Genomic DNA, 142,755 nt, shown 5'->3' on the forward strand with positions numbered 1-142,755 from the left:
TGAATGCCTCCCATTCCCCACATCGGCCCAGGCCTCTGTAACTCCCTGTCCACTTATCATCTGTGTCCCTGCTGGACAGTGAGCTGCCCTGGAGCAGGGATTGTGGCTATGCTCCTAACACCTTCTAGAGTCCGGCACCGAGCAGGTGCTCAGGCAATCAGGAATGAGAAACAAACCTGGGCCGGCACCTTCCCTGATGGAGGGACAGATGCCCGAGGTGCTCTGCAAACTTTCCCAGTGTCCCGCGTAGGTGGCCCACAGCAGGGTGGGACAAGTGCCGGAATCCTGCCGGTGATGTGGAATTCTGCCTCTCATCACATCTGTGGCTCTGGGAACCTCCCTCATCCGAATCCCGGTGGATGCCGACAGCGAGGAGCAAACACTGCCCTTGAGCACAGCCCCGGATGCGGTTGGAGCATCACTACAGGACTCCTGAGCACTTGCTCGGTCACCAAGATGCTGCTGGCTATGGGGTGTGCACCCCCCGCCCCCTCGGTGCAACAGAGCCTCACACCAGCCGGCACAGAAAACATTGCTTTATTAACTGCGTTTGCCAACACACGAGGAGTGCAAAGGGCTCCTTGAGACACTGGCCCTGGTGGGAGCCCGGGTCCAGAAAGCCCCATGAGTGAGCAGGACAGGATGGGAGTGGGAGCTACGCAGCAGCGGCAACACGGAATCATGCAGGGCACGCGGGCACTGGCCGCGGCGAGGCGGCCATACATTCTATTGCTCGTTAAGGGGAGCGAACGTGGACAATGTACAAAAAGGAGAAATAGGTCTTTGCGTTAATGAAAAATACATTTTTTCTCTACAAAGGAATCTTTTCTAATACAAGAAAATAAATATTGCAACATAAGCCAAAAATAATTTAAAATTGCTCTTTTCAATATATTTTCAATATTTCTCTTGTATATTAACAAATGGCACATCACTTTCTTTGAAACAAGGACAGAAGGTGTCGCCTCCTGTGACATTCATATCATCCCCCCACCCCGAGTCATTTGCGGAGCACAGAGTGTTTTGTGTGTCTGAGGGACAAGGTGGCAGGAAGTGCCTTAAAGAACAACCAAAAGTCCCAGACTCCAGCCCTGGCTCTTTGGCCAATGTGGCCAGCTGGGCCAGGGGTGTGGGAAGTGGCCTCCCCAAGGGACTTGTGACAGGCATCCGGACCATTCTGCAGAGCTCCGGGCATGGGCAGAGGCTGGCCACATCTGGCCATGAGCAAGGAAATGCCAAGTCTGGCTGCTGCCAATGTCTGTTAGTAGCACACAGGTGATTCTCCAGAAATTGCCCCAGCCAGTCCCACAACGTGCCCATACACGACACACAAACACGCATGCACAAGGACACAGGAGACGCGCCCTGGCACAGACGCACACACCTATAGCCCGGCACCCACGTGTGGAAACCTCGGGGGCTTCTCGAAGGAAATCGAGACCCTCACATTACAAATGCTCACACACTGTCACAAAGTCAGAGAACTCATTTAATAAAATAAAGCCTTCTACCTTTCTTCTCCTTAGTCACTTTAAAATACATTTATGATCCATAAAAATACTTTCCTTGCAACTTATCCTTTTCTCACTGTGAAAGGGGGGAAGGTGGAGCTGTGCAGCCCGGACTGGGAAAATGGGGAATGACAGAATGAATAACAGAGCAGCTTCTCCCTCCCAGAAGAGGGCCAGTGAGTGGGGACAGATGTGGTCAAGCATGGGCTCTGCCTCGGCCTATGGCCTGCAAAAGGCCTCCTGCTTTCTTCTCTGCTTCCAAGCTCAACACCAGGGGTGGCAAAGCTGTCCACATGGTGAGCAACAGACCAGAGAGAGAGTGAAAGGGCTGTGGCTAATGGAGGAAATGACAGTGGTGGGGACGAGCATCCTTGACCTCTGCGTAGTCTTGCTGGGTGCCCTAAAGGTGGACAGCTGCCCGGCAAGAATAGTTCTAGGGCCTGGCCTGGGAGTGAAGGCCCCCTACTTCCCTCATCACCTGGCTGAACAGATCCCTTGGCCCTGTGCAGGACATGGACCCAGGGAGAGTCCAGTCCAAAGTCAAAAGCCAAGACAGAAGAAAATCAAGAGGCCAACCTGGGCAGAGGCCCCCCAAAGAGAGCTGGCTGCCCCCTGCCTGGCCTACCCAGACCAGATCCTGGCCAGCCACGCTGCATTCTCTGCCCAGTTCTCTCCTGCCCCCAGGGAACCCAAACTCTGTCTCAGAACACATGAACGGGTGAGGGGGCAAGTGCTGAGTCTACTGGGCCTGAGCCATTCCTGACACCCCACCCCCACCCTTGGCAGAGTTTGGTTGTTCTTTAAGCTCATCCCCTGGCTTCCTGCGAGGTCAGACCGGGCAATCCAGTACAGACAAGATTGTGACCCAAAGCACGGGGAAGGAGGACTGTTCAAAGGCAGTAAACAGAGAACGGGGATTGGGGCGCCGGTGCGGACACTGCACGGGCCGTGACTGCCAAGGATGTAGGCCGACTCAACTCTACATGGTACCTTGTGCCACCCCAACGCCCAGAATCCTGGAAGCCCGTCCTGAGTCCATTCCACCTGGACCAATTTGCCTGATCTTCTGAACGGAGTCCTATCTTTGCTTCTTATTTTGCTAAAATTCCCACGAAACTGAGTGTCGATGACAATGCCACTGTCGTACCTTGAAAGTTCCGGAGTCAGGGGTGGGTGCTCAAGCTGCTCCCCATCCCGCTGATTTGCAGGTTGTGTTACCTGTGTTGGGGGAACCACATGGTAAAGACTTTTGCCATGCTGGTTTTGCGGTCAGGATTCTTCGCCCCCTCTGTGAGTCTGAGTTTGGAAAGCTCACGGTGGACCCAGCCCCGGATCTGAAATCTAACGCTGGGTCCGGCTTCCCGATTTGAACAGTTGAGCAGCAGCAGAACAGCATCCTTTTCCAAGAGCTCAGGCTCGTCTCCTTGGGTGTGTGCAATGAACACATCTCTACGCTTTGTTGCTAAAGAACTCCATTAAAAGGAAAAAAAAAAAGTCCAAGTGACAAGTTGTCAGGTCCAGGCTGTGCTGTGTTATGGTCAAAATATTCTTTGGCATCCATAGAATGATTCGACTGATTCACTGGACTTTTGCAAAGTTCTTGTTGAAGTTCTAGCTTCACCAGTGGCGGAAGTGACCCAGGAGTAATTCATGAAAGAAAAAAAGCCATGTTTTCACTGAATTCCTTGTTTGTTTTTTCCCTGAGCTATCACCCTGGGGCCTCTCCACTGAAACTCTTCAGAGCAACTACCTGGGACCTAGAGGATGGGATGGAAAAGGTGGCAGGCAGGTCGGTGGTGGGGAGGGAAGGCATAGCCAGGAGAGGGGGTCACGGCTCAGAGGGATAGAGGAACCAGGAACATTCAGCAACACTTGAACCCTATCCCAGGCCCCGGGATCCCACTGCTTGTTGGAAGGAGGAGTTTCCAAAAGGAAACTGAGGAAGAAGCTCGTCTCTTAGCAGGACTGGAAAATTTGAAAAGGCAAACGGTCTGGTCTGGTCAGGTCAGTTGTCTGGGAGTGACCAGACTTGGGCCGAGACTGGCCCCGAAGGAAGGAAGGAAGGAAGTTGGAGCCCCAGAGCAATTCTCTAAGTGGGGGAGTCTGAGCCCCACGCCCCTGTCTGGGCACTGGCCCTCCCTTGCAGCCCTCCACCGGCACTGGCGGCTGGCTGTTTGGGAGTCCCCTGAGTAAATGGCACAGCTCAGGAAGAGTTCCAGGAACCCTTTCTCCGAGCCGCCGGGCTGGGCACTGGCAGGGGTGGAGCAGCAAGGGAGTGGAGGGTCGCGGGGTGGGCGGGCAGGCCTCAGATGATGTGGGTTGATCAGGAACAGCTGTGGTTCCTCTGGAACCAGCGGGCCCTCTGCGCCCCCTCAGTGCTTTCTTGTATAAGCTCATTGTGCTTGTGACAGTGAGTAGACTCTGGCTGGGTATCACTTATTAGACTTCCTCGGGGATCAGTGGAGTGCAGCAGGACCCCCCAAATGGACCCCAGTAGGATTTGGGGGCAAGGCGGGGCAGGCCCTGGGCTGGCCCGTCTGCCATGAAATAATGCCCAAACGACGGTCTGTGTCACCCAGTGGCAGCAGGATGGAGTCCTGGGCTCTTCCTCACCTTGCCTACATCTAGCCAGGAGCCTGGCAAGGCCGTGCGGGCCGGGGCGGGGCGCTGCCAAGGCAGGGACAGTGCCCAGGACCTGCGATGGTCCTTGCGGCCAGAGCCATGGAAGGAATCCTACTGTCCTAAGCCAGCACAGAGGAAAGACAACAGTGTGGAATTCAAAACTCTCTCTATATTAAAAATAAAACCACAACAGAGTGGCAGTCTCAAGGGTCTGAGACACTCAGCAGAGATAGGAAATGGCAGTTGTGACTGGGCTGAGGCCTCATGGGAGGACCAGGGCAGGGCCCGGGATTGGGTAGGGGTGACTTAGGAGGCCAGTACCCCCATGCGGACCACCTCCTCAGCCCCTGCTTCCCGGGGAGCCTGCTGCACCGCACTGTCCTCAGCTTCCACATCTGAGTCGCTCATCTCCCCATCAGAGAAGTAGCCATCAGTCTCAGTGTCAAAGTGTAGGCTGACCTTGGGCCTCTCGGCCACAGCAGAGGGCGGTCCTGTCCCAGCATCAGGCCTGGCACCTGGCGATCTCCGGGTTCCCTTGTTTTCGCGGGGCAGCCGGAGCCGGCCCAAGGGCTTGGGGCTCACTGGAGGGCCAGGCACTTGGACATTTGAGTCGGCAGCCATGGGGACTGCCTCGTCCGGGGTCTCGGGGACCAGAGGGGGGCTCTCGGGGGCTGCTGGGATGGGACAGTCCCCAGCTGCAGGGCTAGATGGCAGGTGGGAAGGCGTTCGCCGCGTTGCTTTCCGGGCCACTGGCCCTTGCCCCCCCTTGCCGGAGCCCGCATCCTGGCCCCAGGGCTTCTTGGGGGATTTGTCTGGAATCGTCCGTGAGCCAGGCCCATCCTGTGGTGGCTTCTTCTTGGCAGGCAGGCGGGTGCGGCCCCGGGCCTTCCTGGCAGGGTCCCCAGGGCGCAGTGATGGGTCCCGCATGAAGCTCAGCAGTGTCTCCTCGTCTTGCAGCAGCTCCTCTGACAGCAGCCCCGGAGCGGGGTCTTCACGGTGCCCGTGGTTCAGTGACCACTCGCTCATGGCCATGTTCTCCGCCGTGATCTGTACTGACTGAGCCAGCCAGCTGTTGAAGAAGGTGCCATCGATGGGGAAAGAGGTGGACAGGCCTGGCCGAGGGGAGAGAGGAGGCAAGTGAGATGCTCGCAGGTGTGGGTCGTACCCTCTCTCAGGAAGCCCTCTCAGACCCTCCCCAGCAGGCCACTCTGTGCCAGACCACACTGAGCCATCTGGATTTGCTGATCCCTCCCGCCAACACCACCGAAGAGGAGGGGCCACAGCATATACCCATCTCCCACAGATCAGGTCAACCTACTCCCAGAACTGGCTTCATGATTTGTGGTGCAGAATGCAAAGGGAAAATGCGGGCTCCCTGTTCAAAAATTATTAAGATATTTCAAGGCGACAAGAGCAGTACATTAAACCAAGCAAATACACACCCGAGAAGCCAGCTCTGCCCACCACCCCCCATCCCGGGGACGCAGGAGATGGAGGAATGAAGGGAAAAGCCCTCATGCCACCAGGGGGCGCTGGGTTTTCATAAGAGCTGCTTCCAAAGCAGAGAAGCTGGATCAGTGTGTCAGGCCTGAACAGGGTAGCCAAGTGCTTCTGGGTAGAAATTCCCTCTTGGGGGCCTGGGGTGGCAGATGATCCTGGGCCTTCCTTTTGATACCCAAGTGGTCCCCTTCTTGAGACTGATGGAAAGACAAGATGACCTGAGACCTCCCTGCTGGAGGGGAGGTCTGGAAGATGCCACAGCCATCCTTAAAAAGTGTTCTGGGGAAGCATGTGACACCCCGGGAGACAGAGCCCAGAGCTGGGGGACATTCAAGAGCTGTTCTGCTTAATGCGGCTGCAGTAAGGAGTCTGTGAGTGACGATGGGCTGGTCCAGTACCTGTGGCATCTCCTTTGGGTCTCTCTGGGTGGCTCCAGGAAGGCTCCCTGGTGCTGGAGGGAGGGCTCATTGGAGAAATTCCAGCAGAATGGGACCAGGATGGACAATTCTGGCAGACCCTCACCTCCCAGCATAGGGTTGCATTCTGGAAGGGCCTAGATGGCCTACTGGATCCCTTGAGGGCCTCCAGAAAAATCTGGCATCCAAGACTGGCTAGGGGAATGTGCGTGCGAGCTCCTGGCCTAGTCTCCAGGTCTACAAAAGGGGAATTTCTTGGGATGCCAGGCAGGACTCTGAGACCCTACCTGGTTTCCCTTATGGATAAAAGGTGTGAGCCCCTGAGTATGGAAGGGCCTGGTTAGCCCTCTGGCCTTCCTACTTGGTGCAATAGAGGTGCTGGGAGATCCTGCTGGCCTTAGGTTGGGGGCTACAAATGGAGTGATGGTGTGAGCCTGGCCATGTCTGCCAGGCCAGTGTGGCCACTCACTCACCCAGCTGCCCCAGGACTGAGTCAGGCCCCGCTTTCACTTTCTCTTTCTTCTCGGGGCTGCCCTTTGGGCCCTCGCGGCCTTTCCTTTTCGAGTCGCTCTTCTTGCCCTTTGCTCTCCTCCCAGACCCCTCTGTGCCAGGGAAAGAAAGAGCAGGAGGGAAGTGGTTACCCGGAGCAGCTCAGTCAAAACCGTCCTAGGAGTCCTCGCTCACCTGAGCCTCACCTTCCAGGTCCCCTTGCCCTGCTGATGGGCCCCAGGCTCAGAGCCATGGGCACATGGGGTAAGTGGGGCTCCAGTGAGTCAGGGACAGCTGGTGGGAAAGAGAGGGGTCACTGCCTACTGCTGCCCTTGAGCGGCTTGGGGAGGGCACAGGACCACGAAGAGGGTGGAGGACACCCTGGAGGACCTAGAATGCAGGCTGATCTACAGGCCTATAGATGTGGAGGGAGTCCTGGTCGGTGTGGGAAGGAGTTGAGCAGCCAGGACAGACAGGAAGGCCAAGTTGAGTGGCCAGGACAGGGCCTTCAAGGCCAGGCCGAGGAGTCAGGCAGGATGGGGTGGAGGAACACTGAGGAGTTGAGAGACATGAGTTCTAGTCAGGCCCTTGAGCAAGTCTCCTCCCTGGTCTCCTGATCTGCTCTTGAGGTCACTCAATAGATGGCAGACTAGGGGTGCACACCTGGCCCTCATATCCTTTTGGTACCTGACCACACAGGTCTAGGCCCTCATATCCTTTTGGTACCAGACCACACAGGTCTGAGCCCCTGAGAATACTGGAACAGGGGAGGACATCTGTAGGGAGAGGCCCAGTTGCCAGAAATCTCCTAGCTTTTTAGCCAGAGGCTGGCTCGGTTTCCAGATAAAGCTTCACAAGGAGGTTGAGGGATATGCAGTCTTCCCAGCTCTGTTGCTAATTGCCGGCGCAACCTCAGGCTGGGCCTCAAAAGCCTCATCTCTGAGGTGGGTCCTGTGCCTGCGTAATTTGGAGACTTTGAAGCTTCCCTCACTTCCCTCAGGAAAGTCTGAGCTCTTTGAGACCACAAGACTTTGCATTTCTGACCCCATCAACCCCCACACCTCATTTGAGACATCGTCCTTTTGTCCCAGTGGCTGCTAGGCCAGCCTCCTTCCAGTTTCTCTAAAAAGGCAGGCTTTGGCTTCTAGGATTCCAAACTGTCCTGCCCTCCACCTGGTTCAACTCACGGCATAAACATCACTACTGTGGGAAGCCTTCTCCAGCCATTTGGCCAGACAGGCCTCAACGATCTGCTGGTGGTAGCCATGTCCTGTCCCAGGGGCCGAATGTCAAAACCCCGAGGGCATCAGTCAGGTAGGGACAAACCTGTCTCCCTTCCAAATGGCCTGCTCTGAACAAAGGGCTGCCTGCTGCTGCCACTCAGGTCTAGGAGCTGTAAAAGTGCCCAGACTCAACACGGGACAGGACCCTGGCTCTTGACCAGGTTTCTGGAATCCTGTACCTGAAGCTACTACATGCCCTGCCACTTTCTGTCGCCCTGATGGTGGGGCTCTCCGTCTGCAGCCAAATACATGGCTGCATTGAGATCCCAGGAAGCCTGATGTGTTTCCAGAATCACCACTGCTGTGAAGCCATCCCTGATACTCTGTCTCTGCACTGGTGCCAGCTGCAGCCCCTCGGGCACCACTCTCCTTTACCTTTCCAGATGAGAGGCTCCACAAGGACAGGGACTCTATCCATTCAGTCCATGGCAGTGTGCCCCACGGTGCCCAGCACAGAGCCTGGCATACTGTCTACACTCAGTTCATGCTTGCTGCAAAAAATCAACAGATAAGAGGGAGCCTGGAAAGCTCTGGCTGCCAGGAAGCTGCCAGTCCTGGGGAAGCACAGTAAGGTCTGACCTCTGCGTGCACTCGACCCAGCCTGAACCAGGACTTGTATTTGGCAGGGCTAAGGTTTCTTAGGCCAGAGTGGGTCGTGATCCCAAAGGGCACAGCAGGCAGCTTGGCTGGGGTAAGGGTGGGGCGGTACCAGGGGCTTGTTCTGAGGGTGTCCAGCAGTGGCAGCTCCTGGCTCAAAATCTCTCTCCATCTGGCTACATGTCTTCCAACATTAAAGAGCCCTTTTTCGAGTGAAGCATTGCCCTCCTTAAGATGCAAACACTCTGGAAAGGGCCCTGTGTCTGGCAGTATCCATACAACTAACAGACAGCAGCAATGTTGAAGCTTCTTTGGCCTTGATTTCCAGATCTGTTGAGTGCATGTCACAGCAACAGTTGAAGAAAATAAAGAAAAAACCCTGCTGGTACAGTGTCTAAATTCTGTCAGATGAGGTCAGAGAATAAGAAAACACAGGTTCTCTTCCATCTCTGGAGCAGATGCCTGATTCAGGATCCACATGGAGGCACACGGGTTAAGGGAAGCTCACTAGCTTCCGCCCGTCCTGCCCCAACACCAGCCTAGAGCCACTGTTGACATGCCATCCACTCCAGAACCATGATGGCCCTGGAAGTACTTAGGTGTTCCCAGTGGACCAAAAGCTCTTGGCCCGAAGCCTACATTCCCAGCTCTGGCTCCTTGTCAGTCAACACACAAGAGGGCCCTAGGCAGTCCCATCTCGGTCTACTAGTTGGTTATGGACAGTCCATGTATGGGCCAGCAGCCCCGGGCTCCTTGTACATGCCCCCTGTACATGTACAGGCCCTGAACACACACCCTCCCTGGGGACAGTATGCACACTGAGCAGGGGCTGGCAGACGGCAGGGAAGGCACCCACCTCGACACAGGTCCTGTTCAATCAGTTTCATCTGCAGGTGGAATATCTGCTCCTGGAGTTTGCAGATGGCGTGCTTTGTCCTCTCGCGCCTCGTCACCATGTAGCACAGATTTCTAACCTGAGGAGACATGAGAGAGGTTTGCCACTTTACTCACGGGTCGTCACCCCTGACCTCCCCGCTCTGGGGGGCCACCCGCTGCCTACCCTGCCCAGGACATCTGGGAATCAGTTACCAAGCCCCGAGTGTGTCCTCAGCCCCAAGCCACAGTTCTCTTGTCCAAAACACAGGAGGTGGAGCATAGCCTGGATCCTGCGGCCCCCACTGAGCCAGAGTCAGGGAGGGATGCAGGGAGAGCATCTGGTGAGCTCAGGCTGGTGACTCCCCCCACCTCCTCCTGGCCACCATTTCCTGCCCCTCAAGGCCTTTCCAGTGTGGCTGCCCTCTCATATTTACACAGTGCCCCAAGGCTCACTGGGACCTGGCAAGGTCACCAGGTCCATCCCTCTGCCTCCTGTCCAAGGCCTCTTTTTCCAAGACATTCCTCAGCCATAAGCCCTGTGGCAAACCCAACTCCAGTCCTAGGACACAGAGCAGTGACACCTCCAGCAGAACAGCTTCTGACCCAGCAGGGTTCTGCTGTGGCCGAGCCATGTCCACTTGCTGCACTAGGACCCAAGCCAAGCTCACGCCTGCTCTGGCCAAGGCCCCTAGTCCACATGGCTATGTCCTCAGGAGGGAGGGTAGGGGCCTCTCCAACTCCCTTCAGTCAGCTAGGAAGAGTGCTGAGTGCCTGGGAGACCAGTTTGCTTAGCTCATGGGACATGGACCCACTTCTGCAGCTGTTCTGAAAGCACCTGAAGCCTGGGCCATGTTGTTCCCTGTCCACCTGGCATCCTTCTCCAGCATGCCATCCCCTCACTGATGCTCTCAGAATGGAGCACACTTCTGGGGCCAAGACCAGGCCCCCTCCGTCAAGACATTTCCTTGTTCTGGCATCGTATTCAGCTCAGGGTGGAGCCTCAAAGCAGGGACAGCTGGCCAGAAGCTGTGAGATGGAATTCTGGGTCCCACTAGGATAGTCTCTCTGTCTGTGGCTGGGTTCTGCCTTCAAAGCCGAGTTCAGGCTTCATGTCCTTAAGCTGCCTAGGGGTGACCTGTGGGTTCCAGAGTCCTTGCCTTTGTCATGACCTGCATTTCTCCTGGCCTGGGGGACAGCTGTGATCACACCCCTCTGCAGACATGGGCATCCTCCCCTTCCTTCCTGAACCTAGCAGTGGAAGAGATCCCAGAAATGCCAGGCTCTGCAGGAACTCCAAACAGCACTCCACACTGCTAAGTGCACCCAGCATAGACCCTGGACAGAGGCCATCCATGGCCCACACCTCCCTAAGGGGCAGCCACCTGGCCCCACCTAAGAGCCCTTGCTTCCTCTCAAATCCTGGACTTCCTCAGAACCTCCTCGTAGCCACATATCCCTGAACACCAGCTGTGGCTTGGGGAATTCAGGTGGCGTTGGGCCCTGGGCTCAGCGGTGCACAGTGCCATTGGGGAGATCGCTTTCTTCTGAGGGCTTCCTGCCTAGCAGGGCAGAGAGTTGTAGAGCGAGTATTGACAGGACCAGGCAACCCTGATCCAGACCTGGGGTAGTGAGAAGACTTCTTACACAAAGGGGAAGCCAGGCCAAGTGAGAGATGATCATGCACAAGGGCACACAAGGCCAGGCAGGGGAGAGGCAGGGCGAGACGTTGTGGCTAGCATGCCAGGCTTTACCTGACTTAGCCAGGCCGAGGGGATCTAAGGAGGGACTTTGCTGGGGATGGGGGGTCGGGTATAAGTGCTGAGACCCTGGAGTCACCCTTCGGGACCTAGCTCCTCCTCACCTGCCCCCAGAGCCAGTCCATCAGCACGCCCCAGTAGTCCCTGGTGAACCTCATTCATATCAGCTCCCTCTACTTCTGGTCACCATATTAGCTTCACTGGGACAGACAGGCATCCTGACCCTTCAGCTATCTCAGACCGTCTTCTTGAAATGTAAAACCCTCCTCCCCTTTATACCCCCACTGGTTTTCCTACCAGAATGAACAGTGCCCCCTGCCAAATTTTATGTCCACATGGAATCTCAGATATGATCAGCTAAGATGAGGTCATACCGGATACGAATGAGCCCTAAATCTAGTGACTGGTATTCCTATAAAAGGCCACGTGAAGACCATGTGAAGAAGTATAGGAAGCATGCAACATGACAACACAGAGAGAGATGGAATCAGGGGTCTACAAGTCAAGAATTCCTAAGCATTGCTGGGAATCAAAAGCCAGGAGAGAGGCCTGGAACAGATCCTCCCTCAGAGCCTCTAGACAGAATCAACCTTGACAACACCCTGATCCTGGACTTGGGAGTCTCTAGAACTATAAGAAAACACATTTCTGTTAAGGCTTCGAGTTTGCAATGCTGTTATAGAAGGCCTAGGAAATGAATACAACTTCCTATGACACTTAAGGGAAAAAAAAAAAATCAGAGCCAAGTCCAAGGCTTTGCCCAATGTGACCTCCCCCAGGCCATGTCCCACAGCCCTCCAGTCTTGTCCTTTCTGTATCCAACCCCTTTCTGCCTTGGAGCCTTGGTATATATTTGAGGCTCTTTCCAAGGCCAGACCTTGTCCTTCAGGTCCTGGCTCAAATGTCACCTCCAAAAGGCCTTCCCTGTCTACTGCATCCAAGCAGCCCAACATTATTCTCTCTGTATCCTAGTCCGTTTCCCTCCTGGCACTCACATGGCCTAGTGTGTCTGGGGACATTGGGGATGAAGAGACAGATTCATGGATACTTTGGAGGCCTAAAAACAAATCAGTCAACACGTTTAACCTAAAACACAGATCAGTCAAGGTATGGCTTTAAAAAACTACCAAATATGTCATTCTCAAACTTTACTCTAACACTAACTTCTAAAGATGACCTGAGGCTCAGAACTGCAAATGTTCCTCTCAAAGAAACCAATACTTAAGAACTTCCTATTAAAATACAGACTTTTTTGGGTCTTTTATCTTTTACAAAAGGGTGAACCCAAATGAATTACTAGCATCAAGATCCCTTGGGAAGCTGGTTAAAAACACGGATTCCCAAGGCACCTGGGTGGCTCAGTTGGTTAAGTGTCTGCCTTCAGCTCAGGCTGTGATCCCAGGGTCCTGAGATTGAGTCCCACATCAGGATCCCAGCTACGCCCAGGAGTCTGCTTCACCCTCTGCCTCTGCCTACAGCTTCCCCTGCTTGTGCTTTCTCTCTCTTTCTGTCAAGTGGATAAATAAAATATTTAAAAGCAAAAACAAAAAAGCCCCCACAGAGTCCCAGTGGGGAGCCTGGGTGGCCTCAGTCATTTAAGTATCTGACTTGATCTCAGCTCAGGTGTTGGTCCTGGGGTTGTGAGTTCAAGCCCCGTGTTGGGTTCCACACTGGGTGTGCAGCTTACTTATACAAACAAACAAACAAAATCCACACAGATTCCCAGGCTTGGGAGAATAGCAAAGTCTCTGGGGGTTGGGACCTCAAATACACATTTTATATAGCATTACATAATCTGAAAATTACTACCCTCAGCCAAGTGCCTCCAAAGTGACCTGCACAGGCTACTGAGTTAGTTCATCACACTATAGGAAAAAGACATTAAAGTATCTACTGGTGTGTGTGTGTGTGTGTGTGTGTGTGTGTGTGTGTATGTGTATGTGTATGTTTTTTTAAGATTTTATTTTTAAGTGACCTCCATACCCAGCATGGGGCTGAACTCCCAACCCTGAGATCAAGAGTTGCACACTCTACCGACGGAGCCAGCCAAGCGCCCCTACCAGAGTATTTTTGATCCTGTGAGAAATTCTGATTATGTCTCTTCTTAATATACAGTGGTAGATATGAATGAGACATGAAAAAGTATAATATATTGTAAGTAAATGCTGAGTTTTTCTCCTGATAAGGTACACTACACAATCAGTGATACCTGGAGGCTCTTGCTGTAGAAGACAGGAATGCTTCTTCCTGTGAGAATCTCAACAATGCCTACACACTGGTCAGGATGGGACTCCCTGCTGCCCCCTCGCCCTGGAATCACCAACTAATTCTCTAATTTCTCTCTAGACTCTTAGTTCAAAAAAAAAAAAAAAGACCATTTGTTGGTTCCATACTTAATTTTACTGAATGGAGCATTCCTCTTCTGTGATGGCTTTTGGGGACCAAATATTGATACCGTAGAAGCTCATCCAACCTATCAAGTTCCTTACACTGTCATTATTTTTTTTTTTCTGATTATAAACATAAAAAGTTCTCTTAGAAGCAAGGGGAGTGAGGGGCGCTTAGGTGGCTCAGTCGGGTTAAGTATCTGCCGTTAGATCAGGTCATCATCTCAGGGTCCTGGGATTGAGCCCCACATGGACCTCCTTGATCAGTAGGGAGCCTGCTTCTCCCTCTCCCTCTCCCCACCCCCAGCTATTCTCGCCCTCCAAATAAATAAATAAAATCTTTTTAAAAAATCAGAGGGGACGGGGCGCCTGGGTGGCTCAGTGGGTTAAAGCCTCTGCCTTCGGCTCGGGTCATGGTCTCAGGGTCCTGGGATCGAGCCCCGTGTCGGGCTCTCTGCTCAGTGGGGAGCCTGCTTCCTCCTCTCTCTGCCTGCCTCTCTGACTACTTGTAATCTCTCTCTGTCAAATAAATAATTAAACAAAAAAAAATCAGAGGGGTGCCTGGGTGGCTCAGTGGGTTAAAGCCTCTGCCTTTGGCTCAGGTCATGATCTCAGGGTCCTGGGATGGAGCCCTACATCGGGCTCTCTGCTCAGCGGGGAGCCTGCTTCTTCCCCACCCCACCTGCCTCTCTGCCCACTTGTGGTCTCTGTCAAATAAATAAATAAAATTAAAAAAAAATCAGAATGAAAAGTATCAATCAAGTAGCAAAGTCCCCCCAAACTAGGGACTGGTCATAAAAACAGCCTTTCTAGGGGCACCTGGGTGGCTCAGTGTGTTAAAGCCTCTGCCTTCGGCTCAGGTCATGATCCCAGAGTCCTGGGATCGAGCCCCACATGGGGCTCTCTGCTCAGAAAGGAGCCTACTTCCCCTCCTCTCTCTCTGCCTGCCTCTCTGCCTACTTGTGATCTCTGTCTGTCAAATAAATAAATAAAATCTTTAAAAAAAATAAAATAAAAACAGCCTTTCTATTTTGATGAAATTGTTGCAGTATCGGCAAATTTTACAGAGTGAACCTGAATACGGGTGAGGAGAGGGAAGGGGCAGGGGAGGCTCCTGGCCAGTTATATTGAGCTAGACTAGACTAGTGCTGAGGCATCTGTGGAGACTAGGGAGGTAGTGGGGGGAGCAGGCTTGGACCTGGGTGTGTTGGGCATGAGATGCTGGAGCCCAGAAGGGAGGTGTGGGCTGGACCAGCCTCCTGAGGGGGAGCAGAGCCATGGAGCAGAGCACTGACAAGTCCCCCCAGGTGTGGTGAACTGATGATCCCTGGGGCCAAGGAGTGTTCACAGGAAGCAGGTGAACAAGGGTATTAAGGGAAGATGTGGTCTGAGTATCCAAAAGAAACATATTTTAAGACCAAAGGTATGTCTGACAGTGGCTACCATGGCTGAGAATGCTGGAGGATGAGGATGGTGTAGTGGCTACAGGAGGTAGGAAGATGGAAGCTATTGGTGGCCTTGGTGAATAGTTCTGGAATATGGTGGTGGCAGGAGCCTGGCCAGAGTGGGAAGCAAGGAATTAAGAGCAGTGAGGGAGGACAGGAAAGGGAGGATGAGGATGGGGGTAGTAGCGGGTCCCAGGACTAGAGGGACAATGGGGAGGGAGGATGTGTTTTCAGAGATGGGAGAAGGTGAAACAGACTCAAATCCTGGAGATTGAGTGGGCCTAAAGAAAAGGACGACTCCTGTGCTTCAGGGTGCACACTAGGGGAAGGGAGGGTAAGGAGAAAGGGGAGCGAACCGACAGAGGACTCCACGGGCCAGAAGTTGGAGGGCTGCCTCTTGTCTGAGGCACAGGAAGTGAGGTTGAGGGCTGAGAAGGGGGAGCCCGGAGTAAGATGAAATAGGGGTGCAGACAGGGAGTGTCTGGGCTGGGGAGCCAAGAACATCACAGAACAAGGCTGGCTGACATGAACCTCGGTGAGGCTTACCTGCTGCTCAGCACAATGGGATTGCTAATAGGTGGGCCTTTGCCAGGTATGTGGCCTTCACACAGTGGCAAGGGCACGGGCAGCAAGCCAAGTGGGGTGGGGCTAAAGAAAACGGGGGACAGCAAGGGGGGGTGCAGAACGGAGCAGGGAGACAGGAGGCTATGGGCAAGTAGGGGGATTTGAGATTGCAGGGTTACTGATGGGGCAGCGGGGTGAGGGGGTGACCAGGTTTCAGTGGAGTGAGGAAATGAGTGGGTTGGCAATGTGCTAGAGATGGGCGATAGAAGGGTTGAGGGGCTATAGTTCTGGGGCACAAGGCAGGCTTTGGTGGGAGGCCAACAAGAACAAGTCTGGGTACTGAGGACAGAGGAGATGGGATATGACTGACCTGACAAGGAAGTGGGTGGGTGGCGAGTGTGGGAGAGTATCAGAAGTGTGGCCTTGGGGAGATCCCACAGGTCTTTCCTCAGGGAGGGGGGTGTGTATCTGAGAGCTGTCCCCTCTTTCCCAAGCCAAGTCATGTTCTTAAGCGAACTCTTGGTAACAAGACCCAGAGCCACAGGCATGGAGCCCCATGTAGCCCAAGCTGCTGGCACAGTTGCTAGGGGACACCAGGCGGCGTTGACAGGCTGCTCATCAGCGCTGCAATTTTTGTGTCAGCTGTGAATAACTCCAGGAGCCGGCAGCAGCCGTGCCTTCCTGAGCAGCCTGCTGGGGCCACGGCCTGCGGCTGAGATTTTAGGAACACACATCTTCCAAGCTGACCATAAAATGGGACTTCAGGCTACTGGCGGCAGCGTGGCCCTGGCTTCTGCTTCTCTTAGCAAAACCCCTGCCTGGCCTTGGGGGACACAGCGATCAGGGAAGATGCTCTGTGATTCCTCCCCAGGTCCTTGCACCAGGCCTGTGTGCTCTGTCCTCCACGGGGCCCCTCTCCAAGCAGCCCACTCTTCTAAGAGCCAGACAGCAACAATAAACATGGTGGACAGCAGAGGTCACTGTGCTTCTACTTTCGCTGTGACGCCAAGGTCAGTTGGCTCCTTATTCCCATTTTACAGAAAGGAAACTGAAACTCAGAAGACACACAGCTGGGAAATGCCGGAACCGGACGCAAACCCAGGCTGCCCAAGGCTTCCGTCTCAACCCCGACCCTGCCTCCCTGATGCATCTAGCCCCCAAGCTGGCCTGGTTCCCAGTCAGAGGCTGGCTCCTTTTGGCCGCTGGCACTGACTGGGCCATGGCCAGGCCACCAACAGTCATGGGTCTCCGCAGAAAGTGTCCCCCGTGGCAGAGCTCTCAGGCCTGCTCACTCACACAAGCTACCAACGTGTGGCTGTGAAAGGCCCCAAGGCTAGATCCGGAGGGGTCAGTCTGGCAGTCTCGGCCAGGGCTGTGCACTCCCTCACTGTGTTCTCAGCTGGTGCCCCCCAGTTTAGCTTGGGGGCTGCTGGACAAGCATTTTGATGGGGCCCTCCCAAGCCCTGAAAAGTCAGCCCTGCCCCCTCTTCCTGGAGGACGAGTGGGCGGATTCACACCTGACTTTGGAGGGCTCTGTCCCTTTCCCAAAGGTGTCTGCATGGCAGCTCTGGTTGCCTGGGAACCTTCTGGCATCCTAGCCCTTGACCTTGGCTCCTGGCCACAGCTGTACCAGCTGACAGTGAGGTCCAGAGGTTGGGGGGACTGATAAATGATGCTTTTGCTCAGGAGGTGTAGAGAACAGGAGATTAAGGCAACAGCTCTCCTTACAAAAAACCTCCCCCCCCCCCCATTCAGGTCCAAATTCAAGTCACACCCTAGAAAACACACATTCCTCTTAGGCTCCCGGTAATTCATCTTCCAGACCCTTCCAGACCCCTAGCTTTCTCATCTGCTCATTAGGGCCAGCAGAAATTACTTTGTCTCTTTTTCCAGGATGATGATTAAATAAGTCACCTGCCTCCTGGCTTCTACACTGCCCAGTCGGAGCCAGACTGTGGACTGACCAGCACAGACCCTAGGGAGGTCAGACCTGAGGGGTCATCTGGGAAACAGCAGGAGTAAAAGCAAGGTGTGAGCGCTGGAGCGCTGGAGCCCTGGAGGGTGCAGACTCAGGGGTGGCCCGAGGACAACTCTGGAGGCAGCTCTGGTCTCTGAAAGTACTCCATGTCCTCATATACTTGATGCCACTGCCACATGAGACAGGACACTGGGCTGCCCAGGAAGTGGCGGCTACAACGTAGATGGCCTTGCCCTCTGACCTGGCTGGAGCCAGGGACATCTGCTGTCCCCACTCTCCACCTGCCTCTTTTGCCAGGCCAGCTGCCAGGCAGTAAGCCCCCTCCCAGGCCAGCAGGGTTGTTTACCCTTGACTGGCGCTCCGGGGAGAGGATGAGGCTGATGGAGATCAGGCAAACCGGGCCCAGTTTCAGCATCTCCACCTCACATTCTCCCCAATAGAGCAGAACACGTGCCAAGTTGTTCTACCCATTTTATAGACTTGCCAACAGAGATGGACCTAAGATAGGCAGCTGCCTCAGGTCACACAAAGCCCCCTGAACTTGTCCACGCAGGGCTGTCTCCTAACAAGGCCTGGGGCAAGGGCAGGCATGTGTCTCTGTGCCACACACGGAATACACTATGACATGATCTCACATGCTCTGGAACCCTCGGACTGAATGTCCCAAAGACAAGGGGCTGGAACAGCACCAGGATGGTTCAGAGACCATCCTGTTTCATCCTTGGGTTGCCTCCAACCTGGTGGTAGCACTGGAGGTAACACAGTGGGAAAGAAGAGTCGAGTTCGAGGGCTTCCCCAAAGAAGATGGAAATTCCTCACCTCTTTTCTGGGGGAGTAGGAGGGAATGGAAGCTTTGGGGGACCTCCACTGCTCCAGGAAAGCAACTCTCACTACCCTTCAACCACCACAGCTCACCCGGAAGCCATGTGTCTCCTCATGTGACTCAGCTCCCAGGACTACCACCTTCACCATGCCCAGACCCCCTGTCTCCCAGCACACAGCTGGGGGGTTTGGGCCACCCATCTGCTGTAGGCCCCACAATTCCTTCATCAGGGTGAGCGTTTGGAAGTTGCAGCCAGAGAGGAACAGTCCCTGCTTAAAATATTCTGCAGTTTCCACACACATCATGACCCACCCACTGAGCTCCCTTCTCTCCACACAGGCCACTATGTCTTGGCCCACCTGTAGGCCCCTACACCCCACATTAACACCTGTCTTCCCTGCCCTGGCCCAGCACGTGTTTGTCGGGTTGATCCAAACGGCTATGACTCCCAGTTCCTCCCTGGCCTCAGATTCCAAGCAGAAGCTCATGTGCTGGGAATAGGCATGGCTCACAGAGGCCACAAATGGGGACAGAAGCCAGCAGAAGCTGGAAGCCTGGGCTGTGGCCCAGCTCTGATGCCCTCTAGCTGCAGGACCCTGGCAGGGCCCCCAACCCTTCAGGCCTATAAAAAGGTAGGGACAAGAGGGGCTCAGAGACCCAAGGGCTAGATGCTCCCCTCTTCTGCCCCGCAGCAGACAGCCCCGCCCTGTTAGAGAACCAGAGGCCCTCAGCCCCTCGGCCAGAGCGCACCGTCTGAGTCCTGGAGAGCCGTGGCTGCTGCAAGGCAGCGTGCACAGGGTGGAAAGGCTCCCAGGACATCCCCTGGGTAGGCAGGCCGGCCGGTGGGGCGGAGCCGGGGCCACTCACCCTCTCCAAGTCCTGCCGCAGGTGTGTGAAGAGCTTGAGGCGGCGGTACAGGACATCCTGCTCCTGCTGGGCCAGGTTGTCCACCTCGTCGGTCTTGGGGGTCAGTAGCGGCTGGTTGGCGTTGGCTTTCCTCTTCAGCTTCCAGTACTGGTAGATGAAGTCCACCAGCGCCTCAGCCAGCTCCAGCCGCTCAGCCACCTCGGCAGGCTCCACCAGCTCGTAGAAGTCTTCCTCCAGTTGCTGCAGCCGCTGCTTGCGCACGGTCACCTTCTCCAGGTCCTCGCCAGCCGGGCTGGGCTCCGCGGGGTCGGAAGCGGGCTCCCCCCGGGGGCCCCCGTCACTGTGCTCCTGGCAGAACGACTTGAATTTGACCTCATCGTTGTCTGCTAAGATAGTCCGCATTTCCAGACCATGGTCAAAGGCGCATGTGACGTGGAACGCTGTGACGCAGGAAGGCATGGAACACTGGAGGGAGAGGAGGGGATGTGTCAGGCACAAGGGGAGCCCTGAGAGGAGGGAAGAGGTTCCTGAGAATCCAGGCTCCTGGTGAGATCCGACCTAAAGTGGCACAGACGCCCAATATCCTGTGGATATGGAAGGAGCTCTGGTAAATGGGAAGGGGGAGTTCTAGGGGAGCCTGAAATGGGGTTCAGCACCCTACATATTCTGGGGAAATGAACAGTCAGGTGATTTGACAACCCTTGAGGATAAGCTGCATGACTGTGTGCGTAAAACGACTTTGGAACAAGAGGCATTAGAAGAAAAAGGCTGGTGATGGTCAGTCACTGCCTCCCTTCCACAGCATGAACTAAGATGGCGAGTTGTGCGACTCCTTTGTCTTCTGGGAAGAGGGGCTAGAAGTGGACCCCTTCCTTCTCTTGCCCAGGCAGTTGGGGCCAACTCAGGGTCTGCTACTCTCCCCTAGCCTTGGAAGATGGCTGTGGGCCTCTCATAAACGTTTCAGCAATACCCCACCCAACTATTAATGAACCTTTATGTTGCATGCACAAGTCATTTTGAAAGTCTTAAAAATGGGTTGAAGTACATATAATGTCTGCAATGACAACTGTTGCTAGGAAAATGAGGACAAAAAATGAACCCCCATTTTCCAACCCCAAAACCAGCAGCAGCACATCATCTGGGAACTTGCTGGAAAAGCAAATTCTCAGCCCATTCTAGATCTACTGAATCAGGACCCCGGGGGACAGGCCTAGCAATTCTGTCTTAACAAGCCCCCCAGATAATACTGATGCATGCCAGAATTTGGGACCCACTGCTATGGACAGACTGCCATAGCCTGTCCCTGCGTGGGGAGAGCCTGTTAGCTCAGCTGGAGGAGGAGTGTTTCCTGCCCCTCCCATGTGTTACGTTTGATGTCAGAAGTCCCTGGGCAGCCACGGGGTGAAGGACCTCATACCTGGATGCAGGTGCCCGTGCACTCCTTGCAAAGGTTGCAGGACAGAGCCCAGCGACTGGCGGGGATATGCGAGATCTTGGTGATGGGCTCCATCTTCTCTGGGCACCCAATGCTGACCTGGGCAGGAGACAGGGAGCTGCATCAGGCCTCTCCTCCCCAACTCGCCTCTAGCAATCCCCCAGAAGGGAGCTATCTGCCATAAACCAGGCAGTGGGCACACAGGGCAGTGCGAAAGCCCGAATCCCAAGCTGACCAGGAAGTAAGTAAACTAGTGTTTGCTCACCTGTAACTAGTCTTAAGTTGTTTGTGACTATGTATGAGAGTGCACATCAGTCCGTGTAACTGAGTGGGTGTATGTGCCTGTGGCGGTGTGGGCCTTGAGGCAGGGAGGTTGCAGAGTGTGAGTGTGTGTGTGTGTGTGTGTCCGCGCGTGCGTGTGTGCACGTGTGTGTGTGTGTGTGTGCATGCAGACACACACACAGATGAGTATATACAGCATCCCCGTGTCTTCTGTATGTCACCCCTTCCGTACTAGCACCTTTGGAGTTCTTACTAGAACATGTGTTTATGTAGTTAACATTTCTAGGCAGCAACTAAAAGCCTCAAGGCAGCATCGCTTCTCCTCCAGGGCTTGCCTAGGCACTGGGGATGTGCCTTTGTTTAGCCCTGCCCGTCCCTCCTACGGGGACAAGCCAACAACCACTATCTAACTTTCCTGGGCTCAGCCCACCCCTCAGCCCCAGCAAGTCCATCTGCCTCCCCACTGTCCATGCCTAAGATGGCAGAAGGACTCCTGTCCAGAGGTCCTGAACCACAGGGCCCCATGGTGAGGAAGAGCTCTTGCTAGTTCTGTCTCTGTAGTGCCCAGCCCAGGGCACACTCAGAGGTAGTCCCAGCTTTGAAGAGCTGCTCTGGGAGCAAGATACCACTGTCAACACAACCACGATCACCACAGAAGCCTACGGGGGGGGGGGGGGGTCCCTGTAAGAGCCTTCAGACTGAAGCCCAAGAAGGGGAGGGGCCCTGCTGAAAGGGCCACCTGGCTTGCTTGCAGGCACAGGCAGCAATGGAGGGGGGCCATATTCCGAGTTGGGGCACACAGCAGGGCTGGGGCAGAAACTCTGGTGAATGTCAGCATTTCCTATTTCAAATAAAACAGGATGACCTTCCAGGAGCTCAGTGCTCTGATGACTCACTAAGTCACAGTGGGCCTGGCCTGTCACCCATGGTCCCCCACCACCTAGACTCAGACCCAGGCCAACTCCCTCATCCAAGCCACAGCCACGGTAGTAGGCCCACCATCCACTTCTTTTTTTTTTTTTTTTTAATTTTTTTATTTATTTGACAGAGATCACAAGTAGGCAGAGAGGCAGGCAGAGAGAGGAGGAAGCAGGCTCCCCGCTGAGCAGAGAGCCCGATGCGGGGCTCGATCCCAGGACACTGGGATCATGACCTGAGCCGAGGGCAGAGGCTTTAACCCACTGAGCCACCCAGGTGCCCCCCACCATCCACTTCTAATTAGCTCTCTACCTGACTGCCTGATCTCCTTTTAGGTCAGCTGGCTTATTTTTGTTTTAAGCAAGGAGCCTGATGTTGGTTGGAACCACTGCCTGGATTTCGAGGGACCCACAACACACTTTCCCCTCTGCTCTGCTGCCTGACTTCTCCTCGGCTCTTAGACCTACCCTCTGGATCCCCCAGGCCTGCAATCCCACCTACCCATGGAAACCACCACCTGAGCTCTACCCAAGTCCACAGGCAAAGCTCTCTACGGGTTGCTGCCCCAGTTCTTCTCAGGTGCCACGTGAGACACCCCTTTTTACAGAAGCCTGCTTCTTTCTCAGTGCTCTGCTCCCTGAATTCTATGCTCCACTTCCCCAGGGCCGCCCCCCTGCCCCGATCTGCCCACCTCAGGAATCCACAGCGCGCAGCTGACGTGCACCCACTTGGTCCCACTTCTGGTGGGCTTCAAGGCTCCTCCTCGCTTGGGGCAGAGCAGGCACTTTGGCTGGACACCCAGGGCACATGTCCGGCACAGCCAGCTGCCCGTGGGCACCTTGAGGATCCCGTAGCATGCCTGGGGAGAGAGCAGGGTGGTCACCATCTATATCTGGTCAGGAGTCAGCTGCAAACAGCCCCCGGCCAGCCTATGTGAGGAGCTACAGAACCCCACTGCTAGCAGGCTCTGGCAAGGAGGCCTCTGGACGGATTCTAAGGCCAAGACTCAAGTCCTCCGCAGAAGGGCTCAGCTCTGCCCTCTGTTGGGAGGAAAGTCATCTTGGTCAGAGGTTCCTAGAGAGTGTTGGACTTCAGAAGCGTCCATGAACTCCTTGAAGTTGGACACAAATTTGGGTTTGTATGCTGCCTGAGGACAAGTCACTGAGCATTCTTCTCTGTTCAGAGATTTGTGAAGGGGGCTCCTTCTAGTCATGCCTAGGGCTTATGGACCTATGAGCTACTATGTATAAGGTACATGAATGAATGAGGGGTCCACTGCCTCTGAGCTCCCCAGGAGCTCTTCCAGCAGCAATGGCTAAGGAGTTGTGTGTATGCTCAAGTCAGGGCTAGAGTGGGTCCACTAGGTTCTAGTCAAGTCTTCTGTAAGTAAGGCCCAGAGATGCCTAAAACCTGGGAGGTTTGGGCTCAAGATGAAGAGGGAGAGCATGTCTGGCAACACACCTGGTTTCTAAGATCAGCAGTGGTAAATACTTATAGCCTGTACTATACTGTTCTAAGCAAAGAACTCCTAGGAAGTAACTGAATCCTCCCAACCACTTATTTTTATTTAGAGTTGAGGAAGTAGAGGCCCAGAGAGATTAAGATATTACCCAAGGTCACAGAGATTGTAAAGGGCAAGGCCACAATTTGCAATCAGGCAGCCTAGCTCCAGGCTTTGCTTTCTATCACAGCACTGTGCAGCCTCTTCCTCGGAGGGGAGGAGGAGCAGGGGGTCAGGGAGTTCAGTGCAGAGAGTTGGAGCGAGGCCCCCAGGAAAAGGATGTAAAGACCACCTAGTGGGCATTTCCTCAAGTCTGGGGACAGTGCTGAGCCCTGGGGCACTCACTCCATTCCCTTCCTCCTCCCTCGTCCTGCTTTCTGGGGGCCTGCAGCCATGGGGCTATGGCGTTCCTCCATCAAGGACCAGGATGACCAGCTGCCGGCAGCAGGTGAGGATGGGGGCGGGGCAGAGGGGCTGCCCACCTGGTGCACGCAGACGTTGCATTTGTCACAGAAGACCATCTCGTTGCCATCTTCGCCCTCGGGAGAGCGGCACACGTCACAGACAACGTCCTCATCATACTCGATGCCCAGCCCCTCCTGAGTCTCGATGGCCCGTACCATATTCTGGTGGCACAGGGTCTCCAGCTCCTCTAGCACACGCTCCAGCGTCAGCTCATCCAGCTCTGGCCTCTCTGTGAGGACAGCAGGGGACGGTGTTAAGAGCCTGGGTTGTCAGGACAGGTGTATGGAGGGGGCTCCACTTGTCCGCTGTATGACCTGGGAAAATGCATCCACTGTCATGGGCCTCAGCGCCATCATCTGGAAACGGGATGGGCTGGACCAGTCAATATCACACACCCCCGGGGGCTGGTCCTGCTCTTCTGACTTTAGACAGCTTACTTGTGACCACACGTATGTGTACATGTGGACAACATGGAAGGATCTCTGGGATGCAGCTGCATGCATGGGCAATCCATTGCCTGAGCTGCATGTATGTGGGGGGCATCCTAGGACATGTTGGTGGGCTCCAGCCAGGAGGCCCCTACTAACTGACCCCACACCCCATCTGTCATCCTAGCCTCACTTATGTGCTCACTTAATCTCTGCGTACAGGCTTACCAATCATATCCTCAAGAACTCTGCAAACGATAGGCCATTATTGTCCCCACCTGACAGCTACAGCACATGAGGCACAGAGACCCCAAACAAGTTCTCTCCAATCAGTAATGTGGTAGGGACTTTCTCTCATATCCATGCAGTGCCAAAGCCTCGTCGTGGGCACTGCCCTTCTGAGGGTTAGAATGCTGCCATTTGAACAAAACTCTGCCTGGCCTGCCCCAATCCCGCTCTCAGCCTGGCAGGTCACCTACCCATCTCCTTGAGCTCCGAGTTGATGAGCTCCAGCCAGTAGGCATCAATCTCGTCCAGGTCATAGCGGCTGCCCCCAGGCCAATCAGGCTGGGAGCCCTCGCCAAGTTCAGAGCAGCTAGGGGACACCTGGGTAGGGGGGCCTTCCAGCGGCGGGAGGATCCTAGGAAATCAAGAGAGGGTAACATGAGGGGAGGGACCCTCAGCCTGCCACCCTCACTGGGTCTGGGGACCTCCAGTGAGTTGGCCAGCCCAGCTGAGGAGCTGGTGGGCAAGTGAAGTGTGAGACTTTGAGGTCACCTCCTAATACTACCTTGTCCTGCCTGCCCACCTGCAGAGACTCCAAGGACTATGGGTAAGCAGGAGAGGAGACCAAAGGGCAGAATGTGGATTGGGAGTGGGTGCTGACCCACTGTCCTGCACATCCCGTAAACATCCATCCTGCCCATAGCATCCCTCTCCTGGTCCTCTCATGAGGGCATCTGGGCTCAGCTAAAGCTCCATGACCTAGATCTGCCCTGCCTGGGGCTACCCAACAGGCAGTCCATGTGCTCTCCTGGGCAATGCTCTGTGCCAGGCACTTTGGGAGAAGTGGGGTAGAGTCAGTAAGGCTTCAGGTCCTTTAGCATATACCCCTCAAGGCTAGTTGGGAGGCCAAGGATTGTCCCCACATCTCCACAAGGGGACGTGAGGCTAGGCCTCACTCTGGAGCGAGAAGGGGCTTTACCTGGGGGGTAAAGTATTGCAGTGCAGGATGGCCCTCTCCACAGAAAAGGTCTCCCTCCCCAGATACGATGTAACCTGAGCCGTCAGTCTCTCACAGTGGTGCCCCCACCCTCAGTGCAAGATGGAGGCCTCCTTCCCTGGAAAGAAAAATATGCCTACTACATTCCCAGGACCACACTCCAGCGTGGCCCTCCCTTGGGCCACGCCTCTCCCTGAGGCAGCTGGGAAAGGTCCTAGCTGCAGAATGTGGACTCAAAGTCCTGATCTGCTATTTTCTTTTAAGCAAACCCTAGCCCCAATGTGGGGCTCGACCTTGCGACCTGAAGGTAAGAGTCACGTGCTCTACCGACTGAACCTGCCAAGCACCCCCTAACCTATCACTCAGTGTGCAAATCTGGGCAAGCTGCTTAACTTCTCTGGGCCCAGTGACCTCATCCAAAAAAATAACCTAGCAGTAACAGTACTTACCTTCTATGGCTGGCAGGGGTTAAATGGACGGATATGTGTAAAGCTCTGAGAACAGTGCCTGGCACACAGCAAGCCCTACAGGTGCTTGAGTGCGTATTTTAAGTCCTCTGGATATCACTTTCCTCTTTCTGAAACGGAATAGGAGGGCTTTTGCCTTGGGAGGGCCCAGTTTCCCCTCTTGGCTCAGCTGTGTGCTGCCCCTGAGTTCCCGATGCCAGTTCAAAATGCCAGCTCTTCCCACCCCCCACCGGTTGCCATGGTTATCACTGCGGAGCCTGGTTTCCATCTGGCCAGCCCTGCCAGGGCTGAGAGGCCCCTCACTTGCCCGAGAGGCCTCCTGGGGTCGAAGGCAGGGCTGCCAGGGGCTGGGACTCAGTGCAGACTGGGGAGGGGAAGGCAGGGTGGCACAGAGACGTGGCTGAGCTGTGGGGAGGACTCCTGGGCTCCAGGCACGCCCTCACGTGTCAGCCAGAGGGGCAGGAAGGATGGGGGAGAAAGGGAGGCAAAAAACGGCCTGCAGACCAGGAGGGGAGGGTTGGAGGAGGTTGAAGGGTTCAAGGAGCAAGGAAAAGTGCTTGGCTCCACCCTGTCCCACGTGCGACAGAGGAAGGAAGCCTCAGGTAACCTCTAATGGTGTGACTTCCCCAATCCTCCTGAAAAACAGGTCATTCCAAATGGATGCAGTACTGATACTCTCAGTCCTACAAAGTCCCCTGAGGGTCTTATTGGAATTAATATATTCTTTCAAAAACATAGATTACTTTTGTCTTGACTCTGCTTTGTTTGTGCCCCCACAGCAGGCTCAGTCAGGTTTTGGATCTAAGCTTTGCCCCACGACCTACTGGCCTCATGCTACACCTGTGTGGTCACTCAGCTGCCACCTGGCCAGACCCCTTGGAGCCAAGATCACGTTCCTTTCTTTCTCAAAGAATCTAGGGTTCAGGGGCTCACATCAGAGAAGGCATTTTCTGTGCTTCCTGGGGCCCTCAGCTTCCTCCGTGACGCCTCTTTGGCTCTGGCAGAAGGTCTCTTCCCAGGCGTGGGCTGATCTGACCCTAGGCTAAGGACGCCGTCTCAGCTGTAGCCGGCAGGGCAGAGGTCAGCTGCAGGAAGTGGATGGCTGGACTGGGACCTGGAGGAGAGTGTCTACTCCAAAAAGATGACACCTACACCAGAGGCTGGTTTTGCCCTGGGTTGAGTCTTCTGGCCAGAGAGGGAGCAGCAGAGGCCATCACTCAGTTCGCCATGAGGGGGTGACACAGGTTCTCATTACCCAGAGAAATTTCAGACCATGAAGTAGGCTGACCTGCCCCAGGGCCAGGAAAGACTGGATGAAAAGGGGGAGACGGAACGCGCCAGGATAGCAGCGGGGGAAGGCAGCCAGAGCCAGCATGCCAGTGTGATTGGGGCACGGGCTCTCTCTGGGCCTCACAGTGACAACCGGGGCTTGTAATTTCCTGGCCCTGCCCCCTAGGCCCTGGCGGTCACGCAGGGAATTCCCCAGAATTTCCCAGCTTCCTCATCTATCAAATCAGGGCAGTAAGATGTACTTTTAGGGCTGGTATGATAATTAACTGAGAAGATGAACGTAATAGGCTCAGCCCAGCAGATTCTCAAGAAGAGCGGCTGTAACAATTCTGCCTGTGCTGGCAGCTGCAGTGGCTTCCAGATAAGGGCCTTGCAGTGGGAGGTGCCTAGGAAGACGGAGGGACTGGGCTGGAGGGAGACAGGGGAGCCTTCTCCTCGAGAACAGCCTGCCCTGCTTCCAGTCTGTCCTCTTCAGAGAGCACGGACAGGCCAGGGACGCCTGGCTCCTGTCAGCTTAGAGGGGCCGTGCATACCCAGGGAATGCACCTCGTTGAGCCAGAGCTGCCTGAACACGTGCTCTGTTCTTGATGTCAACAGATAAGGCACTGAGCTAGCAGGCAGAAGCCACGCTACTGGTGTGGAAGCATTTGCAATTAATTACCCAGGCCACTGGATGTTTCTGGAACCACCTGACACTGACATCAAGGAGGGAGGACAGACAGCTGGGCCAAGCCTCATCAGGAGGCACCTCTCTCCCCAGCTGCTGGCCTACCCCGCCCCTTTGCTGCCCTAGGTCCCTGCCATGTGTATTCTCCTGTAGTCCCCATCACACCATTAGGCAGCTACTGTTATTAGCCCCATTTTATAGAGGAGGAAACTGGTTCGAATAGGTTAATAACAGTTCCTTAGTCTGGTGAAATGAAGGTGTGAAACTGGCTAGGAGCTTAAACCCTGTTTCTGGCCCTAGGTAGGGGATGTGGAGAATCCACTCCCTCTGCAACTCCACATGTTCTCCCTTCTAGAGAAGCCTAGAGCTCCCCTGATTCTCAGAGAGCCTGACGCCAAGCGCTGGCAGGCACTCAGACCTCAGGAGCCATAGCATGAGCTCTGCCCAGCACCCAGTCCTCACAATGCACCTAGGCAGGGTTCAGAGTCTGATTTGTCCCTGTAATCCTGTGCCCAGCACAGACCTGGCACCAGCTGGGCACTGGGGGTCTGTGAGCCACTCTAGGTGTGGCTGCCAGCAAGCAATGGTACCAATGTCAAGGGCGATGAAGGCTGCACCCTTTGCCTCAGACCTGGTCAAATGAGCCTAAGTGAGCGCCACCGGGCCTCCAGTGTGCTGGTGGGCTGGGGAGGCCAGGGCATCAGGTCCTTGGCCCAGAGACAAGATTTAGGAGGTTTTCCAGGATGCAGAAAGCAGCACTTGTCTGGCCTCTGTCACCGGAGGCAAGGGCCACGGCCAAGACACACCAGGGGTCTCTCTGACCCACAAGACCAGAATCTACAAAGCCTAGAGAGGATACCCACTGACCCAGCCCTGACCCAGCACTGTTGGGGAATCCTCCTGAGGATGGTCATAGCCAGAGCTTCCTGAGCATCTGCTGGGTGCCAGCATTCAACTCCCTCCCACTCGCAACTCCTTAAAAAGGTTTAAGAAGTCAATAGCACAGCTTAGCCCTGTCTGAGAGACTATTTAGACGCCTGGAAACTTCCCTGATGAGATCCGCTCATGGGACTCAACTTGGATTGACATCAAGTTAATCCATGGCCAGTTTCTACCCAGCACTGGTATGTGCCAGGCCCTGGGCCAAGTGTCTCCCATGCGTCACTGTCCTGTCATCCCGACCACCATACAAAGTAAGTGGTATTGTTACCGCTCCCATTTCACAGACAAGGAAACTGAGGCCCAGGGAGATTACATTTCTGGCCCAAGGTCACAGTGAATGGAAATGGCAATTTGAACCCAAGCCATCTGGCTCCGGAGCTGAGCCCAAGCCCAGGCCCTTGCCTCAATATTCCAGTATTTCTGGAATTTTTCAGTGGTTGATGGGACCAAAGCATCTAAGACAGACTAGAGACAGGCCACAAAGGTCCTTTGCCCCAGCCTCCTCTGTCTAGGGCCCCCTGGCCTGGGCTGTCTGGCTTACCTCACCACGGGCTCTGGAATGGCCTCTGCCCCAGCGGGCACCTGCACACCCTTCTCCCATTCCTGTCGCCATGGGTCCGCTAGGATGTAGTAGTCATCCGGGCTGAGCTGGCAGGAGTCTGGGATCTTCATGGCTGTGATCAAGTCTGTCCGGAAGACCTGTCAGGAGGAGGGGAGGAAAGAGTGCCTCAGGGGGGTCTGCTCCGCAGCCAGGGCAGGAAGAGGCAAAGGCAAGTCAGGTGGGCTTTCTGCCCGCTTACTTCAGAGTAAGAAGCCAACACGAAGGCAATCGTGACAATGACACATCTTCTCTGAACTCAGCCCAGAGCTCTGCACACAGGAGATGTCTGGTAAATGTCGAACTGAATTCACCTGTGTTCTGATGTGTTAAAGGACAGAGTCTGAATGACGGCTGGCAGTGGACCTCAGAGGGAAGGGGAAAAACTTAAGGGCAAAACCAGACAGTCAAAGGCTTCTGTGAAGGCATTACTGCCATTAAGGGACTGCCTGCTGGGGGCCTTTCTATAGAAGGTTTAGAATTATGTTCCTATTGCCAACAGAGGCTTGAGGGGAGGTTCGAAGGAGTGCAGGGCACCAACGCCAGGCAAGGGAAAGGCCAGGACCTTATGTCGACAGCTTAGGGAGAGGCCAGCTCCCGGCAGAGCTTACAGATGGGTCAGGGTCTCCAGTGTCCCTTAGGAACAAGGACAGCATGTTCCCTGCTCAGCCGGGGCAACACAGGGCCATGCTCTGTGTGTGAGAGTCAGAGGTGGATAGGGCTGCATTTTTTCTGTCAAGCCCATCCAGATCTCAGAGCCAGGCCATGAATGTCTGCACCCTCCTGCTCAGTGTTCTTCCGGACAACGGCTCGTTCAAGGGGAAGTTGCTCTTCCCAGTATTATCTGTCCCCAACCACCCCCTCCGCCTTCCTACCCCAGAACAATCTGTAAGCCCAGCCCAGCTGCCACCAATGTCCCTCTCTCCCCACTGCCTGACCTCACTGTGGCCTCCACAAAGGGCTTCCTCAGGTCTCGGTGACGGCTCCAGATCACCGAACGAGAAGGACTAGTTAAGAAACCACTTCCAAGAGCACTGCAGGCCTCAGACCAAACTTCAACAAATCTCCCCGTCCCCAGAAAAACCAGCTTCACTGGCCTTCCAGAGGCTCATGACCAAGCCGTTCCGTGCTAACCTCTGCCCGCCAGGGGCCCAACTCACTGGTTGTGGGTGTCTGCCTCATTTGAATCGAGGGCCACGACAAGGAGAAAACAACCGAAATGGGCGCACCAAGGGGACTCAAGGCAGCATCTTGCAGAAATCTAATTAACATTTGCATCTGGCTAGAGAGGGCCCCAGCTTGGAAAAGGTCAAGTTTCCTGAAGACTCTATTTGCCAATATAATTTAATTGTTAAGACTAACACCCTAACATTTAATTAGGGTGCCAGTGTGAAAAAATTAAAATGAGATTACGATTAAATACTAATTAAGCAGAAGATGAAATGCGGTGAAGATCTCACAGCCCTGATAATTTGCATATCTTATTAGCAAGCAGTGAAGACGGCTGATACAAGAACACAAACTCGGGCAGTGGGTGCTTCCGTGCTGTTCTTCGCAAGTCCCCGTCTCGTGGCTTGGGCCTTCCCTAGCTGACGCCTCTGCCGAGCCCGGCAGGACTGGGGCTGGGTTATTTCCTTCTGGAGCCAGGATGGGGCATGGTGGGGTGAACTGAACCCACAGGGGACTCATCACAGCCTTCAAGTTCTCTGATCCTGGTAAACCAAGTGGGGTCCAGGCCAAAACCCTGTCGCTCTGATGCCACAGGGAGCCTCCCACCTGGGACAGCTCATCATCTGGGCCCACAAGTCAACCCTTCACTACTGTCACTAAGCGCTCCTCCAGAGACTCACGGGTAAGTCTAAAAGCTATTGTATTTCCCTCATCCTGGCTGTCATATAAGCACCATCTTCTTTAGGATTCCTTTCCTGATCACCCTGACTCAGGGAGTGCCCAGTGTCCCACAGAGCCACTTTCACTCTGTCAACCTACCTTGCTTCCCAGCACTTACACCCCAACAATTAACTGGTGTTCTCCTGTTGTTATTTATTCATTTTTTGCCACCTCCCCCCACCTCCATTACAGCAATCCTGCTGTCTGTTCCGTCCTCAGTGCTTGGCATCATGAGTGCCACATAGTAGGTGCTCAGAAAATAGTGGCTGAGTAAGGAAATGAATAAATGAAAGGGTCTCTCTGGTAAATTACCCGAGGGGGTCTGAGGCCCTCAGCTGGCTCCTCCACGGTGCTTTTTGAAATCCCATCAACAACGTAAGGTACCTCAAGGATATACGTAGAGCTGAAGTCCCCAAGCAAGGGGACCTAACTAGAGCAATTCTCAGCCTCTGGTCTGCAGGGCTCGAAGCCCAAGGACCAGTGCCCTACCCAAGCTGGAGTCTTAAAGACCAGAATGCCAAGCAGTTTAAAAGACGAGAATGCCAAGCAGGGGACAGGTGGCCCTGAGCTAGGAACAGGCATGAAGTTGAGAACTCAGCAGGACAGAAGGGATCCTAGGCTCAACTGGATCAGAGAGATTCAGGAAGGAGAGGGAAGGAGAGAGGGGGAGAGGCAGGGAGGGAGGGAAGGAAAGAGAGGAGGTGAGGAAGACAGAGGGAAAGAGGGAAGGAGGGAGGGAGGGAGAGGGAAAGAGAGAGAGAGAGAAAGAGTCTAGCCCAAGAGAGGTGCATGTTTCATCCTGATCACTCAGGAATCAGGTGGCATACTGGACACAGGTGGCCCTTTTGGGCAGAGGACTGATGGAAGTGCAGGAAGGGGAGCACTGTCATAATGGCAGCAGCCAATGGATAAAGAGCACTGTGGGATATGGTAGCAGTGTAAGGGATATCCTGGAATTAATTTAATAGTAGTCCCTACATCACCTCTGTGAGGCCAATGCTGCCATCCATCATGCCTATTCTGGGACTCTAACCTGAGATTAGTTAAATAACCTATACCAGGTCCTATATGGTAGAAGTGGCAAAGGATCCCTGGCCACAAACTCTGGAGCCAGGCAGCATTCCCCCAAAACCCCCCTGCCCGCTTTGGCCAAGTGCTCAATGCTCAGTGCCCTTAAGAAGCCAAATCAGCTTCCCCAAAAGGCTGAAAAATGCAAATCAGATGGTGACTTTTGCAAATTCCACACCCTGCCCTGGGGTGGCTTTCCACTGTCTTCCCTCAGGCTGAGCTGCAGGGCCAAAAAGCCCCTGTGGCCAAACAGATACACATAGTCTGTGGAGCACTTTTTCCCCTTGGCACAGAGGAGCACCCTGCTGGGATGCTCTTCTCTCTTGCCAAAGTGGTGCCGGCCTATTTTATCTTGGAGGACTCGGTCTCATCCACATGTGCTCTGGGAAACCTTCCCCGATCCCAGGCTGGGTTCTGGGCTTCCTCTGACCTCCCACAGCACCTGTACTGGAATCGCCTGGTTTCTTACCATGTAGCCCCCACAAGAAGTTGGTGAGCTCAGTGAGGTCTGGCCGGGCCACAGGCTGGAGCCCAACAGTGTACATGGGGCCTAGCCCCTGGGAGGTGCTAAACAAAGGCTGAATGGCTCAAGAGCTTTCCACGGACCGGCAGCCATGTTCTTGGGTAGCTGCCCGAGGTTATGTACAGCTGGGCAGTTGGGTCCTCTGCACCTTCCAAAGGAGCCTCTGTATATTTATACACAACCTGTCCACAAATATGGCAACCCAACTGCCACCCAAACATCCTTTTTGTTCCAAATAGCCAGAGGTTAAGCTTGAAAAAGGCTCAATTATTCTCCCCAAATGCCTCTGAATTATTTATGAAAACTAAATAAAGAATAAAACAGACACTGACAACTGGAAGCCTTGCCAGGGCCAGAAAGTTGGAAGGTGGAAAACAAGTAATTTTCCAAGAACGTGAATGTTTACTATTTTTTCTCTCTTATGGCAGAAAATGACAAATTGTCTTTAAAGGTCTGCTGCCTAGCAACCACGTTCTGCTGGGCTGCTTGGGAGATGTTAATTGTAGCTTCTTCAAACAGTATGAAGAATGTCTAAAGGTCTAAAACTCAAAGGTAATAACCAATCTGAGTGCTGGGGAGCCAGGGCAGCTCCGGAGGGAGCGCTCGACCCTGCTTTGCCCAGACGCAGGGATACACGCATGGCCCTGACCTCCAGTTCCTCTTCCTGAGACTGAAGACGACAATCACGAACAGTCTGGTTTTCCACACCTATTTCCCCAGGAAGAACCCAGAACAGGCTCTGCCAGAAACTAAAAGTGGAGGCTGACATGACCTCTAAAAGCAAAGATAACAACCACAGGCAACTTTCCCTGGGCCGTGCACAGAGTTCTTGTACATGATCACAAGATTAGTGGATGTTATTTGAACATCTCATCCTGGGACCTTGGTCTCTGCTTCCTTTTCTCAAGGGTGAATTATTGTATCAGGGTGTATTTCAGATCGAGAGACACCAAGAGGAAGTTCAGTTATATAAGGAATGGCTCCGCCACTTATCATAATTACAAAGTAGGATTATTTGTGTAATTATTTGTTGGATGTCCATCTCCTCCAGTAATTCAGCTGAGAGAAGCAGAGGCTGCGTGTCCTGATTATCACTGGACCTGTCTGTGGCACCATTCCTACCATGCAGCAGTTGTTCAAGATATGCTGTGCAGCAAATGAATGAATGAACCCCAGGATTTGTCTGAAGTGGGAACTAAATTCTGAAACTTCCTGTCCTGCCTGGTATGCAGGGGACTGGCCCCAAAGATTATTCCAGGTGACTTTAGGAACTGGTCTTGGTCACTGTCCCAAAGTCAATGAAAATAGGTTTAGCCAAGACGGCTTCTCCTTGACCACTGTCCACACTAGGAGTCCCAACAAAAGCTAGGAGTGGCACCTTCCCCCAAATCCTCCAAAGGATGTTTGGGGGTCTGTCCTGAAAGAGCCAAATGAAATTACTACTGAATACCTCATTTTAAATTCCAGTTGCTTTTTTCTGAGCACTTCATCTCATTAGAAACAACAGCTAAGGGGCACCTGGGTGCCTCAGTGGGTTAAGTCTTTGCCTTCGGCTCAGGTCATGATCTCACAGTCCTGGGCTCTCTGCTCAGTGGGGAGCCTACTTCCCCCTCTCTCTCTGCCTGCCTCTCTGCCTACTTGTGATCTCTCTTTCTCTCAAATAAATAAATAAAATCTTAAAAAAAAAAACCCAGCAAAAAAAAAACAAAAAACAAAAAAAACCCAGCTAATTTTGAAAAGTAATTGTCCTATTAAATCAGGTGCCATGCTAAATGTTTTAAGTATATATAATATACATGTATCTCTACATATAACGCCAACTAATTCATATTACCTCCATCTTACAGATAGAGAAACTGAGACTTGAAGCAAACCACCATTTGAGGTCTGCACTATATTTTAACCGCTGCAATATTATTGCCTGGGAGCCAGCCAGGTATTTCTTCTTTTAAGAAGTCTCTCCTGGGGGGAGGGGCGTGTGGGTGGCTCAGTCGTTAAGCGTCTGCCTTCTTCTCAGGTCATGATCCCAGGGTCCTGGGACTGAGGTCTAAGTCAGACTCCCTGCCCAGTGGGGAGCCTGCTTCTTCCTCTCCCTTTGTCCCTCCCCTACTCATGCACATGCGCACGTGCGCTCTCTCTAAAATAAATAAATAATATTTTAAAAACCAAACCAAACCAAAAAAACCTCCTGGGCTGGAATCTGATAAAGAGTATCTCAGCCAGGGGTGCCTGGGTGGCACAGTCAGCTAAGCTTCCAACTACTGGTTTCACCTCAGGTCATGATCTCAGGGTTATGAGATCAAGCCCTCTATTGGGTTCTGCTCAGCACTGAGCCTGCTTAGGATTCTCTCTTCCTCTCCTCTCCCCTCCACCCACCGCTGCTGGCCCTCTCAAATAAATAAATATATCTTAGAAAGAAAAAAAAAAAAAAAAGAGTATCTCAGCCAAGAGCAAACTTACTTTAAATTAGTCATAAAACACCAGAGAAGGACTCTGAACACAGCCACCCTCTGCCCAGCCCCATTCAAGCTACCGCTAGGCTAATTTGGTCAGACTTCTCCGTCTCTCAAACACACACCCTCTTTCTCTTTCACAAGGATAACAGCACTTCCTGCTCTTTAAAAGAATTTATTACACACATTTCTTTTGCAAGACAAGCCCCAGAGGCCGGGAGGACTTTTCAGCTGGCGAGAGCAGTGCTGGTTCTAACTATACTGGAAGTGGATTCTGCCCCCCACCCCAGAGGAAGGCAGCAGGAGTCTAAGAAAGCAGGCACTTGGCCCAGTGGAAGGGCTCCCCCTCACCGCCTGTCTGCCTGCCCCACAGGGCGGCAGAGGAACTGTTGACTAGAAACATGGCTTGAAACCACAGGGCAAGCATAAAACCTTTCTGGATTTCTCGTATTGTATCTTTAAAGTTTGTCGGCATTTTGCCTTTTACTATAACATATGCCATCACTGTTTTAATACAAAATGTTATTTCAAACATCTGGATAGCACCTGTACTCCTCTAGGAAGGCATCTTCTTTACCCTGTGGTTTTGCACCCCAATACCTTCTGGCCACCCATGCCGGTACCTAGGGTAGAAGGATCCCATTTTTTAAAAGCAACAGGTCAAGCCAATAAGCTGCATCCTTGCTGCCTTTTCTAGGGGGGAACTTAGATAGGAACTTTCATGGACCCTGAGTCTGGGGGATACCCCAGTGGTGACAGAGACTGCGCATTCACAAGGATCACAAGGATCTCAAGGACCTTTTTCTCTGAGGCCCTGTCCCCAAGGGCGAGAATCTGAGTATGGTAAAGGGCCCCTGTGGAAACTGCAGAAAGCCCTATTCTCTCATCTAGGGGTTTACCAACTTGTCACCAAGGCCTACAAAGGAAAAGGAGAGATGCATCCCAACTCCTATCCCACCCCATTCTGGGACCATCAAGACTTCGATCCCAGGGAGGCCAGTTTGCACCTCCACTCACTTCCCCCACCTTTGGGCTCCACAAGCCTCAGGGAAGGACAGTCACTTCTACTGAACAGAGAGGCCATGGCAGGGCTCTACAGATGATGACCTGGAGGCTCAGGGAGAACAGTCAGAGCTCCTCAGTGGCAAAGCTGGCCGCACCTCTCCTAACGGACGCTTTCCTGTGTAGCACCTGCATCCTGCTACCAAAGGACCAGCTCCCTGGGGACAGGGCCTGTGTTTTCTGCGTCTCCCCCTTCCTCTCCCCACTGGCATCCAGCTGGGCCTGTCAGGTGCCCTCACATGCTTGCTGAGCTTAATCACTATCAGTAGCTCTTGGGTCTTGAAGACCCGTGTCCCTGCCCATTGGCTGATTTCTGGGGACTCAGACTTCCTGAAAACCCTGCCCAGGGGAAACCCCCACCGCTCGGCCTGCCCTTCCGTCTGCCTCTCTGCACCAGGCCTGAGAAAGACACAGCCTCAAACAGCAGCTTCCAACCCACGGGGCCAGCCTCAGGTCTCCTCCTGAACTGTCCTTCATACCCTGGCCAGGCCGATGGTTTGGCAGAAAACTGTCAGTCCCTTGGCCACTGTTGGGGGGGGAGCTGGTGGACCCCACTCACCCACATTCCCTGCCTTTGCTTAGGTCACTGAACCAGGCTGGAAGGCCTCCCCTCTCTCCTTCGACCTCAGGGTCCTTGCAGGGAGGATCAAGCCAGGAACTCCCATCTTAGCAAATTAAGGAGAAAGGTCTGTGGCAGTAGTTCTCAAACCTGGTTTCCAACAAAAGGGCTTCGAAAAAAGTACAGGGACCTGGGGCCCCCACTCCAGACCATTTAAGTCAGAACTTCTGGGGGTGAGGTAGGATGGGGCCTGGTATTAGCATTTAAAAGAACAGCCTTCATGATTCCATCAGATTCAGAGAGATAGGACCCACGAAGTGGTAAGCACCAATAACGGTTATGCGATTTGGTCAGACAAGCCAGGCCAGAAACCCAAGGCCATAGCATGGTTTATATACTAGTACCCCCTTCCCAGGACAGGCTAAGCCCTTCCCTTCCTTCAGGGCTAGCCTGCTGATTTAAGCCCTAAGGGACACATCTCAGCTTTGTTGGTATCCTGTAGGCAGGCAGAGCAAAGGAAGGGAGCAGCCTGTGTCCTTGGGGTCAACTATACCTTTTTCCTCTACTGCCAAAGGGGATCCTGCAGCCGACTTCAGACTTGGTACATTTCACCGAAAACCCATTCTCCCAAGAACCCCTGGGCCTGTCCCTTCAGCTCCAGGACTGAGGCCTGTATTCCCCCACCCCTTCTTTCACTCTGGCTGAGGGAGGCCACTGACTGGTTAAAGGCCAGAAGGGAAGCTGGGCCTCCAGGCCTCGGCCCTGTCCAGGGTCCTGACTCCTGGTCAGAGCACTTTTTTCTGGCCCTGCAGCACCTTACTCTGGTATAGAGGGAACCCCTAGATTTATACCTTCAGGGGCACTGAGAAGGGCGGCCCCTGGCAGGTCATCACAGGGGCAGCCGCTGGTCTGGCGTAGACCCAAGCCCAGCCCTTACTGTGGCTTTTGGCTTCACTATGTGCTGGTGCTGCTGCTAAGCTAAGAACTCTTGGTTATCCAATCCCCCATGCCATCACTGTCCACACTGAGAAATGAAGAGACAAAGGGAACCATGGGCTCCGCACCAGGGACGGGACTGCATCATGCACATCAATTTACAAGCATTCTGGCTGGGATCTTGGGTCAGACTGGGAACACACTGTATGACCAGCCTGAGAGCCACCCCACAGATATATTACCGCAGGGGACTGGATAGATGGGACTCACAAATCCCCTTCCACCAAGGTGACCAAAGCTCTCTGCCCTTAGGCCCTACAGACTGTAAAGGGCCTCCTCTTCAACCCCCTCACAGAAAGAGAGGGGAACAGCCCAGCGAGGAGATTTAGTGCAAACATTATCTGCCGCCAAATCCTTGCTTTTCATCTCCACCTTCTCGTGAGCCAAATAATTTGGAAGCTTTCATTGATGGTTTCCTCTTGGCCCCACGATCACTTGGAATTTATGCCGGCTATGGTTCAGCCTCCTCACTTAGGGGACGAGAGAAGCCTCACAGGCTGCACTCCAGCCTGCTGTGGGAGGAAAAACTTGTCCTTGGCGACAGTTCAAGGCAGGGAGGGCTTCCTCAGCCCTCCTGGAGACCAGGACTTGAGGGCGGGTGTCTTCAGTCAGGCCTCAGAGCTGCCTGCAGAGGCCCCGGGGCTCAAACCCAGGGCTGCACAAAACCAGTCCCCAGCAGGGCTGGGCATCAGCACCCCTACAAAGATGTGATTCTATTTTTAGGTGGAGAAAGGTTCAAAGGCTCTGCGCTGGAAAACCCAAGAGGGAGGGGAATTTTTAGCCCCATGCAAATCATTCTTTCCCCTCAGCCTTCACTGACACCTGTTTCCTCCCAGCCCCTGGCCTATCCAGGGTACAGATGGCAGCCCTGCCCTTGGGATCGCTACCTTGAGAAACGGCCCCACCTCCACCTGGTGCATGGAGAAAGCAGGGCAGGCAGAGTTGGAGGAACCAGCCATCCCCAGCAGCTCCCCAGAACTACCCACTCTTCTCCAACCTGAAAAGCCACAGTGGGCAGGGGCAGGTTGAATTCTGAGACAGGTTCCTCATCTCCAAAAAGGGCAGAGAATTCCTGCCTCCTAGGTACAGGGAAGGAACATAAAAGTGGCTATTGTTTTACTAATGCAACTATAGTAACTGGGGAGCCCCAGTGGCTCTAAGATGGGGGTAGGAGGGCAAGAGGGTAGTGAGGGTTGAGGAGAAGAGAGGCGGTCCCAGAGGCTCCCAGAGTCCTACAGCACATTCTGCCTCCTGCATCCCAGTGCCCCTGAGCACATCCATCTACCCACTGAGCAGGGCTGATACAAGAGGGCGCTAAGAACTTCAAAACCGCATCCCCCATGCCCACCTAATTCTCAGCTTTCATCCCAGTCCTTACTGCACTCCCAGAGGCACCTCTTTCCATCTTTACCCCTCTCCCATGGGGCCAAAGGAGGACACTAAGTTGGGGGACGGGGATGGGAGGCATCAGGTCCCAACCCCCACCCTACACACACAAAAAAGAGAGTCCTAGGGTAGGCCAGCTCAAGGAGTTTTTTTCCAAATGCAAGAAGATGCCCCCACTACCCCCAAGGGACGGGTTAACTACCGCTGCTCAGGACTGCCCCCAAAGCCATGATTGCTTCTGCGGTTAGTGGGGAGCGGGGCTCCAGGCTCAGAACAAAGATACCCTCCCCCACTCCACTTCAAGGGCTATGCACCAAGACTCTGGGCCTTCCCACCCTTGGGAATGTTGGCCTGAAGAGCTTCAGGTCTTGGCTATACAACCCTGGGATCCTCAATTTCCTCATTGCAGCAGATGGACTGAGAAGGATTAAAAAAGTGAAATGTCCAGCCCAGCTCCTGGCTACGCTGTAGGGCCAGATCCAAACCCCCTGTTCTTGGCGGCTCAATGCTCTTGCAGCTGCGTCTGTGCAAAGGGCCTCTTCTGTGCCCAGTGCAATGCACTGAGGACCTGAGAGAGTGTGACGTGGTCCTAGGATGTGATTTTTCAGGGGCCACAAGAAGCAGGATCATGATGTCCGTTCATGTCCAACACTACCCACCCCCGGTGCTCTTCTCCACAGCTTGAGAAGGCATGTGTACCTACCTCTACCTGCCATAAGAAACATCCCAGGTCCAAGTATGGAAGGCTTAGGATGCAGATGCATGGGACACAGGCAGAATGCGCAGATGACTTAACTGGATGATCCTGAGGACCCCAGCCCTCACCCCCATATCAGCACCTCCTGGTGCCCTTGGCTTAGCCTCCAGAACATTCCAAATCTGACTGCTCCCTCCTCTACTGCCACTACTCGGCTATCAGCCACCATGGCTTCTCTCCTGGACAACTGCAGGAAAGTCCTCCTGGCTCCCACCCCTGCCCACATTTTCCCTTCTCCTCACAGCAGCCAGTGGGGCCTTTTGTGAACACGTCAGACTCTGTCATTACCCTGCTTATGATCCTTGAAAGGCCTCTACTCTCACTCAGCTCAACTGGAACATCTTTACAACAACCTACACGGCTACTGCTGGCACACGCACCCACTTCTCCCATTCACGGCACTTAGCCACACTGGCCTGGCTCTCCAGGGCCTGTTCTCTCTGGGGGGAAGGCTCCCCCTCACGCAACTGCAGCGTTCCCTCCCTCACTCTCCACAGCTGTCCGCTCCTGTCACTTCCCCACCACCGCTTCCTCTTTGTCCAGACACTCATCACTACCCACCTCTGAGGGCTTCTTTTCGTTCTGCCGGGGCCAGCCCGACTTGGTGCTGCTGGGCAGTTTGGAGCATCGTGAAGCAGATGTAGCGTGACCTGCAGAGAGAGCACAGCCCATTAGGGGCCCCTGGAAGGCCAGGGACACCACCCACCTCCCCACCCCCTGACCAGGGACAGGAAGCCTGTAAGGAAGGCTCTGACTTGCATGTTCAGGATGTGGAAACCTCTGTGAGCCCGTCCCTGCTCTGGACCTCTCCAAGGACGCGCGGGGACGTGAATGCTTCCTCCGCTCACCAAGCGTAGGGCTTAGGAAATAAAAGGCAGTGACCTAGACTCAATATTAGCTTACTCTGTGATCCATTACAGGTCCCTTGCCCTCTCTGATCTTCTGCTTATTCCTTGGAGAAGGAGGCCATCTGTGGCCACGCTTCATTCCTGCCCTAGGTGGGGATAGCTGGAGACACCATCCCATCTGGGATGATGCCCAGTGGATACGCAAAGGCACGAAAGGACAGTAGGAAGAATGCTGCTCTAAAGTAAACCCGTTTGCTAGCTTGTCACCCTGGGCAAATGACTTAACCTCTCCGGGACAAAAAGCTGTGAGAATTCAGTGATGCCACACCTCTTAAGGCTTAGCAGAGTCCCCGGCCCAGAGCATGTCTCGATAAACATAAGCTATTACCACTAGAGTCTGAGGCCCTCGCTGGACCGCAGGACTACAGCCTTTACCCCATGGGTCCAAGGGACAGCAGACACGAGTGGTACAGGGAACAGTGGTGGGGGCTGGTGGGAAGGGAGTAAGCCACAGTTCAGCCCAACTCTACTGCAGCTGCCCAGACCCCCACTCCTGCAGGTGCCTGGCCCTCGGGGGTTCCCGTGCCTGACTGAAGTTAGAAGCAAAGGATGCGGTTCTTCTTGGCTCTGCTGAGACAAACCACAGGCAATGTGGTTGTGGCCACAGAGGGCGGGACCTGTGATCTCCTGCCACAGGGAGGAAGGGCTGGCCAGGTTAGGCACCAGAGCCGAGCTGAGCAAACAGACTCTAAAGGACAGCGAATGAGACCTGGAGGTAGGGAAGGGGCTGGGACTGACTGGCTGTCTTGGTGTGTCTGTCCTCAGGATCTTGGGGGGCTATCCCCAGCTGCTCAGCACATTCGTGAACAAACTGAGGTGCAGAGCTGCAGGGCTCCAGGCCCAGCCGCCCTGGCAATGAGTTCAGCCTCTTCCTCCGTGTGGGTTCCCACCAGGCTGCAGGGAGTTGGCAGTGTACCTCTCCTATGTAGGGCACAACATAGGTCAAGTCCTTACTCGACCAGCTCACGCAGGGCAGGTTCCTGAGGCATCTGGGAAGAGCTGCCTTCTGGTATCAGAGAAAAGCTCCCACCTTCCACAAACCTCCCTTATCTCCCCCCACATTTGAGAAGGGGCTCCCTAAGCCTCTTTCCTCCTCAACCATCCCTGTGACCCCCAAGTCATCCAGCTGCCACACAGCCCATACACAAGTCTACCTCTCAGATTCTCCTGCCAAGATCCCTTGTTAATTCCGTTGACAAACATTTACTGAACACCTATTATGTACCTGCTCTAACTGGGAACACAGCAATGAGCCAAACATGACTCCTCTTATCAAGGAGCTTACCACTAATTAAGGAATGATACTTCTATCAGGTAATTATAATAAAACTTAACAGGTTTTCTGTCTGTTGTGCAGAGACTTTCAACAGGGTCCTGATCTAACATTAAGGGCCAGAGGGAGAGGGATGTGCTCCTAGCAGCCAAGAGCAGCAAATGCAAAGAAATAGAGGGGAGATGATCTTTTCCAACCAGAGCAAAACACGTGGGATTGAGACCTAGGGGGTAGAGGGGAGTAGGGTGAAGAAGACAGCAAGGGTCTAGAGGCCACACATGTGTGGGACTTTCTCAGGAGTGAGTACAACGACCTGGCCCGATTAACGCTTTCATCAACACTGAGACCATGGGGCAGCCTCCCCCGATTTGGGCCTGTGGGCCTGATAATTACTCAAATGCTTTCCTTGTAGGAGCCCCAAATGGAAGGCCTTACTGTCAGTGGTGTCAGAGTTGTCGCTGCTGATGGAGTATTTTCGCCTCTTCTCTTCCATCTGCAACAAAAGGCAGGCTCCATTATACTTATAGGAGACTTGGCAAATCCTCAGTCTCTCAGAAAACTGCCCAATAACCTACCTCCCCATACTCACCCTGCTGCAGTTAAGAACAAGAACAAGGCCCTCCTGCCCTAGCCTTCTCCCAGCCAGCGTCACCCTCTCTCCCAAGCCACCCACAGGAGCCCTGGGAGTGGGACAGAGGGCTGCATCTCCCACCTCCTGAGTCCAGAGCCCCAAGATGAGCAGGAGTCCAGCCAAAGATGACAGAAGGAGGGCAAGGGAGTCAGCGGCCCCAGAACAATTATTAGGGCCTGCTCAGCCCTAGCTTCCACTCAAGGCAACTCAGGTCGTCCAGAGAATCCACTCCCACCCCGGAGGAGATGCAGAAAGGGGAAACAAGACTGATTCTTCCAGAGGGACCATGCCACCTGAGTTTAGAGACAAGCCAGTTCAGATAGCAGTGAAGGCACATTCTCAGGGTGGTGGCCAGAGGGGTGTGGAAAGGACAGAGGAGGAGGGACGCTCCAAGCTGGGTTCCTGAGACATGCCCGGCCCACAGGGACTGGTCCTAGGCTGGGCTGCCCTCCTTCAAGCGATGTCCTTCTCCAGATAAGAACATAAACCACCTTTATCTCAACTACAGGATTTTACTTCAAGGTAGGATGAGCAGCTCCCCATACTGAACTTCTTCCTCTAACAACACTGGCTCTGCTCATGATCCTAACACCCCCGGAAGCTCCGAGCCATTGGCTTCCCTGACTACCGAGGCGCAGGGCCTTGTCCGGCTCTAGCTGGCTGAACTGGGATTTAAATCCATGTGGTCTTATGCCTGAGCCCACACTGAGCTGCCTTTGTGCCCGGGTCAGCTCTTGCCTGTGGGGAGCACTTTCCTACCCACTATTTCCTTGGATCCCACAGAGTCCAGGGTGGCAAGGCTTGCTTCTGTCTCTTCTTGGAGGGAAGCACCCCGAGGGGCTTGTTCACCTGCCCTGGGTCTCACAGCTAGTCAGTAGCTCAGTCCTAATGCGAGAACAGATCTGGGATTCAGGACCCATAGCATTTTCCAATCACTTTCCTGTTCCTCTGGAACCTGAGCCACCTCACTGCCCGAAGCAAAGGGCAAGGAACCAGTGTCAGTCGAGAGTAGTCCTGCTGCCCAGTCCAGCTGCCGGCCAACCAGGGTCCCCACCTCTGCTTGGGATCCCATGGGGCACCTGTCACTGCCACCCACTCCAACAAGTCTGTTTGCGCTGAGCACTGGGTTTCCCCTTATATCCTGGAGACCCTGAAGAGACAAGGGAACATCAGCTCTTTAAGGTGGGGTATGACCATCTAGACCTCTGGGCCAACCAGGACCCTCCGGCCCCAGACCTGACCTCAGCCAAGACATTCTCCCCACTCCAGTGTCCCCTAACAGCAGGATTAGGATGATGGAAAGATTCCCTTGGGCTGCTCGCTGTCAGTTCCACGGCGGGGGGGGGGGGGGGGGGGGGAAGAGCCTGAGGCCACCAGCAGCATGAGTGCCGGAGATGTAAATTGCTAAACACTGGCAGAAAGAGGAGGATGCCTTGGTACACAGGGACCTCATGAAACCCTCAGAGTAGCCCCTCTATGCCAGCGGGCATGATGGCTGCTTCCCTTTTGCAGATGAGGAAAAGGAAGCACAGAGGTTAAATGACTTGCTCAAGATCACAGTGCTTATAAGAAGTTTATCTGGGGCGCCTGGGTGGCTCAGTGGGTTAAAGCCTCTGCCTTCGGCTCAGGTCATGATTCCAGGGTCCTGGGATCGAGTCCCGCATCAGGCTCTCTGCTCAGCAGGGAGCCTGCTTCCTCCTCTCTCTCTGCCTGCCTCTCTGCCTACTTGTGATCTCTGTCTGTCAAATAAATAAATAAAATCTTTAAAAAAAAAAAAAAAAAAAAGAAGTTTATCTGGTTCAGGAGCACATGCCCTTGACCTTCAGACTTCTCTGCCTCTGCGCAACAGAGTACAAGCAGTCCCATGGCCCAGGCTGTGGATTGAATGGGACAATAATGCTCTGCTACCCACAGCTTCCATCCTTGCTCTCCTCCAGCATCTGAGTGTGATAAAGATGACTTTGACAGGGCCCTGAGCCTAGCCTGCCTCTTACCAGCCCAGCACTCTCACAGGTGGGGGCAGCAGCAGGAGATGTGCTATAACCGCGTCCACTTGTTCTTTCTTGCAATCCTGCCTGTGCATCCCAGGTGCCTCCACTTCCAGGCCCACATCTCCCAAAGAAGAAAAGAAACTCTGGATTTGGGTTGTCGAGTTCAAATTCTAACTCTACTCCTCTACAGACCTGGGATCTTGGAAAAGATGTACCTCCCAGATGACAAGGATTCGATCTGGATTTTCACGTAAGTCTCCTGAACTTCCAATGTTGGCAACTGCTTCAGAATTTTAAAAACACTTTGAGAGGGCCAAACTAAACACATCCTTGGGCCAGAATCGGCTGGTGAGAATAAACGAGAGCAGCGTTGAGCCCTGAGCACGGTGGCTGGCTCTCCACATAGGTGCTAGTCATTCTGTGATAATCTGGGGCCAGGTGAGGAGTCCTCCTAGCCACACCCCCTCACCCAGGGGCACCTGCACCGTAAGTCAGACCACCTGGGACAGGACCCTCTGATGGCCAATGCCCTTCTCGTAATGTTGTTTCCTGCTGCCCAGGGACCTGTCACAGTGACCTGCAGCATGCAGACCTGTACCCCACCCTCAGCCAGCTCCCTGTCCAACCTGCCCTCTGAAAACACCCCAGAGTTCTCCTGGGTAGGGTGTTATTAAGGGAGCAGATTGTGTGTGGCTTAATTGGAATAATAACCAGGCTTCAGAAGGAAGCTACTGTTTTGTGAGTTAAGCTTCTTTCCTTTGAACCAGGTCTGTTCCAAAGGCCTCCCTGCCTCAGGTGAGCCTCCACTGTCAGTGGCTAATGAAGTGCCAAAGGAGGCATGGGCTCTCCCATGGGACAGCCCTTTGTCCCTGGAACCCCCATTCCAACACAGCTAGGAGACAGGGAGGACTCCTTCACCAAAGCCAAAATCCAGGCCAGGGTGGTGGGTGCTGACACTTGGGTCTTGGCCTTTAGTTTCCTCTCTCCACTGGCCCCTCCAATCTCTCCCAAAGCAAGGTCGGCTCTGGGAGAACACCCCAGTGTCCTAAGGCACTTACTTGTGGGGATAAAAGTGCTTTTGAAGCCCTACCTATAAAGGAGAGTCTAGGAGAGCAAGGGTCCCCTTTTCCTCCCCTTGCCACCTCCCACACCATCCCCAGCACAGAGACACAGAGATGCAGCTCTCCTCTGAGCATGGTGTCCTAGGGGTCCTTCAGTGCAGCAGCCCCACGGCCTCTCTGTGCAATCTCTGCCCCACAGCCAACCCCTGACAAGTCCAGTGGGCTCTCCCTCCAGAACTTACGCTGAATGCATCCATTTGTCCCTGCCTGTCTACTGATACCACCCTGGCCCGAACCAGTCCCATCTCTTGCCTGGACTTTGCATTCATCTCCCAGCTCCCGCTATCGCTCCTCCCCTATCTAGAATCCACAGAGCAGCCAGAGTGACCTTTAAAAAAACATAAATCAGATCATGTCATACCCCCTTTTTAAAATATTTCAAAGGCTTCCTGCTGATCAAAGGACAAAACTCAAACTCTTGACCACAATATCCTACACGATCCGGCCCCTTCCTACCTCAGCAAGTTCACAGGGCCCACTATCTCCTTCCTCACGGCTTTCTAGCTACACTGGTCTCCTTTCATCTCTGGAAAGAAGCCACATATTCCATGCTTTGGGGCCTATGCACAGATGTGCTCTCTGCCTGGAAGATTCTATGTAGTGCGTACATGTCTGATGTTTTATCCTTCACATTTCAGCTTAAATGTCAAGGAGGTCTATGCCCACTACCTTATCTAAAGAGAGCCCACAACGCCGTTAGTCAACATCTTCAGAGCCTCCACCACAATTACAGTCTGGTGATCTACTTGTTGAATGCCTTCCTCCTTGGAGAGGAGAGTGAGGAGCACCGTCTGTCTGGATCTCCGCGGGAGCCCCGATGGCCCCTTATATTATCCCCAGCACACAATACGGGCTTGGTACCCAGGGAGTGTGGAGTATGTTCTTGTCCCCTCCCTATAGAAGTGTGGGGAGCAGAGTCCAGCTGGCCGGCCTGCAGCTTGCAGGAACAAACACCCCAGGCCAAGATTTTGTCCTGTTTTCACAGCCTGCCTTCCCCATCTTAACCTCACACATTTTCCAGGAGGCTTTATTTGGTTGGGCTCCTGGCTAATGATCAATGTCAACTCAGTAATAGGGCAGCAATTTGGTGGCAGATGTTTTCTTGGCAGCACTAGCCATTGGTCTTAGTGGGGGCCTTGGGTCTGGACTTGAAACACCAATGCCCAATGCCAGCCCCCTTTAAAGACCTCTCCGCAAATAAACTCAAACACCCTGGGCCTCCATTAACGCTCTTCCAGCTGACCCTGGGAACAGTGGGCCTTTCAGCTCCACTAGTGCAGCAGCTCCCCGGGCAGTTAAAACACCCCAACCTGGCCTCCGGCCTCTTCTCCCTGGGGGCCACCAGGCCTGCCCTGCCCGCCACCACACACAGCAGGACCTCGTCTTCCTCCTTAAAAAAGGTAAGGGGGGGGATGGCTTTCAAGCAGGCAATTTACCATTCCAGACACAATCTTTCAAAGAGAAACAAAAACTCTCCCTGTCTGAGGCAGACCGCTTAGGCGTGTGTGTAATAAGATGCTAATACAATTTAATGATATTTCGGCTGGAAAACCTGTCCTCAGAGCCTCCTTGTGTCGGGAAGGCCAGACATTCAGAAAACAAGAACTGCATGCTCTTAAACCGCTTTAAGCGGGGGTCAGAGCCCCGCTCTTTCCTATCTCTCATTAACTTTAATGCCTTCTCGGGGACAGTAATTGCTATTACAGAAAAGATTTTGTACACACAGATCCTCAAACTTGCTTCTGCGAGCATAGGGGCGCCTTAGCCCTCCTCCAACACTCATCATGGCCCACCTGCAATTCCAAGTGTCCCAGAGGGTACCCAGCTCCCTTGAAACATGCTGCCCACACTTACCCCCCAAACCCAGTTCTGGGGACATACCTAGGGGATCCTGGAAGAATGAAAGGGGCTTTGTCTACTTTGTCCTTCTGCACCTTCTCACCCTACCCTCCACCTCAGAGAGGGCAAAGCTCAGTCCGCTCGCTCCCACAGACGGCTGCCCATTGGCCACTGCAGGGTCCTTCGGAGCCCTTCTTCAGGGAAGAGAGCTGGCTCTCTGGCCTAGCCTAAAGGGGAGAGATCAAAGGTCAAAGCTGCATCTGGGCCCTCTGCAGATCATTAATAATAGTAAAAATGGCCAATACTAATCAAGTGCTTACCGCATGCCTGGCTTTGGGTTTAATCTTCTTTATGCAATATATTGCTCAATCCATACACCAATCATGGGGTAGGGACTGTTATTAACCCCACTTGCAGATGAAGAAAGTGAGGCACAAAGCAACTGTCACAGCTGGTGACTTCATAGCTATAGCATTTAAATACAGGTTATCTGACGCCAGGTGGTGTACCCTGCCCCTCCCCCCCCCTCCCGCTGATACTCAGGCCCTTTGTAGCCCAGAGTGTGGCTGAGGTACTCCAGATTCCTATGGGTTATCTGAGAACCTTTCTGGGTTCCTAAACTTTGAGCCACACAATCAGGGTCCTATGTGGATGGAAGACAAAGCAGGCCAGGGATAACTCCTCCCCACAATCCTGACCTTGCCCTGGAGCACCTAAACGTAGAACTAACTGTAAGGTCTGCGAAGAGCTTGCTGGATGAGTTTGAAGAATTTGGACTGGAAATCACTGAACCCAGTCTTGGGTATAAGATAACCTCCTCCCTGTCACCAGCAACTCCAGTTAACCAGAACACCCTGCTCGCCCCTCCCCCCCACCGTCGCCAGTGCTACCTCAAAGATGTGGTAGTGCCAAAGGCCTACTCTCAAAATTCTGGGGTGCACCTTGGGGGCTGAGACCAGCAGTCCCACCCCACCTGCCAATGAAAGGAAAGTGGAAGCTCTCTTGGATTAGTGTTACTAGCCATTTAGCCGAGCAATTTAGGCAAAGGAAAAGCATGCTGGATGGGAAATGTTCTGGAAACATTGCTGCATCCCAAGTCCAAACAACTTTGTCCTTAAACACTTCATCTCCAAAAGTGCTAGAGAGACCTTTGGCCAAACAGTTTCAAAACCAACATTCAGTGCAAGGCTTGCTGCCTGGGGCAAGGACTTCCCTCTGTGAGGGATTTGCTGTAGAACCAAATGCTTTTCCACTCCAAACACCCAACAGCACTTGGGACAACGCAGAGGACTCCAGATCAAACAAACATCCCCTTTTTTCCCCTACCATGCAAACTTTCTCAATAAATTATTCGCCCACTTCGGATCAAAGCCTGTTTTGCAGCCTGTGACCTAAAAAGCAAATAGCGTCTCTTAAACATGAAAGCCCTCCTCCCTGCCTGGGTCGGCTTTATTACTCATTCCTTCCCCTTACAGTTATTCTGTTGTTATTTTCCTCCTCTGCTTGTTAGATCGCTTTGCAAGTCCCAACCCGCCTGAGGAAGAAGAGACGGGAGGGATGATTCGTTCACTTGGGGCCCTAAGGTGAGAGAGGAAGTCAGGGTAGGGGAGAAGCCAGCACCCTGGGAACCCAGGAAACAGGGCCAGGCCCGGTTGGCAGCTCCTTGCACGGCCCCTTTGCCAAATGTCCTACTGGGAATTTTACCAGTAAAGCCAGGGAGTTAATGCCACTGTGGGAGGAGGAGCCAGGCAGCCGTACCACCACCTGGGCCCCTGATTCAGTTTGCAAACAGAAACGTTAAGGGGACATCCTGACAGCTAGTCTAGGCTCAAAGCTCAGGGCTCCTCCCCTTTCCAACAAAGGCAAGGCGGCTGGCCAGTCCTGCCCTTTCAGCCCCTCCCCAATCCTCTTTAGCGCCGCTATGAGTGCAGACAAGGAGCCTCCCTATAAACCCCTACAAAACTCAGCCTCTGGGTAAAACTTTATGTCCCGCAGTGGATGAGCGAGGGGTGCTAAGCGCGGGAGCAAGGTCTGGAAATCTGCAGAGACCAGAGTCGCCCGGCGCAGCATGCCCTTGGCTCAGGGCACAGGGAAACACGGTCCCTCCCGCCCCCAACAGCCCCGGGCACAAGAGACCTGCAGCCAAGGTGGTTAAAAAAAAGCGCCCCGGCCCGCGGTTGAGGTTAAGGGGATTGGGAGGGGGGTGGCGCGTGCCTCCAGCCTGCCCCTGGAGGCAGTCCGCGGGACCGCAGGCTGGAGGCGCGCCGGCGTGATTCCGACCGCGGGAGCCGGGAGGAGGAGCCGGAGGTGGCTGCGGGGGGCTCCGGCCCAGGCGAAGGAAGGGCAAGAGGCGGTTCGGGCCGGGGGCGGCGGACCTGACGCCTGGGGCGGGGGGAGGGCTTTAGGTGAAGCCGGTAAGAGGAGCCGAACCTCTAGGGAAGTGGGCAGCTACGTGTGGCGGGGGACTGGTTGTGTGTGGGGTGTCCTGGGCCTCTGGAAGCCACAGCGAAGCCTTCCTGCCTGTCTCGCAGACATCCCCACCTTCTGATATAACAGCTACGAGTCGCCAAGCTGACCCCTTCTCATCCCTTGGCCTGGAGACTAGAGTGTCTTAGGCTCAGGGATAGGCGGGAAGGGACTGGAGGGAGCCACAAGTCTGCAGCCAGGCGGGGAGGAAGCGGGCGGGTGCCGCTCCGCAGGCGCAGGCGAGTGGGTGGGAAGGAGGGAGGGAGAGAGGGAGGAAGGAGGTGAGGCCGGGAAGATGCCACTGCCGGGGGCGGGGCGCGGCCGGGGATCCGGGAGAGGGACTGCAGCGGTGCTTGGTGGGGGCTGGGGCTGCAGTGTCACTTATTTGAGGGTCAGGTGTGTATGTCCCGGGCTGAGACTACCATTTGCCTATATCTTCCCGGTACCACCCAGGGGGCAGAGACGGAGGCGGAGGGCAGGGGACTGCAGTACCGTCCCCGAAGCGGGACGCGAACCGGCAGAGTTGGGAGAAGGTAAACAAGGGCCACGCCCCCTGCCGTCGCCCCGCGGGCGCGCACCCGCCGCTCCGGCCGCAGCCGGTACATTTCCACTCTCCTAGCGCTTCTCCCCCGCCGGTCTCCCGCGCAGCCCCGAAGGGGGGGCTGTCCCCGACCCCAGCCCCCGCCCGGTACGCCGGGGCTGCACACCCGGCATACTCACCTGGAAAGGGTGTCCCCCGCCCCTCCAAAACACTGTGTTTAATTTGTGCAGAGCCTCCGCGCCCGGGAGCTAAGCATGCTGCCCCCGCGTGCAGCGCCCGCGTGCACCCAACCCAGAGAGGGGGCGACAGGGCGGAGGCGGTGGCCCCCGGAAGGTGTCTGGGACCGGACCGGCTGCACGTGAGCCCAGCGCGGAGTCATGTGCACCGGCTCAGCCCGGTTCGGCGGCCGGACGTGCTGCGTATCAACAAAATGAAACTCAGGGCGACAGGAGGGCAGATAGCTCCAGGTCCTCTGAACGCCCATCCCCGGCGGAACGACCTCCCCACCACTGCTGTCTCCCGCCGCAGCCCCTCCGCGCGGCCAGAGCCCGCGGGGCAAGTTGCAGCCCTGGCGCGCCCCCGCCCGCCCGCGCCCCCTCACCGGCCCGGGGGCGCTTTGCCGCAGTCATTAATAAAGAAGGTCGCCAAGCTCACCCTTCCAAAAGTTGTTGTTGCATGCGCCCCTCTCAGCCTCCCCGCAATGTACTCTTTAAAACACGACTGACCAACATGCGCAATCTCTCTCCCCTGTGCTGTGCATCCCCCCCCCCCCCCGCGCCCTGGCTTCCTAGAACAGGCAGCCAGCAGGAGAGAGAGGGAGCGAGCGAGCAAGAGAGAGAGAGAGCGAGCGAGGGAGCGAGGAGCGCTGGCAGATCTGTTGCAAAAACACAAAATAACGCCGTGGAGATGCGCAGGGCCCATCGCTGGGGGCTGGATCTTACCTTCCTCCACGGTGCCCTTCCGAGGGGTGCTGCCCTGGACTACGCGCCGCGGCGGGGGCCGGCGCGGGAAGGATGCTCCCGAAACCCCGAGCTCCTGGGGCCGGCGCGGGCGGGCGGGGGGCGCGCATCCATCCGGGGTCGCGGTGAGGGAGGCGGCCGGGCCCGCGGCGTCCCCGGCCCCGCACCCTTGCTGGGGACGGTCAGCCCTCTGGACCTAAACCCTTGCCGCTAGGAATGGGCGCAAAGTAACTCCATGGACGCTACTCACCCCCCCCCCCAAAATAGCCTCCAACTGCGATGGCCGCGGTCGGCACCATTCACCAATCCCCCTGTGTATGTTTCTGTTTCTTTTTAAACCAAGACTTCCTTGTGATCTCTTTAGAAAAAAAAAAAAAATGTGTTGGGGTGGGGGTGGGGTGGGGGCGGGCGGGAGGAGCGAGGGAGGGGGAGTAGCCACTTTTTTCTTATTCACTCGGATCTCCACTCCTGACACCCCCAGCCGCCCGCCCCACCCCCCGCCCAGTTGTTTGGCTTCGGAAGCGGGTCCAGGTAGCGTTGCAGGCCTCATGGGGGAGGGTGCTCTGCCGGGCTGCCCGTCTGCCTGCACCTCGGGCCCAGACTCCCCATGGGCTCTGGGGCGCCCCCAGCCCGCCCTGTCCCCAGGGCCGGGCCCGAGCGGCGGCTGCGCCCGTGCAAGTCCCATCAGGTCTGCTCACACTTCACACACTCACACACATACCCCGCCCCTCCACTCTCTCACTCACACTTTCTGCTCACACTCCGCCCCCTTCGCGCCCCAGACCCGGGCGGCGCCCCCCGCAACCTTTAAAAAAAAAAAAAAGCAAGCTTATACTTAAAAAAATCTTTTGGCGCCATATTAATGACGTACTTAAAATTTGCCATTTCTCCCTGCGTCAAAAAGACGTTTCTTTGCAAATAACAGCCTGAAGGCGACACTCGCGGAGGGAACGAGGTTTGCACTAAGCACCCCGCCTCCCGGGGCTCCAGCGCTGGAAGACCCTCGCCCTAGGCCCTGCTCCTGAATCGCTGGTTTAAAAATGCGAATCGAATAAATCGCGTGGCGCTTTGCAGCGCCAGAAGTGAGCAGAAAGTGCTGGCAGGAGCTGAGGGGAGGGGCGCGCGCGCGAGTCTGGGGGAGGGGGCGCGGCCCTCCTCCCCCACCCACGGCAGATGGAAACTAACAACCCGGGCGGGGGGAACTTGAAATTGTGGGCGACCTCAAGAAAGAGGGGCGGTCCGTAGAGAGGGTCCTTCTCGGGTTCGTCGCCCCCTCCCCCGCCCGGGTGCCTCCGGGCTCCCAGCTCTGCCCCGCATTTCCGGGGGTTGGGGAACGCAATGATGGGTGGGTGGGTAACTGCTCGCCCCGGTCCCAGTAGGAGTTTGCCCCACGGTGTCCCCTTCCCCCCACCCCCAGCTCGTCCTTCCCATTACCCCTAAAGGGTTAAAAACCGAGGGGGCAACTTCCAAAGGCTGGCACTGGGCGAGGAAGCGGGGCGCCCCTTTCCCCACCCTTCGCCTCCTCGCCCCTCCTCCTCCGGCTCCACTTCCCGACTTGACCTTGTGGTGCACAAACAGTGCGCTCGGATCCTCGCAGTTTCTGGAAGAAGCGCTTGCGCTCGCCAGGCAGGCGGGCTGTCGGGCGGCTCGCGGGCGGTGGCTGGGCCTTGGGTCGGTTCCCGGAGCCACGGGCCACACCCACCCAACCCGCTGCGCCCGCCGCGCTCACCTTCTCTCTAGGAAGGAGCTGGGCTGGCCTCCTGGGTGGGGTGGGGTGGGGGGCAAGCTGCAGCCTTCTCCGGATGCTCCCAGCTGGGGAGGGGGTGGTCTGGTCTCAGGCTGGGTTTTGTGGGGGAGACCTGGGAGCCTGGGTCAACATCCCCAAAGCATCGTTGCCAACTTTTCTTTTCCTCTCCCTTTTGGCTGCCCCTCAGAGATAATCCAGTAATTTTTTTCAACTCACCTTTGGCTTTGACGGCACGTGGGTGAGTTGTGAACGGGGACAGGAACCGCCTTCCCTCTCCAAGACTGAAGGTTGTTTATTCTTTCCTTCTTTCCCTTCTACCCCCCTTCTGGGGAAAGATAAATATTCAATTTACATAAGATGACATTTATGTGACAATTAAAAAGATCCCCCGATGGAATGTTGTGAACACATTTGCTTATAGGAGAAATAAATCTAATAATAAACAAACTCATAATAACAGCACAAATCCTCTGACAGGGTAGATTGTCTACACAACAAAGAGGGAGATGATGAATGCAGAAATAAGCACTTTTTGCAACAAGAAAGAAATATGCGCTCAAAGGGAGGCACTGCAACATTTCCTTCCTTGGCCTTCATTCACAAAGTCTGGGGAGGCTTGTCTGGCAAGATTGAGGAACTGGGGTACCACCTCTTGGTTAGACCTGACTCCAGCTCTGAGTGGTCAGTTGTTAGGATTTTCTCAAACCCAAGCTCCATGTCAGAAAACATGACACAGGCTGTTCGCATGTAACAAAATGGTTAACTACCTGGATTCTAATCCTGGGTTTGCAGTTGAGAAGCTACTTGATGTGGACAAGTGCATTCATCTCTCTGGGTCTCTTTCCTCTTCCATAGAACAGGATGGCTGGAGGGGTCCTGAAGCGGTGTGTCTGTATATATGCTGTTTGTGAAAACACAAACACTCCTGGCTCAGAGTGCATATCACACACGAGCACTTTTCCTGGTGCTTAAGTTTTGGAAGGGTGAATGCGCTCCCTGAAAGTTCTTAACACTGAAAAACTTCAGAACAATGATTTCTGTCTTGCTCTCCATGAGAACATAGACAAGATCTCCTGGTTAGGGCAAAAAGAAAGGCCAGGAGAAAAAACTGTGGTACGTGGTGGGCTTCATGGTCAAGGTCCAGATAGCAGTCTCAACCACACATCTGAAGTGGGAATGGAGGCACACATTGACAGTGGCACAGCCTAAAGAAACTGCTCTGATCAGGTCTAGTTGCAGAGGGCTAATGTGCACCAAAAGGCAGGACAGGCTCCTCCTCTTAGCGGTCGGGATCCTGTGACCTTGGCAAGTAGTTATAAAATGACCTAGAGAGATAGAAGAGGGAGAAGATGACCGTTTATAGAGCACCTGCTCTGTGCTGTGCACTATGCAACTCATTCCATTTTGTCCTCACAAAAATCTCATTTTACCTATTCAGAAAGGTTTAGTGACTTACCAACAGTCACACAAGCTAGCAAGTGGTTATATAGAATTGGCACCTAGCAGACGATCCCAAAGACTGCATTTTTTCCATTTTACCACACTGCCAGAAATAAAAAGTATTAGCATTATTGGTTTCATTGAGGATGGGGCCCTGATTGCCATAATAGCAAGAAAGAATTTTGTGGGTGGCACTTTGCCTCTAAGGTGGTTCACTGAATTTGGGGGAAAGCCAGGTCCCCAAAGGAGTCCTTGGAAGGCACTTCTTGTTTAGGACTGGAAGCTCCATCAGAATTCTTGGATTTCCACTGCTCTCTGCTACTGTTTAAGGTTAACCTTGAAAATGTTAACAGAATAATAGCAATGGAGCTAATTATAACTCCTTAGTCTTTAGTAAAAGTCTCACAAATCATTAACTTATTACAGAAAAAAAAAGAAGAAGAAACATAAAGTTCTTGGAGATGTAATCATTCACATTTGTCAACAAATATTTATTGAGTGCCTCCTGTGTACCATGCGTCATGCTAGAGGCTGAGGACACAGCACAAAAATGATACCCTCTCACAGAACTCACTTTCTAGTAGAAAGAAATACACAATTTTTTAAAAAAATAAAATATTATATTTAGGGGCATCTGGGTGGCTCAGCCGGGTAAGCGCCTGCCTTCAGTTCAGGTCATGATTCCAGGGTCCTGGGATTGAGCCCTGCATGGGGCTCTCTGCTCAGTGTGAAGCCTGCTTCTCCCTCACCCATTCCCCCTGCTTGTGTTCCCTCTCTCGCTGTCTCTCTGTGTCAAATAAATAAATAAAATCTTTAAAAAAATATTATATTTGAAGGTGAGTAAATGCTATTCTGAAAAAATTAAATGGGAAAGGGGGATAGGGAATGTGGTCATGCAATTTAAATAGAGTCCTCAGGGAAGAACTGCCTGAGAATGTGGCTTCTGAATAAAAGGAAATGAAGGAATGAGCTGGGAGGGCTTATGGGAGAAGAGGGAACATTCTAAGCTGGGGCTTCTTGGCATGGAGTCCACAAGGTCACCACCCCCCTCCAGAGATCTGTGGATAGAAATCCAGGGGGTCCTGACCTTAGATGGGGTAAAAATTATACCTTTATTTTCACTAATTAACATTTAGCATGTTCTTCGACTATGAATGCAGACAGCAAATTACAGTATTATTAGCAGCACCTGTGACACTGTTGCTTGTAGCAATCACAGATATTTTCATATCACATTATAGTTGTTACAACTATCTTAAAATATCATGACAGTTATCACTACTCCGTAATTGTGCTGCTAGCTCTTATGATTTAATGAATTAATAAGGAACACATATATTACTATATTACACATTTTAAAAATATTTTGAGAGTTGTATTTCAATATAATTGGTTTTCCTTATAATTCATGAAACTCATTTTATGGATTTAAAGATATCATTCTTAGAAGGAATCCACAGGCATCACAGACTGCCAAAGGGGTCCATGGTACAAAGTAAAAGGAACCACTGTCTCCACAGAGAGACCAGCAAATGCGAAGGTCCTGAGGCAGCAATGTGCTTATTATGTAAATGTATAAGAAAGAGATTATATAGGGCGTTATTAGGAACTTGGCTTTTGCCAGGCAAAATAAAGATGGTTTTGAGCAGAGGAGTGACATGATCGGATTTTACAGGGTAGTTTGCTGCCAGATGGAGGATAGCCTGAAAGCAGAAAGGCTGAAGCTGGAGGACAGGTTAGAAGGTAATAGGTAGCAGTGGAAGTGTCAAATTCCATATTATGGAGATAGCTCTGACATTTCTTGATGGGGTATGAGAAAACAAGACGTCAAGAATGACAACAAAAGTTTTCTCTTGGGCCAGTGGAAAAACAGAATTGCCATTAACTGTGATGTGGAGACTAGGGAAGGAGTAGATTTGGAGGAGGATAAGGAGCTCAGTGTTACACGTGGTAAGGTTAAGATACCTCCTAGACGTCCAAAAGCAGTCATCCCATAGGCAGCTAGAAATGGTAGCCTCACCTCAGGAGCATGTTCTGGGCTGAAGCTATCTTTTGAAAGGTGTCTGCAGGCAGCTGGTATTTAAAGCTATATAAGGTTGTTTGAGATAACTCAGGAAGTGAGTGTAGAAAGAAAAGAGGTCCAAGGATGGTGCCCTTGGCCACTGCAAGGTTAAGAGGTCTGGAAGATGAAGAGGAATCAGCAAGATATTGTGAAAAGGGATTATTCAGACATTTCTCCAAAGAAAAAATACAAATGGCCAATAAGCACATGAAAAGATGCTCAAGGTTGCTAATCATTAGGCAAGTGCAGATCAAAGCAGCATTGAGGTACCACCTCATGCCCAATAGGATGACTGCTATTTTATTTTATTTCTTTTCTTTTTTAAAAAATTTTAAGAAGATCTTATTTATTTATTTGAGAGAGAGAGAGCACGAGCTGGGGAGAGACAAAGAGTCTGCTTAGAGAATCTCAAGCAGACTCCGAGCTGAGGGTGGAGCCCTTCCCGGGGCTCAGTCTCACAACCCTGAGATCATGACCTGAGCCAAAATCAAGTCTGATGCTTAACCGACTGAGCCTATCAAGTGCCCCCTTTCATTTTATTTTAAAGTAGGCTCCACACCCAACATGGAGTTTGAACTCAGAGCCTCGAGATCAAGAGTCGAGTACTCTACCAACTGAGCCAGTCAGGTGCCCCAAGATGGCTACTATTTTTAGAAAACAGAAAATAACACGTGTTGACAAGGATGTGGAGAAATTAGGACCCTTGTGCTCCATCAGTGAGAATGTAAAATAGTACCACTACTGTGGAAAACAGTATGTCTATTCCTCAGAAAATTAAAAATGGAATTACCATATGACCCAGCAATTCCATTTCTGGGTATATACTCAGAAGAATTAAAAACAGGGTCTTGAAGAGATATTTGTATACTTGTGTTCACAGCAGCATTATTCACAATAACTAAACTGTGGAAGCAACCCACGGGTCTGTTGATGGATGAATGGATGAATGGGTAAACAAAATGTAGTATAGACATCTAATGGAATATTATTCAGCCTTAAAAAGGAAGGAGACTCTGACACATGCTACAACATGGATATGAAGTTTTAGGTCCTTATGCTAAGTGAAATAAGCCAGTCACAAAAAGACAGATACTGTAGATGTCTAGGCTGGTGAAATTCATAGAGACAGAAAGAGGAATGGTGTTTGCCAGGGGTTGGGGTAGGGAGGGGAGATGGGGACTCATAGTTTAATGGGTTCAGTTTCAGTTTTGCAAGATGAAAGATTTCCAGAGATGAATGGTGGTGATGGTTGCACAACAGTGTGAATGTACTTAATATCACTGAACTGTACACTTAAGATGATTAAGATGGTAAAATTTATGTTACAGGTATCTCACCACAATTTTTTAAAATGGGGGGAGGGGCACCTGCCTGGCTTATTAGTAGAACATGTGACTTTTGATCTCAGGGTTGTGAGTTTGAGTCCCATGTTAGGTGAGAGGTGACTTAGAAATAAAATTTTCAAAAGTAGTAGTGATAATTTTGCAAAAATTGGGAGAGGGGAGAGAGTTAAAAGGAAGCATTGGTATCCAGAGAGATAGGAGGAATGTCCTGGAAACCAAGGTAAGAGAGTTTCAGGAGGGAGGAAAACTCTATGTCCAAAGCTACCAAGGGGAATAAGGTGAGATATGGAGTGACAACTGATGGTTAGTTTCAGCCATGTTGAGGTCATTGGTAATGTTGATAAAAGCCATGTCAACAGAGTGGCATGGACAAAAGTCTGATTAAGTGGGTTTAAGAGAGAGTGGGAAAATTTATAGTTGTTACAGCTTGTTCCAAGATTCTACCTGAAAATGAGAAGTTGTCTGTAATATGTATGTTTACAGACATGGATGGTCACATATCTGTAGAAACTCTTTCTGTTGGTCATTCAGCCAGTGTTTCCTGGCTGCCTACTCTGTGCCAAGTCTTCTGCAAAGTGCATAATTTGGCATTCAGGAGAAGACAAATCCAGCAGCTATGCCTCCCAGGCTCCAGGCAGGAGCTGCAGGTGGGGTCTGGGACAGATAGGAAAGCTGCCCGGGGCTGCATCTGAGGCTTAAGACGCTGTCCTGGCGAGATCCAGCCTGGCCACTTTCTGTGGTGCTACAGATGCATGCCTGGGAGAAGCACCCCTCTGGAGCCTTCACCAGCTGGTTTAGGAATGATATTGACCAGCTCTAGGAGATGTCTGGATGATGTGCCAGCCAGACCACCTGTCTCTTCTCAGACTCTCAGACCCAGCCCAGTGGCCACAGATGGCAGAAGGCAAAGAAGATCCCTGGGGCCTCTAAACACTTCCCCAGAAACTGGCAGCAGGCAGTACCTCCGGCCAAGTCAGGGGCCAGTTTGACCAGACACTCATCAACGTGTGAGACGCCCCAAGTGGAGCTGAGGGGCCTGGTTCAGTCCAAAAACCGCTGAGAACCAAAGGCACTGGCTCCAAGTCAAGTTGAACATTGTAAGCAAAACTCTTTGGCTTTCCCCCAGGGTTTCTGATAAATTGAAACAAATCTCCCCTCATCTGGCAGTCTTACAAAGAAAGACCCTTCCCATGGATTTACTGATGAATTCATAGCCGTGCTGGAGGTAATCCGGTTTTATTAGAAAGAACATGCATTTATTAGAAAGAACAAGCACCTATGTAAACAAGGCTTTGTCTTACGACAGTGAGTTCCAGGTCCAGATGCTACCTTCAGGGGATTTTGGCCCATTGAGGAAGACAAGTCCTTAAGCATATGCAGAATGGTCAAGGTAAAACAAGCAGTCTTGGGAGCCTGTGGGGTGGAATGGTCCAGAGAGTCTGAGAAGGGTCTGGAGATGGACCAGCATATAGATAGCAATTTAGATGAGATGAGAGGGGGAAGGATCATCCAGAGAGATGAGGAGTGTCTGTCTGGTTCACAGCAGTGCAATGGGCCACAGAACATGATGCTAATAGCTGACCCTAGGGTTCTTCCTGCAGCACTCTGTACAGGAAAATATACTTGTAAGCTGTGTGAGGATGAAAGGTGAGAACCTGCAGTTGCCCCAAGCTGGAATGAAGAGATGAAAACCTGCAGTCCACTTCTAGGAATCCACCCCAGAGAGACCCTCTGATGCGGGCCCAAGAAGATCTGTTTAAGAATGTCATTACAGGGGTGCCTGGCTGGCTCAGTCGGCAGAGAATGAGACTCCTCTTGATCTTAAGGTCGTGAGTTCAAGCCCCATGTTGTGTGTACAGGTTACTTAAAAAAAAAATAAAAACATTAAAAAAGAAAAAAAGAAAAACTGGAAATAGCTTGAATGTCCATCACCAAAGCACTGGCTAAATAAACCAGAGTTTATTAAAAAGAAGGCAGCAAAGGAAGAGACATTGTATGGTTTTGCGTCTCACATGTAGAAAGAGCCCTAATAAAAGTGTTAAGTGAAAAAAAAAGAAAGTGTTAAGTGAAAAGCAGGTTTCGGGATTTGCAAATATTAAAACATTATGTTGTACACCTGAAAACAAAATGCAAGTTTCAGGGTACAATGTGCAATATGACCTCATGTTAAAAAATTAAAAGCCCAAGAAATACCTAAAAATTTTTAAGAAAACCTTAAGAAGCCTAAATTTTTTTTAACACAGACACACAGATATATGTAATTTCATAGAAAAAACAAAGCATCTGGAAAGAGACTCATCAGATCGGTGACTGGTTGCCTGTGTTGTAGCGTAGGAAGTGAAGCTGGGAAGGGTTGGTAGGAATTGTGGGAATGAAGAGGAGGAGTCGACCCTATGGTTTTTGAGGGAGCCCTAAGAAGCCCTTTGCATTTGGGTAGTGTTGCTTGCCCCACAGGTGCTTAGAATTCTCCAGGGATCAAAGCATCATGGGGGTGGTGGGTCATGTTTCCGTAGCCCACTGATGGGCTACAGTGTGGTCCTGGAGGGCAGGGACAGGAAGCCTGCCCTCTAGTCTAGCCCCACTGTTGACTCCCATGTGGCCTGGGTCCTATTTGGCCTTCTCTGGTTCCCAGCATCAGGGTCTTTCTGGGCTTCTCCAGCTGGCCCAGCCTGGGATTCCAAGTCCATTCCAAAGTCTTCCCATGGAGTTTGAACAGCAGCAGGGGCATAGAAAAGCTCCACTTGGCCTTTAGCCTGCTGGGACTTGAACATGGGCCAGGCTGGGACTGGGAATCTGTGTGAGAAGGGAAGTTTCAGAGCAGCCTGGCCTCCTGGAGGAGCTCCCTCCTCTGACAGGTGGAGTATCATTGCTTCCCAGAACATCTGGCTTGAGGATACCTGGCCTAGCCTGGCTCCTCAGGAAACAAATGTGGGGATAATTCATTACCTGTTGGACTCTAAACAGTTAATGAAACCCACTAAGAGAGGGTTCTGGGCTGTGAGGCAGATGTGGAGACTGCTTGAGGCCAGTAGTTGGGCCCTAGGTGTGCAGGATGTTGGTGCAAACTGTGCACAAGGACAGATCTGTTCTGCATACAGTTCCTGTGGTTGGTCTGGGCTGGCTTCAGGTTACAGAGATGTTAGATGTTAGATGTTAGATGAGGATACCACAGGATGGGGGAGGGGCATAAACTGGATTTGGATGGGGTCAAGTACGTGTATCACAGGCAGCTGGCCCTGAGAGGCCTCACTCTAGTCAAGGCTTTGTTAATAGTGTCCTGGCCTTAACCAGCCTCCCAGTGCTGGAAGTGCTCTAGGGTACAAGGTGGCTGCCTTGGGAGCCTCCTGCAGCCACCAGCAAGCTAGCTGCTCCTCCCTTAGGGCTGTGGACAAAGTGACTTGTAGGCCTGGGTTGGCCTTGGACACCGTAACTGGTGGGCATCCAGGACCTGCAGCTCTAGCAGGTGGTAACCTGCTTCCAAATGTTCTGGATCTCCAGCCAGGGCCCTGGGGAGAGGCTTGGACAGGAATTGGGGCTGGATGCCTGTGCAACAGAGATGCTTGGAAACAAGGGAATTCTTGTCAAACTGATCCCCAGCTAGGTCAGCTCCAGGCAGATGATCCACCTAACACAGTTCCTCCAGGAAGAGTTCTACAGAGGAAGGAAAGCCTGCATTACCCTGGCATCCGGCTGAAGCAAGAGAGGCAGAATGAGAGGGAGTGGAGGGGACTGTGTTGGGCAGTGGTGGCTTTCCTGGGGAAACTTTGCCATTGGGCATCTAGCTCCTTAGCTGCCCTCAGAGTTCAAGGAAAGGCAAGCAGCTCTTAAGTGTCTTGTCCTCTGGCTGGCCAGGCTGGAAGGGCCTGCCCGAGGAAGAGCAGGCACCACCTTGCCCTAGAGGACCTCACAGTTCAGGTGGGGAGGTGAGATTCCTCTACTGGAAACAAGATGAGGTAGGGCATGAGTCTGCGCTGAAGTGTCCACTTCAGCCATGTGTGCACACACACAAGAGTATGAATGAGCCAGGAAGGAGTCACTAAGTGGGGGCAGAGCAAAGAGAGATTGTTTGTAGGTGTGCATTTGTGTATGCCCACGTGTATGTGCGTGTGTGTGTTGTGTGTCTGCATGGGCCCAAACACTGCCTGATGCACGGTCTCTGGAGTCGCTCTCCTCTGTGCTATTTGCCCAGACAACCTAAAAATAATTTCCATTAACTTTAGGATTTGTTGTTTGATGCATAAGATGCTTGCCCAGCAGATAGAGTTTTCTACCTACACTTTACCTAAGATCAAGTTAAAATGAGTCTGCATTATTTATGCACAGGATGGCTAGTAAGCAAAAGGCAGAATGATCCCTATGTGGATAACAAAACTGGAGAGTGTGCATGGATTGACGGTGACGATGACGATGATAAGGAAGGGCCCAGCATGGCTACTGGGAGGTGTCATCAACTTGCTATCTCACCCATGCATGACTTAGAATTGGGCCCATGACAAGCAGTCGTGAATATTTATTGAATTTATTTGTAGACATTGAGAAAGAATATCCCCATGTGTGATGCATGTGCAAATATGGAGCTGGATGACTGATAACTCATCATGGACAGAAGAGAATTAAATGGTAGATTGAGTTTAAAAATCAGTTTATTAGGGTGCCTGGGTGGCTCAGTGGGTTAAAGCCTCTGCCTTCGGCTCGGGTCATGATCCCAGGGTCCTGGGATCGAGCCCCGCATTGGGCTCTCTGCTCAGCAGGGAGCCTGCTTCCTCTTCTCTCTCTGCCTGCCTCTCTGCCTACTTGTGATCTCTGCCTGTCAAATAAATAAATAAAATCTTTTAAAAAATAAAAATAAAAATCAGTTTATTAGACCGATGGCTGAGGGATGATGCAGTTATCAGACTGAAAGATGAAAGCCTTGGAAGAATGAGAGATCGATAAATAACTTGTTGATACTTGATAAAAGGGTAGGAGAGATGAATTGTGGCCAGGCGACAAGGTTAGTAGATCCATGGTCAGATCCAAATAGGTAGATGGGGAGGTAAAGAGAAATGTGGCAATGGAGTGAGAGAGGTGGGTAAGAGGATGAGAGAGATACTGCAGTGGGTAGATGTTTGTGTTGTGCTCCTCAGAACCTGGAATATGTTATCTTACATGGCAAAGGAGACTTTGCAGACATGATTAAATTAAGGACCTCAAGATGGAGAGATGATCCTGGATTAACCAGGTGTGCTCAGTCTTATCATATGTCCTACCCCTGACCTCCTTTTCAGCATAGCCCAGCTTCCTCTGCCTTCTTTTCAGTTCCTGATCGGGACAAGCTCATTCCTACCTCGGGGCCTTTGAACTCAATGCATCCTCTGTCTGCTTTTGTCACCCAGATCTTTGTTCAAGTGAGTGTTGCCTCCCTGCTTCCAGATTTTTGTCCTGAAGCCTTGAGCACACTCCGTTCTTGGGGATGGGGCTGGTGCAATGGGATGTCCCAGCTCCTAGCCTGCCCTGGCTGGCATTATCCCCAGTCCTGGGTCCCGCCCAAGGCTGCGGGATGGAGCAGTGTGCATGAGTCATTGAGCCACAGACACAGTCCCCTTGTTGGAGGGACCTGAGCAGTTATATTGGGCAAACTCCTAGAGCCAATGGCTAGGCTGAAAGGGAAGGTTAGGAATTTCCCCAAGTTATTCAGGCTCACGTGGGCCAGGTGGGAGCCGGCCAGTGGAGGAGCTAGGTATGGCCTGTGGCATGATGCTCTAACCTTTCTGTGGACGCCCCTGTGTCCATCCAAGCCAAAACTGGCTGTGGAAGAGTAGATGGCATGTCCCGCTCTGAGAGGATCTCCTTACCCCTCAGCTACGTCTTCATTCACCTCACATGGACTTAGCACCCACGGTATACCAGGAACCATGCTGCCTTACTACAGGTCAGGCCCTGCCCTGCAGGAGCTTACAGTCTAGTTGAGGAAGCAGGCTGGCCTGCAGACCTTCCCGATCTCCTGGAGGGCTCTGCATCAGGGCTCACAGAGAAGCCACACCTGACAACCCGAGTGACGGCAGTGACAGAATGAGCTCGAAGGCATCCCAGGCAGCAGAACTGGCCTGCTCTGTTAGTTTCCCAGGGCTGCCACAACTAAGTACCACAAGCTGAGGGGCTCAACACAGCAGAGAACTCTTCTTTCATAACTTTGGGGACTAGAAGTTCAAAATCAGGGTGTCAACAGGGCCAGGCTCTTTCTGAACCCTCAAGGGGAGGATCCTTCATTGACTCTTGTAGCTTCCGGTGGCTCCAGGTGTTCCTCGGCTTGTGGCTGTGATGCTCCAATCTCTGCCTTCATCTTTTCATGCTCTCTTCCTTTGTGTCTGTGTGTCTTCAAATGGCATTCTCCATGTGTACCAGTGACTATCTCCAAATTCCCCTCTTCTAAGGACGTCAGTCATATCGGATTAGGGCCCACCCTAATGATTCTTCTTAACTGGATTACATCTGCAAATATCCTATTTTGAAATAAGGTCACACTCACAGGTCCTGGGGGGTTAGGGCTTTTTTGGTGGGACACAATTCAACCTGTAACAGTGGGTGAAGACTTGGGAGGGCCTGGAGCTCAGTCCTGGAGCGCTCTGCCACCCACCATCTCATCACCCACAGGCTCTGTACATATCTCCCCCAGGGCGGCTCACTGGTCCATACACCTGCCAGCATGTTCCTACCTCCAGACTTGCTCCCAGCTCCCCTGTCTTGACAGCTTTTCCATATCACTCAGCAAGCCCACCTCTTCAGAAGGTCTTCCTCTGATTTCTGAGATGCTCAGACTGTGGGCTCATAGTCTGTCCCCTTCAGCCTCCTCCTCACCCCATGCCAAGTCCAGGGCCAGGGAGGCAGAGGCCTTGAGTTTAGCCCTCCAGCTATCTCTGTATTCCCTCAACACCGTCCCTGCCCAGGCTTCTTACTCAGCTGGGGGTATCTCCATGAAGGGGGAGGCAGAGCCCTGACTTCTGCACAAATGGCCCCAACTGCCAGATCGTCTCCCTTGCTCTGATCACACTGCATTTGCTAGGAGCTCCCCGAGAGTTCTGAGGTCCCCCCACTTCCATCACATGGAGCCCCATGGAATCCATTTGCCTCCCCCCTTCAGTGACCAGGGATGCAGTGGAACACTACCCAGCTGAGGCAATTTAAGGGGCTCACAAAGGGCTCCCAAACCCAAAGATCTCTTTCACCTACCTGCCCTGGGTCAGAAATTCCACTGTGAGCAAGTCTGATAGCATCCACCCCTGATGAGGGCAAACGCCCCGGAGGGGAGACTCTGCCAGGAGCTGCTTGGGCAGAGACTTGCCTTGGGAGCCTGGCAGCCTGGCGATATTTCACGCAAGTCCTACAAGAGATTTGCCATCCAGGAGCAGGAGGGGCCGAAGAACTTGGGCCATTATGCAGAGCTTTGTCCAGAGGCTACAGGCTGTACACTGCAGGTAGCTGAGGGCAGCCCCAGGCCCAGCCCAGCCCAGGCAGAAACTCACTCAGGCCCCAGGATATGCACTAAGCCCAGCTTCTTCCTTCTCTCCTGCCTGTCCTGCTTTCCTTTGTCCTGCACCTCCCTGCCTGAAGACCCGGCCCCTCGGACGTACTTGCAGCCACTGGTCTGTTAGTGGCCTTTGGACTGGGGAAGGATTGGGGCCTCCCTCCTGGGCCCCACACCCATGCTGGCAATCATCAGGAGCAGGGAGAGGCCCAGAACTGTCACTCCCTGGGCACAGTCCCACAGTGTCCTCAACCGGCCAGTCCTGTTCTACCCTTTCTCCCATGGGGAGGAGTTGGGGGCAGGGAAGACGGCAGGGCCCAGACCTGGCCAGAGACATTGTGCTGCCAGGGGCCTACAGCCCCACATGCTCCTGTGGAGCCCACACTCTGCATGGAGGCCCTGGGTGAGACTGGGCTGCCTGGGCTGCCTCTCCTTTCCTGCCAGAGGGACTGGAGGGTAGGATTGGGGAGTGGTTGTGGTGTGCTCACCATCAGACCCCAGGGGTTCCAAAAAGGTTCCTTTGGAAGGGGGAGCCAGCCATGTCTAATGGGCTATTTCATTTCTGCCATAATCAAGTCTAGCTTCGGGCTGTCTGAAATAGCCAGGTATCAAAGCCAAATGTCTGCAAGGATGGTTTGGCTCCTGAGGCCTGCGTCCCAGTGCACACCCAGGTGGGGGTCAGGAGGGTAGCCTCAACCCCTGCACCCAGATTCCAGGCCCCAACCTTGATGCCAAGGCACCCGTCCAGGCCTAGTCCCTACCAGGTCCTCAGGCTAACGAATCCTTTCAAATACCCACTCTTGCCTATCCAGCCGGTGCCCACGTAGCAGACATTAATGAGTCCCCTTTTGGGTTAAGAGCTATGTGGAGAATTTCATGGTGCCCCAGAGAGGGTAAAGAATGATCAGGGGTTTAGATAAGCCTCACTCTGAACCTGCTGCTCACCAGAGAGAAGGCATCTCCAGGCCTTGCCCGAGTCTATACGGGGGTCCAGTCAGTAGCTTGGGGAACTGGGGTGGCCTCTTTGCTGGGTTATTGAGGACAACTAAGGTGGGGGCTGCCTCCTGCCCTGGGAAGCTCTCCCTGGCCTCACTTGGGCTTGCTCCTCTGCTAAGCATGGTTAGACCTGCCAAATTCTCTTAGTCCCCTGTCTCATAGAGGAAGTGGGAGACCAAGCAGTGTGTGGCATGGGTCTTGCAGCCCATGCTCTGAACCCTGACTCTGAACCCTGAGTGTAGCAGCCATGCCACGGCGAGGAACAGCATACAGAGACCCCCAGGGGGCACCTAGGGAGCCGAGCCTGCTGCCTTTGCTCAGAAAGTAAATGCTCAGCTCCTTCTCTGCAGTAAAATCCTCCTGTGTGTCCTACTTCTTCACCTCTCAGAGACCAACTGGGGAATCTGCGGGAGCATGACCTGCTTCCTCCAGGGGTACAGTCCCTAAGGTCAGCAACCACCAGACTTCTCCCCAATCTTGGGGTCTTTGTGCAGCAGCAGGAAGAACACTTTCTCCCTCCCTGGACCCTTGACTTCTCTGGGAAGCTCATCCCTCCCCCATTCCCCATGAGGCTTCCTGAGCCCCAGAAACTCAAAGGTACAGCCTAAAACTGTGGTTAATGGCTGCCCCACCACTTGGTAGCTGTTTGACTGTGAGAAAGATACTTAACCTCTCTGAGCTTCACTGGCCTCACTTATGAAGCAGAAATAATGACAGCCCTTATCCTGAAGAGTCACTGTGAGGATCAAACAGATTGTCCAAGGGCTGGCACATAGAGAGTGCTTAATAAACAAGTGGTATGATTATCATCATTATCTGTGGGTATCCATCTTTAACCTGCTTTTCCTCTTTTGCCCCTCTCCTCTAGACCCCTGAATTCAGAATTGTCACCTTCCTAAGGCTTCAGCAGTCTAAATGGGGGTGGCTGGTCAGGTCATCCTCTCAGGTAAGTGGGAGACAGGGATGTGTGTCTGAGCATTCTGGCTGTAGAGCCTAGAATGAGCCGTCCACAGACCCAGAATTCGCTCACTTAAGTCACCATTCAAGGGGATTTCAAGAATCAGTATTTCTGTGGTAGAAGGAGGGAGTCACTGAAGGCCACACAGCAAGCTTAGGCCAGAGTTGGCCAAGAGCCCCAGTGGACCTGCCATCTAGATCTTCTCACTGCCTGACTCAACAGCTCTCATTTCTCCAGAAGCTTCACTGGAAACCTCACTCCGGAGCTTTCCTATTCAGAGAAAGCTGCAAACAAAGTGTAGAGCCAGCCCCCTGGGCCTAGAGCCCTGAGCTCCCCGGGCAGACCCACAGGCTGACGGAGACGTTACCGGAGCCGATGATTCAACTTCCTGCCTTTTGAGAGCGCCCAGACCACAGAGGTTTTCTTGCTTGGAGGAGGGGGGCATCTCCCTGCCTTGGGCCAGGCAGAGCGGGTCAAGTCTCCACCACAAACCACAGGGACTAGGCAGTGCGTGGGGACAGGCCATAGGGGGCCATGCTAGAACCCTGACTGGTGCCTCCTGAAGCCTGTCTCCTCTTTGGGTTAATGATTACCACCTAGGGTGACCAACTGTTCTGTTTTCCTTGAATCCGTCCTGGTGTTAGCACCCAAAAACCCCATCCCAGGAAACCCTTCAGCCCTGGGCAAACCAGAACAGTTGGTCACTCTATTACCACCCATATTTCAGTAGGACATGACTTATCACCTCACTGACTCTGGGAGTATGGGCCCAGGGACAGCACATTCTAGAATAGGGAATTGGCAAACTATGGCCTGAGGGCCTATTCTGGCTCTGTACCTATTTTTGTAAAGCCCATGAGCTAAGAACAGTTTTTACGTTTTTTAATGGTTGAAAACAAAATTAAAGAAGAATAATATTCCATGACATGTGGAAATTACAGGAAATTCGAATTTCAGCATTCATAAACCAAGGAGCACAGCCCTGCCTGTTCACTTACTTACATGTCACCTCTGGCTGCTTTCACATCACAAGGCAGAGTTGGGGAGCTGTGACAGAGACTGTATAGACCCATTGACTGCGAAGTCTCAAGTGTTTACTACTTGGCCCTTCATGCAGTCTGCAGACCCCTGTTCTGGAGGCAGGCAGGGTAGGGATAAACACACTAGAAACCTCACAAGTGCCAGGTCATGTACTATGTGCTGCTGAGCTGAGGCAGTGGGCAGCTGACGGTCTTGGAGAGTTTGAACAATGTGGAAAGACTCTAGTAAAGTTGGACTCAATGCCAAGTCTAAAGTGGGCCCTAACTTGGCCCCTCTGCCCCTTCCCTACCTCAGCCCTACAAGATGTGCTCCCTTTCTTCTTTCAGAGGCCTGGGGACACAGTTTATTTGAGTAGCATGGGCTCTTAGAAGGCTTGTGGGGACTGACCTCAGTGTGGACCTTCAGGAGCCCCAGCTCAGCACCCGCAGTGGTTTGTCTGGTCTGTTCATACAAGGCTAGGGCAAGTCCTCTGGAGGCCTGTGTGCCCTCGAAGCCCCTCTACTCCCTCCCGGGAACAGTTGTCCCACTAGGCACCCCTCCTCTTTGCCCATATCCTCGAAGTTTAGATATCTGAGAACCCAAATATCTAAGGATCAGTGGAGGGTACTGCAGAAAGAGATGCTCAATTTCCAGGTTTTCTGAAATTTCTGCTTGGGGTAGATTGGGTCTGAGGGGTTACTTATCTTTTTAAACAAACGCTATAAATGAAGTCTAAAATACATGGAGAAAAGTGCACAGCTCAGAAGTGTACAGCTCCCGTGAACAAACCTATGTAACTATCACCTGTGTGACCAAAAACAGAGCATTGCCAACCCCCAAAGCCCCCTGGTGCCCTCTGTAAGTGACTGCCCCCAGGGATAACCACTATGGAAGCCTCTGTCATCACAGATTAGTTTTGCCTGTTTTTGAAAACTATGTAAATGGGATCAGAGAGTACATACATTTTTCTGTCTGGTTTCTCTTGTGCAGTGAGATTTGCCCATATTACTGGCTATGAAATAGTTTGCTCAGTTTCTTTGCCATTCTCTGTTTTATGAATATACCACCACTGATTTATTGATACCATTGCTAATGGAAATTTGGGTTGTTTCCAACCTTGGCTATTACAAATAGTGCATGTCTTTTGGGACATGTATGTATCCTTTCTGCTGGTGTGTGTTCTTCGGAGTGGAATTATTGGGCTTTCAGACATGCCTATGTTTAGCTTGAAAATATACTTTTTACTAACAGTTTTCATGTGATTTTTTCAAAGCTCAGGCTGAAACTGCAGATGAATGTTTCTAGAACTACTTATGTCACTGGTGAAAGGTAATGTCTCAACATTTCTCAGGCTGCAAATACTTGCCAGCCCAATTCCAAAAATGGTTCAGAAATGATGCGTATAGGCCCACAGGCCCTACCCCCCAGCCTGCTACAATTGTGCTGAGCCTGGGTTTATGCGGGGCACTGGGACCTGCAGTACTAGATCCTTGGCCTAGAGGCCAGAGAGTCCTGCTGAGACATAAGTGGGGCCTAACGTTTCAGGACCCCGAATCAGAACATGGGATCTGACAACTGGATAGCATATTCGAAGCTGGGACCATCTTATGAAACCTGCTTTCCTGACCATGGGCAAGAAGAGTGCAGCTCCATGTGGGATCGGGCAGCCCAAGATTGTCCACAGTGCCGTAAATACAGCAGAGGCCCTGTGTACCTCAGCAGATCTCTTTGCTTGCACCAGGACCCATCCACCTGTGTAACTGATGGAGCAGCTCTAGTCTGCTGGAGCTCTGGCAGGCTGTTCCCAGAGCCTGCGAGGAAAGGGCCCCATCTGATTCCTTTCTGAGCAGCTTCTAGTTCATGGGACCCTGATTCCTTGCCATCGGCAAGACCTACAAGCAGGGTTTCTCACAGGTGGATTCTGCCCTCATGTTGCTCTCCCCGGCCCCGATCTTAAAACCCTAGAATGGACAGAGCTGACCACATCTCTATAAAAAACCCCTGCTGGTATCTTACTTGGGAAGGCGGGTGATTTCCTTAAAGTTTTAGTGATGCTTTCCATCACTTTGAGGGGCTGGTCACTGAGAGCAAATACCATGGTTAGCTTACTGCTCATTGTGGAAAGTGATGAAGTTTCACCAATACTCACGGCCCTCTTGGGGAGGGCAGGTTGTGGGGGTGTGTGTGAGAGAGAGCCCTTGAGATGTCTCAGAGAAGACCTGGGCCAGTTTAATTATTACCTTGCTGCCAGGAAGAATTCTGTCACAGGCCTAGGCTAGGTTCTTCAGCTCTACATAGACAATGTGTGTGCTTGACTCAATATCCTACCAACCATTCCATCAGCCACATGATCAGGATGTTTTAGGCCATACATCCCCAGCCTGGCTTCTGTGGACTTACTGCTGAGATGTGGAGAGCTTGGGGGTCCCCTCATCCAGAGACCTGGCCTTTAGGTCCATGCTGAGTACCCCAGGCTATCGCTCTGTTGTCTCTCCATGTTCCCATCTATAAAATGGGATGACTGTGGGGGACTTGCCTTACCATGGGGCAATGAATAACTGTCCCAGAGAGAAGACCCTCTGATGATTTCACTGTGGACATTCCCAAGCAGTTGGTTCTAGGTTGATGCTTTGGTAGGGTGTATGAGGGAGAGTCAATTAGAATTCTTTTAGCTTCAAGTGATATGAAACTTACCCAAAGTGACTTAAGCAAAAGAAAACTATGTATTGGTTTGTTTGGTTGGTTTACATAATGGAAAAAGTTCAGGGGCTTCAGGCACAACTTGATCCAGGGGCTCAACTATGTCATCAGGACCAGGCCATTTTTCATTTCTGCTTTGCTAAGGATTGGGCCTGTTCTTTTTTTTTTTTTTTTTAAGATTTTATTTATTTATTTGACAGACAGAGATCACAAGTAGGCAGAGAGACAGGCAGAGGGGGGCAGGAAGCAGGCTCCCTGCCAAGCAGAGAGCCCAATGAGTGGCTCGATCCCAGGACCCCGGGACCCTGGGACCATGACCCCAGCCAAAGGCAGAGGCTTTAACCCACTGAGCCACCCAGGCGCCCCATGGATTGGGCCTGTTCTTACACTGTGGTGACAAGACAGCTGTCAGTGCTCCAGGCTGACACCCTCACACCTCCAAGTCCAAAGGAAAGGACAACATCTTTTTCTAGGATACTCAAATACTTAGTATTGGCTCTGATCAGACTTGACTTACATTACACGCCCATCCCTAAACCCACCATTGCATAAGTTTGCACAATGCATAATGTGCTCTGGACTCTGACTGTCCAGGCCTGGCTGACATGAGACTCTCAAGCCTGGGCATTACTGCACCTGAAGCCTCTGAGCTGCAAAATTATAAGAGGAGCCATTCCTCGGATGAAAACTTGGGTGCTATTCCCAGAAGAGAAGGGATGGTTACTAAGCAGGGAAACCATAACAGTTCTCAATAGGGAACTCCCCTGACTAGAAAAGGAGTCATCTGGCCCGTGCCTGCTTGCTCCCTGATTGTCCTGTGCCTTGAGGGCAGGCATCACAACTTTCTCTCCTCTGTATCTGCAGAGATATTAATAGAATGAATACTCATCTTTGGCTGGTGTGTTGAGCTTGATACCCTTTCAAACCTCTTTTAACACCTACAGTCTTATTTGATTCTTTGTTCTTCTTTTTGGCAACCCAGGATCTGAACCCTCTTCCTGTGATGGGGAATTCCCCTCATTCTGAGGCAGAGCCTACTTCCCACTACAAAGGCTGAAAGTACCATGTGCATCTATTTCCCAGCCCCCTCCCCCACCCTTGGCTGGGCAATGGCCCATGACCGAGGCTCTGACAATCAGACACACAGGCCCCAGACTGACACAGGAGCTAGTGGCCCAAAGAAGCAGGGATCACAGAGTGTTCTCCTCAGTGGTTACTATGGGTGCAGCATGTCAGTGTCGCTAGGTGGGTGGAGATGGGGATAGCACAAAGCATGGGCGTGAGGCACCAGCCCTGCCTGCAGAGCATGGCACATGGTGGTGGTGGTGACAGGGAGGGCAGGGAGGTCCTGATGAAGCCAGTTTGCAGGATGATCTGGGGCCCTGTTCACAGCTGTGTCGTCAGAGCTGCTGCCTTTCTGCTCTGTCCAGAGATTCTCTGAGCTGCTCAAATTATTATTTTTCTGCTTAAATCAATTTAGCTTAAGTCAATTAAGTCAATCTGCTTAAGAGTCGATTTCTGTTGCTTGCAGCTAGAAACTCTGATTGTCATAATCCTGGAGACAAAACCACCAGGTAATTCCCCTTTTTCAGGTGGATAAATTAAGGCTTAGAGGCTGGAACAAGTTCATGCAGTTATGACAGTTGCTGAGTCAAGAGCAGAACCTTGGGCCAGGGGAACAATCCTATAACTGGCAGGTGGGAGCCCAGGCAAGGGAGAACTTTCTCACAAGTAGTGCTGCCTCACCAGTGAGCAAGTCCCCTATTACTGGAGGCGTGCAAGTAGATTTCTGGAGATTTAAGGGAGAGGCTGAGTGAGGGAACTCCAGTTCCCTTCTTCCTTGTGGATTGCACATGTTATCATCTGCCCAGCTGAGAGTACTCTGTGTGCACACAAAAGTGTTAAGGCAAAAACATGGCTCCTGGTCCTGCAGCTCCAAGTCCCCACCCTCTCCAACGAGCCAGCCTCTCCCTGGCCCAAAACACAACTGCTGCTTGTCCTATGTCCCAGAGCAAAGTCATGGCGTTTACTGGCCTCCGTCACTTTAATGAAAAAGCCCCTACACCAAACAAATACAAGCACAGACATTTGCAACTAATTATGGTAGTGCTGATCAGTCAAATTTCATTGCAAATTGCATGTTGAAATTGATAGTGGGCGAGTCAAGAATAAACTGGTTGTCTGGAAAAGTGACACGGGCACACAGGACTGGATTAATAATTCAATTTAGACCCAGACACTGTGAAGAAGAGGAAAAAGCAGATTAGCATTGCCCCAAGATTGCTTGTTTATCCAGTACTTCTTGCCAATGTGCCTGGCTTCTAAGGGAAGCTGATCCTCCTTTAGGGTCCTCCCACTTTGGGAGACCACAGGGCGTTGAGTATTCCAGCCTTTAATTCCTGGTTTGCAAAATTGCAGCCTTGAGTGGTGTGGGGAGGGGAAAACTGCCCTTCATCCCAGCTGCTGCTGAGAAGCCTACTCAGGAGGCTTCTTGGAAGACAGGCACCTCCTGCTTCAGTGAACCACACTCTTGGCCTCCCATTTCTGGGTATTGGGCTCAAGGGATGTAATCTACTTTGAAAGCCCAGGTGGGTTCCCAGGTCAGGTATGGCTCTGGGGGAATAAGCCCCAAGAAAGTGGGAAGGGAGCCAGAAGGGCCAGTCGGCCCCAACTGGCCTGGTCCCCAAGGAGTCTCAGGGAGCTATGAAGGCCAGTGGAGACATAATCCCAGCTTGCATGGAGGCCACAGATGAATGGGAAATGTCCTCAGGATTGGGCCTTCCGGGAAGGTCACTGTGTCCTTGTACCTGGGGAGGAGGGCAGGAAGGAGACACAGGGCAGGCAGAGCGTGCAGGTGTCGGTGGGGTAGGGGCAGGTACCTGTATGCCCAAGAGATGCACTCCCAGTGGCCACCTTGAGCTAGCCAGGAGTTCTCCACACTGAGCTGCTCAGCCAGCCTAAAGCAGACAAGGGAAGCAGCCTGCAATGTGCACAGAGCCACCGGCTCCCACTCCAACTCCACAGGCCTGTGCAGAGGGAAAGTCTTAAATCTTTCATCCTCTAGATTTAGGTTCAAAACCCAAAGTCTCTAAGAGAAGTGGGCCAGCTATGGATGGGGGTAGAGCTGGTGAGCTTGAACTTGACTGGTGGGGGGAGGGGAGGCAGTCATGATTCACTTCAAGAATCTGCATGGAGACAATATAGATTGGAATTCAGAAAAAGGCTTAGGATAGGGATATAAATTTGTAAGTTGTCAGCAACGCAATGTTATTTAAAACCAGGACACTGGAGATTATCAAGGGAGTGAGAGAAGTTAAGAGATTAAAAGAGGTCCAAAGGGGGAGACTTGGAGGTAGATGCTAGCAAAGGAGACAGAGAAGGAGCAACCAAAGAGGTAGGAGGGAGACCAGGAGAGGGTTGTGATGATCCCGGTGCTGAGCACGGATAGATGAACTCTTACATGTTATTGAGAAGCAAGGAAGGTGTAGTCTGATCTTTGAGAACACGGAGAGTCCTTGACAAATGCAGTCTTGCTCTAGTGGTGGGAGAAAGGAAGCAGGGAGAGGACTGGAGGCAAGAAGAAGAGACAATTCCTTCTAGGAGTTGGGCTGTAAAGAGGAGCAGAGAAATTGGGTGACAGTTTAAGGGGCATATAAGGCTAAGAGGAGGTTCTCTGTAAGATGGAAAACCCACAGTATTTTTATGTGCTGATGGGGATAATCCTGGAGAGAGGGGAATTTTGATGATGTAGGTGAGAAAGAGGATAAATGTTGGAGTGAAGTCCTTGAGTAGACAGGTATGGATGGCATCTGGTGTATAAAAAAGGGGCCTGTCTTAAATAGGAGCATGGACAGTTCACCCATATTAACAAGAAGAAAGCCAGAGTTGAGCACAGATGCAAGTATGTGGGGGAAATAGTGGTGGAGCCCATGGAACTTCTCTGGTGAGGGCTTCTGTTTTCTTAGCAAACTAGGAACAGGTTGTCAGCTGAGAGTGAGATGGAAGAAGGGGTGTGAGGCAGTCGGTTGGGAGAGAGGGTGTAAGTGCCCTTGGGGGTATAGTATGACTGCTGGGCAGCCTGTAGGTCCCACTGAGTGAGGCTCGGGCTCATTAATTCAAAGTGAGACTGGGAAGCCCATATTGTGGGTTTTTCTTTAGTCTCAGGTGGATGCAGGTGTAGAGGGTGGGTAGAGGGCTGAGTCGAACCAGGGCTATGGTTTTGCCAGGTTCTGCAGTGAGGGGTGAGGGAGAGGTGATAACATTGGACCATGGACTCTGAGCTGGGTAAGGAGGGATGGGACCTGAGGGGGCGAGAGACCATGAACAGCTGTTCAGATCAGTAGGCTCCATGAAGAGCAATTGGAGTTGGGGCACTAGAAGGAATGAGCTGGAGAGAGAGGCAGTGTTTACTGAGAGGGGACACAGGACACCAATCAATGAAGGGACGGCACTGACAGATAACAACTCGTTGGAAGTCTGGCTTTGGGAGCTAGAGGCTGAGGTTGTGAAGAAGCCAAGGTTGTGAAGAGGAGGCCAAGGGGCTGAGGAGCCTGTTCATCTACATAAATGTGAACATTAAAAACTAAGGCAGAAGTGCCCACTGGAGAGGGGGACTGTGGGCCAGGAGATAAAATCTTCAAGGAATGAGGGGGAGAGACCAGGGGTCTATCAATGGCTGCCAAAAGCAAGGGAACGGGTGGTCTTGTCTGATGACATGGCTTCCAGATGTGGGTGTTTCCAGGGAGGAGGGCCAACTATGACACTGAGGAGCAACACAGGCACTCCCCACCCCAAACTCAGGAACACAAATACCACAGGAGGGAGAAGAGCTACCCCTTAAGAGACTGAAGGCGAGGCACAGTCCTTAGAGGACAGGTAGTTTCCCATTAGAACAAGAAAACAAAGGGGACATTCTGAAATGAGGTTGAGGATAGAGAAGTTTACTGATGACAGACCATGAGTTGTAGAGACCAGTGAAAGGATTTCTAGACATAGGGTAGGGTAGGCGATGAGGTCAGAAAAGGGTAATGTAGAGCCACATGGGGCTGAGACTCCTGGGGTGAGGGATGCTCTGAAAATTCTGGATGTCTTGTGGGACTGGTATGAACAGGGATGAAGGGACTGGTAAGAGCCGTCCTGAGGAGCCAAGACAGAGGGTGGTTGGCCAGGCAGGGTTTGTTGGGAGGTGGGAGGAGAAAGCACCTGCCAGGAGTCCCCTTCACTCCTGCTGATGGTGGTCAGGAGGGCTGAGGAGGAGCAGTCTTCCCAGAGCAGGTGGAGCTCTGGGCACCCTCTTTACTCCTAGGTAGGAATATTAATCAAAACACTCATCATAGAACTGATACTAAAACTACAGACACGTCAATGAAAGAGAATTACCCAGGGATAATTCAGTCAGTTGAGGAACCGACTATTGATTTCAGCTCAGGTCATGATCTCAAGGTCGTGAGATCAAGCCCTCACTGCTCAGCAGGGAGTCCGCTTGAGATTCTCTCTTCTTCTCCTTCTGCCCCTCCCCCAGCTCACGCACACACGCTCGCTCTCTCTCTCTCAAATAAATAAAATCTTTAAGCAAAAAGAGAAAGAGAATTACCCAAAAATAGACCCTTATATATTGCATAATAAATCTGTATCTAATAAAGTTTTCTCTCAAAACAGTAGAGATAAAAAGCATGATATCCCCCCCATCCTGGAACAATTCATTAACTATTTGAGAAAAAATAAATCCAGCTCTTTACCTTAAATCTTATATTAAATGCATTCAAATGATCCAAAAACTAGTGTAAAAAATGTGGTATTGGTGGGGCGCCTGGGTGGCTCACTGGGTTGGGCCTCTGCCTTCGACTCAGGTCATGATCTCAGGGTCCTTGGATTGAGCCCCATATCGGGCTCTCTGCTCGGCAGGGAGCCTGCTTCCCCCTCTCTCTACCTGCTGCTCTGCCTACTTGTGATCTGTCTCTCTCTGTCAAATACATAAAATAAAAATAAAATCTTTTTTAAAAATGTGGTATTAGTGTAAAGATAGAAATAGACCCACACATACACGATCGATTGATGTTTAACTAACAGTACCAAGGCAATTCAATGAGGAGAAAACAATCTTCCCAACAAATGGTGCTGGAACTATTGGATAGCCGTATGTAAAACTTATACCACATGCATATACCTTTGTACCATATACAAAAATTAACTTGATATTGATTATAGGCCTATAGTTTTGAGCCATATCCAAAATTACATATACATATGTTGTACAAAAATGATCTACAACCCAGGGGTGCCTGAGTGGCTCAAGTCAGTTAAGCGTCTGCCTTCGGTTCAGGTTATGATCCCAGAATCCTGGGATCAAACCCCCACGTCGGGCTCCTTGTTCAGTGGGGAGTCTGCTTTTCCTACTTCCTCTGCCCTTCCCCCCACTCATACTCTTTCTCTCTCTCTCTCAAATAAATAAATAAAATCTTTTAAAAAACGATAGACAACCCAATGTAAAAACAGCCAAATGATTTGAACCGAAGAAGACTTCACTGAAGAAGATATTAAGATAACAAACACATGAGAAAGTGCTCACCATCATTTGTCATTAGGGAAATAAAAAGAGATTAAAACTACACACCTGCTAGAAGGACCGGAATTTAACAAGACTGACCGAATCAAGTACTGGCGAGGATGGGGTCAGTGGTTGCCCTGGGACGGATGGTTCACAAAAATGCACGATGAAACACCGGGAAATTACGGGCATGTTGTATGAACATGGCAGAGTTTAACCTTCAGTTAAACCTTCTGTTCTTCAGTTGATAGACATTTCAGTTGTTGCCAGTTTGGGCTTGTGGCTGACGCAGAGATGTGTCACCCAGATCCTTCCTCAAGGAAGGATTTGCTGTCCAGTTGCAGGGAGTGTGATAAGCAGAAACCTGCAGCTGATAGTTTATTCAGGGTCTGCTTAAGCTGCAGAGGGCTGCCTTGCCCCTTCCCAGAGCAGCTTGCATCCAGTGACTGAACAAAGCAGGGATAGCGAGGCTGGGCCGTTTTAATCCAATCTGGGACAATCCAGATGCACAATATTTGCTCCAGAGTTCCCTGCCAACTTGGCTTAGACATCCACGAACCTGCATCACAGTTTGATTTCTGCTTGATCCTGCTTCCTCTCCCTTCCTTTCATAGATGTTGATCCCTATTGTCCCTCATAAATATCTTGTGCTCTAAACTCCATTTCAGCACCTGTTTCCTGGGAACCAGATTTATGACAGAGCTATGACAAACCGAGTTCCTATGACCATTCTTGTCCATGTTTCCTGTCCTATTAACACTCTTTTCTGTAGGATATTTACCTAGGAATGGAATTGCTGGCTCAAGGAGTATGTTATTTTCAGCTCACTTGAATAATGCTCAACTGTTTTCCAAAATGGTTGTACATGTTTATGTAAATTTATATAGATGAAAGTTTTTGCTACTACTTGGTATTGTGACTTGTAAATTTTAGTCAATCTGAGGGGTGCCTGGGTAGCCAGGGGGTTAAGTCTCTGCCTTCTGCTCAGGTCATGATCTCAGGGTCCTGGGATCAAACCCCACATCAGGCTCTCTACTCAGCAGGAAGCCTGCTTCCCTCTCTGTCTCTGGCTGCCTCTCTGCCTACTTGTGATCTCTGTCCCTGTCAAATAAAATCTTAAAAAAATATAAATAAATAAATACATTTTAGTCAATTCGGTAAGTGTATAGTAATATCTTACTATGATTTTAATTGACATTTCCCGGATTACTGAAAAAGCTGAACAATGTTTTATGTTATTGGCCTTTGTTTGTTTCTTTGTTCTAGAGAGGCAGGGGCAGAGGGAGAGAGAGAGAATCTTAAGCAGGCTCCATGCCCAGTGCAGACCCCAATGTAGTGCTCTATCTCACAACCCTGAGATCATGACCTGGGTTTCTTTTTCAAAGTGCCTGTCTTTTGCCCATTTTTCTTTTTCCCAAGTTATTTTATTTTTTATTATTTACTTATTTATTTAAAACCATTCTGTTATGGTATGATTGACATACAAAAAGCTGTACATATTTAAAGCATACAACTTGATGAGTTTGGATTGCACATCCTTCTTCAGGTTGTTTTTTGTTATTAATTCTTTTTTTTTTTTTTTTAAAGATTTATTTATTTATTTATTTGTCAGAGAGAGAGAGAGAGGAGCGAGAGTGAGCACAAGCAGACAGAGTGGCAGGCAGAGGGAGTGCCGAGCAAGGAGCCCGATGCGGGACTCATCCCAGGACGCTGGGATCATGACCTGAGCCGAAGGCAGCTGCTTAAGCAACTGAGTCACCCAGGCCTCCCAATTCTTTTTTTTTAAATTTATTTATTTGACACAGAGAGAGACAGAGATCACAAGTAGGCAGAGAGGCAGGCAGAGAGAGAGGGGCACGCAGGCTCCCTGATGAGCAGAGAACCCGATGCAGGGCTCGATCCCAGGACCCTGGGACCATGACCTGAGCCGAAAGCAGAGGCTTAACCCACTGAGCCACCCAGGCACCCTTATTAATTCTTACGTGTCCTATATATATTCTGGATAAAAGCCTTTTGATAGTTTTATCTGTTGCTATTATCTTCTGCTACTCTGTAGGTTGACTTTTCACCCTCTTAATGTTGTCTTTTTTTTTTTTTAAGATTTTATTTATTTATTTGACAGAGAGAGAAATCACAAGTAGGCAGAGAGAGAGGGGGAAGCAGGCTCCCTGCTGAGCAGAGAGCCTTATGCGGGGCTTGATCCCAGGACCCTGAGATCAGGACCTGAGCTGAAGGCAGAGGCTTAACCCACTGAGCCACCCAGGTGCCCCTTAATGTTGTCTTTTGATGAATACAAAATCTTCATTTTATCTATCTTTCCTTTGTGGTATTGCTTTTTGTGCTTTGTTTAAGAAAATTTTTCTTATCTAAGATTATGAAGATATCCTTCTACATTATTATTACTTTTTCTATGTTATTATTTTAAAACTTTACAATGTTGCCTTTTTTATTCAGGTCCAGACACACCTGGAGTTGATTTTGGTGTATGGTGTGAGGTAGGGATCCAATTTCATCTTCTTCCATATAGATCTCCAGTTGTTCCAGCCAAGTTTATTAAGAGTCTGTCTTTTGGCAATGCTATACCATGCCATCTCTGTCACAAATCAAGCATCTAGATGTGTGCAGGTCTGTTTCTGTAATCTCATCTCTATTCCATTGAACTATCTATTTCCAAATCCATGCCACACTCTCTTAATTACTATAGCTTTATAGTAATCTGGTATAGTAATGGCAATCCCTCTAATCTCATTCTTCCTCTAACGTGGCTTGTCTATTCTTGGCCTTCTGCATGTCCATGTAAATTTAAGAATCATCTTGTTGTAGTCCACAAAAAATCCTCATGAGTTCTCATAGAAATAAAATTGACTCTATAGATCACTTTGGGAAGAACTGACATTTTCATAATATTTAGTCTTCCAATCCATGAAAAACATAGCTCCATTTATTTTATTTTTTTTTTTTAAAGATTTTATTTATTTGACAGAGATCACAAGTAGGCAGAGAGGCAGACAGAGAGAGAGAGAGGGAAGCAGGCTCCCCATTGAGCAGAGAGCCCGATGCGGGACTCGATCCCAGGACCCTGAGATCATGACCCGAGCCGAAGGCAGTGGCTTAACCCACTGAGCCACCCAGGTGCCCCATAGCTCCATTTATTAAGATCTTTAATTTCTTTCAATAATGCTTTAAATTTTTCTGCATTGGAGACTCAATCAAGTTTTATTAGCTTTATGCCTAGTGATTTGGTATTTTAAAATGATATTACAAATCCTATCCTTTTAAAATATAGTTTTCTCAGGGCACCTGGGTGGCTCAGTTGGTTAAGCATCTGCCTTTGGCTCAGGTCATGATCCCAGGGTCCTGGGATTGAGTCCTGCTTCAGGTTCCCTGCTCAGTGGGGACTCTGCTTCTCCCCTTCCCTCTACTCCTACCCCCTACTTGTGCTCTCTCTCTCTCTTGCTCCTTCTGTCTCAAATAAATAAAGTCTTTAAAAATATATATATAATTTTCTCTTTGTTGCTGTTAAATACACTGATTTTTACATATTTACTTTTTTTAAGTCCAAGAAAATTGCTGAACTCTCTTAATAATTCTAATTATCGGGGGGTGGGAAGTTGGGGGAACCAGGTGGTGGGTATTAAGGAGGGCACGGATTGCATGGAGCACTGGGTGTGGTGCAAAAACAATGAATACCGCTACGCTGAAAAGAAATTTAAAAAAAATTTTTTTAATTCTAATTATCTGTAGAGCATTTTAAAAATTTCCTCTGTACACTATCATATCATCTATAAATAATGGCAGTTTTGTTTCTTCATTTTCCAATGCTAATTCCTTTTCTTTCTTCACCACACTGGCTAGGCTCTCCAGTATAATTTAAATATTGGTGGTAAAGAGTGGGGGGTGCCTGAGTGGCTTAGCTGGTTAAGTGTCTGACTCTTGATTTCAGCTCAGGTCATGATCTCATGGTCATGATATCAAGACGGAGTTGGGCTCCACTCTTAGTAGGGAGCCTGCTTGAGATTCTCTCTCTCCCTCTCTCTCTGACCCTTCCCCTCCTGCCCTCCTGCCCTCATGCATGTGTGCTCTTTCTCTCTTTCTAAAATAAATAAATAAATCTTTTCTAAAAAGTGGTGGTAATGGATATATTTGTTTTGTTCCAATTTTCAAAGGGAAAATTTCCAATGTTTCACCACTAAGTATGATGTTTGCATTAGTTATTTTTTTTTAAAGACAGTCTTTATAAAACTAAGGGAGTTTCTTTCCAGTTCCAGTTTATTCAAGCTTTTTTCCCCCACCCCCATTATTTACCCATTTAATTCAATGGATGTTGAATTTTACCAAATGCTTTTTCTGCATCCATTGAGGAAATCATAAAATTTTTCTTCTTTAATCTGTTAATGTGATAAATTACATTAACTGTTTTTTGAAAGTTAAATAAAGCTTAAATTTCTAGGATTAATTAAAACTTGGTCAGATGCACTATCTTTCTTATGTGATGATAAATTTTGTTTAGTGATACTTTGTTTAGAGTTTTTCTACATTCATAAACAAGATCAGCCTTCAAATTTCCTATATTGATCCTGTCAGATTTGGGGGTCATTGTCATATTAGTTCCATGAAATGAGTTGAGGAGGATTACTAGTTTTTTGGAAGCAGAAACTTGTAAACTGGTAGAAGTTTGTATATGAATGGAATTTTCTTTTCCTTGAATCTTGAATATAATTCACAGGTAAAGTTATTTGGATTTGGAATTTTCTTTGTGGAAAGATTTTAAATTATTGATAGAATATCTTTAATAGTTATGGACTTTTCAGGTTTTCCATTTGTTCATGAGTCACCTTCAGTAAGTTATTATCTCTGAGAATGTTCCCATTTCATCCAAACTTGTTACATCAATTGGCAATAAGTTGTTCATAATATCTTCTTAGTATCTTTTAGATGTATATGGGATCTCTAGTGATGTCCCCTCCTTCATTCTTACTATTATTTGTTCATTGTCTTTTTTTTGTTGTTCTCACCAGAGTTTTATTGTTTCATTGTAGTTTTTAAGACTTTATCTACTTATTTATTTACTTGGGAGAGGGAGAGAGCATGAGTAGGGGGAGGAGCAGAGGAAGAGGGACAAGCAGACTTCCCAGTGAGCACGGAGCTGGGTGTGGGCCCTAATTCCATGATGCAGAGATCACGACAGGAGGTGAAATCAAGAATTTGCCATTCAAGTGACTGAGCCACCCAGGCACCCCTTCATTATCCTTCTTGAAGAACAAAGTTCCAAGCCAGAAAGGAAAAAGCAAAACTTATTTACAGATGACATGATCTTGTATATAGAAAAATCTAAGTAATCCACTAAACAACTATTAGAACTAATAAATAAGTTCAGCAAGTTTGCAGAATACAAGCTCAATATACAACAAATCAGTTGTATTTCTATATACTAGCAATATATTCTTAAAATGAATTAAGAAAATAATTCACAAAGAGTAAAATACTTGGGACTAAATTTAATCAAGGTAGTACAAGTGCAATATACTGAAAATTATAATGCATTTTTGAAAGGAATTAAATAAGACCTAAATAAATGGAAAAGATATCCTATGTTCATAGATCAGAAGACAATATTTTTGAGATGGTAATCTGCAAATCCAATACAATCCCCATCAGATTCCAATGGGCTTCTTTGCAGAAACTGACAAGCTGATCCTAAATCATGAGGGAAATGCAAGGGACCCAGAACAACCAAACATTCTGGGTGAAAAACAAAAAGTTGGAGGACTCACATGTCCTGCTTTCAAAACTTATTACAAGCTACAGAAATCAAGCTATGTGATACTGGCATAAGGAATAAACATATAGATCAATAGAATAAAAGTGAAAATTCTGAAATAAACTCTCGCATTTAAGATCAACTGATTTTTGACAAGGACATCAAGACAACTCAATGGGAGAAAAGAAAAATCTTCAACAGGTAGTGCTGGAACAATTGAATATTCATGTGCAGAAGAATGAAGCTGGACCCCTACCTCACACCATATGTAAAAAAATAACTCAAAACAGATCAAAGCGCTAAATGTAAGAAGTAAAACTCTAATCTCTTAAAAGAAAACATAGGTGTAAATATTTGTTATTTGGATCAGGCAATCATATCTTAGCTATGACACCAAAAGTAAAAGAAACCAAAGAAAAAATAGATAAATTGGTCTTCCTCAAAATTAAAAAGTTTGGGTTACAGAGAATATCATCAAGAAAGTATAAAGACAACCTAGATGATGGTAGAAAATTTTTACAGATCATATATCTGACAAGGGACTTTTTTTTTTTTTAAGATTTTATTTATTTATTTGTCAGAGAGAGAAAGAGAGAGAGAGAGCACGAGCGAGCACAAAGCAGATGGAAAGGCCAGCAGAGGGGAGGAGCAAGCTCCCTGATAAGCAAGGAGCCTGATGCAGGACTCGATCCTAGCACCCTGGAATCATGACCTGAGCTGAAGGCAGGCGCTTAACCGACTGAGCCACCCAAGTGTCTCTGACAAGGGACTTTTGTCTAGATAAGTAAGGAACTCTTAAACTCAATAGTAGAGGGGTGCCTGGGTGGTTCAGTAATTAAGTGTCTGCCTTCAGCTCAGGTCATGATCCCAGAGTGCTGGGATGGAGCCCCACATCAAGCCCCGCATCGGGCTCCCTGCTCAGCAGGAAGCCTGCTTCTCCCTCTTTCACTCTCCCTGCTTGTGTTCCCTTTCTTGCTTTCTCCCTATATATACCAAATAAATAAATAAAAATCTTTAAAAAAATAAACTCAATAGTATACTCATCATCATTAGCCATCAGGGAAAAGCAAACGAAACCATAATATGATACTACATTATACCACTAGAATGGCTATAATTAAAAGAACAGATAATAACAAATGTTGACAAGGATGTGGAGAAATTGGAGCCCTCATACACTGCTGACAGAAATGTGAAAGAGTGCCTGGGTGGCTCAGTTGCTTAAGCATCAGACTTCAGCTCAGGTCATGATCTTAGGGTTCTGGGGGCAAGCTCTGCACTGGGCTCCCCACTCTGTGGAGACTCTGCTTGTCCCTCTCTCTCCCTCTGCCCCTCCTCCCACTTGTGATCACTCTCAAAATAAATAAATAAAATCTTAAAAAAAAAAAAAAAGAAAAGGAAACATGAAATAGTACAACTGCTTTGGAAACCAATCTGACAGTTTCCTAAAGATTAAATATATAGGTACCATATGATCCAGAATTTCTACTCCTAGGATATACCCAAGGGAAATAAAAACTTATGTCTATATAAAAACTTGTACATGAATGTCCATAGCAGCATTATTCATAATACCCCAAAAGCAGAAACAACCGAAGTGCCCATGAAGCGATACATGCATAAACCAACGAAGTATATCTGTACCGTGGAATATTATCCAGCCACAGAAAGGAAAGAAGTTCTAATACATGCTACAACATGGATAAAACCTGAAAACAAAATGTAAGTGGAATAAGCTAATGACAAAAGACCACATACTGTGTGATTCCACTTAAATGAAGTATCCAAAACAGACAAATCCACAAAGACAGAGAGTAGGGGTGCCTGGCGGGTTCAGTTGGTGGAACATGTGACTCTTGATCTTGGGGCCATGAGTTCAAGCCCCATGTTGGGCACAGAGCTTACTTAAAAAAAAAAAAAAAAAAAGACAGAAAGCAGATTAGTGGTTACCTAGGACTGGAAGTGGGGCATGGGGGTAAAAGTGATATGACTCCTAATGAATATGATTTTTGAGAAGGGGGCTTGATGAAATTGTTCTAAAACTGATTGCAGTGATTGTTGCACTTCTCTGTGAATATACTAAAAACCACTGAATTCTATACCTTAAATAGATGAACTGTATCATATGTGAATTATTTCCTAATCAAGTTATTTATTTAAAAAAAATTTCAGGGGCTCCTGGCTAGCCCAGTCAGAGGGGTTTGTGACTCTTGTTCTTGGGGTGGTGAGTTCGAGCCCCAGGTTGGGTATAGAGATTATGTAAATAAAAAATAAATAAGTAAATAATAAATTTCAATGGATCTGACCGTCAGGAGGAGTCCAGTGACCCCAGCCAACCAAAAGCATTTCAGTGCTATGGTGGGGTGTTGGAAAGCGGCAGGATGGGGAGTGATGTGAGCAAGGAAGAAAGGAATATACAATGTGAGCAAAGAAGAAAGGAAAAGACTTGGGAGGCTCACCTGGCCCTGAAGGCAGAAGTGAAGCCTGATGGAAGGGAGGGCTTGGGAGCAGGTATTCTGTAGGCTCATGTAAGACACATCACATTTGGGATGCCTGGATGGCTCACTTGGTTAAGCATTTGCCTTTGGCTCAGGCCATGATCCAGGAGCCCTGAGATCAAACCCTGCATTTGGCTTTCTGCTCAGTGGGGAGTCTATTTCTCCTGCCCCTGACCCTCCCTGCCACTTGTTTTTTCTCTCAAATAAATAAAATCTTAAAAAAAAAAAAAAAAAAAAAAAAAGGACACATCTCATTCCTCAGCCTGAGATCCAGCTCCTCAAAGAAGCTGGTGAAGCTGATTCTCTGGGTCTCTCCAGCATTCTCTCCCAATGCTGGCCAGACCGGCCAGGCCAGTCCTGTCTTCCTATACCACTAAAACTTAGCCACCTGGAAAGTCTTACCACACCCTGCCTCATCCCGGAGCTCTCCCCTGGAGGTGCCAGCTCCCACTGACATCTCCCTTCTCAGCCTGCTTTCATACTGCATACATGATATTATCACTATATTGTATCATACATGATCTAGATTCTAGATCATGTGATTCTAGATTCTAGATTCACTGATGCTGTGCTGGGGACCTGATTTGGGGAGTAGGACATTGCCTAGAGCCTGAGACCCAGAACCTTGAGCCTGGCAAACTCAAGCCTAAAGCCTTCTATGGGCCGGCCTCCCTTTGAGGAGATGGTCATTGAATCTGGGTTTCTAAGAAAGTCATGCTTTCCTTAGTGGCCCATTCCACATGGGCCAGAGCCAGCAAGAAAGACATACTTAATAAACCTTGGACCCCACTGTTTTCAGGAGAGCATAATTCCCATGAGGCTGGGGTACAGGTGTGAGGGGACCTTCTCCATATCCTCCCCACTCTTGGAAAATAAAAGATGCTTTTTAACGAGCATATGAAATAAAGGCTCTGATAAAGTCCAGTAAGTGGTGTTTAGCTTTTTTGAACACAGTGTTTCCCGAATATATTTGTCCTTGGGATCTTTTGTCCACCCCACTCACAATCATCCAGGGACGTATCACCCTGACAATAAAGTCCAGAACCTGCAACAGGTACTTGTGGCCTGGCCTACAAATCTCAACGGCCAGCCTCTCTTCTCTTCCAGCAGGACTCTTCTCCCTCCCTGCCTTACACAATCTTCTCCAGGGCAAGCCCACAGCTCTCTGCACCTACAGGGATGCCAGTATCTCTGAGCCAATTGTTCCCTTAAACACCCAAAGACCCCTCTCCCTACCTCATACCCACAGCTGCCTACTGCTTCTAACATTGAGTATCTTTCAGTATGCCTGTCCCTTCTCCATCCTCCTTTCCAGGTCATTCCTTGCTGCTCTCTGGATAAGGTGAGGTCATGGGCATGAGAAGCCACACTTGGCAACAAGCCAAGGGGGCAGTGGTGCACCTTGAAAGGTTCTCAGAACCTGAGCCACCTCTCTCAAGTTTCTCTACCCCATAGGGATTCTGCCTCAGGCAGCAGAAAAGCCAGGTATGGACAGGATCAGAGCTGGAAGTGGGCATGGGGCCACAACCCAGTACCAGCTTCTCCCATGGGCAGGGACCAGAGGGCTGTCCCCATGCCTCAGCCTGGCACCTGGTGAATGAAGGATCGATGACAGTTCTTAAAGAGAAGCCCCCACTCCCCCAGACCCCAGTATGGTGCACATTCCACATGAGGGAACTGGACATTTCCCAAAACTCAAAACACATCCTGGCTGGAGCTGGCTGTGGGCCGGGCACCCCCGGGCCAGCCGGGCAGGGCGGGGTGTCCTGGAGAGCCGCGGATGGGCCTCACACCCAGGCTGGGCCAGGACACCCCGTCCTTGGCCGAGGCCCAAACAGGCTCTGTTTACAGAATCTGTCAGCTCTGTTCCCCCTCCCCCACCAGGCACTTCCCCTAGAGTCCTGGGGGCTGGGAGAGGGGCAGGCGGGGCCTGAGGGAGACTAGGAGGCAGCCAAACTGTAGGCCGGCCCCTCGGCCCTCCTCCCCTTCTTGGCGCCTACGGTCTATCCGCGCATTTTCCAATCTTCTGGTTTCCCCTTCAAAGCATTGGGTGGGAATAAGCATTTTAAAAGAGAAATCTGCAGAAGTCAACGCTTAGTCTCAAGGAAAGTGTAGCTAATAGTGGCAAGATAGGCACTGAACTAGCAGGCGCAGGGAGAGTTTTCTGGCAAGGGGTTCCTGGGTACCTCCAGACAGCCCCGAAGGAGGCTCCCTCTTTCCTCGGGACCCCAAAACTCCTGGGCCCCCGGGAATTTTTCTAGGGCTGCCGGAGGGATTTGGCGCAAATTAGATGTAGCAGGGCAGACTGGGGGCTTTCGGGGGTAGCGACGTGTCGAGATAAGGCCAACGGCCTGTCCGGCCGCAGTGACTCAGCTCCCTCGGGCTGCAGGGAAGCTCCGCGGGCCCCCCAGGAGCCGGACGGGGGAGGTGGGGCCCGGCCTGCGACGCCCCGCCCTGCCCCCCTCCCCCCATGCCCCCTTCCCTCCACCCCCCCACCTCCCCCACCCCGGGCTCCGGGAAAGCCGGCCCACCACCCCCAGCTTCCCAGAGGCGCCCGGATTTCCCACGGGTTTCCCCACCTGCTGCAAATAGTAACAAAGGCTGGCACTTTCAGAGCGCTCACACTGTGCTAGGTACTTAGCAGGAGTCCTGTCTTTTGTTACCCCCAACAAGGCTCTGAAGCGGTTCACCACTATTTCTTTCTTTTTTTTTTTTTTTAAAGATTTTTATTTATTTATTTGACAGAAATCACAAGTAGGCAGAGAGGCAGGCAGGAGGGGATGGGGGAAACAGGCTCCCTGCTGAGCAGAGAGCCAGACTCGGGGCTTGATCCCAAGACTCTGGGATCATGACCTGAGCCGAAGGCAGAGGCCTAACCCACTGAGCCACCCAGGCGCCCCACCACTATTTCTATTAGAGACAAGGAAACTGAGGCCCTGAGAGGCCAAACTACTTGCCTAAGGTAACAGGGCTACTGAGTAGTGGGGACCAGAGTTTACAAAACCCTGGTACCCCTTAACCCCTTGTGAGTGCCACGTGCCACGTCCTGCCTTCCCAAGGAACAAGGACATCCCCAGGCTTGACGGCTAACACAATACAAATATTTATCATCTTGGGGTAAAGCCAGTGGCATTGATTAAGTTTCTCCTGAACTTCCCCACCCCGCCCCCCACTCCTGGCCCCGGATTTCATGTGGTGGCAAAATTCCCCAGCCCCGAGTTTCCCTTTGACCTCCACTTGGAGGGAAACTCCTCCGCACAGGGCCGGGCCCCCAGGGAACACTGCCACACCAACACTCAGCCCTGCCTTCTGGAGAGATGCAATTCTCTAGAAAGCCCCTATCTTGCTTACAGATTAGCCCCCTACCCTGGGGCCTTGCCAAGTGTGAAGCAGCAGGCACACATCACCCCACTGCCACTGGCTGTCCCTGCCCAGATGGGGTCAGGGACAGGACAGTGCCACAGAAAGCCGAGTCTGAGCCCAGAAGAGGTCAAGGAGCAGAGTGCAACCTGTACCCTAGGGCTGTCCTGGGAAGTAGTGAGCTCCATGTTATCTGGGGTGGAGGAGCACCTGTGGAAGAGATGATTCAAAAAGACAGTGGGATGAGATGACCTTTTAAACCCCAGATTCCTCTATCTTATGAGTCAGGCAGTATCTAAGGGAATGGCTTGTTCTGAGAGCCGCTTAAAGAGAAACTTTCCCAGACTCTCCCACTTCCTTCCCCTTTGACCTCTTTCTTCTGGGCTCATGATCTTTCTCCTGGAGACTCAAAGAATATTGGGAAGAAGATCACTCCCACATGTCTCTGCCTCAGTTTGCAACTCTGTCTCAGTGGCCACTACGTGGGTTCTGGGAGGCTCTGACTTGTGGGAAGTAAAGAAAGAAGCAAAGAAACACAGACAAAGAGAGGGAGAAATCTGGAGACCGGAGACTGCTTCTGTGGTTGAGTTGGTTTGACCTTTGGCCCTATCCCAGTTCCATCCTCTTCCCCCAGATACGTGATCTTAAGCAATGCCACTTTACCTCCCAGGGCCTCTGCAAAATGAGAGAACTCTAATATCAACCACTTTCTTGGGAGGGTTGTTGGTAGCAACAATGAGTGACCACTGTGGGTAAGGTTATCCCAAACACGATTCTGTGATGTGTCCAGTGATCAGCCCAGCTCCATAGGCAGACACCACTCTTTATGGTTCTATCTGAGGAAGCAAGTTCCCCAAAGGCAGGCAAGTTTGGGTGGGAGAGGAGGGAGACAGAAAGGGCCCTGACTGGGGGCTGCTGGGATGGGTTTCCTGCAGTGGGAAGGGCTGTGGTCTGGGGTCAGTGGACCTGTGTCCTAAAGATACCAAATACTGCCTCTATGGGCCAGCATGGCGCTGGGTGCTTCCCAAACATCGTCACATTTAGTTCTATCTACAAGGCAGACATTGTTATCACCCCATTTTACATTTAGCAAAAAGCAAAGCTTAGAGAGGTTTGGTGAGCTGTCAGAGGAGGAGTCAGAAGGCACAGCCAGGCAAGCTGACTCTGGAGCCCTGTCCTACCCAAATCCTGACTCAGGTCCCTTGTCCCTGCCCCCACAGTTCTCTTGGAGGCTGGTACTCAGTGGCCAGGCAGAATGTGCCCAGTTCTAGCCTGGCACTCTCTCTCTGCCAGCTGCCCTGTCCAGCCAGAGCAGCTCTGGCCACCCAGAAACAGTGTGGCATCATGGCTGTTGGACCTTGAACAGAGAGACAGGGACTAGGATCAAAGCTCCAAATGAGAGGAGATAGGATATGAGGGAGGGGTCTTGCCTGGTGCTCAGCTTTGCACAGCAAAGAAGAAAGGAAGACTGGGAGACAGGATACCACCCCCACCCACCTGAATTCAGAATTAAAAATGACCCTAGGCACCCTGATACTGAGACCAGCTCTGGTTCCGTAAGGGTTGGCGAAGGTTTATTTTAATTAATTAATTAATTAATTAATTAGAGAAAGCGAGAGAGCAAGTGATCCAGGGTGGGGGGGGAAAGGTAGAGCGAGAGAGAGTGAGAAAGAGAATCCCAAGCCTACTCTGCGCTGAGTGCAGAGCCCCATACAGACTCTATCCCATGACCCTGAAATCATGACCTGAGCTGAAATCAAAAGTTGGGTGCTTAACCAACTAAGCCACCCAGATGCCCTGGGGAAGGTTTTAGACAGTCGTTGGGGAAGCTGTAAGACTGGGGCTGCCCCAAGTACAAGGTGATACTGGAGGGCCCCAAACCCCCCACACCCTATTTTCCTGTCAGAATCACAGTCTAGCCTGGGGCATTCTCTGATCAAAGCCCTGTATTGTAGACCTCCTGGCTGTCATGGAAAACCTCTGTCCAGTGGCTCTGGGCTCCAAATGGGTCCCCTGCCTTTAGCTATAAGAGCCCCCCTCCTTGTCCTCTCACCTCCACTCCCAGTGAACTCTTCATCTTCCCCTGGAAACAAATTACTCCCAACTTCAAAGCATCATAATCCCCCCCAAAGAGCAATCTTGAGAATGTCAAGGGGAAATTATTGAATTATCCTGGTTGGCAGAAAAATCTAATTTATAGCAAAGCATTTCTCCTGAAGTTTTAATAGATTTTTTTCCTCCGATGGATTTTAATGCGCAATTGTTTCCCGGGCTTGGAAATTTAGTTTGAAGCACTGACATTGCTTTTCAGTTCTTGATTTATTGCCAGCTCCCTGCTTTTGAGCCTGATAGCAAACCCAACATACTGTTTTTCCTTAAACTGGGAGACAGTGCTCTCTGGTTAGCCTGAGAGCACTGTTAGCCTGGACCAGACATCCAATGGCACTGCCGTCTCATTAAGGGTGTGAGGGGGCCTGGCAACCTGGCTGAACCTTCCATGTTCTCCGTACCTGGTTCCCAGGGACAAGTCCCCTCTTTGAGGATTTTGCTAGATGGAACCTTAGTGCTATGTCAGTGAGGATACCACTGGTCTGTGGAGACCACTGGGGGCAGTGGCATGGCTAACCTTCCACTCTGCCCACTCCCTGACTCTCAGTTTATGAAGGTGCCTGGCACAAAATAAGGGCTCAGCCAATAGGTCCTGGTTCAAAGAGGGTGGGGAAAGAGGGTGGCGTGGCTGAATGTCAGAGTCCTGTCTGGGCCAATGACAGCTTAGGCTCCCATTAGCAAAGGAATGTTGTGTTGACACCTTTGCCCAAGCTCCAGTCCATTGCCTCAGAATCATCTGGGCATAGCACAGGGGCAGTAGGCAAGGGTGTCGTCTAGAGATTTTAATTTATGGGACATGGCCAGTGTGGGAGAGAGGGGCTGGAGGGCACAATGGCATCAAAAGAATGCATCCCCCCACAAAGATGAGAAGCTTAGTGTGCCCCACCTTTCAAGGGTATCTGACTAGGGCAATGCTTAATCAAAACTCACTAAGGAGAGTGGGTTTTCGGAATGAACAACAGGCAGACAAGGGAGATATTAGGAATAAAACAGACTTCTTTTGAGCCCTTGGATGATGATACCCATTTTACAGATACAGAAAGTGAGGCTCAGAAAGGGGCAGAAACTCTCAAAGCTTTGGCGAATGGACAAAGGGACACCGAGACCCAGCAGGAGCAGACTCCCTGAGGACTCTTTTCATAGCTATGTGGGAGGCTGTATGGGATTTTGTTAGCCTGACCTTGTAGGACTCCGCAAATGTCAGGCTCCTCAGAAGGGTGGAGGTCTCTCAAGTCCCTAAGGGAGGTTTCCCACCATTTAGTTTTAGAAAGGGCTGATAGGCCCATGGGGATTCTTTCTTAGTTCACCACTGTTTTCTGGGGGGTTTCTTCTAGCAATCCTGCCATCCCTGACCCCATGTACCCAAATACTCAGAGCCCCCAGAGACTTCAGTCTCTCTCTTCCCAGAGATCCCCACTGTTGTGCCAAGTGAGAGGATCATTTGGCCCAAGAACGGTGTGAACAAGGGGCAAGGGGGAAAGGGTCTGCACCCTTCCACTTACTCCTTCTCTCCATAGTGTGTCCTTCCCCATCTCTCCCCGGCTGCCTGATCTTCTATGCTCAGGAAATTTGGGTTTCCTAACACAGGGCAGTACAGAAACAGGGTCAAAAGTCCTGACCTCTGGGAAGCCTTGAGGAGCACTCTGGGGGTGGAGGGCTCACCCTGGCCAGAGTCCCTATCTGGACATGGAATTTGGGGAGGGGGGCCCTATGTTCCCAGGGACTGAAGTGGACCTTGCATGCTTTGTGAGGCCACTCCCACCCCGTCCAGCCCTCTGGAGCAAATCCAGGAGCCCAGCCAGGAGAGGGTGGTTTGGGGGAGTTCACAGAATTGTGAGGAGGGCGTATTGTGGAAGGTGTTTCTGTTTGACTTCAGGGCAGAACCAGGCCTGGCTCTGAGAATCCTAGAGACTCCATTCCTATAAGGAAGGTGTCCTTACCACTCAAGCTACAAAAGCACAGGGTGGGAGGTGTCATGGGGACAGAACACACTGTCACAGAACTATTCCCTAGAGGCCTACCTCTCAAGGTTCCACCAGATGCTTCTGCTCAGGAGCGAGGGAGAGCTACTACTCTCATTAATCAACCCTGCCCCTCCACATTGAATGACTTCCAAAATGCTACCTTTGCTGGGACATCTCCCTGGCTCTGTCCCAGCAGCTGGAACCAAGATCACTTAACCCCTTTCCTGGTGCTCGTCTCCTTACTCTCTGGCAGGCCTGTGGCTGCACCAGGCATGCATGTAAGCCAGGCCCAGGAGAGCAGAGTGGCAGGTGGGGAACAGGAGAAAGAACCGTGGCAAGCTGGTTATGCAATCCTGACTCCTGGGGATGAGGACCTCATGGGAGGACTAGCCTGGGACGCTTTCCTGAAGGTGTTGCGGGGAAGGCTTCCAGAAGGACAAAATGGAGATCAAGGATGAGGAAGCTGCTGGTGAGATCCCAAATACAGGTCAAGTCAATCTTCAGTAGATCTAGGGGCTTTGAGGGTCCCAACTGGTCAGCTAGAGGGGCAGGACCAAGGTGAGCTCAGCATGTGGTTCCCGACTCCCCCACCTGCGGTTTGGTAAGATGAGGTATAGGGCAGCCCAGCTCTGGAAGGAGTTGTGCCTGGGCAGGGCTCTGGCCCTATCCCTGAAAGCTCCCAATGCCATAGCCCCTGATGACCAGCCATTCTCATCAGACTGTGGTGCAGGGCCCCTTGCCTGGGTTTTTGAAACTTTGCCCTCTGGTGAGTAATTTCTTAGCATTTGTGTCTGGCATCAAGATCAGAGGTTTTGCTCTCCACCTCCTACCTCTGAACGAATCATGAAGAAGGACTTTCTTGAGGGCCCTGGGGGTTGCTTCTGATCTGAGAGGTCTCCAGAGGCAGGATGAGGAGCATGTATGGACCTGAAACACTTGGGGCAGGAGGCTTCTGTACCAGGTCCTCCAGCCCACGCACCCTGGCACAGGCTCTCTGTGTCTGAGTCTGATGGGCACCAGAGGTTGGCATGCTTGATGGTGGTCATGCAAGAGGCATGTCCACCACCCAAGCCCTTGGGCCCCAGCCCATGCCTCAGTCCCACTGCCTCTCAGCACCAAGCAGACTCACCAAGGGCAGTACATAATGGCCTGAGCTCACATTACAGCTGGAAGGTCAGGGCTAGACTCAAAGAACCTTCTGAAGATAAGAACTGTGATGGGTGAGAGAAAATGTACTAATCACTCAATTCTCAATAACCACATGCCAGCTTTGTCCCTTCAACCTGTTTTTCCACTGGTCAGATCTCAGGAAATGGCATTACCATCCCTGCATCCACTCAGGCCCCCTGGGCAGTGAGCCTCTGAGCCCCATGGTCAATCCAGCATCTCTTATTCTGAAACACGTCCAGAAACTGTCCCTAGCCCTCCACCTCCACTGCTATCAACCAGGCCAATCAACCATCACTTCTCTTGTAGATGCCTGCAGCAGCCTCTCCCTGTCTGCCAGCTCCTATCCATGCCCCCTGCTGTCCGTTCTCCACCCAGCAGCCAGAGTGAGCTCAGAATTTAAGTCAAATGGGTCTGTCTCCTGCTGCAAAACCTCCAGGGGGCTGTGATCCCCTTGGGTAAAGGTCCTGCCCAGACTTGTCCAGGCTCTCTCTTGCTACCTAGCCTGCAACATTCAGCTACAGTGACCTCATTCTGCATGCCCGGAGCTTCACTATGATTCTCCTATCTTCCTGGCCTCCAGACTGTCACTTACTCATCTTTTGAGACCAGGAATACTTACTGATCTGCCAAACTCATCCAAGGCTCTAAGAATCCCTGCCAAACTGGAATCTATCTCCCCAACACCTATCAACTGATTGTCATCTTTTTTTCACTCTTCAGTCTACCTACTTGAGAGTGGCAGTCATAATCAAGACAACACACAGAACAAACATGTGAAATAACCACAGCCCATCATTAAGGGCATCATCATCATCACTGCTGACTGTTTACTGAGTACATTTTATGTGCCTGACACTGTTATAAGTGTCCTACATGGATCAAGTTGTTTAACCTTCATGACAATCCTATGAAGTCAGGTTGCCCTTCATTTCCAAGATGCCCTGTGGGGAGTCCAGGGAGTTTGAGGTGGACGGGAAGACTCTGTGGTGGAAGCAGGAGTGCAGCTGGGTCTCAACAGATGAGGAGCAAATGGTAGACAGGCTCAGGGGAAGTTCCCCAGGCCAGTATGAAGAATACTCCTAGTAGTGATAATATATCAGACCCCTCACTGCGCTTAAGAGCTTTACATTTATTATTTGTTTTATTATTACATTTGTTGGATGTTTACAACAACCTTGAGAGGTAGATACCCAGAGTCCCATTTTGCAGACAAAGATACTGAGCTCTACTGGTGGCCTCCCCCAGCCTGGGAGGGAGAGAAGCTGCCGCAGTCACAGACAGGCTTCTGTCCCCTGAGAAAAGAGCCCAGGACAAAGAAAGCAGGACTATTGGGCAGGAGGGAGTGGACGCTCTACTGAGCTCTGAGGGGGAACAGGGAGGGCTGGAGGCCCCTTCCCAGAGGAAGAGGGAGAGCACCAGAGCTGGGCTTTGAAGGACAGGCAGGAGTTAAGGAAGCAGAAATAAGGAGAGATTGGTGATGGGGATGGGCACAGCCTCCTTTCTCTGCCCCTGCCCTGGCCATCTCCCCCAATATCTCCCAGGGTCCTGAGTAGGCTCACAGAGGAGAACACCTACAAATTTAAGTGCCCCATTTCCAGGTGACTTTTTCTTTTTTTACTGTTGTAAAATATCCCTAACATAAAATGTGCCACTTGCACTATTCTTAAGTGTACAGTTCGGTGCCATTAAGCACAACCATATTGTTGTACGACCATCCATCTCCAGACCCTTTTCATCATCCCCAAACCGAAATTCTATACCCACTGACAATAATTCCCCATTCCTCCCTTCTTTCTGGCCCACAACCACCACTCTACTTTCTGTCTCTATGAACCTGACTTCTCTAGGCACCTCATACAAGGCGAGTCATGCAGCATGTATCTTTTTGTGTCTAGTTGATTTCACTTAGCCTGATGTCTTCAAGGTTCATCCCGTTGTAGCATGCGACAGAATTTCCTTCCTTTTTAAGGCCAAAAAATATTCCATTGTATGTATGTACCACGTTTGGTCTATCTGTTCATCCACTGATGAGCCTTTGAATTGTTACCACCTTTTGCCTATTGTGAATAATGCTGTTATGAACTTGGAGTATGCAAACATCTGTTCAAGTCCCTGCTTTCAGGTGGTTTGGCATATGCCCAGAAATGGAATTGCTAGATCATATGGTAATTCTGTGTTTACTGTTTTTTGAGGCATTGGTTTCCACAGCAGCTGCACCATTTTACATTCGTGCTGGTAATGCACAAGAGTTCCAGTTTCTCCACATCCTTGCCAGCATGTGTTACTCTCTGTGTAGTATGTGTTTTGTTTCTTACTAATAGTCATCTAGATGGGTGTGAAGTGGTATCTTAGTGCTTTTGATTTTGACCTAAATTAGTCATGTCCAGCACCTTTCTTGTGTGTTCATTTGCCATCTGTATATCTTCCTTGAAGAAAGTTCTATTCAAGTCCTTTGCCCACTTTTAAATCTGTTTTGTTTTTGGTCATTGAGTTATAGGGGTTCTTTATATATTCTTCACATTAACCCTTTTTAGATATATGATTTGCAAATATTGCTTCCATTTCATGGTTTCCTTTTCACTCTGTTGGTAGTGTCCTTTCATGCACAAAGGTTTTTCATTTTGACAAAGCCAATTTATCTATTTTTTCTTTTGTTACCTGTACTTTTGGTGTCATATTAATTTAGTCATTGCCAAATCCAATGTCATGAAGATTTTCTTTTATGTTTTCTTCCATGAATTTTATAGTTTAGCTCTCACGTTTAGGTGTTCAATCTACTTTGCCTTAGTATTTGTTTATGCTGTGAGGTGAAGATCTGACTTCATCCTTCACGTGCAAGTGCTCAGCATTCCCAGTACCACTTGTCGGAAAGACTGTCCCTTCCTTAGTGGATAGACTTGGCATCCTTGTCAAAGATGATTGGACCATATATGTAAGGATTTACTTCTGGTCAATATATTCTGTTTCATTTCTCTGTGTGTCTGTTTTTTTTTTTTTAAAGATTTTATTTATTTATTTGACAGACAGAGATCACAAGCAGGTAGAGAGGCAGACAGAGAAAGAGAGGAAGAAGCAGGCTCCCTGCCGAGCAGAGAGCCCAATGTGGGGCTCGAATCCCAGGACCCTGAGATCATGACCTGAGCTGAAGTCAGAGGCTTTAACCCACTGAGCCACCCAGGGCCCCCGTTTTCTTTTTTTTTTTTTTTTTAAGATTATTTATTCATTTGAGAGAGAGAGAGAAAGAGAGATAGCAAGGTTGGGGAGGGGCAGAGAGCAAGGGAGAGAGAGAATCCTCAAGCAGACTTTCTGTTGAGCATGGAGTCCTACTTGGCGATTGATCCCAGAAATCCCTGCAATCATGACTTGAGCCAAAATCAGGAGTCAGTCACTGAACCAAATGAGCCACCCAGGTGCCCCTGTATGTCTGTCTTTATGCCAATATCACACCATTTTGATTACTGTAGATTTGAAGCAAGTTTTGCATTCAGGAGGTATGAGACCTTTAACTTCGTTCTTTTTAAAGATTGTTTTGGCTCTTCAGGATTCTGTGAGATTCCATTTGATTTTTATTTGTTTGTTTGTTTGTTTGTTTGGAGTAATCTCTACACTCAATGTGGGGCTCTAACTCACAACCCAAAGGTCGAGAGTTGCACGCTCTACTGACTGAGCCAATCAGGCGCCCCTGTGATATGCCATTGTAACGCTGGGATAGACTTTTTCTATATCTAAACAATAACAACAACAACACCAAACACTGTTGGGATTTTGATAGTGGTCACATGGACCCTTGAGACTTTAAGGAGGGCCTGGGCCAGCGAGAGTATCCCAAAGTGATCAGGAACTAGCAGTTTGGTGAGGATGAATGGAGATCTGAACTGAAGGGGAGGCACAGATTGGCACATCAAAGAGTGGGGTCAAAGGGCTTCCCTTCTTTAGAATAGTGACTACTTTGGCTCTTCCCAGGCCTTCATCAAGGATGGATCCCCATGGGAAGGCATTCACCCAACTGTATCATGGACACTGCATTCCTAAGCCATTGAAAAGGCTCCTCCAGAATCAAAAGCTTCCTCCTTTCCCTCACTGGGGTTTCTCAGCTTTTCCATGTTTTTGTTGATTTGCTAGGAGCTGGTACTCCCTATCCTGGCTCTTAGAACCATTAGTGCTATTTTTTATGTGACTATTTTTAAGTGACAGAAGTGAGACTCTGTCTCACTTCTTCCCCTGGACAGGTCATCCTTCCAGTCCAGTCAGCTATCCCTTCCTGGGGGAGCATGTTTCCTCAAGACTGGAGGGCGACACGAATGAGCAGTTCCTGGCCCTTTGGGAGAGGATGGCTGGGCAGAATCTCTTGTTGAAGATTATAGATATGGTCTCCTCTTCCTGGTGCACATTATACACAAACCCAGATCTCAGTAGGTGAGGTCGACCTGCAGCAGCAGAAGCAAAGGAAGGCATAGGCAGCCTTCCTGTGTAGCCTAGACTCTTGAGAGATGACTCACTGGGCTGCACACCAGACCTCTGGCTCTGCCTCAGAAAAACTCCTGCACTCAGTCCATCACTGAAGATAGACAGATGGACAGACAAGCAGGATAAACACTTTGGACCCCTCATGGGGCATAATTCCCCGTTCTGAGCTGTGACACTCATGGCCTCTCCTGCCTGGCCATGGGAACACAAAAGAGCCTTTATTGCCTTACCTCTAGGAGGCATGGCTGGGTCTTCTAGAAATGTATCCTGCTCTGGATGGAATATGCCATTTAACTCCAGCTCTGACAATGGGAACTGAGATTTCAGGCAAAGCCTGAATTTCTTTTTTTTTTTTTTTTTTTTTTTAGATTTTATTTATTTATTTGACAGAGAGAGATTACAAGTAGTCAGAGAGGCAGGCAGGGAGAGGAGGAAGCAGGCTCCCCACTGAGCAGAGAGCCCGACACGGGGCTTGATCCCAGGACCCTGAGACCATGACCTGGGCCGAAGGCAGAGGCTTTAACCCACTGAGCCACCCAGGCGCCCCCAAAGCCTGAATTTCTATCCTGAGGTTCATATATATGTGATTGGGTGTCAGAAAATAAGGTTCTTGAGCCAAATGGGAACACTTATCCAAATTGTTTTTAAACCACCCCAAATTGTACTAGGCTGACTGGGGTCACGTTCGATATAGAAGAAAAGCAGCAAGCAGGGAACGTTCTTCCTATTTCACAGATGAAATAGTAGAGGCCTAGAAAATTATATCAGTGCTGGAGAGGATCTCATCCAATTGAGCCTTCTGATTTACCAGGTGAAAGCTATCCATCTTCCCATCTGCTGGTCCATTCATTCATTCATTAGTTCATTCATTCATTCATTTAGTGCCTACTCCTGGGCAAGTCCCAGGCTAGGGATACAGCAGTGAGTCAGACAGACAGAACTTCTCTCTCATGGAAGGCACAGCCTGCTGGGGAAGGCAGATGGTAGCAAACAACAAACAAACAAAAACCACTAATGAAGGGAAAGAAGTAATGGAAGAGGGGTCTATGGAATATTTAACTAAGGAATCTGACCTAAACTAAGAAGTCAGTGAAGTTTCCCTGACAGAGCCGAGACCTGAAGGATGAGCCAAACAGAAAAAGAAGGAGAAGGGTACTCCAGGCAGAAGAAGCAGCATGTGCAAAGGTCTGGGGGCTGAAGGAGGGACAGGCCCAGAGAAGAAAAGTCACCCAGGAAGTTGGAGACCAGAGACTTTGGGATTCCTACCTATATTCTTCCCACAAAACCAGAGCCCAACGCCCCAACCCCACAACCTTCATGGCCTCAGACAATACCCCTGTCTCCTCTTGGGCCATTCATTGCACCCTCAGGGACCCAGGAGAGCTCAAAGACAAACTAAAGAGTGCAGAAGGTCAGAATTGTGCAAAGAACATATAGGGTATGCTCAGCTTTGTGGGAGCTGGTGGCATCCCCTGGCTTGAGTTAGGATGAGAGACTAAAGATTGAGTGCTGAGTGGAAAAGTTTTATAGACAAAGAGAGAAACAATTCCAGCAGAGAATCTAGGCTCAGCACTGGAGGGCAGGGAGAAATGGAGTAGGTAATGAATTATCTGTGATCTGTATTCAAAAAACAAAGTTTCTGAGATTTGGTGATTGACTGGGGGTGTTGGGTTGGCTGGAAGTGGTCAGCTGTGTATTGGGATTATGGTGTCTAGGGGCCCCTGTGTGTACCTGATATGCCTGCAGTCAAGATCTGGGTGCCCAGTCTGGTCTGTGCTCATTGACTAGTCCTCTCTAGTCATCTACATGGCTAGACTCGGGTTTATCATTGCCTTCAATTCTTTATCTATGAAAGGGTGTAGGGATGCCCAGGTCCTCACACTCTGATACCAATCCAGTCAACAACTGTTTGCTAAATGCAACTGTTGATCTGGAACCCATACCCACAGCACCAGGGTTAGAGTCTCCTTCCTGTTCCTCACCCCATCTGCTGTGTTATAGTCTGCCTCTTTTCATATTCCACTGTGTCTGCCCAAGTCTAGGCCAACATTATTGTTTACTCAAAGGTATTCACTTCATCCAAACTTATCACCTCCAGCTCATGATCTGTGTCTAAAATCTTACTCTTCTTCTGAAAACTTTTCTTTGACTCCCCTTAGCCGTTGGGACAAAGCCCTGGGGTTTGCACACCTAGGCAGTTGTACAGAACCACAGCCAGACTTCCAGTTCAGCTCAGCCTGGACTTGTAGTGGGAATAGTACTAGGCCAAGAGGCTTCTCCAGAGGCTTGCATACCTTTGAACTTGAGTTTCTGGTTCTTGAGTGAACAGAGTGGATATTCCATACAAACTAGAAATGCCTCCCTGGGGCTCTGTTCTTTGAAAGATATCAAGGGTGACCTTGAAGATTATCTTTCATTGTCAGCCCAAATCGCCACCTCTGAAGACTTAGGTGAGTTCTGCTCATCCCTGCTCCCACCACCCGACCCTGCCACCATTGTCAAGTGGGAAGGCCCCCAAAGGCCCCTCTTCTGCTGGGTAAAGTGGGTACCCAAGTGCCTGCCTGACTATTAACTGAAGCCAACTCCAGGGAAAGGAGAGTCAGGATGACACACACTCATTTTACTATGTATGTGTCTATAATGTGGGAATGTTTTTACAAGCATGTATCACTCCTGTAATTAAAGATGCAACTCTAGTAAAAAGCTCCATCCCTTAGGCCATAGGTTCAGAGGGCAGAGGGTGACAAGAACGACTTGACAGGTGACACAGCACTGGAGTTGTGCCAGGAGGTCAGCAGCAACAAGGGGGCATCTGAACCAGATAAAGGCAAGATCCAGGGCTGGGGGTGAGTTAGTACTATAATGGGTAGGGCCTTGAAAGCCAGACCAAGGAGTTTATAATTAAGGCGTTTCTGAGCCAGGGGGATGTGATCTGAGCTAGGCCTTGGGGTTGGAGCTGGCAAAGGTGAGAGAAAGACCAAGACTGCCAGAAGACTATGTGCATCCCTGTGAGAAGAGCAATAATCGAGGGAAAGGGGCACGCGAATGAATGAGCTGTGCAGGGCCCACCCTCTATCTGCACTACAAAGCCTCCCATAGCCTCACTGGGCACTGGTAGCTCTGTGTCTGAGATTCCTGGTCCACCTGGAACTGGAGACAGGATAGCATCCCAGCATGGCTCTGTTTCTGTTCTACTTCCTCACCTTGACCAAGGAAGGAGGTGGTGCCCACTGGACCTCTTGGGGCTTCTATTTCTCTCTGTCTTCATAGAAGAATTGCAGAACAGCTGTGGTTTTGGGTCACGTGGTGACTCTCCTGCATGTCACATTTTCCTGGGTCCTGGAGGAAAAGCTAGCTGGTACACCACAAAATAAGGGATGAGGGTGTGCCAACCTGAGCTGGATGAAGTTTTTCATACTTCAGGGCCACCAGCAAGAGGCAGGATGGGTACTTCAGTAATGCTGGGGGATTCCAAAGATCCCAGAATGACCTAGACACCTTGACAGACTGGATATGACATCCAGGAGGGGAGACCAGAGTGCCCCACCCAGTGCACCTCCTAGCCCTGCCTCTTGCCTCATCATAGGCTACTAGGGTCAGTCATGCCGAAGGAACCATCGAAGGTCAGTTGGAAACTTAACATGGAAAAGGACTGGGTTTGAGGTAGATTCTCCAAGATCAGAAAAGCATTCTCTCCTTCCTTGTTATGGTACCTCCACTGTCATCATCAGGTACTGAGGATTCAAAGATGAAAGTAGCCAACAAACCCTGAAGAGAGGGAGCATCTTCTCCTATATCTGTTTCCTTTCAGTGGCTTAGTGGAAGAGATCAAGTCTACACTGTACCCTGAAAGGGCCCAGAAACTTCTGAGTATGGTACACACATCAGGCAAGGAAATTCTCTTCCTCTACTACAGGCGGCTTCAAATTCAGAGCTCTGGGGCCTGCTGTTCCCTCTACCTGGATTCTCTTCCTCACCTGGCCCCACTGTCAGCTGAGGAACTCCAGTTCTTTCTTGTAGGCATCACCTTTTCTGTGAAGCTTTCCTTTACCGCTCTGCTAGCACACTCCCTCCCACCATTATTTCTGTATCTTGTACTTGTATCCATCACTGCACATTGCACCCTCCACTGTTTTGGTTTATTTATGTGTCTGTAGTCTTGGCATATGAACTGTCCTCTGCTCTGTGTCCCCGGTGGGGGGGGGGGGTAGCCTAGTGTCTGCCCCTATTGAGCTCACTAATCACTGGTGCAACAGAGCCATGATGAACAGTCCCAAATTTCCCAAGCCAATTCAAGTCCACTTTAAGATGCTTTAGCCCCCCTCACCAGCCCACCCTCAGCTTCCAGGGACCTGCCCAAGGTTGGAGCCTGATGTTGGCCATTCTGGGAGGTGTCTCTCTTGAAAGGGTCCTCAAACTAGGAGACTGTAAAGGTTCCCCCAAGTTCTTGCTGAACTTGGGACTCAGGCCAAAGTGGAGTTAGGAATGCTGGAAGCTTTGCTGATTCCCTTGCTGCTCTGGAAATTGACCCCTGGACTACAGCAATATGGTGATGATTGACAACCCACATGCAATAAGGAGCAAGGGTTGTGGCCCAAGTATGTTGCCTCCCCAGGTGTCCTGCCAACCTCATTGGGAGATGGCCAGGTAGGGACTCGGGACCCAGGTATGTCCTCCAGCTTGGGCCTTGGGCAGGGCATGTGAGACCAGTCAGGCAGGTAGGAAACCCCTAGCCACCCCCATGAAGCAAGGACCTCAGAGTCCTCAGTCTACCTCTTCCACCCTCCAGATAAGGATCTGTTCCTCAGGCAGCTGTGTAGCAAGGAACAAGCCAATCCCAGCCAGAAAGGTCTTAGCAGTACCAGTTGTCCTCTTGGGTGCTTCAGCCCCAGGCTTCTTGCTTCCGACTTTGCATTCCTCTGGGACAACAGTCCTTCCTGTCACTGGCCATTTGGCCAAGCCAGAACCTTGCCCTACTTCTGCCAGGGCAGCTTTTTTGTGGACCTCTCAGACCTCAGAATTCTCTGGCTGTCTGATGGCTCATCACCCTCCCTAATCCCTCACCCTGTCTTGAGTCAGCACCCAGCTGGCTGCTCAAGCCCTGGTTCTGGTCTCTAAGAGGTCTCCGGGCAAATCTGCAGCTCAGCTTTAAACACGTCTGCATTTGGTCTCTTCGGTTCATTGATCAAGAATCATATGATCTTTTAAAAACACAGCTGGTAGAGTTGCCCATCTGTGCTTCTGCATTTGGATCAGTAAATTGGGCTGCCTAGAATTTACTGAAACCTGCAGGTCTGAGTGCAGAATGAGTTTGCCCTCATGATACCTCCTGTGATACCTCATTTTCTGGATCATCTTCATTCTTGGGACCACCCTTGACTGGGTTTTAGGAATAGTTCTGTTTTTAATGCTCATTTATCTCCCGAGTTCTTCTAAGAATTGTTTTCTTTTTATATTGTGATTCACTAATTATAGGGTAAAGCACTAATCTACGCTCCTCCCCCATCACTGAAACACACACACACACACACACACACACACACACACACACACACACAATTATTTACTAGACAAGATGGGTGGTGAGTCCTTAGCTAGGTCAGCAACCCAAGGTAGTGATAGTCTCTATGATCCCCTCCTCCACCCTCTCCTTTGAAGTACACACAGGAACATTGCTAGTATGGCAGCAATGCCCCCCAATATCTGAGCACATGACCATCAAAAATAAATACTAGGGGGGCGCCTGGGTGGTTCAGTGGGTTAGGTGTCTGCCTTCGGCTCGGGTCATGATCCCGGGGTCCCGGGATCGAGCCCCGCATCGGGCTCTCTGCTCAGCGGGGAGCCTGCTTCCCCCTCTCTCTCTGCCTACTTGTGATCTCTCTCCGTCAAATAAATAAAATCTTTAAAAAATAAATAAATAAATAAATAAATAAATAAATACTAGGAATGTCTGGCTGGCTCAGTTGGTAGAGCATGAGACTCTTGATTTTGGGATTGTGAGTTTAAGCCCCCAAGGTGGGCATAGAGCCAAATAAATAAATAGATAGATAGATAGAGAGATAAATAAATAAATAAATAAATAAATACAGATAGACAGATATGAATTTCCTAGCCTCCCTTCCAGCTACATAACTAAGTTTTGATTGATGACATATAAGTTCATTGGTATATCCAACTTCTGAAAAGTATCCTTAAAGGGAAAAGGCATGCCTTCTTCCTTTCTCCCTTCTTCGTGGTAGCTAAAAACACCTTTGGTGATGTGATAGCTGGAGTTAGTGCAGCCATCTTGAAACAGGAAAGTAAAGCCACATTTTGAGGATGGCAGATGCAGAAGCCCAACTTCCAAGGTGGCTCCCAGTGACTCTCAACTTCTGGTATTCATGTGCTTGCTTAGTTTTGTTCCATACTAAATAGGGCTGACTTGTGTAACGAATAGCATGTTGCAGAAATGCAGGAATGTGTCTTCTGAAACTACATCTTAAAAGACATTGCAGCTTCTGTCTCCTTCTCTCTTTTTTTAATGATTGATTTATTTATTTGAGAGAGAGAAAAAGGATAAGCAGGGGTGGGGTGGGATGGGGCAAAGGGAAAGGGAGAGAGAAACTTTAGCTGACTCTGCGGTCAGTGCTGAATCTGACACAGGATTCAATCCCACAATCCCCAGATTACGACCTAAACTGAAACCAAGGGTTGGATGCCTAGCCCACTGCACCACACAGGCTCCCCTGTCTTACTTTTTTTTTTTTCAGTCACTTGTTCTAGGCATGTAGAAGCTAGCTGCCATGTTGTAAGCACACTCAAGCAACCCTATGGAGGATGGCTGGTAGTGAGAAACTAAAGGCTTATTGTCAGCAGCTGGAACCCACTTGCCAGCAGAATGCTGCTGTCACAGTCAAGCCCTTCAAATGACCAGGGCTCCATCTGACATCCTGACTGCTCTCTCATGAGAGAGCTCAAACCAGAAGCACCCCGCTAAGTCACTCCTGAATTCCGACGCATAGAAAGTGTGAGATAATAAATGTTTATTGTAAAAAAAAATGTTTATTGTTCTTTTAAGCCATTGAGTTTTGAAGTGATTTGTTACAGAACAATAGAGGAGAACAACTAAAGAGAAGGAGCCTTGGCCTCTGAAACTGTGGAGGGCCAGAGCAACCCTTGATCGGTGATCTACCTCAGACGTTTTTAAGATTTATTTGTTTGAGAGAGAGCCCTTGTGCATGCAGTGGGAGGGGCAAAGGGAGAGGGAGACAAGCGCTATCCCCGCTGAGCAGGGAAGCAGCCACGGGGCTCAGTCCAAGGACCCTGAGATCATGACCTGAGCCGAAACCAAGAGTCAAATGCTTAACCCACTGAGCCATCCAGGCTCCCTTCAGACTTTTTTTTTTTTTTTTTTTTTCAGAGAAATAAGCTGCTCTTATTTTCACAACGATTATTTTGAGCATACTGCTGCTCCTATACCTACTCCTATTCTTGGTACCATTCATTTAGAAACTCTTCTAAGAATCTTTGGAGTGTCTTTGGAGAACATCTCAGTCATGCCTGCTGCCAATGGCATGTTGAGGTCTAAATCTGCCTATAATGATTGGTGGTTAATGTCTACAAATGTCTGTAAAAGGAATTTCATAGAACCCCAGGCCAAGGATCAGGAGATCCTGGCTCTACCCCATCTTGTGGGATCTCACTGAACATTTTGGTGACTGGCACAGAGAGATACTATCTTCATATGGGTGTTCCTGGGATGTCCATGAGATTCAAAAGGAGATGTAAATAAGCACTATGGAGAGTGCCAAGCTGCTCTACTAACTGAAGATAGCACCCTGCTGTAGGTCAGGCTGATTCTGGGTGGAGTAAGCTCACCTCAGCATTTACAGGTGTTCCTTTCATGGACCAGCTTTAAGGTGTGCATCTCAGGTAGCCTCGTGAGCAAATCCTAAGCAGCGACGAGATGCCCTGCTCAGGGCCAGTCAGCCATGGCACAGGACTGAGGAATGGCAGTCCTGCTAGTCTTTTCTTTTTACTAAAGCACTCCTTCCTGGTGTCCTGGTTGCAAGAAAACAACCAGCCCTCTGAGGCTTCCTCTCTACCCCATGTCCTGCTTCATCACAGACTATGACATCTAAGTGGACTAACTAGCCAACACAATTCCTGGCCCCCAGCATCACAATTCCTGGACCTGCTTACTGTTCCTCACCTTTTCCCACTGGGCTCTTGCCGCACAGTGGGATAGATTCTCTCTGAAATCTTAGCCTCCTGAATTCTACCAGAAGCCTTGACCTCCTACTTGTTAGATTTTTCCAGTCCATTCTCCATTCCTGCTCTTGGACAAAAACCTTCTGTATTGTTTCCCCAGCCTGGCCCCATTAGAACCATCTGAACAACCAGAAATCTTCTTAAGCCCTGTGTTAATTAGGGTAATGCTAGACACTATAACAAACAAATCCCAACTGTACTGGCAGACAATATAGTTGATTTCTTGCTCATATTGAATCAAAACAGGTGTTCCTGTTCAGTTGATATCTCTCCTCTAAGTGGCGAGTCAGGGAGAAGGAACCTCCCACCTTGTGGCTCTTGCCACCTCCAACATGTGGTTTCTAAGAGGATCTCAATCTGGAGGCAGGAGAGAGGAAAGTTGGAGAAGGGTATGTCTGCTGCTTAACTATCCTGGGCTGGAAATGACACATGTCTTTCCTGATCAACATTCTATTGGCAAGAACAAGTCAAAGGACTCCTCTCAGATGCAACAGATGTGAGAAGAGGGGTGAATGTTGGGAAATGTAGTCTCTGCTGGGAAACCCCTTCCTACCCTCAATTCTATTTTATAGAAGGGCAGAGGATGACAGTTTTTTGGTGAACAATTAGCTATCTCTGCTCCAAGCCTCTTACTTCCTTCTGCCACAACCTCCTAGCAAGACCACAGCCCAGGCACTACAGGCCAGCCTGCCTTCCTGGCTTCTGGGTCCTGTAGAAAATCCCAAGGGGGACAGATCTGTGCCAACGCAGATATATCACCACCAAAGCCAGTAGGGCCCCTGTGCTGTTGGGCCTGGGTCAGATTCTCCCCTATTTCCCATAAGGATGCTTCAAAATACCCCTTCTTCACCCTTGTTCCCTCATCCCACCCTCCTTCTCAGCAGGAGAGCGTTTGGCACCAAAGGGTGCCCCCTCCACATCTCCTGCTCTCTCCTCCCCACAACACTCTTATAAACCTGTCTGCACCAGTAGTCATTCCAGCTTCACAGCCCAAAATACTCCCCAGGTTTCAGACCCAAGTATTCACCTTCCCTCTGGATGCACATAGGTCTTTCACACTCACATGTCTCCAACAGTCATCATTGCCCAGCCCCTCCCCTCCCCTCCCACCTGCTTCTCCTCCTGTGCTTTATTTCTCCTATGATGGCACCACCCTCCCCACACAATCTCCCTTGCTAAAAACCTGAGGGTCCTCGTCTTGTTTCTCAGGTTAAATCCTGGCCCAAACACTTATTGAATCTGTCCCCTGTACTCCTTTCCTCAGATCATTGCTCCTTGTTTAGATGCCTGTAACCATCTCCTGATGGGTTCTTATGCCTCTAGTCTGTTTCCCTCCAACCTGTGCTCCATGGCAGCCACAGTGACCGTTCTACAGTACACATATGACCATAACACTCACTTTCTTAAGCATGGAATTCCCTCTGAGGCCCCCAAGTCCCCATATGACCCACGGCCCCACTGCCCACTTCACCCAGTCCCTCACCTCCCTCAACACTCCAGCAATGCCCGACTTTACTCTGTACACACTCTGAAGATCCTTGAAGCCACTGGGGCCCTGGGTGGGAGCCCCACATTGGTGCTGCTAGAATATCCTCTGTCTGTGCTTATTAAAGCTTTTTATATGTCTACCTCCCAGTACTGTAAGGGCAGGAGCTAATTCCGCATCTTACTACCTCAGTGCCTGGGATAGTGCTCAGTATGTGCTCATGAATGAAGCTTGTGAGAAGGTATCTGTTGAAGGTATCGAAAACCTTCATTTAGATAAGCTTGAGTTACCCTGAATGGACATTTTCTCCTCGCGAGAGCCAAACTGTGCCTGTGTGTGTGTGTGTGTGTGTGTGTGTGTGTGTGTGTGTGTGTGTATTTATCTGTGAAATCCGATCCTTTGCCCGAGAGCCTCACCATCAATTAATCATGACTGGCCATTTGCGCAAAACCTCTTCTCCTAAAGCACTTTGTACAAAGGGGGTGAGCTCTCCCATCCTGCTGGGGCTGTGGGCTCAGTTCCTGCCACATGACTGGGCTTGGCAGTACATTCATCCCCAAGTGTCTCACTGGAACCCCACAGCAGCCTTGGGAGGCAAGCCAAAAAGGAGCACTGCCCCCCATTTTTAAGATAAAAAAACATGTTCATGGGGTGCTTGGCTGGCTCAGTCAGACTGACTCTTGATCTCGAGGTCATGAGTTGGAGCCCCACATTGGGTGTAGAGATTACTAAATAAATAAATACACGTTAAAAAAAAAAGAGAGAGAGAGAAGGAAAGGAAACTTGTTCTTAGGAGGTGAGGTGATGGTCCAAGGGTACAAAGCGAGTCGGGTTTTTGTTCTCTTCCTCTGTATCATGGACCATTCTTCCCCCTAACCTTTGGGGCTGCTGTAATGCACCATGGTGCCACACAGACCACAAACTCTGTAGGAAATTGCCTCAGACAGGGAGGATTGAGACCCTACCTGCCCCACCCCCCCACCAGTCATAACATACCTTGCATGTCAGCTATTCTCCAAGGCAGGGAATTACTGGAAAAGACACCCACCCAAGCTGACTCAAACACAAAGGAGGACTCTCACAGAATCCAAATGCACGAAGTCATCCCAGGAACTGGATGGTCAGAACGAGACAAGCACTTTGTCTTTTGTGCTGGACCACAGATCTTTTCTCTTTGCATTTCTAATCTGATCCTTTTTCATAAAACCTTAATCATTTTTTAACAAGGCCCAATGTGACTGCCAGCCCTGAGGTGGCCTGGCTTACAACTCCAGGGCCCACAATCACAAAAGCAGAGTCAGCGCCTTGGGAGTACTTGGCTGGCTCAGCCCAGGCAAGGGCTGATTCTCTCAGTTTGGGTTTCCAGTCCTGGCTCATCACCTGGAACATGGGCAAAAGGGTTGGGTGAGCTGGTAGTGGGTAGCAGAGGTAGTGGGTAGAAATCCTAAGACGGATGTAGGGAGGGAGCCAATTACAAGTGGAGGGACAACTGTGAAAGATGTTGAAATGAGTGGGCATCTTGAGTAACCAACCCACCTAGACGGCTCTCATCTTTAAAGATGGAAGTTAAGTTGCAGAAGCTTGATAGGAATACAAGCGTTTCCTGTTCACAGAAATACAGACTGCCTGGTGGAGTACAACTGACTATTGCCTTGTGGGACTGACCAGTTTCTAAAATCACTTTAGCATTCCTTATCGGACTATCTATGGTGATACATTGAGTTCTCCTTTGAATTAGTTGTAATAGTTTAGTGCTTCTCTCATTAACTGATGAGTTAAAATAAATCTTCGATGCATACTAATTTAATATCTGAGGAGAGGCATGATTGCATTCCCTTTTAAAATGTATCGTGGGCACTTGGGTAGTTCAGTCGGTTAGGCATCTGCCTTTGGGTTGGGTCATGATCTGGAGTCCTGGGAGCCAGCTCTGTGTTGGGCTCCCTGCTCAGCGGGGAGTCTGCTTCTCCCACTCTCTCCCTCTGCACCCCCGCCAACTCATGCACATGCTCTCTCTCTCTCTCGCAAATAAACAAATAAAACCTAAAAAAAAAATTAAAATGTATTGTGAAGGGGCACCTGGCTGGCTCAGTGGGTAGAGCACGTGGCTCTTGATCTTAAGGTTCTGAGTTTCAGCCCCACGTTAATAGAATTTTAGTGGAAGTTGTCCAGGGAAAGGTGTAAGGGTCACTTATTTTCTTTTTCTGTACTTTCTATTTTTTTTTTAAGATTATTTATTTATTTGAGAGAGAGAGAGAGAGATTGAGCACAAGCAGGGGGAGGGGCAGAGGGAGAGGGAGAAGCAAGCTCCCCACTGAGCAGAAAGCTTTGGACCCTGAGACCATGACCTGAGCCAAAGTCAGAGGCCTAACCGATGAAGCCACCTGGGCGCCCCCTGTACTTTTCTTTATATAAAAAAATAGCATCTACTGTATAATTATTTGCGAAGCTGTACATATGGTTGTTTGGACTTTTCTGACAATGAGAAAACTTTTACAAACCTAATATATGTCAAATTTTAAAGCAAAAAGCCAGCTAAGTAGGGCAAAACTACATCTCGGCATATTGCTACAAGCCAGCCATGGGTAGGCAGAGGTGGTTATGACATGTTGCCTGCCCTCAGGGAAGGGGATGAGGATCAAGCTCCACCCATAGGCTGAAGGGTTGCAGACAATACCCACAGCCACCTTGTGTGAGGAGGTGCCCAGGTGAGGGGACTTCCTCATTGTTCCACACCTGCCGCATCTCCTTCCTCCTGCCCCTTGGCAGCCCAACCTAGGGAACACTGGTGGAAGCTCATGCCAGAATGGGATTTCTTCCTTCTGCCTTTCCTCCCCTAACAACCTGAGAGGCATCCCTAGCTTGCAGCTGAAATGGAAAGTCACTGCCAAACCTCTGCTTGCACAACAATGCACTTCTGAGAAGGGAACACAAAATTTCTGTCAACTGAATCCTGTTTTCCTCGTGAATTACATGACGATCCAGATACGCTGTGGCTTCCATTGCCGTGGGCGGCTCCCCCACTGTCAATGGTCCCCACGCTTCTTATTTTTCTGTCTTCATTAAATCAACCTATAAACTGGCATTGATTTAAGTACCCCCTCTTGTAAAAGTACAACCTTCCTTCTAGGAATCCTTCTATCAATCAAACTTGGACATTTGTCTCTGCTGTTTTCTTTTCTTTTTTTTTTTTTATTAAAGATTTTATTTATTTATTTGACAGAGATCACAAGTAGGCAGAGAGGCAGGCAGAGAGAGAGAGAGAGAGAGAGAGAAGGAAGCAGGCTCCCTGCTGAGCAGAGAGCCCAAAATGGGGCTCGATCCCAGGAACTTGGAATCATGACTCGAGCCGAAGGCAGAGGCTTTAACCAACTGAACCACCCAGGCGCCCCAAGTCTCTGCTGTTTTCTAAGCGTGTATGTACAGTAGGGCAGACAATACCCACAGGCAGTGGGACCATCTCTCAGCCCAGGAGGCTCCCCTGACCTCTGGCATAAGTGTCCGTAATCCCTTGCATTTACCACATCTGCACACAAGTGCTTCCTTAATAAACTCTGGCCTAGAAGGACCAAGGACAAAGGAAAGCATGGGCCTCCCCTTGCTTGCTGCACATTCAAATGGCTTGACAAGGGCTGGCCTTTCCCACACTTACCCACCAAGCATGAATCCACAGACATTCCTGAATCCAGGGGCTGATGTCCAGGTGCTCCAGAAGACTTCCCAAGGAGCATACCACTGTGATAGAGAGTTATTGTCACTGCTTGGAGATGTTTGCGCTTAGACTCCCAACACTGTCTGACTACATCACTTTCTCCCTTAAGTCCTTCCATGGCTCCCTATTGCTTGCATGATCAAGTCCAAGCTCCACGGCCTGGCCTTCAAGGCCCTTGCTTCCCAATCTGTCCCCAGCTATATCTCTGGCACCATCTCCCTACACCTTGAACCTCACTGTCTAATCCCTCGTTCACCCCAGGCACAGTACAGTCCAACTTGCATATGAGTCTCAAGGTGGTTTCCAAGCTCTCCTAGCTGCTCAAGATGCCTCATTTCAATGGCAGTCTCTCTTACTAATTGGTGTCACCAGAATCACATTATTATAGCTGCAGACGGAAATGCCAGTGCCAGTTCTAAGGCAGGGCCTTACTCTGGTGTTCCCACCACCTCCACGGCTGCACCTGGGTGAACATCACACAGACCACTTTCCAGAATGGCCCTCTCCACAGGAGCAGCTGCAGATTCCTCCCACCTCCTATAAGCTCACTGCTGTGGAGCAAAGGCAGTTGTATTAGGACACATCACAGCATCTCGCTGCCAAAGTGACAGCTACAATTATGTTTTGGCCGACAGCTGGAGATCAGAGAATGTATAAACAGCCAAAGCCACATGAGCCTTCATGAATCAGCAGTTTGTAATGCGTGTCCAGCTGGTAGGTGGGGTGGGTAACCTGCTGGCTACAGACCTCAGGTTAGTGCCTGGAACCCTCAGGTGAGGTCTTCCCCCTGGATGGTGATAGTTAATGCCCCCAGGGAACACCCCAGGATCCAGAAGGGCAGGAGTAGGGCAGTCAGGTCCAGGCACGGTCCAACCCCAGGGAACAAGCATCTCATTCCCAGGCAAGGGTGGGGGGCAGGCAACAAAGGGCCAGACTTTACCTAGGGGTGAAGTCCATCTCGCTGAGTAGCCTGATGAGGGGTGTATTCATAATGGGTAGAGGGTCCCTATTGAGACCACCTCCATAAGGAGACTCAGTGCCATTGGAGTGGTGTCGGGATAGGGGCCAAGACACCAGAGCAAAAACCAGCATGGGGGCAGCAGCAGTTTCTACCTGCAGAGCCCTTCTACGTGTCAGGCACTGGGATGACCTCTTTATGTATGTTTCTTCTTTTCAGCTTCCTCACCATCCAGTGAGGTAAGTCCTGTTATTATCCCCAACTTCCCAGTGAGGAAACTGAGTCTCAGAGGAATTTGATGCAGATTGAGTAGCCAGCAATTACAGAGATGGAATTTCAGCTCAAACAATCTGTCTCCAGAGCTTGGCAGGTTTATTATGCCTCATTGTCCTGGTTGGGCCTTTTTTTTTTTTTTTTTAAAGATTTTATTTATTTATTTGACAGACAGAGGTCACAAGTAGGGAGAGAGGAAGGCAGAGAGAGAGAGAGGGAAGCAGGCTTCCTGCTGAGCAGAGAGCCCGTTGTGGGGCTTGATCCCAGGACCTTGAGATCATGACCTGAGCCAAAGTCAGGCTTAACCCACTGAGCCAACCCAAGCGCCCCTGGCTGGGTCCTTTCAACCCAGTCATGGTTGCAGGAAGCCAAGAGACCCCCAGCGCATTCCTTGCATAGGGTGAGTTGAGTTGGGGCCTCCAAGCAGACTTTGGCCTGAAAGCCAAGACGTTACCAAAGGAAAATAAACAACAGGTATTTGAGGTGACAGGTGTTGGGTTATGGAATTGGGGAGACAAGGTAAAAAGCTACTAGGATTTCCTCATTGCACATTTTTGCATGTACAGTAGAATAAGCACCATCAGGAAGCTGCTCCATGACCAGTGTTGCCCCTGGAGACAGAGGGCAGGAGCAGGAACTGTTCTTTCTCTCTGACCTGCATGCTCTCTGGGGCCCAGCACCACAGGTGGGCTCCAGACCCTGGGGCTTGGCTCTTACTCAGTCTGACCTGGGTTCCAGCCAAGGCCTCTGGGAAGGGCGGGCTCAGGCTCTTGGTGTCCTCTGAGAAGTGCTGCTGCCCTTCTCAGACCCCTGGTTGGAGTGGAACCTGCCTACCCTCACTTTCTGTCCAAACACATTTAGTCAGGGAGGCCACAGATTGGCAACTCTGTTCAACAAGCTTCCAAAGAGGGTGTCTGAAAGGTGGGTGGGGCTGGGGCACAGGAATGTTTGTATTTCAAGTGGCTGCTGCCCATGAATCACCAATTGCATTTTGTGCTCTCAGCTCTGCGAAGGCATCATTTCCAGCAGCCTCATGCGGAGCTGGCCGCCAGAGCCTCTTAGTGTGGCTATAAATAGCAGATCATCAACTCACCTCTTCTGAGCTCAGCACAGTCTCCTCAGTTCACTGTGTCTTTCTGCTGCCTGCGTGTCAACGTCACTCAGATTTCCCAGGTGAGGCCTGGCTGAGAGACCCAGGGCATGCTTTAGGGGGGCTGCACGGTTTGGGTTCCCAGAGCTGTTCAGGGTGCCAGGGAGGGCAATGGCAGACTTTTGAAGAGCTTGACATTTCAGGTGTCATAATTACTATCTCCCGTCTCTGAGCTCCTCTCCAGTTAAATGCAGCACCAAGGGACTGTCATTTCTTGAGGAGTCCTAGAAATAAAAGGCAAAAGACTCACCAAAACACACCGAGAGAACGCCACCTGGAGTGGGTAGCACCAACTGAAAGCTTTCATGCCTTCCTACGGACTTGTCCCCTAACACTGAATGAAATAATTTATGGTTCTCCAGCGGCAGGAGTGAGAGACACTGAATGAAAGACTTTACGACTCCCTGGCTTGAGAAGTGAGCTCACATATTTTAGGATTACTCCCAGCTTCTGTTCACAGAGTGCTCCCTGTGTGCCAGCCTCAGTGCCCACCTGCACAGGCAGCATATCAAGTTAGCCAATGGACAGACTGCTAGCATCAATGGCTTCCTGCAGGAGGAGGCTGTGGCTCCCACAGTCATGCCAACAGGGCTGCTGGCTTCCAAAGTCCAGTCTCTGAATGGCTGCACTTTCTGACACCTGCAGAAGAGGACTGTTGGGGTGCCCACATACTCAGGTGACCGGTGGGATGTGGACTGTAGTCTCCTTCTTCCAATTTCACTCATTCCATGACTGTAAGTAAGAGCCCAGATGCTCAAGGCCCAGGCTCTACTGGCACTTGCATGTCCACTGGCACCGTCTTCTTCCAAATCTGATCTTCTCCTAGCTGTAGGGGAGGCACCAACCTCCACTTGGCTTTCCAAGCCCAGTTTGATGGTCTTCCTCATCCCTTCCTCCCTGAAACAGGCAGGGGTCAGGTGGGACTCTCCACCCCCCCCCGCCCTGGGGGCAGCCTCCCCCAAACTGTTTCCTCCTCTGCCTCCCCACTTTGAGGCCTAGTCCTCTTTATTGGTTTGTCACAATAGCTCAGTGCTACACCCAGGGAATGTTTAAGAACACAGATTCTTCATTCCCTCCCTCCCTTGGTTCAGACCCCCTGAAACCAAATCTCTCAGGGTATAGGTCAGGATCTGGATTTTTTTTTTAGTTAACATATAATGTATTATTAGCCCCAGGGGTATAGGTCTGTGAGTCATAGGATCTGGATTTTTTAAAAAGCTCTTCCAGTGATCTCTGCAGCCAGGGTTAAGAACGACTTTGTCTAACTGGCCACCTAGACTCCAGCCTCTCTCTGTTCTGAACCCTCCCAATCACAGCTCTCAGTTTAATTTTCTTAAAGCATAGTTTATCTTGTGTCACTCTCCTGCTAAAGATCCTCAAGTAGCTCGCCCTGCCTGAGAGAAAGCACAAAGTCCTTAGTGTGGTGTTCAAGGCCCTCTGCATCGTGGTCCATTCATTCTCCTGTTCACCCCATGCTCCAGCTACATAGCTACCTCTCCCCGCAATGGCCTACTGGCCCTGCTCTCTCTCCTTTGCTTATCTGGACTTTAAGTGTCAGCTGGCCCTGGCAGAACACACTGAAACAACAGAGATCCCTCCTTAAGACTTTGAGCCCTCCAATAAAAGGAATGAGGAATTATTGCTAAAATGCCCCTCTTAATTCAAGAGCCACGTGTGCAGCTTTAACTGAAGAGAGTTTTGTGGGGCCTGCAGATGAAAGGAGATCCGCCAGCAGAGACGACACGATCACAGTAATGTGTAAACACAGGAGAGCAGGAGTGGTCCGGCTCGTGATTAATTCCAAGGAGATGGTATTTCAGCATTCTCCTTGCTTTTACTCAAGCCAGGGAGACAGAGCAGGTCTGGTAAACACTGGGGCCAGGGCCATGTGTCAAAATGCCACTCATGTTTTTTTGTTTCCCAGTCCTGGGACAAAAGCAGAGGACCACATTTGGATCTTGTCCAAAAGGTCAAGAGTGTTTTACTAATATGATTAAACAGTGTGCGTGTTTGGACTTTGAAACCCTCTTCCCATAAAAAAACACCTACCCCCAAGTAAAATATAAAGTGACTGTGTTGACTGACAGCAGGCATTGTTTCAGAACGGGGGCTGGAAATTGTTCCCCTCAAGGGCTTCATAGTGAAAATGAACCTGAAAGAACTTCTGGGTAAATGTGGCAGAAGAGTCTCTCATGAATCTCCATCTGCTCTCTTCTAAAACTTTACTAAAAACAACTATACAGGAGTAGAAAGAGTTACAGATCCACAAGGTCTATGGGAACAGGAGAGGAGATGGCAGCAGACAAAGGATGGAACACATTTTTGGAAGGTGGGAAGCAGAGGAAGGAGTGGTGAGTCACACGGCAGCATGGGGGAAGCTGAAGGCCTGATTCCTGCACAGGTGCTCAGGGGGACAGCCAGGGTAGAACTGCAGGTGGGAGGGCTGGTGGAGGCCGTGAGAGCACAGTCCCCGGGGCAGCGGGGTCCCACACCTTGCCCACTCCTGTATGTCACCTGAGGTGCTCACTGGGGAGGATGGGCATAAAGCACAGAAAATATGGAGAACAGACAGAGATCTAGATGCTGAAAGGTAAAATCCCAGCCCCTTTTCCTTACCCAGCTTTCAGAAAACCTTCAGGGACAACCCTTCCTCCCAGGATGGTGACTACAGGACACTTTTCTGTAGAAGCTGAGCAAACTCAAGGGAAAGACCTACAGATACAGACATGATATGGATACAGACCCTCAATGGAAGACCCAGCTCATGACCAACTCCCCTCTATAGGGAAGTCCACTGTTCGACAAGTTCCACCCAAGCATGCTGACCAGTGAATCATTGCTTCAAAGCATAATTCTTTGATATTATCAGACAGCCGAGATCCCATTTAAGGAAAGCATCAGATGTGAGAAATGGGGAGGGGAAGGAGAAGAAGAAAGTCTAAGTTCAGGGAGAAGAAAGCTTTAAAAATGCTATAAAAATCCCCAGGGAGAGAAAATAAGGTTTCTATTTCAAGATTCATTACCCACAAGATGTCAGAACACCAGGGATACAGAAAAGACCCTAAAAGGACCCAGACAGAAAAAACAGGTCAATTGAGAGTATCAGGGATCAGAATGGCACCAGACTTCTCAAAAGCAACACTGGAAGCTGGGAGATAATGGAGTGAGGCCTTTAGAACTCTAAGTGAGAATTATTTATAGCTTAGAAATACAAACCCAAACCATTAATTAGGAGAAACAGTAGAATAAGAAATGTTTTCAGACACAAGAGATCACAAATAATGGGCCTCTCATGCTCCCTTTCTCAGGAAGCTCTCCACCCAAACAAAAGAATAATTCAAGGATGAGGGGTGCCTGGGTGGCTCAGTCAGTTGAGCATGACTCTTGATTTGGGCTCAGGTCATGATGTCAGGGTCATGGGGTCAAGCCCCATGTCAGGATCTGTGCTCCATAGGAAATCTGTTTATCTTTCTCCCTCTGCTCCTCTCCCCTCTCTCTCTAAAATTAAAAAAAAAAAAAAAAGACTCCAAAGATGAGGATGACATGCCCAGGAGAGCAAAAGGGTACCCAGGGTGATGCTGAAGGAGAGCCCTAATGACAGTGAGGTGGAAAGCCCAGGGGCAAGAGCTCTGCTCTGAGCGAGAGGATAGAGAACTTCAGATGAGAGATGGTCAGATTACTTGACAGGTATGCCCACGTAGAAAATTATGTTGAAGGGCTATTAGACAGTTGTAAGAATTAGCAATAAGTTCTTTAAAAAACTGAGTAAATAAAAAACATGAGGCAATTACTACCTACAAAAAAAAAAAGCCTATGACAGATAAACTGTAAAAGAAAATAAACACAACACCACAAAAATTTACATAGCCAAAGTAATGTAAACACAGATTATTGATTCAGCCAAAGATGGTAATAAACAGTGTTGGAAAGCTGGAGGAAAGACAAGGAGGATGCAGGTGCCAATGGATTAAAGCAAATCCTCATCTCCCATAATTGCAAGAAAACAGATAATGTCTAAAATTGACGAATCAACAAAACAGCACTATAAGCGTATTATCTAGAGAAATGGAAGAGGAGGTTAAAACTGGGAAACAGCTGAAAGAGTTTATTTAACTGCGCACCTTTGGGTTATCAGACTGGGGTTGGGGTTGCGTGGGACAAGGGATTGCTATTTTTCACCCTATGCCTTTGAGTACTGTTTGAATTTTTGTGTGTATATGTTATTGTCATAAAAATAGAAAAATTTTTTAAAGAAAAATCAAAAGAAAATATAAATTGACAAAAACGTGTTAGATATTCATTAATTACATTCATGATTTCTTTCTGTCTGATTGATCATTCTGTTCGTCTGTGCACTCATTAATTTTTTTCTTTCAAAGTCTTAAATATGGATTGGAAAATATGGTGAAGTTGCCAGAGAAAACACATTTGGGATATACTTATACTAAAAAATAATTTGTTGTTTATCTGAAATGCAAATTTAACCAGGTGTCTAGCACTTTCATTTTGTTAAATCGGGCGCTCTAAAATGTGGGCTCTCTGTTTGCTTATTCCACAGGCTAGGCCTCTGGTTAAATAGATAATGGAACCAGAAAGTTCACTGCAGTTATATTCGCAGCGCAGGGGACATATACAGAAACTGAAAAAACTACCTGGTCAGAGGCTGAGCAGTGATTTAAGATGTAGTCAAGATGAGGATGGCATGGTGCCAACCAGTTCCTGGACAGTCTCTGTGAGGGTATTAAAGAGGTGCTGATCTTGCCCTGTGACTGGCAGCTGGTTCCCCCAAGTGCCCAACACCTGGAGCTCCTCCCTCCATCTGTCCCTGCAGGGCTCAGGACCTGGGCCCAAGACTCCTGCAAATCATCACCATCACTCCTGCCACATTATCTCCCCTAAGAGGGGCAAGGGTAGCAGGACAAGTGACCTTAGTTTACCTAAAATCAGGAGTGGGACTCCACACGTCATCCCTTATTCCTCTCTTTTTTTTTTTTCTTTAAGATTTTATTTTTATTTATCTGACACAGAGAGAGAGATCACAAGTAGGCAGAGAGGTAGGCAGAGAGAGAGAGGGGGAAGCAGGCTCCCTGCTGAGCAGAGAGCCCCATGTGGCCTCCAACCCAGGACCCTGAGATCATGACCTGAGCAGAAGGCAGAGGTGCACTCTTATTCCTTTTTTTAAAAACACTATCTCTTGGGGGTGCCTGGCTGGCTCAGTCCATACAGCATGTGACTCCTGATCTCGGGGTTGTAAATTCAAGCCCCAGGTTGGGTAGCAATTATTTAAAGATTAAAAAAAAGGAAAACAAAAACCTATCTCTTCAACAAGTTCTTAGATGCCTAATCTTGTCTACAGTGTGCTTGCTGAAGAGTTTCATTCTCAAAGGAGGATTTTCCCCTTGAACTGTGGGGAGATTGTTTACCACCACTGACTAATGGTAGGAATGTAATCATTTTCTTCCTTTTGTGCTGGGGAATGTGGTCTTTGGAGTTAGTAGAAGGAACACTAAGGATATGTGAGTCCTCCTGAAGATAAAATCATCTCTGGAATATGCAAATATATAATTTGGAAATACATAAATGTATACAGAGAATCAGCTATGATCCAGGTATTTTAAAATGAGGAAGAACACAAATATAAAGCATCTTCCTTGTTTTGCTATTAATTATTCCTTATGTGCGTAGATGTCGAGGGTGGCCAGGCAAGCAAGAGTTTTCAGAAATCTGACTGGGATTAAGATGATTAGCTACAGGGTCTATTCTACCAACTAGTGGTGAAAAGGGTTTGCTTTGCTTAAGCATTCTCAAGGCTTTCTAAAAACAAATAGCTTTGGCCATATTTTTTTTTAAATTGTAAAATACTTAATCATTATCTCATTCAGTCATAAATTTATTGTAGATATAAGGTGACTGGGAGCTCAGTTCAAACCAAGTAAGTTATTTTGTATTTTTCAGACAATGATAATTGCTTAAAGTTTTTCTACTGAAAGATAAAATCTGACTTCGTATAGCTCTCAATCTTTGGGGCTATGCCTGCCTTGAAAAGCAAAGAAGAATGAGCTATCTTCCACAAAATAGCCCTTCAAAGCTCTGAGACAGTCCTAGGGCCCGTTCAGTTGTGTCCTCTGCTGGCCCGCCACCTCGTCTCCAGCTCCCCTCCTCCAGCTCCTTCCCTGTGAACACTGGTTCATCAATGTGTGCTTTAAATAAGGCACTCAGACGGAACTCCTGGTATGGCCCGAGGCGTACAAAATAGGAAGAACTGTAACTTCCTGTGATCTGAATGCTGAACACTCATTTGGTTAGGTAAAAGCAGCCATTAGATTGCTGTTTTAAGAACATCAACTTTATGGTTTCTGGCAGAGAGACTTGTCTCATTCAATAGAAAAAAAAACCTTAAGCTTATATTTACAACCGATTAAAATATTCATGCATTTGGATACAGAAACACCATCTTATATGAATATAAATAATGGATTAACAGAAAAACTTTTGCACCACAGAAGCTAACCTGATTTTCATGTTACTACCTTGTAGTTACCTTTGCACAGTAACTTCCTGCACTAGGAAGCCTTTGGGGAATGTAATTTCCACTGCCTTCTGATGTTAATTTGAGGCAATTACCATAAGTAGACTAAAAAAAGTTTTGCATATTATTTGTTCTTGTGGGATCCCAGGGCTGTTGGCGAGTCGGGATACAAGAGAGGCCATAGGACAGGAATATTCAGCATTTAGAAACTTCTTTAATAGCCATGGACCATAAGGTTTCAAAGCTTTTAATGTTTCCCAGTCTTTGGCTGGTAAAACCTTCCTCATCCATGCTAGGAAGCCAGATTGAAGGCCTCTGAGAGCTCCCTGCACTTGATATTTTTTAATAAACTTGCATTTTTACGTGTTCCAAGGCAGGATGGGCAAGAATAAAACCGCTTCTCCAGTCCATTTGGCTATTTAACAGTTCTGTCAGGTATAGAGGGGAAAATAGGTAATTTCCTCCCCTTGACACTTCCAGGACCACTATGAATTTGGGTTACTTGCTGAGTCTATCTGTGGTGCGAAGAAATAGGAAACCCTGGCATCCATGGTTCTGTGCTCTTATCTGACCACCCTCTAGGAGGCCTCCCTGAGCCATTTCCAGGGGCATCTTCACCTGTTGGCTTGGCTTCCCCTTTTAAGACCAAAACCAGAACAGAAGAGCTTTTACCTTGCTCTTAATAGTAAGTGACTTGCTGTTTTTCCAGACACCTGTCCCTGCGCCAACATATCTAGGCTGGGGGCTTCAGTGCAGCAGTTACAAAACAGGGGGCTGCACAAACAGAAGGAAGATTTTGCTCAGGAGAGTTTGGGAATTCAAGAGCGTGAGAGCAGTTATTGCAGTAACTATTCACTAGCTTTATGTATTTATTTCTTTTTTAAAGATTTTACCTATCCATTTATTTGAGAGAGAGAAGGGGAGGGGAGGAGCAGAGAGAGGGACAAGCAAACTCCACACTGAGTGTAGAGTCCTATGTGGGGCTCAATCCCAGGCACATGATATCATGACCTAAGCCAAAATCAGATGTTTAGCGACTGAGCCACCCAGTTGCCCCTATTCACTCGCTTTAAAGAGGAAGCCCGTGACTGGTACAAAGTAGGGACAAACTTTCTACAGGGTACTTTGGCAAAACAGCAAAAGCTTTAAAAGTGTGCCTGCTCTTTTAAACCAGGAATGTCACTTCTAGAAGTCTGTCAGAAGGAAATATAAACAAATAAACCTCTTCATGTCCATAGAAGTTCAATTGAAAGGATAAGTGGCATTGATTAAAATTTTTTATCTAACTTAAAAGTAGAAGAACGTGGGGCACCTGGGTGGCTCAATTGATTAAGCAGTTAAGCGGTTCCCTTCGACTCAGGTCATGACCCCAGGGTCCTAGGATTGAGTCCCAAATTGGGCTCCTTGCTCAGTAGGAAGCCTGCTTCTCCCTCTCCCTCTGCCTCTCTCTCTGCTTTTGCTCTCTCTCTCTCTCTAATAAAGAAATAAAATATATTTTTTAAAGATTTTATTTGTTTATTTGTCAGAGAGAGAGAGAGAGAGTGAGCACAGGCAGACAGAGTGGCAGAGAGAGAAGCAGGCTCCCTGCAGAGCAAGGAGCCCGATGTGGGACTCGATCCCAGGACGCTGGGATCATGACCTGAACCGAAGGCAGCCGCTTAACCAACTGAGCCACCCAGGCGTCCCAATAAAATATTTTTTTTTAAATTTTTTAAAAAATTATTTATTTGTTAGAGAGAGAGAGCGAGCGAGCACAGGCAGACAGAGACAGAGGGAGAAGCAGGCTCCCTGCCGAGCAAGGAGCCCGATGTGGGACTTCCATCCCAGGACGCTGGGATCATGACCTGAGCTGAAGGCAGCCACTTAACCAACTGAGCCACCCAGGTGTCCCACCAATAAAATATTTTTTTAAAAAAGAATTACAGGGTCGCCTGGATGGCTCAGTGCGTTAAAGCCTCAGGTCATGATCCCAGCGTCCTGGGATCTAGCCCAACAGGAGCCTGCTTCCCCTCCCTCCTGCCTACTTGTGATCTCTGTCAAATAAATAAATAAAATCTTAAAAAAAAAAAAAAGAAATACAAATGTATAAAAAATCATTAGTCACAATTCATGGTTAAATGAGAAATATAGTATCCCAGCTCAAGTAAATATGGAAGACAATCTTCCCCTTAGGATCAGAACTGTTGGTGGGGAGTCTGCTTATCCTTCTCCCTCCATCCCTCCCTTTGCCCCCTCCCCCCCCGCTCGTGCCCTCTCTCTTTCTCAAATAAACAAATAAAATCTTAAAGAAAAAAAAGGAGAACATTCCATTTCAGAAGGAACTCAGAAGCATTTTGGCTCTGAATTGTCACACTCAACAAGGATAACAACAAACCTGCCAAATACGTTATTTGGTGAAAACATGATGCAACTTCCAAAGTGTTGTTAAGAGTTGCCAAAGATGAAAAAAAGCAGAATAGCTGGTGAAAAATCTTGAGGGAGGAAAGGAAATACAGCCTCAGAGAGTTCAGAACTCTCTAGCAATTATTCCCTCTCAGAAGGGGAAGATTCTATGCCGAAAGGGAACTACAAGAACAAGACCTAAATTGAACAAAACGAGATTGCTGGGGACAGTGGAGAGCTTTGGAAAGCACCAAAGGGGGGAGGGTGGAGAAGAAAAAGACTTTTTAAAAGTACTCTTGGAAACAAAGTCTGTAAAAAATTCTGGGAGACAGATGGACAGAGAAGCTCTCCTCAACCAAACTCTGAAACCCAGAGCGGGGTGACTTCCCACAGAAGCCACGTCAAAGGTCCATCACTATGGTAACAGTGTGAGCTCCTCTGGACCCACCTCTCCACTCCACCACTTTTCTAGGGCAAAAATCACTACCACAAACAGGGGAGCAACACCTGCAAGATGCTCAAAGGAAGGAAAGCATGGGCCAAGAATTTCATCCACCAAACTGATCTTCAAGTATAAAGCTTAAAGACAAATATTTTAAAAAACCTGTAAGAAATCAGGGAATATTTTTTCATGAGACCTTTCCAAAGAACCTCCTAGAACTATAAAACAGCAGTTATAGCACCACTTGGCGAGCCTGATGAAATCAGGGTAAAAGGACCTTCCTTGAGCACTGGAATGTGTTTAACTGTAGAAATAAGAGTAAAACAAATATAGAGATCAGTGTGACAGATCAGAATGCAAATATTATATGCCTTAACAATGCAGAAATTTCTCATAACTAATAAAACACTGGAGAGAGAGAAGATAGGAATAAAAATGAACTTACTCATTGCCTCAAATCAACAGATTCAAAGGATAGTATTTAAAATTTCCAAATCAAGTAGAAGCTTAAGCATATTTAATATAAACACTAAGACTGATAATACTATTGACTGTATGATGGAAGAGGGAAGGGGGGAAAGGATTAGATTAAAAGATAATTTTATTGTGTTCATAGTAGGGAATCAAAAGATACTGTGCCAGAAGACAGTGGATCAAGGGTATTTTACATAGGTAACTTCTAGAATGAAATTACAGACCTTCCTAAATATCAAAACTACATTAAGAAGAAGAGGAAATACAAAAATACATTATGAAAACACAAGACAAAATAATGACAGAATTGGGAACAAATATATCTGCCATCTCAATAAATATAAATGAATTTAAATACATTTAAATAATTTAAATAAAATTAAACAGTTTTAAACAGTTTTCAAAATGAAATTCAAAGTCCAATCCAACTCTAGACTGTACACATCTAAGACAAAATGATTTAGAAAAGCTAATAATGAAAGGATGGGCAAAGAAATGTGTACCAAAAAATTGCAAACTTTAAAAAGCTTAGTATCTGACAACATAAAATTCAGGACCAAAACCTTTAACCAAGATAAAGAGAAGTACTTTTTAATGCTAAAGACTACAATTCATCATGAAACTTAAGTTATGAATATGCAGAATAACAGAGCAAGAATTCATATAACAGACACTATAGAGATACAAGGAGATTTAGACAGAGACACACTAATTACACAAAGACTTTGATTTACCTTTTCCAATCCAAAACAGATCAAGTGGTCGAAAGTAAATGATGATCTAGAAGTCCAAACAACACAATCCAAAAGGGTGGTGTTAGTGATCTGCCTCAAACATTGTGTCCTGAGAGTACAGAACATACTTTATTTTCAAGTGCTCTGCAGTATTCATACACACACTTGCACACACACAAAAGATTATATACTAGGCCACAAACCAAACCTCATTAAATTCTCACAGTAAAAAATAAAACAGATAGCATTTTATAATACCAACACAACAAACAGGGACACTTACAACATATTCAGAAAACAAACAAAAATTGTCCTTCTCTTTGGATATATATATGGGGGGGTCTATATTAAATAACTCCATGATCAAAAGGAAAATATAAATTCAAAACTGCAGAATTTCTAGAAAAAAAAATAATGAACATACCATGGAGAAGGAGCTATGAGTTCAGCTAAAGAAAAATTCATTACCTTGAAGAATTATATCAACATAAATGAAAGGAAGATAAATGGATTAAATGGGCTCAAAAAGATTTTTTTAAAAAGATTTTTATTTATTTATTTATTTGACAGAGACAGAGAGAAAGTGCACAAGCAGGGAAGAGCAGCAGGCAAGGGGAGAAACAGGTTCCCTGCTCAGGAGCCTGATTTGGACTCAAACCCAGGACCCTGGGAGCATGACCTAGCAGGAGACAGACTTTTGACCGACTGAGCCACCTAGCTGAACCATAGAAAAGGATTTTTTTTTTTAAAGATTTTATTTATTTATTTGACAGACAGAGATCACAAGCAGGCAGAGAGGCAGGCAGAGAGAGAGGGGGAAGCATGCTCCCCGCTGAGCAGAGAGCCCGATGAGGGGCTCAATCCCAGGACCCTGGGATCATGACCCGAGCTGAAGGCAGAGGCTTTAACCCACTGAACCACCCAGGCGCCTCGAAAAGGATTTTTTAAATAAGCCAAAGGAAAGCAAAAGAAAAATTTAATTAAGATAAATACAGAAATAATTAGTTAATACAACAAAACTATAGTGGAACTTATTAATAAATAAGCTTGTTCTTAGAAAAATTCAATTATGTTAACTAACTGGAATTTAAATAAAAGCTTGAAAAAAAGAAAAAAAATTAATGAATTAGGTAAGCCACAAACTCAATTAATCTTAAAAACAAAGAGGTGCCTGGGTGGCTCAGTTGGTTGAGTATCTGCCTTCGGCTCAGGTCACAATCCTGGAGTCCTGAGATCATGCCCGAAGTTGTGTTCCCTGGTCAACAGGGAATCTGTTTCTCCCTCTGACTCTACCCGCTCTCGTATTCTCTCTCTTTCTCAAATAAATAAAATCTTTAACAAAGAGAGAATGTACAAACACCCAAAATAAGAAATTATAAGAGGGAGGGAAATAGTCACATAAACATTAGAAAATAAAAAGCAAAAAGTGGTAAGAGAGGGCATCTGGGCCTCTCAAATGGTTAAACACCTGACTCTTGGTTTCACCTCAGGTCTTGACCCTGATCTCAGGGTCTTGAGATCCCTTGGTCAGGTTCTGCGCTCAGGACAGAATCTGCTTAAGAATGTCTCCCTCTGGGGCACCTGGGTGGCTCAGTTGGTTAAGCATCTGCCTTCAGCTCAGATCATGATGGAGGTCCTGGGATGGAGCTCTATATTGGGCTCCCTGCTCAGCAGGGAGTCTGCTTCTCCCTCAGCCCCTCCACCCCTGCCCCCTACTTGTGTGCTCTCTCTCTCTCTAATGAATAAACAAAAATCTTTAAAAAAAAAAAAAAGTCTCTCCCTTTCCTCTGTCCCAGTCCCCACGCTCTTTTTTTTCTCTCTGAAATAAACAAATTTTTTTTTTTTTTAAGATTTTATTTATTTATTTGACAGAGAGAGACACAGCGAGAGGGAACAGAAGCAGGAGTGGGAAAGGAAGAAGCAGGTTTCCCGTGGAACAGGCAGCCTGATGTGGGGATCAATCCCAGGATCCTGGGATCATGGCCTGAGCCAAAGGCAGATGCTTAACAACTGAGCCACCCAGTTGCCCCTGAAATAAACAAATCTTACAAAAAAAACCCAAACAACTGTTAAGAGACTACCATATAAAATTTTATGCCAATAAATTTTAAAACCTATAAAAATGTAAAATTTTGTCAGAAAACTAAAAGTAGAAAACCAACATAGAATGATGTGCATAAAATACTTTGTTAAAATAATTTGAAAAATATTATGCATACATATATGCAGATATAATACTGTATGAAATATAATAAATAATAATGTTAACAAATAATCTTGTCAAGGGGCGCCTGGGTGGCTCAGTAGTTAGGTATCTGCCTTTGGCTCAGGTCATGATCCCCGGGTCCTGGGATGGAGCACTGCATCGGGCTCCCGGCCTAGTGGGAAGCCTGTTTCTCCCTCTCCCATTCCCCCTGCTTGTGTTCCCTCTCTCGCAGTCTCTCTGTCAAAAAAACACAAAAACTTAAAACCAAAACAAAACCAAAAAACAAAACCTTAAAGGAAAAAAAATTATGTTGTCAAAATAATTTGACAAAATTTGTCAAATGCTTACCCCTCCCTCCCAGAAAACTCCAAAACTCCAGGACCATTGTTTTATAGGTGAATTCAAAAATCTACTAACATTGAAAGGACAGATGATTCCAGTGATTTTTAAAATGCTCCATAATCTAGGAAAGAATAAGGACTTATAATTTCTTTTCATAAAGCAAATATAAGTAGATTCAAACCAAAATATAATAAGAATACAGAAAAAATAGGACGTCACTTATAAATATCAGTGCAAAAATCCTAAATAAAATTTTAAAATCTCATTTATTTATTTATTTATTTTAAGATTTACTCTATTTATTTGACAGAGAGAGATCACAAGTAGGCAGAGAGGGAGGCAGAGAGAGGGGGAAGGGCTCCCACAGAGCAGAGAGCGCGATGCCAGGCTGGATCTCAGGACCCTGAGATCATGACCTGAGCCGAAGTCAGAGGCTTAACCCACTGAGCCACCCAAGTGCCCAAATCTTATTTATTTTTAAATAATTATTTATTTATTTGAGAGAAAGAGAGAGAGAGAGAGAGAGATCAAGTAGGGTGGGCTATGGAGGAAAGGGGGAGATGGAGAAGCAGACTCCCTGCTGAGTAGGGAGCCCAATGCAGGACTTGATCCCAGAACTCTGGGATCATGACCTGAACTGAAGGCAGATGCTTAACTGACTGAGCCAACCAGGAATCCCTAAATAAAATTTTAGCAAATAGAATCCAAAAGCACACTGGAAGAATAATAAATTCTGACAATTGGAGTTTATTCTAGAAATGGAAATAAAGTTCAATATTAGAAAATCTACTAATATAAATCATCAAATTAATAGTTCTAAATATAAAATTATATGGTTGTGTTTATAGATACTAAAAATGCATTTGATAAAATTAAATACTTATTCTTCGTTAAAAACAATACATTCACCAAAATGGGTATCAATGGATATTTCCTCAAAATGAAAAAGTATGGTGTTGTTTTTTTTTTTTTTCCACATCAGAAAAGCAACAATTTACTTAACAGGGAAATACTGGAGACTCAGATATTTAGGATATGTTAGACGAGTAACCAATGCAATGTAGACACAAGAAATAAATTTGCAGTAAAAGAAACTGAAGAGAACTCAATAGAGAGCCTGCTTCTCCCTTTCCCACTCCCCCTGCTTGTGCACGTGCACATTCTCTCTCTGTCAAAAAAAGAAAAAGAAAAAAAAAGGAAGAAACTGAAGAGAAATACTTTAGATCATTTTCTAGAGTATCTTCTAGAAGTCTCTTAAGGTTTTTGGCCACAATCAATAGAAGTGGTGAGGAAGCTTCTAGAAGATAATCTGAGGAGAAGGGGGAAAGAAGAGGAGGGAAAGGAGGAGAAAAAGGAAGACGGCGATGAAAGAAGAGGAAAAAAGAAAAGAAAGTATGATGGCTTAAAATATTTATAATATTTCTATTATAAAATAAATATTACAAAATAAATATATTATAAAATAAATATTATTTATATTACATAAATAAATATTCCCAAGTTCTTTGACACTCCATTCAAAAGATGGAGCCTAATTCTCTTGCTTCAGTAATGACTTACTTCTAATGAACAGAGTAATCACAAGTGATGGTATGTAACCTATGAGTCCATGTCATAAAAAATACTGAGGCTTCTTCCTGCCCTGGTCTTTCTTGGTTCACTCACTCTGAAGAGAGACCCTTGCCCTGTGAGGGAGGACACACAAGCGCCCTGTGGGCAGGTCCATGTAGTGAGAAGCAAGATCTGTAGCAGATAGCCATCTAGAAGGTGGCTCTTCTAGCCCTAACAAGCCTTCACAAAAATGATGCCTCAGCCAACAAGTGTACTGAAACACCATCAGACACCCTGAGCCAGAACAATAGTTAGCATGAGAGAGAGAGAGAGAGAGAGAGTCCCGTGTACACATGAGAGGGGCAAGGGTGGGCAGAGGGAGAGGGAGAGAGAAACTTTTTTTTTAATTTAGCAGTTTTAAAGATTTTATTTATTTGATAGAAAGAGAGAGAGAGAGAGATCACAAGTAGGCAGAGAGAGAGAGAGGGGGAAGCAGGCTCCCTGCTGAGCAGAGAGCCCAATACAGGGCTGGATCCTAGGGCCCTGAGACCATGACCTGAGCCGAAGGAAGAGGCTTAACCCACTGAGCCACCCAGGCATCCCAGGGAGAGAGAAACTTAAGCAGAGTCCTCACTGAGTGCAGAGCCCAGTGTGGGGCTTGACTCCACGACCCTGAGATCATGACTTGAGCCAAAACCAAGAGTCAGATGCTTAACCTAGTGCACCACTGAGGAGTCCCCTGAATTTCTGTTTTATGCAGATTGTTAGATAATAAATATTTATTTTTTTAAGTCATTAGGTTTCAGAGAAGCTTGTTGTGCAGCCATATAAGCAATACAGAGGGAAAAATAATGTCATTTTCAGACGACAAAAAGTGAGCTTGTCACCAGCAGACTTGTACCAAGGGAAAGATTAACAAAATTTTTTCGGGTAGAAGAAAAACGACACCACATGGAAGAGATAGAGAAGGAATGAAGAACAAATAAAGTAGTGAATATATGTATGAATCTAATGTTTCATCAGGTCTTAAAATACACAACAGTAACAGCTAAATAAATGGGGAGATATACCATGTTTATGAATTTGAAGATTCAATATTATTAAGATATTAATTTTCCCTAAATTGATCTATAGATTCAATACAACCCCAATTAAAAATGCAGCAGCCTGTTTTTCTAGAAATTGACAAGCTAATGTTAAAATTTGTATTAAAATGCAATAGACTAAAACAGTCAAAGGGGGCTCCTGGTTGGCTCAGTCAGAAGAGCATGTGACTCTTGATCTCGGGGTTCTGAGTTCAAGGCCCATGTTGGGTGTGGAGATTACTTATATAAACAAACAAATAAATTTATTTATAATAATAAAATTAATTAATCAATATATACTTATAATATATATAAAGAAATAAAATAGCCAATTTTGGAAAAGAACACAATTCTTTGTGTTCTGAGGACTGAAACAATTTGATATTAAGACTTATAAAGCTAGAGGCATGAGTTGGCGCATTATTGTCCATAGGCAAAATCTAGCCTGCAGCCTGTTTTTGTAAGGCCTACAAGATACAAATGTTTTTTACATTTTTAAACAGCTAAAAAAAGAGACAAAGAGGGCGCTTGGGTGGCTCAGTGGGTTAAAGCCTCTGCCTTCGGCTGGGGTCATGGTCCCAGGGTCTTGGGATCAAGCCCGGCATGGGGCTCTCTGTTCAGCGGGGAGCTTGCTTCCTCCTCTCTCTGCCTGCCTCTCTGCCTACTTGTGATCTCTGTCTGTCAAATAAATAAATAAATCTTTAAAAAAAAAAGAGAGAGAAAGAAAGAAAAAGAAAAGGAAAAAAAGAAACAAAGAAAAATATTCAACAGCTCACCCTTTACAGAAAAGGTTTGCTAACTCCCGAGTCAACCTTATCAAGACAGTATAGTATTGGTAAAAAGACAGACACATAGATCAATGACACAGAATAGAGACCAGAAATAGACTCACCCAAATATGGTCAATTGATTTTTTACAAGGATATCAAGGTAATTGAATGGAAAAAACTCTTTTCAAGAAATTGTACTGGACCAATTAGATGACCATATGCAAACAAAACAAAACAAAACAAAACAAAACAAAAAAAACTCAACTTTTGTTGGAAGACAATTCTCATACTTCTCAGTAGGTCTGTCATGCATCTTCACATCTTAAGAGTTAGACACTAACCGTCCATTTGTTGCAGACTGTCGTTTGAAGGATGTTTGTCCATGAAACAGAGATAGTGTCTACCTTCAGAGTAAAGGGCAAGTTTGTTTACTGTCCAGATTAAAAAGGTAATGTATTGTTCTAGGCCAAAGGTTGGGCACGTTTCCATGCAGTCCTTTCTGAAAAGACTGCTGTTCCCTAAGATTAGGGTTCCTCAGCTGTGATACAAACCCACTGTGTAAACCTGTTTGTACTTCATCCACCTGACCCTTTAGCATAGCTCCTGTGGAACTTGTGCACAAGGGGAACCAACATAAACCTGAAGTCCATGCTGCTCCCTGTACTGAGTCAGAATGTTCATTGTCTCTGTGTAGGAGGCTGTCTTTTATCAGCAGCCGTTGAAACTGTGGCACAGTAACTTGTTAGCTTGCAAGTAGGGTAAAGTCTTATATCCTTTATCCCTCTTGACAACCCATACCTTGCATCATATACAAAAATTAACTTGAAATGAATCATACGTCTAAATGTAAAACCTAAAACTTTCAGAAGAAAACAGAAAACGTTCATGTCATTGGGTAAGGCAAAGGTTTCTTAGACCAAAAAGCGTGACTCAGAAGATATAAATCTGTAATTCATCAAAATTTAAAATTTTTGCTCTTCAAAAGACAGGATTTTTAGGGCAGCAAAACTATTCTGTATGTTACTATAATGGTGAATACATGTCCTACACATTCAACAAAATCCATAGGATGTACAACTTCAAGGGTAAACCCTAATGTAAACTATGGACTTTGGATGATAATGATGTGTCAAAGTCACAAACGTAGGGTACTAGATGTTGACAGTTGGAGGGAAGGGAGGTAAGGAGGAGATGGAAACTGCACCTTCTGATTATTTTTGCTGTAAACCTAAAACTGCTCTTAAAAAATAACATTTTTTTTCCTTAATGGCAAGGTATCTGAATAGATATTTCTGCAAAGATAGGCAAATGGCCAGTAACCACATGAAAGATGCTCAATATCATTAGTTCTTAGGGAGATAAAAAGCCACAGTGAGATACTAAAATGACTGTAGTAAAAAAGGGGTGGGGGGGATTAGTAATCGATAGCAAGGATTGGAGAAACTGGAACCCTCATACATTGGTGGTGAATATCTAGAAAGGTGCAGACACTGTGGCAAACAATCTGCTAGCCCTTCAAAAGGTTAAACACAGACCCAGCAACCCACTATATATCTAAGACAATTGAAAACGTATATCCACACAAAAACGTGTACATGAATATTCACAGAAACATTATTCATAATAGTCCAACTGTAGCAACAACCCAGAAGACCGTCAAATGATGAATGGATAAACAGAATGAGGCATATCCATATAATGGAGTGTTTTCCGACCACGAAAAGGAATGAAGAACTGACACAAGCTATACCATAGAGGAACCTCGAGAACATGATGGAAGTGAAAGAGCTAGACACAAAAGACCACATGCCATACGATTCCATTTATATTACATGTCCAGAAGAGGAAACCCATAGAGACAAAAAAATAGATTAGTGGTTGCCAGGTGCTGGAGGGAATGGGGAGGAATTGCTGAAGGGTATGGGGTATCTTTTGGGGGTGATGAAATGTTCTATATTCAGCTTGTGTTGATAGTTGTGCAAATCTGTGAATATACTAAAACCATTGAATTATATACTTTAAATGGGTGACTTTTATGGCATGTGAATTCAATCCCAGTAAAGAGTTTTTGTTTGTTTATTTGTTTGTTTGTTTATGGAGATGAGGAAGGGGCACCTGAGTGGCTCAGTTGGTTAAGCACTGCCTTTGGCTCAGGTCATAATTCTGGGGTCCTGGGATCGAGTCCCGCATCATGTTCCCTGCTTAGTGGGAAGCCTGCTTCTTCCTCTCCCTCTGCCTGCCACTCGCATTGCTTGTGTTCTCCCTATCTATCAAATAAATACATAAAATCTTTTTTTTTTAAGATTTTATGTATTTATTTGACAGACAGAGATCACAAGTAGGCAGAGAGGCAGGCAGAGAGAGGTGGGGAGGCAGGCTCCCTGCCGAGCAGAGAGCCTAATGTGGGGTTCAATCCCAGGCCCCCAGGATCATGACCTGAGCTGAAGGCAAGAGGCTTTAACCCACTGAGCCACCCAGGCACCCCTAAATACATAAAATCTTAAAAAAAAATGAGGTAGAGGGGCACTGGGGTGGCTCAGTTGTTTAAGCCTCCGACTCGATTTTGGCTCACGTCATGATCTCAGGGTCATGAAATGGAGACCCACATGAGGCTCCAGGCTCAGGGAGAAGTCTGCTTGAGATTCTCTCTCTCCCTCCCCCTCCCCTGCTGTCTCGTGCTATCCCTAAAATAAATAAATACATCTTAAAAAAAAAAAAGTTGAGGTAGGAAAATTGATCCTTGTCTATATATGTACTCCATTCTGAGGAAATCTGAATCATAAAAACATGTTAGAAATAATAACCTGGGCAATAATTGGACTTGTGACAGGGCCTTGTAAAATGTTAATACTAACATTTCTAGACAACTTCACATCTTGAAAGAATAATGTAACAATATCATATTATTTTTAATAATACCTATTTATGCACTTTTGGGTTCTTATAACTCGCATGCATGTATGAGTATATTTGCATGTAGGTAAATATATGTATGTGTAGATGTCCCATCATTATCCAAATGATGCTAAATAAGCTTATTGCTGGATGACCCCATAGCTTTTTCCCACCCTAGTGGCCAAGTTAGCTGTGTGGCTACAGCTGCTGATAACAAAGCCTGGGTTCCTATTTCAGGACCAGCTTCTCACCTGTACAGCAGGTGACCAAGAATTTGGTTCAGAGGAGCCTCATCAATGCCTTTCAAAATTTGGTCAGTGGCAGATGCAATCAGTTACCTGGAACCTTGATTCTGAGCATCCAGTGACAGGCCTGGGAATCTGCTATTTTGACAAGTCCCTCAGGGAGTGTGATCTGTACTCAATTTTGACAGCCCTGCTGTGGGCACCTATTCCTGATTGCTGTGGAGAAGCTGAGACTGTTCACATTCTCCCTGCTTGTCAAGGTGAGCGCGGCATGCCTCCTCATTGCTAACCACAATGGGACTTCACTGAGCCTGGTGCTGGGTTTGCAGGCACAGACTTCTCATTACACTGCCTGGTATTTCTGTTTTCGATGGGGTTTCTGCCTGCTGGGGTCCTGACATCCCATCAGAAGCTGCAGAAGCAGCAGACAGCACAGTTGGCTCTGAACCCTGGATCCTACTCACACTATACTGCAGTGGAGACCTGGATCATGAATTCTAGGCCTGGCTCTATACTTTCCCCACAACTGATGAGGGATGAGGGGGCATCCTTTAAGGTCAATAATCTTTCAAGGGTGATGGGGGCTCAAGTGATTTCCCAAGTCCTGTACTTGAATGCTTCCAGGGATGGGAAATTCACCACTTACAAGTAAGCCCTTCTCTCAGTGGACCTGCTACCTGGCCCTTGAACGGACTCCAGAGTTATGCTAGTCTCACCTGCTCACCTCATGTGGACACATCTATTCTGGCTCCTTTCAAGAAACTGGGGTTGTCACTGCTCTGGTTAAAATTCTTCAGAGGCTCGCATTCCTCTTAGGATCCAGACCACAGTCCCTACCATGGCCCACTATCCTTGCGGCCTCCCCTCCTCCACTGTCCCACAGGGTCACTCTAGGACCCTGTCCCACAGATCTTGGTGTTCTCTCTTACCAGGCCAGGCCGAGTCTTGCCAGGGCCTACTTCTCTTGACATGTTTAACTCCCATTCATCCCTCGGCTCTCCAACATTTCGCTCATCTCCAAGTCTGGATCAGGTCCCTTGCTTATTCACGCTGCTAACACTCTGGACCTCTCCTCATGAACATCTGCCAACGCTGAACTTTTTCACTCAAGCAATTATTTCACCAGTGTTTGCCTCCCCCAGCAGACGGCAAAGTTCATTAGCCCAGGGATCTGAGTTAGCTCTTTTGCATCCCCAGCATTTAGCAAAGGGCCTGGCAGCTATTTAACTGGACGAATGGCTCGCTCCAGGAAGACGGGCCACAACCGGAAAGAGTGTTGGGACGACTGAGAATTAATCAAAGGCACACCGCAGGAGCTACACAGATAAAGCCCTCAGAACTGAGGGCACCCGTGTGCCGCCGGGTGCCCTCAGGGCAAGGTCACAGCACAGCTCTGGCTGGCACCCAGCTGCCTAATGGGAAAGGGACACTCCGTCTTGGTGCTTGGGGGCCTCAGTTTCCCTACCGGTTCCCCGCGGGGTCGACTGAGAACGGCCCCTGCAGCCCCCAAGTAGACGCACGCCAGGCGCAGGGGGCTGGGGAGGTCTGAGGGGCCGGAGCCGACGAGGCCGCCGCTCCCGGCGAGGGCGCTCCAGGCCGGTCGTCCGGAGCAGTCGCGCGCCGCCGGGGCCCCTCTAGCCGCGGGGAGGTGGCGCGGTGCGAGTCGGGAAGGCGGCGGGTAGGTGCGGCCCTCAGCGGTGGAGGGCGCCATGGTGGGTGGCGAGGCGGCTGCCGCGGTGGAGAAGCTAGTTTCGGGGGTGCGGCAGGCGGCCGACTTCGCGGAGCAGTTCCGCTCTTACTCGGAGAGCGAGAAGCAATGGAAGGCTCGCATGGAATTCATCCTGCGCCACTTGCCCGACTATCGCGACCCGCCCGATGGCGGTGGCCGCCTGGACCAGCTGCTGTCCCTCTCCATGGTGTGGGCCAACCACCTCTTCCTGGGTTGCAGGTGCGGACCCCTGCGGGCTGGCTGACCCTGTCCCCTGCCTTCAGACCCGCAGCCCTCCCGTAGGGCTGACCCCTGCCCAGTGCTGACCCCGCCCACAACCTTCCGCCTCACTGGCCCGGCCTATGGCTGATTCCCACGCTACCCAGCTCTTTGGAAGGACATTTAACCTCTCAGAGCCTCAATTTCCTCATTTGGAAAATGAGTTGTGATGACTACAGTATTAAAGAGGAAAAAAAAAAAAGCATCTAGCAGGGGCTGCTATTTAGCAAGAGCTCAATCTATGGTGAGCGGTAAAATGCCATTGCTATTTGTATTAATACTATTGGTTTAAACCTTTGAGGAGTACATTTTAAATTTCTGGGCTCCTTCCACCCACGTGCCAAACGTGCAGACACAGAAACTGAGATCCCCAGTTTACATATGAAAGAGCTGAGAGAGGGCCATAGTGTTCTGGCAGGATTGTGGATTTTACCATTTATGGCAGGATGTACTCTGTGTCCTTTGGCTTTTTCTCCCTACTCCCCAGTCTGCTGGACTCTTAGCAAGAGCCAGCCTTTGCCTCTGCTTTTCCTGTTACGAAAATAACATATTTTTAAGGGACTGTTTTTGAAATGCTCGATAAGGCACCCCTTGTACCCCCTCAGTGAAGAAAGTGTCAAATCTTGAAGCTCCCACATCCTTTTAGTGTCCTGAAATTGTGTTAGGATAGTAAGATAACTTGTGTTAGTCCTGGTTTCTGTGCCCCTTTTGGCTGTCTGACTCTAGTAACCTGCTCCCTCCAGCCCTTAGCCACTTGGTTTTGTTTCCAGATGTTGGGGTTATTAGAACAGGATTCGGAGAAGCAGTGCCAAAGGCTTTTCCTCTGTTTTCTGGGTGCCCCTGGGAAATCCTGGTTAATGGGTTCCAAGACTAGGAAGATGTCATAAAATTGGACAAATGAACAAATGATGTTATTTACATTAGACCAACATTGCATGTGCTTAAAAAAAAACCATTTTGGCCCTCATACTGTGTCCATGAATATGTACTGCCAGATATACAATGCCTCTATTTTTGTAAATCTTTTTTTTTTTTTTTTTTTTTTTTTGGTAAATCTTGAAACACCTGTTCCGTTGGCATTCCTACAGCCACTTCTGAATCCACAAGCCCGAGGAATGGTTTCCTAACCTGATGCTAAGCATGTGTCCATTTCCCTGTACTATCACATCAGAAGGCTGAGAGTTGAGTTACTTGCAATTTCTCATTAGCCCACAGTGACAGTAATTTCTCCAAGGTTTTTATCTTACTACTTTTTATTGTGCAGTTACAACAAAGACCTTTTAGACAAAGTGATGGAAATGGCTGATGGGATTGAAGTGGAAGACCTGCCACAATTTACTACCAGAAGTGAATTAATGAAAAAGGTAAACAGGATTTCTAAGTGCATTTGAAATGGTATAGAGTTAATGGCCCCTGCTTTTGTGTTGATGTGTTAGAATATATAGTTTACTCTCCAAGGATCTAAGCCCTTTCATTAAAAAATTTTAAAAACACTGGACACCTGGGTGGCTCAGTCAGTTAAGCATCTGCCGTCGGTTCGGGTCATGATCCCAGGGTCCTGGGATCAAGTTCTGCATCAGGCTTCTTACTCATTGAGGAGCCTGCTTCTCCCTCTGCCTGCTGCCCCCTCTGCTTGTGCGCTTTTTCTGTCAAGTAAATAAAATCTTATTTTTTTTAAGATTTTACTTATTTATTTGACAAAGGGAGACACAGTGAGAGAGGGAACACAAGCAGGGGGAGTGGGAGAGGGAGAAGCAGGCTTCCCAAGGAGTGGGGAGCCTGACGTGAGGCTTGACCCCAGGACCCTGGGATCATGACCTGAGCTGAAGGCAGAAGCTTAATAACTTGAGCTACCCAGGTGCCCCAAATAAACAAAATCTTAAAAAAAATTTTTTTTTAAATTTGTTAATGAAGTTTAATTGATCTAAAATATCCTATTTGTTTCAGGCATACCTCATGTTTTTATACATTATAAATAATCTCTTAACAGTTACCCATCTTTCACCATGTAAAACTGTTACAGTCTTACTGACTGTATTCTCTGTGCTGTACATCACATCCTCATGACTTAATTTATTTTATAATTGGAAGTTTGTATGTCTTAATCCCCTTCACCTCGGTTGCCCACCCCCCATCTGGTAGCCAATAGTTTGTTTCCTGTGTCTATGAATCTGTTTTATTTGTTCATTTGTTTTTTTAGATTCCACATATAAGTGAAATCATACTGTATTTGTCTTCACCTGTCTTATTTCACTTAGTGTAATGCACTCTAGGCCCAGCCATGTAGCAAATGTCAAGATCTTTTTTTATTGTTGAGTAGTATTCCATTATGTATATGTATAACTACATCATCTTTATCCATTCATTTATCTATGTACATTAATTTATCAGCTTCCCAGAAAGTACTTCAGTCTCAAAGAGTACACCCCATTTGATTTCAAATAGTTTTCCTGGGGCTCAGCCCTGGGACAGCTAGATAATTGCTTGCTGCCTGAGTATACCTCTGCAGGAGTAGGATCAGCTTTTACTTCCTAATTGCGTGTGGCAGATTCTTTCCTTGTTTTTTACTCCTAAGAGGTATTTTGCCGTCCTTAAAACTTGTTTTTTCAAGTTAATTTTGTTATACTTTTTTTTTTTTTAAGATTTTATTTATCTGTGAGAGAAAGAACAAGCAAGAGGGAGAGGCAGAGGGAGAGGAAGAAATAGATTCCCTGCCGAGCTGGGAGCCCAGGGACCCTGAGATAGTGACCTGAGCTGAAGGCAGACGCTTCGCCAACTGAACCATCCAGGCGCCCCTATACTTCTCTGTCTTATATGTAGCCATAGTCCTTATAGTTTTTCTGGACTATTAAGAGATCAGAACCCTTTATGGTGTTTGGGTCGCAGACCAAGGGAAACTAAGGAGGTTTTATAATTGATATGCATGCCATCAGACTAGTCAGACTCACCTAGCTACCTTGAAGAAGCCTGCGGGGAGCCTCTACTTCTAGAGCACTTTTGCATTATGTGTGTTTTGGCTTCCTTCAAATAAAACTTAAGTTTTCTTAATAGCCAAGTTTTAGACTATTGATACCAATGAAAATGAAACTCAGTTAATCCTGAGAAGTGAGATCCTTAAAGGATATGTAGAGTTTTGCCAGTTTTTAAGACTCTTCTATTTATTTTGATCCTGAGAAGGAATCTTCTGATGTGTGTGCTGTGACAGACTTGTGTGGTGTTGAAGGCTGTCCCTTCTCCGTTGAAGCCCACCTTAGAAAGAGTCATGGGGACTTCCCAGCAGTTCTTCTGTCTCTTGTCTGAAGTTTTTGCATGTAATAGAGGCTGGCAAACATTAAGCAACATTGCCAGCCCACATACCAAAAAAAAAAACCCTTGATACTGAGCCATGCACCTGAAAGTGTTTGTCGTAGTTCTGCCTAGAATAGATCTTCCACTCTAAAATTAGAGTTTAGGTGGGTTTTAAAGCCAGCTCGCAAGTAGAAATGAATCACCTGGCATTGTTGGCATCTTGAGACTGGACAGTGAAGGTAACTTAGGACATAATTTCTTTAAAGTAAGATTTAGGGGCGCCTGGGTGGCTCAGTGGGTTAAAGCCTCTGCCTTCCGCTCAGGTCATGATCCCAGGATGCTGGGATCGAGCCCCGCATTGGGCTCTCTGCTCAGCGGGGAGCCCACTTCCTCCTCTCTCTCTGCCTGCCTCTCTGCCTACTTGTGATCTCTGTCAAATGAATAAATAAAATCTTTTTAAAAAAATAAATAAAGTAAGATTTAAGGGGCGCCTTCCTGGCTCAGTCGGTTAAGCATCCACCTTCGGCTCAGGTCATGATCTCAGCGTCCTGGGATTGAGCCCTGTATTGGGCTCCCTGCTTGTGGGGAGTCTGCTTCTTTCTCCCCCTCTACCCCTCTCTGTGCCCATGCTGACTCTCTCTCTCGATTGTTCTCTATCTCAAATACATACATAAAATCTTTAAAAAATAGGTTTAAAAATTTATACATATTCTGCAGTTTTGAGGCAAATACATCTCTGTGGTCTATCCAACTCTTATTATTTTTTTGTCTGAGAGGAAATGAGCATTGTTTTCTGACAGGTGGTATTTGTCAAACGGTTACAGTGTATGATTTTTCTTTGGATTCAATACAAATATATTGAGCAAACAATCTCAGTTACCTGAACAGTCAATCCTTGGCACCTACTAGCAGTCTTTGTGGTGGACCAGCTTTACCCACTAGTGAGCAGTAATTAACAAAATGCAGCAGCTCACTCAGGAAGGCTGTCATTACTAGGACTGTCAAGTGTTAATATTTCCAAGCCATTGTCTTAAGGAGAAAGAGGAGTGATTAACTAGGAAGCTATCATTATTGGCTCACAGAAAGAATTTGTCAACTTAATTTCTCAGCCCATTTTTCCTGAGAACATTTTTATCCAAGAAGGAAAATGGCAGTACAGAAAGTGACTGGATGTGAAATGGGAACAAGAAGGTAGGAAAACAAGCATACTTGCATTTCAAGAAGTGCCTTTCTGTGTATTATGTCCAATTTTGGCAAGCTCTAAGGTAATGGAAAAGCAACTGCCGTGGTGAAAGGAGATGTGATTTTAAAGCGGCAAATAGGGGCACTTGAGTGTCTCAGTGGGTTAAGCCTCTGCCTTTGGCTTGGGTCATGATCCCAGGGTCCTGGGATAGAGCCCTGCTGAGCAGGGAGCCTGCCTCTCCCTCTCCCCCCACTTGTGCTCTCTACCTCTCTCTCTCTCAATAAATAAGTAAAATCTAAATGAATAAATAAATAAATAAAGTGGCAGGTATTTTGGAGTATTAAAACAAATTCAGCCTGTCAGATTACTGGATCTACCTTTTCCCTTTTATCCACTAGAAAGAGAAAAAGGCAGAAAAGCTGATTCTCACCCCATAGGCCAGTCTGTTGCCCCGAGCTCAGGATGAGTAAATCCCATGACAAAACCTTGTGTCAAAGACTGTACTTGCAGCAGCCAGAGCTGTGGCAGCTTCTGTGCTGTCGTAGTCTTGGTCTGTCCTGTGGGAAATTTGAAAGATGTCTTAGGGGATTTTCTTTTCCTTTGGAGTAATGATGGTTTCTTTAGGTGATACTGCATTCTCCTAAAAGGGGAAAGACTTCTCATATTTTGCCTTTCCTGAGGAATTTTGCTTTTTCATTGCTCAAAAAGACTGGAGTGACAGACTTAGCTAGGAAATAGGTCATACCTTGAAAACTCCGATTACTAAAAAGACTCTCAGATTGATTCACTTACACTGCTAAATGTTAAGGAAATCCATTCAAATACAAGGTGACAGCCAACATGATTTCTTCACACCCAGCTTAAAAGTTGTCTAAAGCCAAGTTTAAATTTACCGAAGGTGCTAGAGAGCACCCAGAAAGAATATATCTGCTTCAGTTCGCCACTATTTGAAGACATGCATTTACAGTTTCTAATAGTGTGAAATCCAAAAATATATAACCTTCACATCTCCTAAATATCCTGAGTCAGTGTGAAATCTTGTGAATTACTACCTGGATTCAACTGATTTTAATTTAGAACAGTGTATGTTTGTGTGGTTCTGCTTTTAGAACACCCTTCACTGAAGAGCATGCCATGAAGAAAGTTATATTTCAGGTATTTCTGTTATCACTTTAAATTCTCAACATTTATAGATCACAGGTGTCTCAAGAAGAAAATTAGGCTCTAGCTTCCAAATAGATGGTATGTTCAATGTTTTGTTGTATTTTCTGTATGTAGTAAAATAATAATTTGAGTCTACTTTCCATCTAGGTAGTACATAAATATTCTATCACTGCTTTATTTTATTTTTTAAAAGATTTATTTATTTGAGAGAGAGTAAGCGAGAGAGAAAACACAAGTGGAGGGAGAGGCAGAG

At 49.0% G+C, this 142,755-nt stretch overlaps 2 protein-coding genes across 8 annotated transcripts in view; one reads left to right on the forward strand and one right to left on the reverse strand.

Annotated features, from left to right (window-relative positions):
- Window positions 1-1,477: 1,477 nt before the first annotated feature.
- JADE2 (jade family PHD finger 2) lies at window positions 1,478-53,333 on the reverse strand. Of its 5 annotated transcripts, XM_080803449.1 has the most exons (13): window positions 51,736-51,929; window positions 49,287-49,365; window positions 42,641-42,698; window positions 40,586-40,674; window positions 29,274-29,431; window positions 24,624-24,784; window positions 23,734-23,945; window positions 22,442-22,609; window positions 20,533-20,649; window positions 19,116-19,580; window positions 9,275-9,392; window positions 6,523-6,651; window positions 1,478-5,245 (listed from the first exon to the last, which is right to left on the reverse strand). In XM_080803449.1, the coding sequence occupies exons 1-13, from the start codon at window positions 51,861-51,863 to the stop codon at window positions 4,440-4,442; spliced, it is 2,688 nt and encodes an 895-aa protein (XP_080659575.1). In that variant the 5' UTR covers window positions 51,864-51,929; the 3' UTR covers window positions 1,478-4,439. The 5 variants fall into 5 exon arrangements, with proteins under 5 accessions (XP_080659575.1, XP_080659573.1, XP_080659572.1 ...); XM_080803447.1 differs by lacking the exons at window positions 49,287-49,365; window positions 51,736-51,929 and adding an exon at window positions 53,314-53,333; XM_080803446.1 differs by lacking the exon at window positions 49,287-49,365 and having other exon boundaries at window positions 51,736-51,846.
- Window positions 53,334-136,198: 82,865 nt separating this feature from the next.
- CDKN2AIPNL (CDKN2A interacting protein N-terminal like) overlaps window positions 136,199-142,755 on the forward strand; it is a gene marked incomplete at its 3' end in the record, with an annotated part of 8,210 nt that continues 1,653 nt past the window's right edge. Inside the window, exons 1-2 of one of the 3 annotated variants that reach the window (XM_080804619.1) lie at window positions 136,199-136,828; window positions 138,132-138,231. In XM_080804619.1, the coding sequence (XP_080660745.1) occupies window positions 136,590-136,828; window positions 138,132-138,231 (339 nt within the window). In that variant the 5' untranslated portion in view covers window positions 136,199-136,589. Of the gene's footprint in view, window positions 136,829-138,131; window positions 138,259-142,755 lie in introns of those variants that run through there. The other 2 variants (XR_013966882.1, XM_080804618.1) reach the window with 2 other exon arrangements.

The sequence above is a fragment of the Martes martes genome, assembly GCF_963455335.1.
Source record: "Martes martes genome assembly, chromosome: 5".
Lineage (NCBI taxonomy): Eukaryota > Metazoa > Chordata > Mammalia > Carnivora > Mustelidae > Martes > Martes martes.

Bases quoted from the DNA above. Each gene is read 5' to 3' on its own strand.
- JADE2 (XM_080803449.1), bottom strand. From the start codon at position 51,863: ATGCGCGCCCCCCGCCCGCCCGCGCCGGCCCCAGGAGCTCGGGGTTTC. The intron at 23,946-24,623 runs GTAGGTGACCTG...CTGTCCTCACAG, and splicing joins CTCGGAGCTCAAGGAGATGG to AGAGGCCAGAGCTGGATGAG. The intron at 19,581-20,532 runs GTATGAGGTCCT...CTCTCCCTCCAG, and splicing joins GCACGGGCACCTGCATCCAG to TGTTCCATGCCTTCCTGCGT.